The following is a 113,557-nucleotide window of genomic DNA, read 5'->3' on the forward strand; positions in this document are numbered from 1 at the left end:
TCCAGTCAACTCTTCCACAGCTTTTCCCATAAAGATCCCACTGGGGCTAGGCTCTATGCAACAGAGTAGGGAAGGGAAAAGAAACAAAAAGAGGAGTGGGGGGAGACTGGGTTCTGCCCAAGCTGACTGGGGACCAGCCTCATCCAAGTGGCAGTTAGGGAACAGCCAGGGCCTCAGACTCAGGCCGGTGAGATTTCAGGGGAGGGTGATGTGGGAGCACTCAAGGAAGGCTGCCTGGAGGAAGGGGTGAAGGGGAGGAGAAAAGGGTCCCGGGCAGGGAGATCAGTGTGAACACAGTGTCTGAGTTTCTCGAACTCAGGCTGAGTTCTCTAGGGCCTGTGTCCACCCTGTCTGCACCCTGCAGGAAAATCACGGTGCCCCACTAATCACATTCTTCAAATGCTTTCCCCTCAGATCCTGACAACTGGAGCTGCTGCTTAAGCTCTGAAACTCCCTGCACCAGGCCCACCTGTTGGAACAGGTCTGGAGGCTGCTTCAGGGGCTCCCTGAGAGCAGGCCTCCCCTCCTGAGCCCTGACCCGGCCCCAGGCCAGACCTGTCCCCACCCGGGACCAACACTGCTCAGCCCTGCCCGACATTAGGATCCCTGGGCAACTGCCTGAAAGCCTCCAACGCCTGGGCCAGCGCCAGCCCCCATAATCAGAGTCTGCACTTGCTGAAGGTGCTGTCCTCAGTGTTTCGGCGTTTCAAACATTTTTTAGCATTTCATTTCAAATTTACAGGAAAGTTGGAAGAATGGCCCATAGTATATCCATATACCCATAAACCCGTTGCCCTCATTTACTGATTATTTACATGTTGACCCATCTGCTTTATGGTTCTCTAGATGATAGATAGATAGATAGATAGATAGATAGATAGATAGATAGACAGACAGACAGACAGACAGCTAGAAATAGATATTTCCGTATTTCTGAACCATTTAAAACTGTTGGAAACACGGTGCCCCTGTGGTCCTAAACATAGTTCCTAAGAACAGCTCTTACCTACCCACCGTGCAAATTATCAAATCAGGAAGTTGAACACTGATACAATAATGCTATTATTTAATCTGCATCTACATTCAACTTCCAAAGGTCCAAACAGGCATCGGAGCCTGGAAAGAGCTCCTCTGACAATTAGAAGATAGGGGCGGTTCTGGGAAGCCTGATCAGGGTGAGACCCCCCAGCCCACTGGGCACTGAGGCCACAACCTCGGCTGAGGCCCCCTCCTCCCTATCCCATTTTCTCTCCCCTCCCCCCACCGCAGGTGGCCACAGCTGAGGCTAAGGTGGTGGCAGATAAAAGGCATTAACCCCTTCTCTGCAAGCTGGAGGCAGAGTTTGGTCCCTGGCTGCCAGGGAAGAAGCGGCTGCCCAGCACCCGCTATAAATAACCGGGAGGAGGCTGGCTGTGGGGCGGTGTCACGGCAGCCCTAGGGGGTGGGGGCCAAGGGAGAATACCCCCATGCCCAGGGCCTGGCCTTGGCCTCGGTGCTGAGCCGGAGCGGGAGGGGGAGGGGGCGCTACAAGCTGTGGCCCGGGGGAGGGGCAGGCAGGGCGGGACGTCGGCGCTGAGAGGTGCACTTCTGTCCCAAGCCGCGCGGGCATGGGGGCTCCCGCTGGGGCCCCGCGCGTCCTCCGCTCTCCACACCCGCTCCTCTGTCTGCTCTGCCTCCTCCCTCCACTCCTCAGAGTAAGTGTGGGCAGTGGGGTCGGGTCTCAGAGTCCGGGCGCCAGGAGCTTGGGCTCCGCGCTGTGGTGACTGGGGGATGGGAGGGGGTCTCGGTGTTCCTTTCCTGGACCCAGTTTCACTCAGCCCTGTTATAAGTTGGGTGGGGGAAGACTCTGGGCTTTTACTGGCCGGTTGGGGTTGGGGACCCCTGTGTGAGATCATGGGAGGGAGCTCTTCTGCCTGGATGAGGGGGCAGGTGAAGGAGAGATGAAACTCTAATAGCAGCTAGAATGGGACTGAGAGGCCCTGTGGAAGATGGGGGCTTCTGGCTGAACTAGCGTGGTGACATGACCCTCCTCACTTCCAGAAATTCATTATCCCCTGTCCATTCTGACCCCTCCCCCATGGATCCCTTCCATCTCCCCTTGCAGGAAACTCAAATCCCTTTCTCTCCCCACCCCAGTTCTGGCCCTTCCCGTAAAAGCCCCCATCTCCTGTGGCCCTGTCCCCACCCTCCTCTTAGTGCCTGAAACCAGACAGTCCCCAGAACCAAATGAGCAATGGGACAGTGGAAGCGCTGGGAGGACCAACCTCACCAAGGGTCTCTCAAAGCTGTGGGTGCCTTTTGGCCAGCGTCAAGGTCTGCAGGTGGGCCCTGGGGGTAAGAGGATGGAGAGAAACTATAAAGAAAGAGCTGAAGAAGTGGGGTAAGGCCAGGAGTGATTCCCAGAAACGATTCTCAGATGCAGGAGGAATCACCCTTTAACCCCGTCCCCATTTTTCAGATAAGGAAACTGAGGCTCAGAGAAGGCAGGCAACCTGTGCGAGGCCACACTTTTCATGAAAAGCCCTGACATTAAAAGGGTTCAGAGTGCAGAGAGGGCCTCAGAGGCCGCACTCCGTGGGGGTCAGAGTCAGGCTGGAAGTCAGGAGGCCTAGTCCTGTCCAAGACTGTGCCACAGACCAGCTGCAGGGACCACTTCCCGGGCCTCAACGTCCCTATGTACAGAGGACCGTGGCGGACATTCACTCAACACTCACTCAGCAGATAAGCAGTGAGCATCCAGTGGCTGTGACAAAGTGGCTTTGCTGACAGACCTGATTCGAATCCCTGCTTTGCTGCTTCGTGTGTGACCTTGAACAGGTGACTCAAATTTTCGAGCCCCAGTTTCCTCCTGGGTAAAATGAGGATGAGATCAGTGTGGAATAGTTGAGATGATACAAGTAGAGCTCTGAGCGCCATGCCTGGCACTCAGTAATGCAGCCATGGTTTTGTGCCAGCCTCTAGAGGTGGAGCATGAAGACACCAGGGGCCCTGCCCTCCCAGGGGGTCTGGTCAGGTGGAGAGGGGTGGGCACCATGCTGAGATATGCTCAGTGCCCCAATGGGCAGACAGCCTCTAGACCTGTGAGGTCCTTTAAATGACATCGCAGGCTGTATCTGGGGTGGGTGGAGGTGTGCGGTGGGTTCACTACCACCCCCACTCCCTACAACTCCGCACATCCTGGGCTTTGAGCTCTTTTTGCCCCCTCCCACTGGTTCTTGAGATAGGTGCCTTCTAAGACAGCCAGTGTTAGGGCCTCAGTTGCCTCACAGCCCGCCCCTCTGGGGGAGGGCATGATGCCAGCTGCCCAAGCTGGTTACATGGAGAGGGTTCTGGTTGCTGCTCCAGAGCCAGGCCAGGTGGAGGGATCTTTGCGAGGGTCCCCTGGATTCTGGGGGTGTCAGAACCAGAACCTCGCAGGCAACAGTCTGTGGTCTCCTTAGAATCACCCAGGCCCTACCCCAGGAACACCTCAGCCTGATACTAGAGACTAATTACTCACCCAAAGTCACTCAGGATGTAACCAGTGAGAGGGGAACCAACCCGTGGTCTCTCTGGTCCCAGAGCTCAGCTAGCTGGTCTGATTTGCAGTTTGGGAACATCCCAGCTAGTGCATGAGTGGGGAGGACAGCCTGGTCCAGCCTGGAGACTGGCCTTCCAGGGCGCCCTCTGAGGCCTTTGAGAGGCAATGCTGTAATGGTGCAGCCTACCTGCTACACACACACTGTGCTCTGCGCTTTACTAAAGTACCAGGAAGGTTAGACAGTTACCTACACAGCTAGAAAAGCAGATCGGGTGAGGCTAAGGAATACGGATGCTGGATTCCAAAGCCCTGGATTCTAACCTTTTGAGCTACTTACTTCCCTCCAGCTCTGTGAAGACCCCAGGAATCTACCAGCCCATCTTGGCTGGGTACAGCCCCTCAGACCTTTGGGGAGCAAGACGCTTCCCCTCCCCAGGGTCTCAGGACAGCACTTCTGTGGCCTCTTGCCACAGGTGTCCTGATTTTTGTGGGAGCCATCTGTCCTGAGAAGTCCCCCCAGGGGCCCAGGCATCAGGAACCTGGACCCTTACTAACCTGCACAGCCCTCCCCAAGGCCAAGGCCAGGGCCCTGTACACACACTCCCAGGGTCTGCAGCGCCGGGGTAGGGGGGTGGCGGGTCTCAAGGGCCATTTGGCAGGAGCTCATTGATCTAATGACTTTCCCAAAATTCAACTACTGTCTGAGTGTTTTGTAACCTGATCAGCTAATTTTTCCTCTCTGCTTTTGCCATTTTGTTGATGTTTAAGTATTTTTTTAAAAGCAATTTGTCTGAGGGCACTGTTTACTTAATTTTATATTCCTAGTAAATCTCAAATTTGCAGCACTTTACAAATTAGGGAACTATTCTGTAGTCCTCTTAACTGTCATTTTCTACTTTATCTAATTTCCAACATTCTTAGGAATCCTCAACCAGTGTGTCTGATGTTACTTTATTCAAAATCAGAATTTTTTAAGATGTCCCTTCGAATCTACCAGGGGGAACGATCGACTATTCAATAAGCTTATTTTGTTTATTCTATTTAGCAGCTACATAGGGCTTACCATGTGCTCAGCGCCGTTCTCAGCACTGACATACATTATCTATTTTTTAAAAACTTTTATTTAAGTGTGTTTTACCAGGACCCATCAGCTCCAAGTCAAGTAGTTGTTTCATTCAATCTAGTTGTGGAGGACGCAGCTCACAGTGGCCCATGTGGGGATCGAACCGGCAACCTTGTTCTTAAGAGTACCACACTCTAACCAACTGAGCTAACCGGCCACCCCTACGTTATCTATTTTAAGCTTCATAACAACCCTCGGAGATAAAACCATCATTATCCCCATTTTACAGATGAGGAAGCTGAGGCGAGGTCATGTACCCAAGGTTAGTCGGCTGGTAAGGGGCAGGGCCAAGATCCAAACCAGGTTGCCTGACTCCAGATTCCCTTTCTTTAACAAAAATGTATTTTAATGTGATTTAATTCTAATGTCATGTTACTTTTAGGACACTCAGATGCCAAAACAACTCAGAAAAGGGTGACTTCTAGGCAAACTGCACATTAGATGAATTGTTAAAATTATTAAGGAGATAATTTAAGGCCTAACTGTCCCATTATAGGGCTTCCTGCTGGCCAGCTCCCTCTCTTTTTATTGGGCCAAAGTATTCCCTCCCTCTCTCCCCTTGCTCTCTCCTCCCCTCCCCCCTCCCTCCCTCAGACACCTGTGTGCAGGGCCCAGGGCTTGGCACAGGTAATGGGAGAGGGACAGAGGAGAGAGAGGGAGCCACAGGATTTCAGAGATGACAGAGCACATAATGAGGTCTGGACGTTTCTCCAGGCGAGCTGGAGGCTGAATTAGGACTAGAAGGGAGAGTGAGTCATCTTAGGAAAAGGGACCCCGAGAACAGAGGCTCATGATGTATTACAGAATTGTACAACCGAAACCTATGTAACTGTACTAACACTTGTCACCCCAATAAACTTTAATAAAAAAGAGCAGAGGCTCAGGTATGGGAGAGCCTGCTAGAAGCTGCCGAGGGAACTTGGGGTCCTCGAAGTCTAGCACCTGATAAGTTACAACCGAGTAGCTAAGATTTCCCCTTCCAGGAAGCCTGCCCAGATGCTCCGGAAATATTACCTACTTCCTTCATATGAGTTTCAGTCCCTTGCCCTCTGCCGCAGGCAGCCTCAGCTTCCTGAGTACTGCCATGGCCTCCACTTGTCTGCTCTGGGCCCCCAGACTCACTGCTCCTCCCCACCCTCCTCCCCTTCTCTCCTCCTCCTCGTCTTCCCACCCTCCCCTCACTACCCCTTTCCATGCCCCTTCTCTCCTCCCCATGTCCCTCTCTCCATCTTCCCTGCTCCTTCTCTGCCCTCCTCCTCTCACCCCATCTCCTCCACGCTCAATGAAACCACTAAAATGAAAGGAAACCTGGGGAGGAGCCCTGTCCCTCCAGAGGAGCCCTCTCTGACCTTGGACAGAGAGGGAGGAGGCAGGGAGCAGCTTACTCCATTCCCCTCTGGTTACTGGCAGCCTGGCTTCTGGACCTATGGTCCCGTAAATCTCCCAGGCTTAGACCAGGGGCTAAATTTAGATGAAGCTTTGTCACCAGGCCAGGAGGGAGCATTAGGCTGGGCCAGACCCCCTGGCTCCAGGGAGGTGGCACCTTTGGGGCCTGCCTGGTCCTTGGAGCACGGGTTCTGCCTGGACAAGACCCAAGGTGGAGGAAGAACAGCTGGCGTCTTGGCTCTGACCTGCTGCCCTCCTCCCCCTGCCGGGGCCTCTCCCTCACCCTCGTCTAAGGTAAGGGCTTCCAGTTCCAGGCACACAGAGGCTGGAACCAGGATTAGGGCTAGCCTCGCAGTGAAAGTTCAGAGAGAAGGAAATCTGACAAGCAGGCAAAGCCCAGAACCCGAGCTCCCAGAATTGGGCGTGAGGGTGCAGCTCTACCTGGCTGAGAGAATCGTCATCTCATCTGTCCACCCATCCAGCCAGCCAGCCAACAAACATTTACTGAGCACCTGCTTTGTGCCAGGTTCTAGACTGGGAGCTGGGGACACAGATATGAACCAGACAGATGTGGGCCCCGAGTTCTGGTAGCCTATAGTCTCATGGGGCAGGGGCGAGGGGTGGGAGCAGCTCTCTGCCCCTGGGACAGCCCAAAGTTGATCAGTACAGAAGCCCAAGCTCCCCATAATGAGGCCTGAACCCCCCATCTCTGAGCTCCCTACGTGAACCTCCTAAAGTCCTTGACAAGGGCCACCATTTCACACGTGCCTTCTACATGCCAGGCTCTTGACATACAGCAATTGAATGCACAACAAAACCCTATGGGTTTGTATTGTCCCCATTTTACAGATGAGGAGAACAAGGCTCGGAAAAGTTAAGTAACTTGGCCAAGGCCACAGAGCTAAGAAGCAGCATCCCCAGAGCTCTAAACACTGGGGTGTTTGCAGTCTTCCCGCCCTGAGAGCTCATCGCCCAGGTCTTGGGTGGAATTATCCACAACTGTGCTTCTGCTCTCCCTGTCCCCTGGGGTGGTTTCTGAGGGCAGCAGCCTCCCCTTTTCCCTCCCCCTCCTCCTTGCCCTCCCACCACCTCCAGCGACTCCACCCAAAATAGGCACCTGCAGGATATGTTGTGGATTTAAACTGAGTCAACTCCACTCAACCAGCCCCTTGAAGAGAATGAAAATCTTTGTCTGTGCCAGCTTATTGGACCAGTGGGCAAGTTACCGGAGATGGAGCCAGATCTGGGAGTTATTCCCAAACCACTTCTGATCTACTCACGTGTTTTGCCCAGGCCCTAACCACACGCATCAAAGCTGTGCACAGCAACCTGTGCCCAGTGCTTTGTCAGCAAGGAGGCCCAGCCACAGCCTCAGACCACAGCGTCTCATGCAAGGACAATCCCTTGATGCCTGAGTCCTAGGGAGGGTGCCTGACCCCACCTTGAGGGTTCAGGCCCCCCCCACCACCACCACCTCCAGCCTCAAGGTTGACATGAAATACATGAGTGACAGAACCACACTGTGGCAGTTGAAGGCTTTGAGAGGAGGAACTTGCATCTAAAACACAAAGTCTGGTTGGCCTGAGGGTTGGCCATGGACACTGCATGCCTCTGGGTTGAGCGTTGCCTCTGCTGTGCTGTGACCTCAAGGGGCTGGTGCCTCGCTCGGTCCCCCCAGGGGGCATTACTAGCTGCCTCTCCAACAAGAGGAAGGAGGATTGGGAAGGTGCTGATGAGTCAGGCTTGGGGCCCACACTCTCCTCAGACTCAGCTTCTTGGAAGATTCTAGGGCCAGCCTCACCCCTGCCTGGTGGCTTGCTGAGCCAACAAAGCCTTTCTGATGCCCAAGCAGGTGCTCCCAGCAACCGCCCCCCCCATATATGAATATCGTGTTTCCCCGATAATAAGACCTAACCGGAAAATAAGCCCTCGCGTGATTTTTCAGGATGACGTCCCCTGAACATAAACCTTAATGCGTCTTTTGGAGCAAACCTTAGCATAAGACCTGGTCTTACATGTGGGGAAACACGGTGGCAAGACCATGGTCCCAGTATCTATCTTGCGGGCCAAGAGGCAGGGCTCCTGGCTGATGGCTCAGGCAGCCCCTTACAGCACCCAGACTCAGACATACACAATACACAGACACTACACACAGACACATACCCACACACACTATGCACCCTGCATACCATGAGTCACACACACAACCACACGTTACACAGACATAATATGTAACACACACACACACACACACACACACACACACACACACACACGGCCCTGCTCCCCAGCTCCTCCCGCCGCACCCTGCATTGTGGGTGAGATTCAGCAGCTCCTAACGGCAGTGAGTGCCTGTAAGTGCTGTCCATGCCACCCTAGGCTCTGGCGTGGGACAGGAGACTTTGCTCTCCTGTCTGACCAGGTGGGGTCCTAATTAGGAGCTCCAGGCCCGCGTGGCAAGGCTGAGCATGTGTCCTCCAGCCCCAGTGCAGGAGATGGACTGAGCCCATTATGGGGAACGTGATGTTTGGGGGCTGTCAGGCTCTGGCCCTGGAGACATTCTGGGACAAACATGGACCCAGCTGCCAGGGAGGGGACATTTGCCAGGCAGAGGAAAGGACAGGGTTGCCCACTGGTAAGGCAGTGGCTCTGGCATCCTAGAATCAAGAATGTCAAGGTTGGGCAGGACACAAAAATCCCGTATCTGCACGCACGCGCACACACACACACGTGCGCACACAATTTATGCACACACACTGGCCGCAGAGAAGGAAAATATGGTGGTCTTGGGAGGAACGTGGGCAAGGGTTAGAATTTGAGAGTGCATTGCTCTCGTTTAGTCTCACACCATACATTTCCCAGCCTCTTAGCCTTTGCACATGCTGTGCTCTACCTAGGCTGCCCTTCCTGGCACCACCTTTATCAGCTAGGCAAACTCCTACTCAGCCTTCAAAGCCCACATCAGCATGACCTCCTCCAGGACACTACCCATTCCTCCTCAGCAAATTGTACACAACTGTTAACAAGTAACCCACCCATCCTTCCCACCAGAAGATGGTCCCCTCAAGGACAGAGATAACCACATCACTTTATCCCTCCACGCCCAGCACCCACTCATGATTTTCTTCAAGCCATGGGATCCTGGGTAGTTTCTACCTTTTGGGTGGGGTTGCCATTGTTTCCTGGTGAGTGCTCACACGGGCTCTTCCTTTTCCCTACTCATCCATCTGGTTGTCCCCAAAGTACCACCTCTCCCCTCCCTTAGTTTTCCCAAGGCCAGGTTAGGGGTCTCTCCCAAGTGTGAACCTAACGCCCCTTGTAACTGCCTGTTTACCTGTGTGACAGGACAACAGGGTGAAATCACCCGCTCTCCCTTGTTCCCTTCTACACCTTCTAAGTCTAGGGGGTCCCTACCTGGCCTGGGACTGCCTGAGTATACCCACTGGGTTCCCCAGCCACAGTAGGCATTCTACAAATATTTATTGGGTGAAAGAACTGCTGGTGGACCCTCACCTGGCTTTGCTGATAGAAGGACACGGGACCCACCCATCGTAGGGGTGCATCCCCTAGGGGCCGAGGGATAGATCGAGCAGACTGCTGCCTCAGGGGTCAGGCTGCACCAGGCCACTCCTGAGGCCCTCACAGGGTTCCAGGCCTGGCCAGGCTGCCATTGCGCTGCATGGCCAGGGGCATTTCCCTCCTCAGTTTCCCCCTCTGTACAATAGAGGTAAGAGAAGTAAGGGATGAGTGACAGAATAGGGCAGGGAGACAGACATGTGCTGTCAATGGGTAGCCAGGACCTGACCTCTGACCCTCGTCCCTCCTATTTCCTAGGCAGCCGAACCAAGCCAGGTGCCCAGCGACCAGCCCCCATGGGCACGGCTGAAACAGTACTGCCATACAATCACTACCCTCGCCAACCTCTCAGGTATGCAAGCCCTCTGCCAGCCCCCTGTGGCAGAGCCCAGGAGATGAGGGCTGGCCCCCAGCCTGCGGGAGGAAGAGGTCAGCCAAGCTCGGGCGGTAGTGGCCGGTGACTGCCTTTCAGGCCTGGCTCCTGGCTTTGTCTTCAGCCAGGCCCCTTCCCCATTTGGAGCTCAGGCTCTTCCTGAGGATGATGGGTTTGACTGGGAGTTGTCCTCCAGCTCCCAGTGCCCTGTGTCTACCAAAGGAAGCTGTCTGGGTTGCATTCAGAAGCCGGAGAAGAGAACACCCCTTTGCTTTCAAACTCAGGCAAGACCAGCACAAGGTGTAAAATACATTCTCCAGTTGCCATGGCTACAAGTGTCAACTGCTAGTAAGGACCTTCGGAGCAGCAGCCAGGTCCCTGAGTTCTGACCCTTCAGGGTTTTCTGGGGGTGATTGAGAGTCAGGGTCAACCGCTGCGGAGCTCAGAACAGCCCTGGGGTCTCATGGGCTCCATAGAGCTGTCCCTAGGGCCCCACCCAGCGTCGGGGCCTTCTCAGACAGACCTGAGAAGCTGGGGTGGGGGGGCCCCCTCGGACCTGGAGCTGCCAGGGCTCAAGGAGACCAGGAGGCTAGTCGGCACTGAGACCCAGCACCAAATGCAGCCTGAGTTGGGCATTAAAAAGGAAAGCCTTGCTGCCAGCCCGCCTTACAAGGGGTCAAGAGCTCAGGTGTTGGGATCAGACAGACCCAAGCCTGGAGCCTAGCCCCTCCACCTGGTAGCTGTGTGACCCTGCACTAGTCACCTGAGCCCTCTGTGTTTGTTTGCTGGGGCTGCCCTAAAACACCACAGACGGGGTGGTTTAAACGACAGAAATGTTTACTCATGATTCTGGAGGTTCAAAGGCCGAGATCAAGGTGTCAGCAGAGCTGGTTCCTTCTGAGGCCTCCCTCCTCGGTGTATGGCCTTCACTCTGCGTCTTCACATGCCCTTCCCTCTGTGCCTGTCTGTGTCCTAATCTCCTCTTCCTGAAAGGATAGGCATCATTTTGGATTAGGGCCCAATGATGTTATTTCAACTGAATTACCTGTCTCCAAGTAAGGTCACACTCTGAGGTACTGGGGGTTAGGACCTCAACATATGTATTCTGAGAGACATGATTCAACTCATCACACCTCCTGAGCCTCAGTTTCCTCATTGTTAGAAACGAGTCTAAATCAACCTCAGAGTCTCACTGACAAGGCTGAATGAGAGACCCTGGAGACACCCAGCATGGGCCGTGTCAAGCAGCCATCAGGCAGGAAATGGAGCCCCCCCCCCTCCCCACACCACATCAAGAGGGCCCCAAACTTCCCCTCACGGAGCTGTCTGCTCTCCCAGGCAATGCTGGTTTATCAGCAGACCCACCACTGTCTGCCTGCCCCCCCCCACTTCCCACCTATCAGTGGCACAGACCCTGCTTTCCCATGACCCCTGGAGAACAGTAACCCATCCCCCTCCTCTAAGTCTAGTGGTGGGGTGGAATCCCAGCTCTCCCAAGCACAAGGCCTGTCCTTCTCAACTTGTAATATCATACATCTGTTTACAATGGATACATTTTATATATATATATATATATATATATATATATATACACACACACACACACACACACACACACGCGCACACACACACGCATACATCTTCCTGAGTCTTTGCATCTTAAAACCCAGAACCAGAGGCTCTCAGGGCTGGGAGGGACCTGAGAGAACATTTCACTGACGAGAAAGAGCCCCAGAAGAGACGGTAAGAACTGGGGTCACATGCAGGGAGAGTAGAAACAGGCAGGACCAGAACCCAGCCTGAGTTGGGGCATATGATGCCCCACGCCCTGTCTCCTGAACCCAGATGCCCCCACTCACCAGGCATGAGCAGCGGTCCAGACCCACACTGGGCCCTCAGAATGGAGCAGCTAGTCCTGACCCTGCCCGGGCAAATTCCGTATCTCACACATGTGCAGAAACCAGCTTCAGGTGGCCATGGCCAAGCCAGGAGGAAGAGAGACTTTATTCTCTCAGGAGCCCAGGCCAGTAAGACCCAGGTGTTTGAAGGCCTCCAGATAACTTAAAACAACTTCTCCCAGGGACTTCGTCACCCACCAACGCCTGTCTGCAGCACCTCCTCACTAGGCTGGCTCGCCTCCGAATCCCTTTCCCTCCCAGCCCTCACAGCCCGCTCCAGGTCTTCACCCATCCATGCCACTTATCTCACTAGACCTTCCCGTAGCCTCCATGTTTCCCCCGAAGCCCCTCCAATCCATGTCCTGCCCGGAGAACGCAAGGGGCTTTTCTCCAGCGCAGATCTGCACGTGGACTCTCTGCCCCCTCCCCGACCCCACCCCTGCTGCCCGCCTCCCGTGTCCTCCTCGCTCAGGTGCAAGAAACTCAGGCGATGAGCCGCCCAATTCTGGCTCCCTATTCCGGAGGTTACAGTGGATTCTTCCGGCGGGGGTGCGGCCGCGCTTTGCTGCCTCAGCGCCTGGGACCCTCGGAAGGGGCATTCCGCCATCCCAGGTCCACGCGTCTCATCCCCGCCGCCTTGCTCTGGACCATCCCCGGGCCTAAGAAGGCGGCCCCGCCCCCTGACGCCGCCATTGGCCGTGACCGAGCGGGTGGGCCCGCCACTCGGTGCGCTCTGCAGGCAGCTCTTCTCAGCTAAGGTCCGGACTTGGCTGCTCCTGGCTACCAGGCGCAGCGCAGGCAGGCTGTCCGGCCGGTCGGGGCTGCGCAGGCGGGCGCCAAGACCTCTCGCTCTTTCGGCGCTCACTCTCGCACCCTGTCCCGGGTAGCCACGCCGGGCGCGCACTCACTCTCCCTGTCAGCGCGCGGCTGCGGGGCGCGATGGACGTGGCACTGCTCCACAGCCTGCTGGAAGCCAACTGCAGCCTGGCGCTGGCCGAAGAGCTGCTCTGGGACGGCTGGGCGCTACCCCTGGACCCCGAGGGTAGGCGGGGGGCGAGCGGACCCGGCCGGCGCGGGCTCCTTCCCTGGCACGCTGGGTGCGCCCAGGGCCCCGCGCTCTGAGCGCCTTGTGCCCTGCGTCCCCGGCAACCCCTCTGAGCCCCGCTCCGTTTTCTCCGGTCGCCAGGTCCCTACTCCTACTGCAACACGACCTTGGACCAGATCGGGACGTGCTGGCCCCGGAGCGCGGCCGGAGCCTTAGTGGAGAGGCCGTGCCCCGAGTACTTCAACGGCGTCAAGTACAACACCACGCGTGAGTGCCCCGGACCTCTGCGCCCGCCTCCCAGGAGGGCGGTTTAGGGAGTGGGGAGGGCTCCGGACCCCGCGTCGTAGACGTGCTGAGGGCCGTGGCACCGACAGACCGCTGGCGTTAAGGACTCCTTATAATGTTGGGGGCGCTCCCTCTGCCCCTTCCCCACTGTAGCTTCAGACCTCAGTAAGACGGTGATTTGCCCACGACTCCGGTGATTGGTGCGGTGAGAACCCAGAAACGGAAGAAGGAAATACTTCCTCCCTTTTGGGGGAAACGTCTCTTCCATATTATATACTCTGGGTGTCCGAAGTTCCCCCATTAGGGCTTCTCTTTGTTTAGCCATTGCCCCCCCCCAGGGGAGCCCGGGACGCTTATGCTAAGTTCCCAACCCCCAGGGTGAATGCAATGATCAAACTCTTTACTACCAGAGAGAAGGAGGGCAGGAGGCAGGAAAGATGGGGTGAGAGCTTTTGCTGAAGAAGCATGCAGTGCATAGGGGGTCTGGGCCAGAGTGTGGGGTGTTTCCTCTTTCTACCCAGATGTCTCCGGACTGGCCCTCTGGGCTTACTCCAGCACCCCAGGCAATCCATGGTGTCTGAATCAGGACCACACACACACACACACACACACACACACACACCTCCCAGGGAGAATAGCCTGTGCCCTCCTTCCTCCTGGAAAACCACTGGCTAGCTTGACACTGGGGAAGATGGCAGCAGAGGGTGCAGGAGTCACCCCGCATTTAGGTGGGAATGTCTTGTGAGGCCGCAGGGCAGTAATCACGGACCCACCCTGACACATCACCCACATCGCCAGCCCCGCCCCACCAGCAGAGCCTCCTGAGAGGGAGTGGGCTATCTGAAGCCCCTCATCCTGGAAGCATCGTAGCAAACTCTCTGAATGTCTGTCTCAACACTGGTACAGCTCCCCTATGCCCTTGCTTGTACTCCTTCCTCCCTCCCCCCCACACACTCAGCTGTCCAAGCCCTCGGAACCTGAGGCCTCACCTAGAGAGATGGTAAGACAGCAGTGCCTGCATCCGATGCTGACCAGCATTCCCCTGTGCACCAGTGGAAGGCTCTGGTGGGCCCAGGGGGCAGGGGTGGGCCTAATGGGAGGTTGTGGTAGAGGTAGTGAGGCCACACAGGAAGATTTCGGCATCATCTGAGGACGTGCTTCCTGTCATGATCAAAACAGACCTCCCTGCTTGGAAGTGAGGTCCCAAGCTGGAAGGTATATGAGCGGAAGGAACAGCTTTCATGCTCCTTCCCAGTCCCAAGATTATAAAACTATTTTTAGGATCCTGTAAGCTGTATGGGGTGGGGCAGTGCAGCCCAGGGTCCCTGATTCAGACTGGGCCTAGAGACTAAGGGCTAAGTGAGGTGATGCCTGCTGACCTGAGGGAGCTCTGCCTGGCCTGTCCTCTCTTCTCCCCAACCAGCCTAAAGTTCCCTGAGGGCAGGGCCCGGGTCTCTTCTTCATGGCAGAGCTGAACACAGTATTTATTCAATGAATTTATTGAACGCCTACTAGGTGCCAGCCACTGCCTTGGCATTGAGGCCCTCGCTCACAATTGCAACACAGCAGGAATTCAGAGTGATGTGTGCCCTGACGGGGGAGCATGAGGGGGCTGTGGGAGGGGGGGAAGAGGGCGGGGAGGCGGGGAAGCCTTCCCAAGGAGGCACCTCGCATACCAAACCATGCATCTCATCAGAAGAGAAGCGGAAGGAAGGTCAGGGCACCACGGAGGCTAGCAAATGTAGTGCCAGTCAGCACCTGGTATCTGATGAACGGTTTTCTTCGTTTGGATCTAAGTGCTGCCCGTGCTATAACTGCTGGGGACCAGAAAGAGCACAGAGGACAGGGAACACTGCCATTAACCAGTGCCACCAGCTAACGGCGATGGATGCGCAGTGACTGAGTTCCCTCCTCCTCTGCCTCTGAGCTGCGGCTTCCTCTCGCTACGTTTGCCTTTTCAGTGGATCCTTCCTTTGCAAAGGACACAGGCAGGAAAACAGCTCCTATGAGAACCCTGGGGGAAGAGGAAGAAGGGTCCTGCCTCCTCTTCCTGCCCAACTTTGTGAAGCTGCAGCCAAACCCCTGGAAGCCTCATCCTCTAAAGAGTGGGCACTGCCCGGGTGGGTTAGCAGCTTAGGCATTTGTCCCCGCGAACTTTGGAGTGTAGAGAATCCACCACAAAGCGACCACACGCAGGTCATTCTCCATGTGTCCGCTACCACTGAGAGAGCTCTGCATACATCATCCCACTCATCCCCACTTCCCGAGGACCCCTGAGAGGTACTGCTTGTATGCCCATGTTGCAGGTGAGAAAGCTGAGGCTCAGAGACATGAAGTCATTTTTTTAAGGTTGTAATCAGCTTCTGTTTACCAGTACAGGCAGGAAAATCCACAGCCCTCACTCTTCACCGTGGGCAGTACTGCATGCACGAGAGACAATTTGTCAGGAGAGCTGAGAGGGACAGAAAAAGACTCCTCTCTCCACCGTGGAGGGCCAGGGAGGGCTTAGATCTCTGGGCTGGACATCTGGGGACAGGTAGGAGTGCGGCAGGTGGAAGGACGAGAGGTATCGTGGAGGAGCTGGACCGTGCTTTGTGCCTCGGGCCTGCTGAGTGTTGCTTGGAGCACAGTTGTGGGAGACAGCCGGGGGGTGGACCTGGTCAGACGTGGAGGGCGCGGCACAGGTGGGTGCGGGGAGGCAGGGAGCCTGGGGGAGCAGGTGAGCAGAGGAGCTTGGCTCTGGGCACAGTCTCTGGAGGCAAGAGGAGGGTTTAGGAGGCTATGCAGCTGGCCCAGGTGGGGAGGAAGCTGCAGGCGCAGGGGAGGGATGGACGGGAGGCCTTGGGCATTTGTAACTGATAAGACTGGGGTGGGGTGGGGTGGGGTGGGGAGGGGGTTACGCAGGACTGACACCAGCTGTACCGGAAAACACTGAGCACCGTTGGGGATGTGTTGATTCTGGGGGGCTGGGGGGACATGTGAGTGGAGATGTGTAGAACGCAGCTGGCTGCATGGGGGAAAGCCCAGGAGAACGCCGAGGGCCGGAGACAAGGCATCCGGGAGCTCTCGAGTGCGTGGTTAGCTAACAGCTACAGGTAGCAAGTTTGGGAGGCCAGGTGAGAGCCTGGATGATTCTCAACCCAGAGACTATTTCCAAATGCAGCAATGACCAAAGGAAAGGAGGGGACTTGTCCGTGGTCACATATGCTAGTCTGTGGCAGAACCGAGTTAAGGTCCATGTGTCCCAGGCCCCTCCAGGGTTCTCCTTGCCACCATGCTGCCATTTCAGTGGCCCAGGCTCCAAGTGTCTATACTATTTGTTTGACCTGTGTTAACTCATTAATCCTTACACTCGCCCAATGGCAGAGACATAGTACCAGGTTGGTGCAAAAGGAATTGCGGTTTTTGCGATTAGTTTTTAAAATTTTAAACTGCTATTACTTTTGCACCAACCTAATATTATATTCCTATTATACATGCAGAAACTGAGACACAGAGAAGTTAAGTGGCTTTCCCAAAGTCACACAGCTTGTAACAGAACTAGGATTCTAACCCAGGCTCTGCTGCCTCTCAGAAAGTAACTCTGCTGGGTTAAACAAAGAAGGGATTTGTTGAAAGGACATTGGGGAACTTGTGGATTCACTGGGTAGGCTAGAGAACCAGATTTGGGGCCTCCAGCTAAGAACTCAGGGCACAGATGGCCTAGTGAGGGAACCCCCACTTTTCCAGAGTGGGCCCTGACGACGCTACCAGACCTGGCCACCAGATGGTCATAGCCCTGCTGGCTCCACTGCCCTGGATGTCTTAAGCTTCCTGCAGTGGCCCCCGGGAAGCTTTCTCCCCATCTCCATTTTGTGGGCCCCCAGCGCACTAATTCCATCAGGCAGGTACATCTAATGGGGTGAGGGGAATGTGTATAGCTCTAGGTCACACACTCCAGCTCTGGCTACGAGGGAGCCTGGATGGTGAGGCCCTGGCATTTCAGCTTAATGGCAGATGGTGGCTTCTGCCTCCCGCATCTCCCCTCCCCCCCAGGTTTCCCAAAGCCCATATGGGAAGCAGGTACAAATCCTGGGCCACCCAGAACTATCCTAATGTCCATACACAGTCTAACAGGGGCAAATCCCATCCCCTTCCTGGGCCTCAGTTTCCCGGTCTGCAGGGAGCTGGGAAATGGATGAGCCCAGCAGTGGTGTGACCAGAGGGGGGCACTATACCCCTTCTGTTTTCTTCCCACCTCCCACCCTTCTACTCCGACTCTTCTGAGCCTATCTCTGTGTGTTTGTGTCTCGGTGTGTCTCCCTGCCTCTGTCTCTGTTTCTCTGTGTGTGTGTGTGTGGTTCTGGCTCTGTCTCTAGGCACTTTCTCTCGGTCTTTTTGTATGTGTATGTCTTTCTCTTTTCTCTGTCTGTGCTGCTCTTCCCCTCCCTGCCTCCCTCCATCTTCCCTCTCCAGCTCTCTTCCTCTCTGTCTCTCCCTCTTCCATCTGACCTACTCTGGCACCTCTTCTTGCCTGTCCCTGTGGTCCTGACAGCTGCAAAAGAAGCTGCGGCCTCCTCCTGGACCAGGTCCGTTTTCCTCCTGCAGAATCGCTAAGCCCAGTCTGGCTCATCCTGGGTCTCCTTGCTCTCAGGCTCCCACCATGTCCTGTGGGGAACAGCTGGTCCCATCTGTATTGAGGCATCGTCCAGGACAGGGGAAGAAGGGACATCCTACCTAACCCAACCCTGTGGAGAGGACGGGGTTCTCACTTCCCAGAACCCCATTCCAGAGATGGGTTGAGGCATGGGTGGTGTTACAATGGAAGTACATAAGCTCAGCAGAGGGGTCTTCCCACTGGGTCTGCCTCTTGTGCAAGAATATCCTCTTCAGCCCTGAGGGCACAGGGCTGACAGGAGAGGCTGAGCCCTGCTTCAGGGAGCCCTCGGCTGCTTATATTCACAGTCAGGAACTGGAAAGAGGGGCTTGGTGGGCACTGGAGCATTCCTGGAAGGCTTCCCAGAGAGGGTGGGCGTGGGCCTTGAAGCAGCGGGGACGTCACATTGGTCGAGGACAGGCCTAGTGCAGGGGTGGAGCCTCAGGGTGGGTCCCTCTGGATTGAGGAAGTAGAAGCTGTGAATCTGGAAACTCAGGTGTATGTTCTCAGTGACACCTGATCACACCCTGACCCCTGAGGCCCAAGGGCCAGAAGTTACACTGGGTGTGAGAACTGTTTCCCTGCTTGGAGAGAGGGAAAGTGGGACATGCATGGCTGTCACTGGGGCTTTGGCAAAGAGAAGGAGGAAGGGACAGAGAGCAGAAATGGATGCCCCTCTGGCCAGCCAGACACCTAGACTGTCCCAGCTGCAGGGCCTTCTGAGCTGAGTGCAGCCCTTCCCTGCTGCTTAGGGGTGGGGATACCCAGAGAGGGAAAGACACTTGTCCCGAGACAAACCCTTGCTCCCCACCCCCAGAAAGCCTCATGTCAAAGGGAGGACATAGGATTCTGCCAGCCAGAGATGTCTTTACTCCACGTTACTTCATAGAAACTATGGCTGAGAGCCAGTTCTAATTCCGGCAGGCCACTGACCGCCTGTCTCACACTTGGGCAGGTTTCTCTCCTCTTTGGGACTCAGTTTGTCTGTACGCGGTGGGGGGTGAGTTCTTGTGGCCACTGTCCCCTCACATTCCTCCACTCCACAGCAGCCTCTGCCTCAGAGGTCCCCATTAGCCTTCTCCTCCCACCTCCCTCTGCAGGCCGGCGTCATGGCGACGAGCCCATTGAGCGTTGCTATGGATTACTGGAGGAGGCATCCCTGTGCAATTGAGGCTGGAACGGGGTAGGAACCTGCTCCCACTTATGCCTCCCTAGGGAGGGCTGTGAGCTGCATTCCAGTTACACCCCTTTCCTTTTTGTGGGCCCAGTGTGGTCGCCATTAAACTGCTCTGTGTCTCCCTGACTCAGTTTCCCCACTGTCCGCTATAAATATGTCTGCCATGCCTGCTCAAAGATGGAAAGGCATCACGAGTGAAAAGTCCTTGGGAAATATGGTGCTGATGGTTTTTGGAAGTCCAGAATGGACACCCCAAGAGCAGTGTCCACACAACACCGAGGAATGGAATAGAAGTTTCCTATCCCTCATCCCAGATGTCACAAGCAGGTGGCCCTGGGGAGGCCCTTCCCAACCTGATGACCGGGTTGGTGATGACAGACTCCCAGGCTCTCGACCCAGCACCCCTTCTAAGGTCAGATGAGCTCAGAGCTTGGGTGAGCGTCACCAGCTGTGCTCTCCTGCACCCCCAGCAACGTGCTGTGATCAGATCAAGACAGGACATGTTCAAGCTGGGCCCCAGAGCTGGCTGCCTCAGTTAGCGGCAGCAGCAGCTAAGCAACGCAGGAGGCTGGATTCAGGGAGAGACACCTTGATTGTTTGGAAGCTCAAGGGAACTATGCTATTGATGACATAACTGCCACACTTCCCCAAATGGTCTCTTCACTGGAGGCGAAACACAATTAGCTGTGCCTACAGCATCATTGCCCAGTCCAGGTCAGGGAGGCTGTTCCTGCAGCAGGTAAGGATGGTGACCCAAGGTGAAGGTCAGAGAGTTCCCAGCATGGCCCCAAGCCAGACAGGAAGGAGACAGCTGGGTCTGGAACAGTCCTGCTCCAGGAAAAGGCAGAAGGGGACGAAGAGTGGAACATCTGGCCCCTCAGGCATTGTCTGGTCTGACATCCAGATACTAAGTGGCTAAGACACTGCAGAAGCAGCACCGCTGACAGCCTCTTCTGGGCACAGGGTAGCAGGGAGAGCATCTCTCAGAAAGCCTGACTCCAGGGTCTCCCGCGAGGAAATGTATCCCAGGGGAGAGATCTCGTTCTGCCTTCTTTGCTGGTGACCCCAGGCATGTCACTCTCCCTTGTTCAGACCAAATGAGGGCGAAGTTGCCTTCCCGTCTTAAATTTCCAAGGAGACGCCTGCTGACTCAGTTTCTAATGCACTTTTCTGGGGACAGTCGAGGCTTCCTTGCCCAGCATCTGGAGGATGCTGACCACAGGCTCACGATTTTAGACTGACACCCCTCCCCCAAGTGGAGTTGGACTTACATGTCAGCAGTTCTGGCTGGCGGTGGGGCTAAGCCTACCTGTGGCATGTGTGTGAGACCCTAGATGCCTCCTGCATGTGTGCCGTTTTGCATTTGCCGTGCACCTTAGTGGAGCCTGCACTTTCACTCCGAGCCTCTCATCCTCAGTCAGAGTCCCCCAGTCACCTACAACACTGCCACCCTGGTACACCCTGAGCCCCTGTGTGCTCAGCTCTGTGTAGCCCTTTAGAAAGGACCAGAGGAGAGGGCCACCTAGGCCCTGCCCCCTTAGGCTACCTGGGAAAGCATGACCCCTTTACAGGGGTCAGTGAGAGAACAATCCTGACCCTGCTTGAACTAGGAGAGGTGAGCCACTGAACCCTCAGGGGGCTGGAGCAGTCACAAAAACATCTGGAGGATGTAGGGCTGAAGCTGGCTCTGGGAAAGGGACATGATTGGTGTGACGTTCTAGGGTTGAGTGCAGGGTGGAGAGGACGGCCGGGTCTTCGGAGCTCTCCAAGGTGGAGGCACTTACGCAGATGGTGGGAGTGGTTTTGTTCTGCTATCCATGGTGCTGAAAGTGCCTCCACACTGTGACTTTGTTCCTTCAGTAAATAGGTATTTGCTTCTGGCCTTTCCCGCCTTCCTGTCAGCATCTGTCAGCAGCTTCCCACTCTCCCTTCTTGTCATTTTCTTTCTAGGTATTCAATGGCCATGCTGCTGCCCTTCCACCCATGCCCACTCACTGTCCCACTCACTACCCATGCCCAACCTGTCTCTTACACTCTGTCCCCCATAACTACCACCCACATGGTCCTTCCTGGTCCCTATCTCCTGTGGCCTATTTCCCATGCCTTGCCAGTTACAATATCAGAAGTGCCAACCTAGGGAACACTTGAAAGTGATGTTGGGATGTTTAGGGTTGTCGCAATGGTTCCAGGTTGCCACTAGCATTTAGCAGATTGAGAAGACCCACACTACAAAAACTTGACCCACCTAAGATGGCAATGCCATCAATGAGAACTTTTTCTGAGAGGTGAAACTGAGGCCACAAGGGAAGGGACTTAGCCAGCTAGAGACAAAACTATAGCTGGAATACCGGCCCCCATCCGCGCTCAACTACACTTCTGGACCACTCGGGCATGACTGCCTGAGCCAGGAACTCTCATCAAAGTATCAGCATCTGAAAGGGGAGGGTCCATTGCAATGGGGGCTTTCAACAGGCCAGGGCCACTCTAGGGGCACAATCCTGGCACATTGCTTGGGGTGGGGTCCTGGCTCCCAGGCCAGAGAGACCTGGAAGAGAACACCCTGCCTGCATCACCCAGACCCTAATGCCCCTGACAGGCCACACTGCACACCATCAGCATTGATCAGTAGGGTCACCTGTGTTTCTGTGTTAGCAGGCAACCACCCCACTGATCCGTCCTGGGAATTCTGGCCTGGCTACCTGCCCTCATACTTTCTGTGCCCATCTTCCTGTGGTTCCTGAGGGAAACTCTTCCTGTCTTTCTCTATCCTGTTCAAGGCTGTGCCTGAGGGCTCCATGTCCTCATTAGCCAGCTGCCCTGAGGAGCTGGCACATCCGTCTTCCCGTCCCCTGGCACCCAGCCTCTGTAGCCAGAAGCTCATTCCAGGCATGGCTCGGCTCTCTGCGGGAAGCCCCCTCCCACCACTAATCCCAGACCCTGCTTTCCAAGGTTTCGGCAGATCTGAGTGAATCCTATGCAGCCCACGTGTACTGGCTGGGTCACTCCTGAGGGAGATCCAATGACTCCAGTGTGGTGTCTGCCTACGTGTGTGTCCCCAGGGAGCTCAACTTCAGTAGCCAAGGACAGGATCAAGACATGAAATCCACAGTGACTTATGGCAATTGCCTTAAAAGAGATTTCTGTTTTCCAAACTACAGACTGTAGAGCAACAGTGGATTCTGAAGTCAGTTTAGTGAGTCATGACCAGCATTTGTGTAAAACAGAAAAAGAATTCATTAGAACAGAATAGAAAGAAAATATTATAACCGTGGTCAAGATACATTTCCCTTTGTGAAACTGGATTCAGTGATGGGTATGGGTGTGTGTGTGTGTGTGTGTGTGTGTGTCCTGGATTGTGATAGAAAGGGACGTGTTGCTGAAGTTCAAGGGCACTAGAGTGTGAAGGCTTATGTTTCAAGGATGGGAAGACATAGAGGAGGCGTTTAGAAAAAAGAAGAGATTACTTAATATCTCAGGTGTTGAGGCCTCCAGGAGGAGGTGGCATTTGAGATAGGGTTGAAAAGTTCAGTAGGAGTTTGTCCATGGGCAGTGGGTGAGAGTCAGGAGGGTGTTTCAAGGGGGGTGTTCAGCAAAGAGCTGGTTATGTGCCCTGCCTGCTAGGGCCAATGTCACCTGCCATGTAGACTGGTAGAGATGGGTCTGGAAAGTTAAGCTGGTGCCTGAGTGTCCAAGGCCTTGAACATCCCACTAAGAAAGTTGGACTTTGTTCCCCAGGGCAATAAAAATCTACTGATGGCTTTGAAGCAGAAACCAATGTGATCACCCTGACAGTCAGGGGAAAGGATAGAGTCAAGGGGGCAAGAGCAAAAGCAGGGAGGCAAGATAGGAGGCTGTTCCGCCAGTCCAAGCAAGCAGGCAGGGTGACCAGAGAGAGGGTGGAGGGATGGACAGGAGTGGGGTGGACTCCAGGAAAAGAAAGAGGAGTCAGAATCCACAGAACTTGGTACCTGGGTACCATAGGGGCAATGACATAAGGCACCAGAAATGTCTCAGATTTGACTGTCTCTATCCTGACCCCCTCCCATCTACAAGCCTGCCCTGTGGTCAGTACCACGACAAGATATCATACTTGAGAAATGAATATTCTGAGGCTCTGTCCTCAGGGAGCCCCACACTGATCAGAAACCAGACTCCCTCACTTGAACAACTCAGGCCAGGTCATGAGCAAGGGCTGGAATTGTGGGACTCAGGCTCTCAGAACTGGGAGCGGGGAGGAGAGAGAGTGAGGGAGAGATCTGTGAGATGGGAGCAATCAAGGAGGCCTTCCTGGAGGAAGGGGCTAAGCACTGAACTTCTGGAAAGCTGAATTACATCTGTGAACACATCCCCAGAAGATACATTTTTCTGCCCTTTGACCACAGCCAGGATCAGGGTCTGTCTCACCTCCCACGGGCCTGTTGAAAGGGACTGTAAACCCCCACCAGGTTGGGGATTGTTCATTTCACAAAAGGACCCGCCCTCCCAAGAGACTGTTAGGCGGGTGCTTTTGGCTTCACCCCTTTAGTTCAGCAACATCACTGACCCCATGTATCACATCCTCTTAACACACAACCTTCCCACGGCGAAACCACTCCGAGGAAGGAGAAAGCCCAAGTGGGGAACTGGGGGCCCTGGGCAGGGGTGAGGAGCCCGTGTCCTCATGCTAGGGTTGCAGTTGGCATCAGACCAGCATTGGCCTTCTTGGCTCACACAGGGGCCAGGGCGGCCTCGTGCTCACAGGCCCCAGAGGCAGGGAAAGGCCAGTAACAACCCGAAATTGGAAAAATCTATGCTCTCGGAGCACCAAATTAAAAAACAATTAAGTTAATCGAATCTCCCCCATTGTTTCTGCTCTTCAGCAAGTGCTCCTTAATAATTCCATTGCTTTTAACTCACTGTCAGCTCAACGGAAGTGGTGTTTGTTTGTTTTTAAGTAACTTAATTATTTCAGAGCTCACTATTTCGAAAAACAATCTAAGGTTCTCCCTCTAGCTCTGTGACACGGCTCTGTGCTATTTATTTGAATTAGCTTTATATTGTATATCTAACATAGACCAAAAGAAAAATCTACAAACAACTGTTCATTAGCCAAGGGCAGAACTCTGGTACAAATCACCCCCAAACAATGGATCCCTTAGCACTTATAATCGAGTCGGGGAGGTAAGATTCCTACTAATCATGCCACTCAGAGCAGAGACCGGCAAAGGGCTGTGGGAGTTCTCAGGTGGGAGGGGTTCCTCTTGGTTGGAGGTTGAGAGTGGGCTGCCTGGAGGTGGTGGTTTAGGAGCGAGACCTTGATGGTCAAGCTAGGATTTACAGAAAGGTAAATAAGAGCATCCTGTGGCCTTTGCACCTTCCCCTTCAGTAAAACCTGCACTTTCGTACGTCAGACACTGCGGCTCTGAAATGTCTCTTTACATATCACATTCCAATGTTAGTTCGGAGGCCAGATCTCAAACATTTAGAAACATCACATGGTGGTCGTCCAGGCAGCTGCAGCTCAAGGTCGGCAGTATAGGCCTGTTTCCCCAAAGGGCTCTCGTTCCTATGTGCTCAGTAGCCTAAGGGTTAAGAAGACAACACCTGAAGCCAGACCTTCTGGGTGTGAATCCTCTTCTCATCCGTGTATCCTTGGCAAGCAGTCTAATCTCTTGGTGCCTCAGTTTCCTCTCTGTAAAATGGGTTAATATTAGTTCCTATTTCGTAGGGTTGCTATGAGGATTGGTACGTGGTAAACACCTGGTATGTCCGTGGTAGCTATTATTAAAACGAAAGTGCTGATACTGGTAGGAAAAGTATGGATCTCATAAGCATACAATGATTGAGATAAGGAAGGAAATTGTTTGGCATGCTGAAAGTAGTGAACTTTAACCCACAACCCAGGGCTTACACTTGGGTTCCATTTTAAACAAAATTTAAGTGTATGAACACCTACTCAAAAATTATATCGAAAATGGGCTTTATCTTGCCTTTCAGCTACCCTTTGTGGTCTTTTGTGCAGTTGTCACACACATGACTTTCAGCGAGCTTTCAGATACATGTTGTGTTTCCTGGCCTAGGGAAGCTGGGAAGTAGGAGCCTTATCCTGGGGCAACCCGGGAGCCGCAGAGTGTTCTTGAGGAGGGGAGTGATCTGCCTTTCGGTGACTGGCGTCTCTTGTAGGGAATGCCTACCGAGAGTGCTTGGACAATGGGACGTGGGCCTCCCGGATCAACTACTCACAGTGCGTGCCCATTTTGGATGACAAGGTGAGCGGCCCTCCCCTGTGCTGACCCCGGTCCTCATAGAGGTATTAGGACTCAGGCTGAGCACAGAGGAGCCCAGGGTGGCAGAACCAGGCCTGTGTCTCCCAGTCACTCCATTTTGCGCCTCTTGCCCCTGCCCCATGTCCTGCCTGGTGCTGAAGGACACTGTAGTGGAGTAGAGAAGGGGGACATGGAAGCCCCCCTTCGGGAGACCTCGGGCTGGTGGAAGACAACCAAGGTGGACGTGACACAAGAAGGGCATGACTGTATAATCAGTGTCCCAATCAGGCTGTGTGACTTCCTTCCTCCTCTGGCCTCAGTTTCCCCATGTGGCATTCCAATTCTATGACTCCACGTGGAAATAAATGCAGCCCCCAGAAGGCCAGTCCCCACAGGAAGCTGGGTCCCGCTCAGACCTCACCAGCCCCACTTGCCCTGGAACTGGATTCCATGCCGCCTGAGTGCTGGCCGCCACCCCTTTAAAGCTACGCCACATTGCTGACCCAAAATGACACGTCCCGCCTGCGTCCCCCTCCTCATTCACCCAACATAGTTCTCTGTGGGGCTGGAAATTCTCCAAACACAGAGCCTTCCATAGGGGCCAAGTGTGCTGACGACCCCTGGAGCCACCTCGGCCCCCAAGGTCAGGACACACAGGGGGCCACTGCTAGCGCGCCAGCCCCGCCCTGCCTGTGCCCCATGCCGCCGTCTGCCCATGTGTCTGTCTGTCTGTCCAGCAGCAGAAGTACGACCTGCACTACCACGTCGCCCTTGTGGTCAACTACGTGGGCCACTGTGTGTCGGTGGCAGCCCTCGTGGCCGCCTTCCTGCTCTTCTTGGCCCTGCGGTGAGTCCTCCCTCCTCACCCCTCCCTTAGCCCAGACGTGCTCAGCTCCACTGCTCGGGCCTTGGAGCCAGTGGACAGAAGGGGTTTGGGGGAGGCGCCGGGGCCCTGACCGCTGGCAGGCGTGCGGGAGGCACCAGAGGTGCCAGCTCTGAGAGGCCTGAGCGTAGCCGCAAGCGTGGGCAGTAGGCACTTGGGGCAGCCCTGCCTCACCCCAGGCTCAGTCTCTACCTGGCCTCAGAAAGGCTCCGTCCTAGCTGACCCCTGACCCCAGCTGACCCCTGACCTGGGCCTCCCACAGGAGCATTCGCTGTCTGCGGAATGTGATTCACTGGAACCTCATCACCACCTTTATCCTGCGAAACGTCACATGGTTCCTGCTGCAGCTCGTCGATCACAAAGCACATGAAAACAACGAGGTCGCTGGGCAGAGGCTGGGAGCTGGGCCTGGGGGGCTCGAGGCTCTGGGGGCACCACCTCTCTTGCCCAATCCTCAGACCTGAGCTCACCACCACTCCAATTATTGTCCCTCCAGAGCTGCGGGGAGGAAGGGAGCACAGACCCGACACCAGGCTGCTTTATCTGGTCCCACTCACCATCTGTGATGTCGGGACCTTCCAAAGGCCCCGTAGAGCAAAGGAGGCTGCACTTAACCTGTGTTGAGCTTTATCTCACTAAATCCCAATGAGAGACCTATAGGGATTATTTGCCCATTATACAGACATGGAAACTGAGGCTCAGAGAGGTTAGGTGATACTGCAATGATGCCTCTACATCTGAGCCAGCAGGATCTTGAGCAGGCCACACCGTGTCTTAGCTGCCCACCCTGGGTTTGTGTCAACTGCCACTGTACTGTGTCCAAGTCACTGAAAAACCAGAAACTAGAGTGGGGCCAAGCAGAGTTCATTGGCATACCATTAGAGACTTCTCAATACCTATCATTTACATGGCTGGCCGTGAGCAGACACCCAGACTGGTTTGACCCTTAACTTGGTCCCACATTGAGCTCTGCCTCAGCACCAACCAAGTTCAATCCAATTTAGGGTACCCTGCAGCCCTGTATTGGCTGATAAGATGTCACTTGGAGAAAAAGCAGGGTTCAGAGGAGGGGCTCTTTAGCTTCCCACTTGAGCAAGACTTTCTCAGAACAGGAGACATACAGCCATGGGGCGGGGGGCAAAGGTCAGGGCTGGGGCCATGTGGGAAAGCTGTGGAGGCAGCGACCAGCTCAGCACATGAGGCTTATCTGATAGCCGGGACTGTCAGACCCAGATGTAGAGGGGTCAGGCTGTACACGGGGGCAGAGAGCCCCCCTCCAGACTGCTCCGGCCACCATTCCCCATGGCTCTACCTCAGCTCTGAGGGTGCCCTGCCGATGAACGCATGGGAAAGAAGGCCAGGTAGGGTCTGCTGAGAGGAGCTCAGGACGGGGCTGTGGCTCACTGTGGCTCCTCTGCCCACACCCACATCACCTCTCTGCGAGGTGCTTGGTGGTGGGTGGCCCTACTCAGAGGGACAGGGACAAATTCCCCTCTGCTGGGAGGTATATCACAGCAACATCCATTGTCCCAAACCCAGAGACTGGAGACTCACCTCCATGGCTGCAGCCCAGCTTCACAAAGTCTACACTGTTATTTAGGTAACGATTTTCTTTCAATTGAATTACTTTTTTCCTACGTGAAATTTCATGTCCCATCTCTAGATGGAAACCAGTCTAAGTGTTATGGATTAAAGGTGACCCTCAAAAACATATGACCATAAAAACACACCAATGGTATCCATTCTAGCCTCTGCGTGCAGAAAGCTTGGAGCCAGACTCCTTCTTTCTTGATTAAAAAAGGAAATTAGAAAGCGTCAGGGAGAAGGCACAGACACACCGGAACCAGTGGAGACTGGCGTCTTAACTCCGTCCAAAACAGGGAGACAGAAATGACAAAGGGCGAACCTCCCCAGGATGAGATGTGAGGGTATTTAACACCATGTCCGTGAGCCCCTCCCATGGCTGCCCTCCCTCATGCCCAGGCGGCACCGGAGGCCCCAGCCCCTGACCCTGCCCGCTGCCCGCATCATGCAGGTCTGGTGCCGCTGCGTCACCACCGTCTTCAACTACTTCGTGGTGACTAACTTCTTCTGGATGTTCGTAGAGGGCTGCTACCTGCACACAGCCATCGTCATGACCTACTCCACCGAGCGCCTGCGCAAGTGGCTCTTCCTCTTCATCGGATGGTGTGAGCATCCCGGGGGCCGTCAGAGCCAAACAGGGCAGGGGGGGTCCTGCTGACCAGGTCACCTCCCTCCATCCTGGGTGCAAGGACGGGACCACAGCCCTGCCCACCTTCCCCAGAACAGTCCAAAGATGCAGCCACTCCCCTCCATGCTGGCAAGGAAGCAGCAAATAGTGCCTTCAGAAGAACCTTCCACAAATAGCCTTCCTGTCCTTGCCTGGAATGGCACATCCAAAGACCTTTGTCTCTGGCTCTGAAAGAGAAGCTGGCCACTTCTCTATCAGGAAAATCACACCATCCTCATCGCTCGGACCTGCTTGGAGGGGACAGCTGAGAGTGGGGGGAGGGCAGGGGTCTAGGGACAGGGCCCCTGAGGACATGGATGGTCTGTAGCTGGATGATTGCAAACATGATCCAGGCCCCTCGTGGCCCCCCACCCCCACCCTGTGTTCTACAAGAGGGACCCTTGTCCATTGGTCTGTCCACTGCAGCCCGTGTCTGTCCTTTTTCAGGCATCCCCTGCCCGATCACCGTCGCCTGGGCCATTGGCAAACTCTACTATGAGAACGAACAGTAAGTGGGACAGGCCAGCCACAGGGGGCAGGGCTGTTAAGGCAGGGCAGCCATGGTTCCGGCCAAGCGCCGGGCAGGAATGGCAGCCGAGCCAGGACAGAGTCGCTTTGTGTTGTCCTTAAAAGGAAACCTATGTCACCAGCATGCAGAGGTACCCAGGTGGTAGGTGTGAAGTCAGCTTTCTTTGCTTTCAGGCCAGGGCACCTCCAAGGCTGTGTCAGTGAGCCTTTCACAGACCCACAGGCCAGGGCCATGGGTGAGGCTGACACAGTAGATGGGATCTGGGGGAGAGGGGAGGAACGGGGTGCACTCCAGGAGCTCAACACGCGGAAGCACTCATAACGATAAAAGCTGCCCAAGAATAAGGGGGGCAGCTTTTCTCATCATGCAGCTGCCTGTCAAAGGGGGTGTTCAAGCAGAAACCAGAAACCCTGGTGCTGGGAGGCAGCAGGGGAGCGTCCTGAGGCCGTGTGTACTGGCTGACCTCTGTGTTGTGGACATAGTCAGTTCCCTGAAGCCCATGAAGCCCTTCCTGAGGTCCAGTCGGAGTTGCTGGTAGAGCCAGACTGGCTCGACCCTGAAGCTTTTCCACCCACCGTTCTCCCTGTAGAATAACCAAGTCTCCGTGGGCTCCCTCCCTGAGTGAATGAGGCTCAGGACGGAGCAGGTTCCTACCTCTCTATCTCCTGTTTGTATGGCTGAGTGCTGGCGCATGGAGCAGCCAGTCCCAAGCTATGCAGGAACAGGTAGCACGGGGCTGGACCAGGGCCAGTGAGGCGGGAGCCTGGCTCTCCCTTCATTCATGAGCCTCCTGCACGCCCAGCCCTGGGCCCCCCAGTCAGGAATGGGCGGGGGTGTAAAGAGGAGGAAGAGGAGCCCCAGGCTGCCCTCACACTGGCTGGGGACACCAGACCCTCCATGCAGGGTGAAAGGCAGCCCAGGGGTGGTCAGGGGGGCTATGACTGTCCACCCAGGCTTCTGGGGAAGGTGCGGCCCTAGAGCTTGGGTCTCAAGCAGGGCGAAGCTGCAGGACCCGGGCCCACGTCTGCAGCAGTCCCCAGCTCTGGCTCAGCAGGCCACTTACAGACACCCCTCTTTGCAGGTGCTGGTTTGGGAAGGAACCTGGTGACCTTGTAGACTACATCTACCAGGGCCCCATCATCCTCGTGCTTCTGGTAGGTGGGATGGGCTGGGCTGGGCACCAGGGAACAGCTGAGCACCACCCAGCAGAGACGCTGGGGAAGGAAGTGGCCTGGACAGGCCCCCGCATGCTCTGTACACGCCACCCTGCTTCTGGGCACCTCCCTTCCCGGGTCTCTCATGCTTTCCTGATTTCTAGTGCCTTCCCATGTAAGATGTCCCCTTGCCAGGTACAGTGCTAAGAGAGCCAGGCGAGAGGGCAGCCGGTGGCAAGAGAAGGGTGTGCCGGCTTCGGAGCAGCACAGACCTACATTCTCTTCCCTCCCCAGCGACCCACGAGGGGCCCAGCCCACCTCCCCCAGCCTGGAGCAGTGGTACCAGAGTGAAGCTAATGAGCGATTGTTCCTAGTCCAGCTCCCCGCCCTTGGCCAAATGTATTTGTATCTGAGGTATAATTGCCGCCCATCTTTAATCCACGGTGAATTTTAATTAAGGTAGAGTTTACGTAGAGGCTGCATTCTGCAAAAATGAACCCATTATATATCGTACTTAAAAAAAAAAGAAGGAGAGCCGTAAAAAAAAAACCCCGTAAGAAATTGGCGTTTACGTAAGACTTATTTCGGGCTCGGTAATTTCAGGTTCCTCTCTGCACCGGCTTCCTTAAAGGGCCACCTGCTCCCGTGGGAACCGAAACAGAGCCATCCCCTTGCACACAGCAGGTGCCTAATGGAGGTCTCCTCGGTCTACCTTGCAGACAATTACTGCTGATTTCTTTTACTTCCTTGTTCTCCTTTCTGTGACTTTTTCTGGGGTTCGTTTGACCCCCATCTTTGGAGTGTCTTTGGTGTATGTGAACCGGAGATGACTAAGAAGCTTTTTACCCATGGCCTGAAATTCCGCCATCAGGGCTCTCGGTTTATTTCCGAGGCAGAAGTCAGTCCCTGGCAGCAGGCAGTGGGTGGAAGGGGTGCCCTTGGAGTCCCAGCTGCAATGAATCACTCACACCCACCCCCATGTGAATGGCAACACAATGAGACCCATCCCCTCCCGGCCAGCTGCTGAGAACCCATCCAGAGCCAAGGAAGGCTGGTCTGGATGGGGAACCCACAATAGTGGGGAGCAAGCCCCCATTGCAAGGATATGGGACAGTGGTGAGGAAATGAATGGAGAAGGGGAGACAGACAGGTGTGCAGGGCTCTGTGTCAAGACCCAACTCCCAGTCTCCTTTCCATGCCTCCTGCCCAGTTCCAACCTCACCTCAAGGGCATTTTGCTTGTCTTTCCCTTGGGGTCCAGCCCACACCCGGCTATTTGCACTGACAGGGCTTCCAGGTTCCAAGCTGAGCCTTTCTAGAAACTCTCTTCGTTACTTCCAATCCTCACATTCGCTGATACCTGGAAGAAGTAGGGAGTATGCTTCCCATTTCACAAATGAAGAAACTGAGAGGTGACACAGCTTGCCCAAGGTCACCACAAATAAATACCTAGCTGAGCTGAGACTCGGGGGCAGGTCACCCACCTCTCATCCTCTCCTCTCGCTTGGTGCCCCTGCCCCCACCTTTCCCTTCCCCGGAGGTTCACAGCTGCATTTCTGTTGCTGAGACACATGCTTATTTCTGGGTTCTGGGAAATGAGCCGGCTGGTTGAATTGGCACAAGGCTGTTGTCACTGTTATTGTCATGGGAAAGGCATGTGGCATTTATTGGGCCCCTCTCTGGGCCAGGCCCGGGGCTCAGTGCTCTCCACGAGGGTTTCAGCCTAGCTGACCTTCCCAGACAGGCTCAGTGGTTCCCCTGGCTGCACATGTGAGGAAGTGGAAGTTAGAGACTAACGAAGCCACTTGCCCAAGGCCACACAGATGTGAGTGGGAACAACCGGAATTTGGGCCATGCTGCGAGAACGTGGTGCGTTCATTTGGGAGGTGGTCCCGGGAAGCAGAGTGAGGGCTGGGAGCGGAAGACAAGGCAAGGAGGAAACCAACAAAGGGCGAGGGCAGGAGCAGGCCGCGTGGGGACCAGCAAGTCCAAGGGGCTCAGAACCCCACCCCTCACCCGCCAGGGTTGGGAACTGGGTTCCTTACCCATATACTCCGTGCCTTGTCAGTGGAGGTTGCCCCGGGGACATTAAATCCCCACATTTCCAGGCACCCCTGGTTTTTGAAGGAAGAAGAAGAAAGGGAGGGAGGGAGGGAGGGAAGGAGGGAGGGAGGGAAGGAAGGAAGGAAGGAAGGAAGGAAGGAAGGAAGGAAGGAAGGAAGGAAGGAAGGAAGGAAGGAAGGAAGGAAAAGAAAAATGACAGGAAACTAGGCTGGACAAGATTAGGGTAGAGCTGGAATTTGGCAGGGGGCAGAGTGGGGTCCAAAACAGGAGAGCTCCATGTGGGCTGGGGCGGTCAGAGGCTCCTTGGAGGAGGGAGGAAGGTGCCTGTGGTGGGCGAGGTGGTGCAAATATGGCAAAGGGGGAGGCTGGGAACGAAGCTCATAGGAAGAGCGTGACTTTCCGGCTGCACAGACCCAGGCTGAGGCGAGGCGGGCAGCATCACTCACTGCCTGCCTCGTGTGAGAAGAGGGGAGAGGCCTTGTCTTCCGGACCCTCCACACTAGACCCTGTCTTTGCTCTTGCCTTAGTCTGTGGAACTGGGCTCTGCAGGCAGGAGGTGCTCACAGCTGCGTATTGACTGGATGAATGGGTGGGTGGTCATACCTGTGTCACCCATTAAATAAATGGGTCAGTGGATGGATGGGTGGATGGATGGGTGGATGGGTGGGTGGGTAAGCAGATGAATAAGAGTGGGTGGATAACTGAGTGACTTGGCTAGTGGGTTGATGCATGATGGGTAAATAAGATTGAGTGCAGGGAAATGTGGAAGAAATGAGAATATATCTTGATTCTCCACGCTCACAGAAGTCAGAAAGAATCAGAAGAGGTCAAATATTTTCTCACTTGTATGAGAAAATCAGGACTGACCTATGCATTACGGTGACCTCATGATCGAAGAGAATGTACCCGAAACCCAGGAGCTAGAAATTAGATGAGACTTAGGAGGGAGCAGCTCTGGCTGAAGGCTCCCCCGCCCTCCCGACCCTGGGTTCAGGGGGCCGTGTCACTGCAGGTGTGAGAGCAGAGGCTGTGGCCAGGGAGTCTGAGCCCCGCCGGCCCCCAGCGATCCGCAAGCTTAGGGCCACAGGGCTACCTGTCCCATGATATCTGCCTGTGTCCCCCACTCCCAGCCTGAGACCCGGAACGTAGGAGAGTTTAAGGAGTGAGGAATTCTCAGGAGGGGTGTGTGTGTGTGCACATGTACTCACAACTTGTGCTCACACACGAGCCAGCAGACACCTCTGACTAATACGTAAGTCCCTCTGACCCATGGGCACTTTCTAGGAAGGGATTCCCAGCGTGCCAGGCCTACATCCCCTCACCTCCCTGTCTGCTCACACTTGGAGACAAATGCAGAGAAACACAGGCACACCCATGTCCCCAGATACACACTCACACATGACCACACTCTCTGAGGCAAACACACGGCCACCAGCACAGAGAATAGACCCGCAGACTCAGCAGGAGCATTGGGACAGCAGCGCGGCCACACAGACAAGCCGACACAGAATAGCAGGACACCTGCCACCCACAGACCCCACGGCACGCAGGTCCCAGGGAGAGGCTGGGTGTGCGGGCTGGGATGCTGAGAGAGGCTCGGAATGAAGATCAATGCGGCCCTTCCAGGAGCCTGGGAGCAACCCAGCGGCCCATTCATCTTCATTGCCTCGGGGGTGCCTGCGAAGGTTCTGGAGTTTTCCTGGCACAGGGCATTGATGGTGAGAGACTAATCACTCCTTCAGCAAACAGGTTATTAATCACTCCATCAGGCCGGGTCCGCTCCGCCAGGGCAGAGCTTTCCTCAGTCAGAAGGGCTTCGGCGAGACACTCGATGGAGAAGCGGGGACCCTGCAGCAGAGAGGGGAAGGAGCTCGGGCAGAGCCCTGGGCCCAGCTCCTGCCAGGCCCCGAGCAGAGTGGGGGCTGGGGCCCTCCTGAGGAGCCCTGCCTCAGAAGCAGTGGCCCCCGTGCTATTACCCTCCTTCGGGTCTGGGAGTAGAGAAGCAGGCTCTGGAGCCCTCCGGTGACAGGGAGCTGAGCCAATGGGGGTGCCTGCCTGTCCCAGTGAGAACGGAGCAGCCGCCTTGGGACCCCAGGCAGGTGCTGTGGCGACTGGGACAGGTATGTGCTGGGCTCTGGCTGCCTCTCAGCTCCTCCCACCTCATGGCCCTTCCTTTTCCCTTCTCTGCCTCCCTCTCTCCAGATCAATTTTGTATTTCTGTTCAACATCGTCAGGATCCTAATGACAAAATTACGAGCATCAACCACATCCGAGACGATCCAGTACAGGTAAGTGACGGGTGCCTTGACCCCCCGACAGGGAGAAGGGAGGAGGCCACGGTGGCCATGACCCTGCCCTGGACGTCCTCGCCCCGGGAGCTTGCTTGGGCTCCTGGAAGAAACAGCTCCTGAGGGAGGCCCCTCCTGCAGCGCCCCCCTCTCACCCCCCAGGAAGGCGGTGAAGGCCACGCTGGTTCTCCTGCCCCTTCTGGGCATCACCTACATGCTCTTCTTCGTCAATCCTGGGGAGGACGACCTGTCACAGATCGTGTTCATCTACTTCAACTCCTTCCTGCAGTCATTCCAGGTGGGGCGCGTGACCAGGTGGGACGCGCAGGTGCCCCTCCCTCACACAGGACTGGCGCACACGTGGCTCACTTGTGTACACACTCACATAGAAGTGCACATACACGGCCTGTCACCCCCACCCAAGCCCAGGGGCCCCACCCCCGCTGGGTCTGCGTCACCCTAGCTGGCACCTACTGCTGGCCCAGCAGCTGTTCTGAGGACACATGGTGCCTGTCACCACAGTGGACCCCAGTAAACCTGCACAGTGGGGGTGGGGCCTCCCCAGCTCTGAGTCTCTGGGGTCCCATTTGGAGCATTTATTCTGTTCAGCCATCCCGTCCCTATGTCACCCCTCCAGGCAAAGCGCCTCCCCACTCAGACCACTGACAGGTCCTTCCTTCCTTTCTAGGGTTTCTTTGTGTCTGTCTTCTACTGCTTCTTAAATGGAGAGGTATGAGACCGGGCCCCGGGGAGGCCTGGGCTCTGAGGTGCTCACACCCCACTCCGGGGCAGTTCCGGTGGGGCCACCCAGCCTTTCGGGAGTGCCCGGGGGTCCCTGGCTCAGCTCAGCTCCACCCTGGAGAATGGAAGGTCAGGAAACCACCCAGCCTTGGGGGGCAGGAACCCTGCCTGAGGAACTCCACCCAGTGTTTGCAGACCAGGGACAATGGGCCAGCACCCCACCAATACACCGGGAAAGCCGGGGGCGCAGGGAGCCCAGGTTGCAGGGTCTCACAGAAGACAGGAGCCAGGATAGAGATGGCAACAGGAGAAAGCTTCCTGGAGCGTGTCAGGTGTGAGCCTTGCATCCAGGCCTCTGTGGACCTAGGGAACAGAAAAGCCCCCAGCACGCTCCCTGCGCTGCAGGGAAGACCACACACCTCCGGGCGGGCTCCAGGGAGCCAGGCACTGGCTGAAGCCAGGTTAGCTCACGCGGCCCAGGACCCTAACGGCTGAGTCGAGAGAGATGTTCAGTCAGGCCTGAGGGGGCTTCTGGGGCAAATAGCAGACACAACGCCCAGGGCTGAGAGCCTCCAAACTCTCAAGAAGAATGCCAGTGTGGCCCTGAGGTCACTTCCCCTGCCTATGTACAAGGTGATGGTGGGGGGCTCTGCAGCCCTGGGGCCTGTCACTCAAAGCAGCAGTTCCCAGGTGGGAAAGTCCAACAGTGGAGACTGCAACCGCAGGCCAGAGGGCAGGGAGAGAAAGAGCCACTAAAGCAAACAAACGAGGAATGCTCCTGGAGCATTTATTCTGTTCAGCCATATGCTAGGCTAGCATGCAGGGGACACGGCCCATTCTGCAGGAAAGCTCTTCAGTTGCAACACAAATGAGAATAAAATGGCACCAGTGACGGTCAGGCTCTGACATGAATAGAAGTGTTAGCTTTCTATCTGGGCGGCATGTGCTAGGGGGCGTGAGGGCAGCCTGTCAGGAGGTGGCACGGAAGGCGTTTCAGGAGGGAGGAGGACCACTTACACGCGTGGTCTGAGTGAAGCACGCACTGCAGCAGGGACGCGGGGGAGCGGGAGGTGTGAATCCTCAGCGCAGGATCGTGGGGTCTCACCGCAGACGTCAGGGGGCAGAGCGGGTCAGGAGGGGAAGGCAGCGCCTCTAAAGGAAGGCTGCAGTGTTTTCCCCAGGACAGGGCTGGGGAATGAGGGCCCCAGACACGCTGCGAGGGGAGCCGTGAGCTCCAAGGGCCAACGGCGGCAGGGGAAGGACCCCACTTTTGGAAGCCGCCAGTCCCTGATGAAGGTGGCAGTCAGGAGGGCCACCCCAGCCACCCTTATGGCCCTGCAAGGGCAGGGAGCAGGGCAGAGGAATGTCTCGGACCCCGGGATTGGCCCCTGAGGGCTCAGCTGAGTCTCGACCTCCCCCCTCCCCAGGTGCGCTCGGCCATGAGGAAGAGGTGGCACCGCTGGCAAGACCATCACTCCCTCCGTGTCCCCGTGGCCCGGGCCATGTCCATCCCCACGTCGCCCACACGGATCAGCTTCCACAGCATCAAGCAGACAGCCGCTGTATGACCCGTCAGTCGCCCTGCCTCACCTGTCACTCTGTCGGGACAGCTTCCCCATCCTCCCCCACTGCCCACTCTGGGCTCTCCTTTATGCAGACTCTGGTGGGGACAGAAAAGAGGACAGCCTGGCAGGAGACAGGCTGTGCAGTAGCACAAGTGCCCAAGGAACCAAGGCCAGCTGGGCCTAAGTCTCAGTACGAGAGGGAGCAGAGCCGAGCGGAGAGGTCACAGGAACCCCGCCCCCTCCAGGAAGAGTGGGGCACATGTCTTCAGGCATTTGTCCACACCAGCTTCTCGCACCAGATCCTCACTGTAGCCCCATTCACAGATGGGAAAACTGAGGCCCAGGGCCAGGAAGGGCCTGCGCAAGTCCCACAACTAGTTGGTGGCAGACCCGGGGCTCCCCTGCCCACTCATGGTGCAGGCCTTCCCGCCAGCAGCAGGGTGACGGTCAGCCCTGCGCCCTGCCTGCGGCCTTCGTACTCGGTGGCGCCCTCTGCAGTTGAGGGGAGGCACAGCAGCTGGAGTAAAGGATTAATTCAGAGGGCTTCATCCCACTGCCTCTCTCCTAGAGAAGACGCCTCATCTACACCCCAGCCCTGACCCAGCCATCCTCCTGCTCCTGGGGCCCCGTGAAGGATGCTGACTCCTTTCTGGGAGACCTGCTCCTGGGGCCCCGTGAAGGATGCTGACTCCTTTCTGGGAGACCTGTTCTCAGCCTAGTCCATAGAGTTAGGGGCTTGGGGAAGGGCCACGGCCAGGGCGCCATACACTCTTAGGACAACTAGATACATAGTGTAGGACGAAACAGGGAGAAGCAGCAGAGGGGATGAGCTGGGAGGAGTGATAGAAATAGCAGAAACCAAAGTATGTCTTTAGTGATTGGAGCTAATCCCCCAACCCACACCTGAGACTGGACTTCAGCCTCCCGTTCAGAAACGACATCTCTGCTCTCTGAAATAAACCATGCCTCTGTGCAAACAGCCTCCCCACAGGTCCACCAGGCATCCAAAGGGGTGCCCTGGGCCAAGGATAGTGGGCTGGGTGCACCCTCGTATGCAGACTCTGGCCCTTGCCTGGGGCCGGTTCTTCCTCTCTGACCTGTATACATGCAGGCCTATCTCTTATCATTCCCCCAGGACAATAGCTGCCCCTTCTCCCCAACCAAGGGCAGTTGAATTCAGCACGGAGGAGACGTACACTCACCTAGCATGCCACGGCCCGTCCCAGAGGCCCAGGTTGTACAATCTGGGGTGAAGACAGACAAAGCCCACAGCCTCCATGAGCACCAACCACAGGGCCGTTTCCGCCTTGGCTTGTAGGAGAGGCTGGGATTCCAGGGACAGAAGGAGCCATCAGGCCAGGGTTTGAGAGAGCTTTGCTCTAGGTACATCCCCCCAACACACACACACACACACACACACATTTTTTTTAACTATCCCATCTTCCATACATTAAGTTGCCATATAATGTTTTTTATATAAGTTTTAAAACTAGCGAGAGATGTGATTTCTGACATTTGGTAAATATTTACGTTTTAAAATAAAGCTGCCACAACACTTTAAGAAACATCACACAGACTCCAAACACAGCAGTGACTTAATGCCTACTCTCATCTATTAAAAAAAATACAACCACTCTTGTTTAACAGTTGAAAATTTTACATTGTTCCTTTTTCTCCATTCCATTTCGCCTAGAGAATTTTATACCAATGCGGTATTTTTTATGGTATTGCTCACCTTATTGTACTTCTCTGATACAAAATCTATTTAGAAATTGAAATATTTAACTTCCTGTGACCAAAAGTTCTAAGGGTTCTTTTCGGATGGAGTTATTACAACTATTTTTTGATATAAAATACAGTATGTGATTGATTAAAACCACAGAGATAGTAAAGGTTTTTATAAGTAATTGTTAAACCTAAAAAGGAAAATTTATTGAAAACACACTTCATGAAATGGATAGGAACTTAATTGTTCATGAGTCTGTGAATGAATATTGATTGCTACAATGAATCACCTCAGCATCATTTTCCTTTTCTCATTTTTTATAACTTTACATGCTGAGAAGCCTTTTCACATCAGTAAGTGGATGTCACTCGATTCTCTGAACGCCTGAGAAGTGTGCTGAAAATTGCATAGCTCTCTAGCATCACCAATGATATGTCTGCTGGCCTCCTAGAGAAGTCCCCTTTAGATCTGGCTAAAAACATGAATCGAGAATTATCAGACTTGCCAAGGGCTTTGCAGCCCCGGCATGTGCTCGTTCAGTTTGTCACCGTGGGCACCTGGGTGCCAGCCGGCGCTTGGTCTGGGCAGGAGAGGGGTTCAACGCTGGGCAGGGCCCAGGGTGGTGCTGGGCCGCCTGTGTGCCCTCCCGAGGGAGGGCCGTGGTGCACATAGAGGTGGCCTGAGGGCCCCTTCCATTAGTCTCCCAGCGGCTCGGACAACAGGAGCTGCAAGTGGCCCTGCCCCCAGAGGCCACCTGAGAGCTCTCTGGCAGGAAGAGACTGCTCATCAGAGAAGCCACATCCCAGCCAGTCATCACCGCTCACGCCTCAGATTGTGCCCAGCTCACTTGTTCCCCGCGGCCCGCTCCCCTGCCCTGCTCCTTCTCCAGTTTGGAGGAGGCCCCTCCTTGGTTCCATGCTGACCCTGCATCTCAGAGGGGTCATGGCCCCCTCTGAGCTCCGGCCTTCAGGGGCCACAGGCCATTCGGCCCTCTCTCTGGGTACCCGTGTGAGCCTCATTAGGCACCTGCTCCTTGCAGCCCAGCCAGTCCTCAGTGGGGGCAGCCCCTCGCTGAGCTGGCCTTCCTGGAAAGCAGCCTTGTTAACAGACTCTCCTCTTTAGCAGGCACGTTCTAGCACCCAGATCATTGGGGCCCTTAGGCTCTCCCGTTTACCCCTTCACCCCCATCCCTGCAATTTATAAAGCTGGGGGAGATTCGTGCTCACGAGGGTATGCCTCACACCAGCTGCTGGCCCCTCCCACGGAGAGACCGCAGCACCCTCCCCCAGCACAGATCCAGGCCCCAGGGGCCATCATCAAAGTGGGGCCATACAGTGCCTGACGAGGTGATGGGGCATCTGTGGGCTGGGAGGTGCTACCCAGGCTAACGCTTCAAGCCCCCAAGTCTCCCGTGGAGGAGGCGAACCGGCGGCAGAACAGAAATGGATTTACGGTGGGATTCAGACCCTCACAGAAACTCACCTCCAACCTGCAGACTTGTGCAGAGATGGAGACACACACAGGCTCACAGACATGGAGGCAGACACTCGGGACCACAGAGGCCTCAGCACGTGTTCCCCCCACTTACCCAGCACCACTGTTCGCCACGTATGGAAATAACACTACGAAGTAAACAAGGTTCAAGAAACTCAAAATCTAGTTGAGAATAAACAGCTCCCAAACCAGCACAAGGTGAAAGCAGGAAAAAGGACTTGTGCTCTGGGGCTACCTGGGTGGATCTCTCAGCATCCATGTCTGACTGTCCTGGCGGGAAGAAGGGGGTGAGGCTTGAGGACTGAAAAGCACGTCAGCGTCTGCCACCTGCACCTGCTTTGTCCACATGTCAGCCCACGCCCAGGGCAGCCCCAAGCTAGATGAGGTTTCTGGGACAGGGAGCCAGAGAATGTCCTGAGAACACACCTGGGGCTCTCATCAGCACCAAGCAGGTTGCACGTGGAGAGCAGACTTTGGGAACCTTTGTTTCCAGACTGGGTGGGAATCGAGGAGTCTACACTTTTAACAAGCCCTCCAGGTGATTCTGTTGCTGTCTGGTGTGGGAGCCGCAGAACAAGAAAACACCTCTCTTCACACACGTACTGTAGAAAGTGAAAGGGAGAGAGTGACCTGCCTTTCTGGAAACCTCCAGGGGAAGGCAACTATAGTAGGAGGGAAAGAGGCAGTTTTAAAACATGCAAATTTATTCATCAAGGTGCTCAGTATGGTTTCCCACCAGGCTCTGCCCTCAGGTGCCACTGAGTCTCCAGGTGGGGCTGCCCCACTTGGAGACATTTATCAGCAGGAGGAAAGCGCAGGGGGTGGGCTGAGATCACTGCCCTGTGTTGACTGGTTCCCGCAGGTTTTCTTGTTAGGGATTTCTTTTGCTTAGAGCTTAGGGCCCTCCCACAGAGCTGCAGCATGCCACCCCTCACCCCACCCCCACATACACCCTTAGAACCTTCACAGTGGCCTCCCTTGGGCAAATCCTGTCTGTCCTACAGGCGGGAGATCAAAGGGCGTCTCTTGCAGGAAGCCTCCATGGGGGCATGTCCCTGCTGGGAGCACTGAGGCACGTGCTGGACGCATGGGCTACTACCTTAGCAAGAGCTCTGCACCCAGAGCTCTATTAAGTCACTGAATAAACTGACTTTCCTATTCATTTCACCCAGAGCTGGTTAACTCTCAGGCTCGAGTCCAGTGCTGCTAGCAAGACAGACCAAAGGCACACAGAATCCCAGAGGTCTATTAGCTTTGCACAGAGGAAATATTCTCGGCTCAATCCCCCCCCACCACCAGCACCCGGAGGCCAGGCCCACACCGAGGGCCTCCCCTCTTCTCCACCTCACGTGTGGACAGAAAATTGGAGGAGAGCCTCCTCATTTTCCCAAGATGCCACTGCCGGCGTCCAGAGATTCATCTCACCCCCAGGGGCTGCGCGCCTCGATGGAGGCTGACTTCCTACTGGACAGAGGATGAGCCTGTCCTCCACCAGGTCCTCAGGTGGGGTGACCAGCCCTGGCCTGCCCCAGCTCGGCCAGACTTGGGCCTGTCATCCTGGTGTGATTCCAATACCCCCTCTCACTCTAAGCGTCCTGGTTTGAACAATCAACTATGTGATCACTCTACTTGAACCCCACACTTGTCTGAGGACACAGTAAGGGCTACCAATGCTGCTTGAATGCATGAATGATGAAAGCTGGATCTGCAGAAACTTCCAAATGTTAGCTAGCCTGTTGAACAGAGAACCTCACGAGAAAGGCCCTTGTTAGGTAAGTCCAGCCTTGGTAACTGCTTGTTGGCCAAATGAGTGAGCAGGGACCGGGAGGGAGGAGCTGATTCCAGCTGAGGAAGCAAACTGTCCCTCAGTCGCTGCTGTGAATACAACCAAGTAATTAATTATGATTCTTCATTAGCTCTGCAGGACGCAGAGAAGGCCCCTGCTGGCTCTCGGAGGCGCAACCCTGATAAACACTCCAGCATCATGGATCCTCATGGAGGCCCCTGTCCACAAAGGTGGAGAAAGTCTGAAATGTCATTTCTTCCTGTCTCCTCAGTCCTGGTCTCTGTTCTCTGGGGAAGGGGAGCCCCTGCGCACCCCGGCTGCTGACTCCTTTCCTCCTTCCAGCTTGACCCAAATACCTTGTCCTTCCGTACCCCTAGTTCATGCAAATGACCCTGTCACCCCCAACTCCTAGCTCAAGCAAATGACTCTCCCTGCCCTGTGTCTCCAAAGCCTTCTCATGCCTTCACTTGAAACAGATTCTGGGCTCCGCCTCACCCTCTCCCACACCTTAAGTTGAATGTTAAAGTCTTTATGGCTGAAGGAAGGAGAAGGAAGAGGTCCTTGGAAATGATGGATTCTTTTCCTTAGAAAAATAGAAATGTCTATAATGTAAAATAACAGTGTATTAAAGAGTGCATGGAATTTCTGCAGAAATCCTCAGAAGAACCACAGACCCACGTTTAAGAGCCCCTGACCCAGGGATAAAATTGAAACGCTCTAATTTAGCTAATAAGGATTCCCTAATCGGTGGTGCTCAAGCCTGTCTGTGTGTTAGAAGCACCAGGGCATTTTAAGCCTCTCGGCTTTCTGAGCCCACTCCAGATCTCATGAAACACAAGCCGGGAGGTGTGAACTTGCACTTTTCACACTCCAGGAGTGATTCTCGCGGAGGAAGGAGGGCTCTGTGGGCTCTTCGCCTCTGCTTGCTGTGTCCCCACTGTGCCCACCACCCCCGTGACAGGCAACACCACCTTCCCGCCTGGGCCAAGAGCTCCTGGGTGTCCACACTCACCTGCTGTATATAAGGTTGGGTCTGTGAATGGCTGGGGGGCAGGGCCTTGTTTGGCCCAGCCACGAACTGCTAGTTACCCGGGAAGTATCAGGGTTCCAAGACAGATTTCATTTGAACAAAGGATTCCAAAAGCATGAATCTGAAAGCACTAAATGTATACAATCTTAGTCCCTTGGACTCTTTCCTCTTGGTGCCTGGGGATAGGGAACTGTTTTCTAAGTGAGATTGCTAGAGGGACCTTCTCCTGAAGCACAGAGGCAGGAAACAAGCCACAATACACAGTACACAGGCCAGGCCAGGTGTAGCCGCCATGGACTGTGGAGGCACGCCTCTGCATGGCAGACTGGACTGAAAGTCTCACCAGCACTTTCTCATTTAATCCTCTTGAAAATCCTGCAGGATGGGAACATTCAGTTTAAAAAGGAAAAAGAGCAAAATGAGCTGAACGATCCAAGACGGCAGAGTAGCTACACGCTGTGCTTGCCTCATCCCGTGAACACATCAAAATGACAACTAAGTTATAGAACCACCAACCTGGAGAACCATCTGAAGTCTAGCCGAACAGAAGTCCTATAACTAAAAATATAAAGAAGGAGCCGCGTGGATACCGGTAGGTGGGGGCGGAGACGCGAAACAGGCCGCAAACTTCCGTGTGGTGGATGACAACTGGGAAGGATATCTTAGCCACAGAGGTTCCCCAGGGAGGAGCAGGGGACCCCAGCCTCACACCAAGCTCCCCATCCAGGAGTACTGGTGCCGGGAAGAGGCGCCCCCATAACATCTGGCTGTGAAAAAGTGGAGATTCCAACCATCCAGGTGGGATGGAAGGCTACGGGAAACCCAGACGTCCTCTTAAACGGCCCGCGCAGACTCGCTCGCAGGCACTCACCTTGGGCTCCAGCGGAGGGATGGTGACTCGGGGGGCGTCTGAGGCACGCGTGGGGCAGACTGAGGTATGTGGCATCAGGGGTGGCCTGGAGGACTGTCAGCACTTTCCCTGTGAGGTCTTCCTCCCAAGCAGCAGGCAGGCGGGCGCCCTCTTTCTTGTGTTGAGCCCGCCCCCTCCGTTCCGGCCAAATCTGCATCTGAGTGGCCTGGTGAGCTCTGCAGCTCCGCCCTGCTGGCTCACTGAGACCCGCTACACCTAACTCAGTACAGCAGGAGGCTTTATCAGCAGCTGAACGTTACTGGAGCCAGCAACCAGCAGCAGGTGGCAGCAGGCCTCGGTGTATTGTGGCTTTTTGCAGTTACCCCAGGCCCGGCACTGTTGGCAGACATCCTCAGTTCACAGCATGGCCTCTCCCATATTCCTCCAGGTCCAGCACAAGCAGCAACCAACCATGGATTGCTTTGTAGCTCCTACCAGGAGTCCCCAGGCAGTGGGTGACCTGGGCCTGCACTAGAGACCCTCCCAAGAAGCTCCAGAACCAACATATGTGGAGGCTGGCTTCAGACCACAGCAGAACACGGCCCAATTAGCCCCATGAGTGGCACACCCAAAGGGGGGTCTCAACAGGCAGCAGAGCCCGCTGGGGTGAATCCCACTCTGTGTCCCCACAAAGCAGCCTGTAAGCTGTGGACATGGCCAAACTGCACAGCCAGCCTGAGGATCAATCCCACCCACTGATATGCAAATGCAATCAAGGCTCAACTATAACAGGAGGGCAGATACAACCCACACAAGGGACACTCCTGGAATCCCCGGAGCAGGTGACCATGGAGACTGTGACAGGGCCCCAAAGGTCACCTACGACATAAGGGCACCCAGCAAGAAACATAGCAGATCTGCCTAATACATAGAAACAAACAGAGAGGCAGCTAAAATGAAGAAACAAAGAAACATATCCCAAATTAAAGAACAGGAGAAAAATCCAGAATAAGAACTAAACAAAATGGAGGCAAGCACCCTACCAATGACAGAATTCAAAACAACGGTTATAAGGATGTTCAAGGAACTTCGTGAGAACTTCAACAAAGAGATAGCAAGCATAAAAAAAGGACATAGGAACCATAAAAAAGAACCAGTCAGAAGTGAAGAATACAATAACTGAAATGAAGAATGTCCTAGAAGGAATCACCAGCAGCATAGAAGCAGAGGATCAAATTAGTGATTTGGAAGACAAGGCAGCAGAAAACATCCAATCAGAACAGCAAAAGGAAAAAAAACATTTTTTTAAATGAGGATAGTAAGAGACTCTGGGACAACATCAAGCGTTAACAACACTTGCTGTTCTGATTGGGTGTTTTCTGCTACCTTGTCTTCCAAATCACTAATTTGATCCTCTGCTTCATCTAATCTGCTGGTGATTCACCTCATAGGGGTACCAGAAGAGAGAAAGCAAGGGATTGAGAACCTATTTGAAGAAATAATGACTGAAAACTCCTAACCTGGCAAAGGAAACAGACATACAAGCACAGGAAACACAGAGTCCCAAAGAGTGCTAAACAAGATGAACCCAAACATGCCCACACCTAGGCACATAATAATTAAAAGGGCAAAGGTTAAACACAAAGAAAGAATCCTAAATGCAGCAAGAGAAAGGCAACTAGTAACTTATAAGGGACCTCCCAAAAGATTGTCAGCTGATTTCTCAAGAGAAACTTTGCAGACCAGAAGGGATTTGCAGGAAATATTCAAAGTGATGAAAAGCAAGGACCTACAACCAAGAGTACTCCACCCAGCAAGGCTGTCCTTTAGATTAGAAGGACAGATGAAGAGCTTCCCAGACAAGAAAAAGTTAAAGGAGTTCATCATTACCAAGCCAGTATTACAAGGAATGTTAGAGGGACTTCTTTAAGATGAAAACACAAACAAAAAAACCCCCAAAAATATGAATAAAAAGGTAATAGTTAATATCTATCAATAATTACTTTCAATATAAGTGGATTAAATGCTTTGATCAAAAACATAAGGTGGCTGAATGCATAACAAAACCCTTACATATGCTGCCTACCAGAGACTCACTTCAGATTGAAAGACATACGCAGACTGAAAGGGATGGAAAAAGATATTTTACGAAAATGGAAATGGAAAGAAACAAAAAAGCTGGGGTAGCAATGCTTGTACCAGACAAAATAAACTTTAAAACAAAGGCTATAACAAAAGACCAAGAAGGACCCAGTAATCCCACTTCTAGGTATTTATCTGAAGAAACTGAAAACACTATTTTGAGGGGACATTTGCATCCATATGTTCATTGCAGCACTGTTTACAATGGCCAAAATGTGGATGCAGCCCGGGTGTCTGTCAATAGAAGAATGGATAATTGGAGGTGGTACATATATACAATGGAATATTTCTTGGCCATGGATGGGATTGGGTTCTTGCCTTCTTTGGTGGTATGAATGGACGTGGCGGGTATTGTGCTGAGTGGAGTATGTCAGACGGAAGAAGACAGATACAATGTGATTTCACTTATATGTGGAATCTAAAGAACAAAATAAACAAACAACAGCAACATAGTCATAGGTACAAAGAACATTTTGATGGTGGCCAGATGGGAGGGAGGTTGAAGGGGTGGGTGAAAAAATGGGAAGGGATTAAGAAGTACAAATTACAAAGTAGTCATGGGGATGTAGGGTATAGCATAAGGAATATAATCAATAATATTGTAATAACTATGGTGTCAGATGAATACTGAATTTATCGAGGTGACAGATGGGAGGGGGTGTGGGGCAGGGTGAAAAAGGGGAAGGGATTAAGAAGTACAAATTGGTAGTTACAAAATGGTTAAGGGGATATAAAGCGTAGAGAATATAGTCAACAATATGGTAATAACGATGTATAGTGCCAGGTGAGTATTAGTCAGGGGATCACTTAAATTATATAAATGTCTAACCACTATGTTGTGCACCTGAAATTAATACAAAACAATACCGAATGTTAACTGTAATTAAAAATTAAAAAGAGGGGGGAAGTGAAGGGGAACAAGAGGCTCAAATTTCCAGGTATAAAACTATCAGTCATGGGGATGTAATGTACAGCATGGGGAATATAGCCAATAATACTGTGACAGCACAGGACAGTGTCATATGGCTGCTGGACTCATGGTGAGCACGTCTTTAGGTCTATAAATGTTGAACAACTATGGTGGACACCTGAAACTGATGTAATATATTGTATGTTAGCTATATTTTTAAATAAAAATCTTAAAAATAAAAAGAAAAAAAAAAGAAAAACAAAACAAAACTGTAGCTATGATAAGCTACTAGTTCCTTTCAAGGAACCTCACCCAGCCCCAGTAATTCTTGTCCCTAAAAGGCCTTTAAGTCTTGGAGTTCTCTGCCTGGAACCTATTCTCAGAGTCTACAAGTTTTATAAGAATTTTTAAATTTACCCTTTTCATTTTAGTGATTAAAATCTAGTGATAACCTTAAAAATGTAGTAATCTTAAAAAATATTTTGCCTTAAAATACCTTTTTCACCTTGTCTACGGGAAGAGAGTTTAATTGCACAAAACATTAGCTGAAGTTTCTCACACTGGGGGTTCCCTGATGAATTCCATGGGGTTTTGAGATTTTGTTTCCTCTGCAAAGGCCACCACAATCCCAAGTGTGAGAACCTGCCTTGGGACGAACCACTCAGTGGCCCCTCGGCTTTTATTAAGTGGGGATGAGTTTGGGGCCAAGAGCTGAGCTATGTAGATATGTCAGGGAGTAGTCATTTCGAAATAAGCCAATGTTTACACCAAAATACTAAATGTGGGAGCTCCCCTGGAGGAGAAGATTCATTTGTAAGTCATCCACCTATTTATTGAGCATCTACTGAGTACAAGGCACTTCTCTGGGCATAACAGAGGCTATAGCCTTGAATGAGACAGACCCAAATCCTCGTCCTCGTGGAACTTACATTCTGATAGAGAGACTGGAAATTAAATAAGACAAAGACGTAAAATATGCTAGGAAGTGTTAAGCCCGGAAGAGGGCAAAGAGAACAGTCATGGGATACGAGGTGTGTGCGTGTGCGTGTGTGTGTAGAAGATGTGGCCCACAACTGGAGCTGCCAAGTGGCGGGGGGGGGGGGGGGCGGGCTCCCTGAGGGCCTACTGAAGGAAGCCAGGGAAACGTGAGGATCAGTGGTGGGAAGCATTGCACAGATGGAGCAGCCAGTGGCAAGGTCCTGTAACCGAGGGAAATGCTCGTCTCACTCCATCTTGTTCAATCTGAGGCGTTCCCGTGGCCTTCAGGCTAAGAGCTCCTGCTTCAGACATGCTACTCATTACAGGAATTCTGCTTAGGGATTGAGGTTTTATAAAAACAGTCCCCCTCCCCCGCCATTTTCCCTCCTCTAGACCTAAAAGAAGCCTGAACGCTGTACTTTCTTACGATGGATTTGAGGAACCACTAGGGCCCTCATCTCCTAGGCTGGCACCTTCCGAATCAAGAAACCTTTCCTCATTCCAAACTCGGACGTTTTGAGTTTTGGCTGTTTGAAGCGTCAGCCATGTGGACTATGGATGGGTAACAGCAGCAGTCCTGCTTCTGGGTGTGCTGGGGCAGCAGGGAAGAGAGAGACAGAGAGTAACAGGAAGGGCCGCGCTGGGGTCACTCAGGTGTTAGTTCTAGACAAGAGTCTTTCTCAATAAACCAGGTGGGAGACAGTGGTGGCTTGGACCAGGGTGGTAGCCCGATTCTGAATATCAAGTGAAGCTGGAGTTGATGGCCTGTGAGAGAAAAGAGAAGTCAAGACCAGCATGAGGAGCTGTCACCAACTGAGACGACAGCTTCATGGAGCGGACCAGCTTGCAAGCTTGCTTCCGAATTCTTTTCGGAAAAATGAAAGGTCTGGTCTCAATTGAAAAAAGAATGTTAATAAAGATGTTTTTAAAGCTTGTCAGAGTTTTTTTTTTCTTTTCCCCATGATCTCATTTTGCTTAATTTCACTACCAATTAGCTCACACTCAGATGCCGAACAGTGAGTTTTGATGAGCCAAAAAAGGTTTCAATTAGAGTAAGCTGTTTTAGTTAGCATCCCTGCTTCTGTGCTCATTGTTGGTGACTGAGTTTTAAGACCTAACCACCACTGCAGACACAGGAGGCCTCACATGTGCCCGAGTCCTGAGCCTGAAAATAGGAAGGCAGAGAGCTCTGGCTCCCAAAGAGAGGAGGGCTCTCTCTTCCCAGCCTGAAGCTCATGAAACCACCATGAGGTTCAGACACAGGCTGTGGCCTGGAACCAAGGCATGGAGGGTTAGAGCAGGGCTGTTCCCGCGAGATTCTACAAGCGTCAGGACTCAAAGCCACTTCATTCCCAGCGCAAAGCTCACCAAACCCCTCTGACTTCAGCCCCAGCCACGCCGTCCAGCATGACCATGACTCAGTAAGAGCATCCAGGGACTGAAATCCCACTGCTCGCCTCCCCACACCCACACCTGCCTGTTTTATTATCTCACTACATACAAGGTTTGCACAAATTCACATTCTCAAAGGGAAACCCCTTTGAGGGAGAGCAATGGGTCCCGCCTTCCACACAGCAATAAAGTTCACAATGAGCAAAAGTAGGAAAACACTACAAGGAACAACGACCCCCACAGAGGGATCCCTATGGCTCATGTTGACGACCTCATCCTGCTTCCAACACACACAGTACATAGAATCCGGGCTCCCACAGAATCAAGAGCCAGTGCACATTTGCAAATTCAAACAGACCCCTTTCTCTTTGAAATTGCACGTAACCCAGACTGATGCCTCCCCATCCAGTGTCCAGCCACGGCTGTGGCTCCACCGTGCCCTCTCCGGCCACTTTCAAGGCGACTTGGATTAAAAAAATAATAATAATCAAGGCAGAAATGACTCCTTAGTCAGCTTTGTTCGCTTAACACAAGGCCCAGCCAGCCCACTGGGCCCAACACAGGTCCATCTACCTGAAGCTCTGCTGATGGAGGGCTTTTTTTCTTCTTTCTGCTCTCTCTCTCTAAATGAAGACAGTTTCTTTAATGGTCAAGGATGGTCTGCTTTAGGTCATACAAATTGCAAGGTAACACTCCCCGTAGTGTCAGGGCCTGACTCACACATCTGCCTCCGTCTCTCGTCTGACTGTTATAAAACCGCACCAGCAGGAAATGACATTGGGCAGGAAAATGAAAATGGTTGCAGATTCTGAACCCAGCTATTAACAAGCACGGAGAAGTCAGGCGAAGTACAGCGCCCTGATGGCAACTCCAAGAGGTGCAGGGGAGAGACGTATTACTCAGCTGTTTCCTGGACAGACTTACTAAAATCATTCTATGCAACCAGCTTTCAGAAAAGGAAACAAACCCTCAAGGAGAGGAGCAAAGGACCAAGTGACTCAAGTGACAACTCAGCGCCCCCCTCTCCAAGCAAGGGCCCTACTTCCTAGTTCCTTTTAGAACAGTTCTCACAGCATTATCCATCACGTAACCTGCCGAGCTTTGTGCCCTAACTGCTTGGACCGGGGTCTCAGTTCCCTGACACATGTCTATCCTGGCCAAGAGAACCTTAAATGGCTTCACAAATAACGCATAAGTGCTTTTGGTAAATCAAGGTATCAAGGCAAACAGGAATGCTCTGAAAGGACCACCTGACACCAAGTAAAGCTGTATGTGCTTTGTGGTAACCACCCCAAATGGGCTAACACTGAAGAGTGGATAAGAGATAAAAGTGGGGAGATGAGCAAGGGCCAGATCAGACAGAGAGAGAGAGAGAGGGGAGGGGAGGGGAGGGGAGGGGAGGGGAGGGGAGGGGAGGGGAGGGGAGGGGAGGGGAGGGGAGGGGAGGGGAGGGGAGGGGAGGAAAGCCAGATAGGGCGTTACGCAAAACCAGTGGCCGAGGACAGAAACCGGGGAACGTGGAGACAGAAACTCACAGTGGGCCGATGAATAGTCTCGCCCCTTCTCTCAGTGTCTCTCTAGTGGTCGCAACACCCTCAAGAAGGTCTATAGACAAAGTTCCCTTGAAATAAATCCTGGCTGATAAACTGGACTTCCTAGCCTGGCTAGGAGTCTGCTTTTACCAACTTCAAAGTGTGGGACAAGAAGGGAAAATGTTGAGTCGTGGGGCAAGGTTACGCACAAATAAGCATTTTTCCACAGCGACAAACTGTTTCAACTTTGTAATGAGGAATAAGTGTGGCTGAGGCACAGTCAGGACGGTGTGAGGACAGGAAGGAAAGCAGCAGGCTTCTCTGGACCCCCTCCTCTTACAGACCTAGGAGCCGGTCCGGTTAGCCACAAAGCCGACGCCAAGATCCCGGGAGAGTGACGGAGCCGGCTCTCGGCTCAGGGTCAGCCTTTTTGACTGCAAGAGCTCACGCTTTCCCTGCACTTGACAAGGGAAGTGTGCGCCGCTGTCAGAGCACGAGGCTGTCCTGGTTCAGCGAGGCTGCTCTCCTGGAGTACTTCTCTTTAAAGGAGCGCTTTCCTGAGCCCCTTCCTCGAGTCCTCCTCATCCGTAGGCACAAAAGGTCGAAACTAACAACACAATGGCAGCCTACTGTGATATAATCAGGGACTCTGAACAGGGTTCAAAACTGGTTGTCCCCTGCTATCAAAGTGAACCTGAGAAGTGAACAGTTACGTAAAAGGACGATACTCACATTACTATAAGGATTAGAAGAGATCAACACATGGGAACCCCCTTAGCAGACAGCCTGGCACATGGTAGGCACCCCACAAATGAGCCTTTCTCCCTGGAAACAGTGCGACGACTTCACGGAAGTCTCTGGGGAAACAGGCGGCCACGCTCATGAGGCAGAGAGGGATTCACCCCCCAATCCTACACAAGGTGGGCAGGACATAAGCTGTCGAGATGCCTGGGGTTTCTGAGAGCACATTTATGGTCATCTCAGTGGAGTAACACAGTGTCCCCTAAACCCATCTTTTCTGGACACTTTGGTGCTGACAGCTTGACCCCTGTTGTCAGAAGATACCCCTCGTTCAGCAGACTCCTCCCCACTCTGGGGGTCAAGCTGAGGCATCCGTTATAGCAGGGGTTCTCCTAAGGAGCTTTCAGAGTAATACTGATCCCCAGGCCCCGCCCTGGAGAAACTCATATCGGTCCGAGAGGGACACAGACGTGAGTATCTTTTAAAGCTCAAGCGATTCTAATGTGCAGCCAGGGTTGAGGACACTGCCCCTATATCTTCTGTTGCTCCAACAGGTTTAAAAAGGTGTGTCCTCTGACATGCAGGGAAGAGGTACCATCCAGCTGGGCGAGCAGCATGTCACCAGCACAAGAGGAGCTCCTGGCAGGAGGGCGGAGCCACAGGCTGCTTCTCAGGCAATTCCTGCCCAAGCTCCCAAATTATATCCCAATTTCCGGAAGAGACATTAATTCCATCCACGTGGTCTTAACACAATTACTGCGCAGAGGCAGCCCAACGACCAAGAATTACTGAAGAGGTAATAAGAGGTGAATTTTGAGGCATAGCAAAATTATTCATCTGTTCACTTACTGCATCTTCAACTATATTTCTTTGCGGTATTGGCCAAATGCCAAAAACGAAAAACAGAAAAAGCCCTCCTTTAAACAGTCAGACTATCTGCAAAGATGCTGGTGCCAGGCTGTTTGACAGGAGCGATGCTAGCAAACCTCTCCATCCTAGCCTCGCCCAAGACAGACGGAGTAACACTTTTCCCTGGGGACAGGGGCTTAATTTATATGCAGCTCCATCCAGAGATAATTAGGATTATTTTCAGGGTATCTGCTTCTTTCAGGAATAGATTCCACTGGCTAAGACAGTCACTACCATTACCCAAAGTTTATCCTGGTTAAGGGAACAGTAAATAAAGGTCTAGAATGAACCTATTTTCAGTGATTTATTGAACAAAAAACTTATGCCAGTTGTCGTCACAAAGAACTTTGGACCTGACATCTCTAGTACCAGCTCATGCAATGAGTAAGATCATTTCTACACTTATGACTTAACAATGAATTCTTTTTCCGGAATATCCATCTATATTCAGTATTTTGCTATTTAAGCTGTTAAGCAATAGTATGTCTCCTACAGAGGGCAGGCACAGACCCCTCTCTAGACATAACTCCTTATGGTATTTGACTGAATACCCGAAATTCCAACCCAAAATAGATTTTTGAAGAAACTACTATGTTATGTAATTCTATGGAAACCAAATAGAATCTGACCTTTCCCCAAAACTGCTTTTGGGGCGAGTGATGAACAGGAGCAATTTCTCTGAGAGACAGTGCTATTCAGCTCTGATTGAGCTAGTCCAGTTTGACACAAACAAATACATAAATAATAATAAAGAGGCCTCACAGAGCACCAAGCCAAAAAGACCCTGGTTTTAAATCCACCTTGGGCTTTGCACAGAAGAGGGGTGTGTGTGTGTGTGTGTGTACAACTAGTGTGCAGAGACCTTCTCCGTTCAGAGAACAGCTCCGCACCTGCTTGTGCTAAGAACCCAGCAGACAAACAGAACCGGCCAGCTCGGCTACCGGGCCGCCTTTCCCACTCAGGTAATCAATCCCTTTAGAGACAGTGCGTGTTCTCTCAGGAGAAATCATGCATTGCACTTAGGGGAAGGAAGAGAGAAAGGGAGGGCTTATGCATTTAATACCCAGCATCTAACTCGAGACAAATGTACTTGCCAATGAAAAGTGAAGAGCGCTTTGGTTCCAATCCCTTGATCCCGCTACGTATTTAATACATCTTTTCTTGTTAGTGAGCTCCTAACAATGCCAGAGATGGTGGTGCTCGTTTGACTATGGAGGTACTGGCTGTAAAAGCAGCACACAAATGGGAAGAAGTAAAGACAAACCGCTGTGAGAAAGCGCGAGTATATGCTAAGGAGCAGAAGAAATTTGAGGGGAAAGGACTCCCTGGAAACTGAGAACTCAGTTTATTTAAAACTGAGTTCCTTCTGATCTAATCACGAATACTTTAAAAAGCACCCAGCAGAAGAGAAATAAGTTTCAGTGTAAGACTTTCTTCCCCAAAAGATTTGTTCGGAAATTCAAGACTTACCCAAAGTCTCTCAACTGAATACCTCGCTGAGCTGAGTATCGTCGGAGATGAGACATGACCGAGAGCAGCCCCGGGATTCACTCCACTGCTCCTCACACCCAGGACAGAGGGAAACATTCTGGAGGACACCCCTCCCCTCCCCTGACTGTATGAGGGGAAGTACAGGCACGAGGCAAGGGCTTAACTCTGCAGATAAAAAGCGCATCCTTCAATTTTTTCCTAACAAACACATGTGCTCCGAGTGGTCTGTACAAAAATATAATGGAAGTAAAGTCCCTCAAAAGCTGAGCCAAAACCTCCTAGGCTAGAATGAAGAACTGTTGATGGCTGAGAACTGCTAAGCCAGACAGGGCAGGTGGGTTCCTCCAGCATCGGGACCGAGCGCAGTGATTTCCAGGGCTACTTCTTCTGCCCACGCACCCCTCCTGGAGACTTTAAATAGCAAAGACTTCTGTCCGTCGAACACTAGGGTGGCAGCCCTACACCCCACACCAGAATGCCCCCTTCTCCCCGCCCATTGCTCCCACCACCCCACCCCACTCAGCTTTTCCACATGCCGTTCCACCCACTTAGAGATGGCTATCTCTTTAACACAGTGCATCACTTTCTCAGAAAGACAGAAAAATAGAAAAGGCAATCTATAGAGAGAGAGAGTAGAGAAGTGGCTGCCTGGGGCTGGGCTGGGAATGTGGAGTGACCCAAACGCGCGGATTTCTTTCTGCAGCAATGGAAATGTTCTAAAATTAAATTTAGTGGTGGCTGCACAGCTCTGTGAATATATTAAACATCACTGAACTACATATGTAAAACTGGTGAATTTTATGGCATGCAAATTATATTCCCCAAAAGCTATTCATTAAAAAAAACTGTTAGTGTTTAACATTAAGCTATGAGCATGTCCATCCAAAGGAGGGAGAAAGAACTTTGCTGCAAATGCAGAAACACGAGCCAGTGGAGTACAAGTTTGTTCAGAATTCCTCCAACTTTAATTATGGGTCAGGTCAGGCAGCCTGAGGGTCAAATGCAGTCCCTGGGAGCGTCGCAAACAATGCTGTGTTTTTTATAAAGTGGACACGATAAGTTATTTTATTACAGCAAGTGGTCACAGGTTGCCAAAATCGTCTTCATTCCTCGACTATCTCTTTTTTACCAGTCTCTTGCCCTTCAAAGAGAGGATACCTGGCCTCCACATTGGCCCACGTGATGCTGCCATTGGCCAGATCGCGGACGACACTGGGCAGTTCAGAGACCTGGGGTAAAATGAAAGAGAAGTCCAAGAATCAATCAACTTGATTAGACTGCCGGAAAGGATTCACCCTGAATTCAGGATAGAGAGCCAACTCGGTGTCTGTACAATGACAGGCTGCCTCTACACACCGGCCCCCACAGGATGCTTCTTCTCGCTTCTTACTTCATCACACTCACCTCCCTTCCAGACCTGGGTTTCTGCCTAGAACGCCTGCCAAGTCCCCCTGGATCACTCAATTCTCCCACAAGGCCTTTCCTGATTATTCCAAATCTCCATGTCACCTGCAGTTACGTCAGCGGTCAGTCAGGTCACAGGAGTGAGGGGAGCCTGGGCAGACCAGCAAACTGGAGAGCCCGCCGGAGGAGCCAGCCTGCTCCTCAGCCGCACAGCAGTGCTCGGACTTGGGTAGGCATGAGCCTCGCCTGGAGGTCTCGGCAGGACGCTGCTACCTGCCCTGTCTCCCTCCTCAACCCCCGTCCCCACCCCACACTCTGCCTGGGAGGGAGACGTCGACCAGGTGGTGGGTGCTGCTACTGCAGGGAGCACACACAGAACCACTGCCAGATGGGAGCCGGTCTAGAGGAGCCAGATCTGCTTTTGTCAAAAGACAAGCCAGAAATCCGTGACTTCTGAATTAGACTAGAAATGCCTTCTTTTACTTCTGTTTTCCCTATTACTAACTCTCTGTGTCAAGCTGAGCACTTAACAGGCACTCTAAATAAAAACCTGCTCAAAATTAATAAATGAATCAGGTGGTTGTCAATTAAAGTGGCCACTCTCTCCCCTCTGTACTTTTCCCATCTCCATTGTTATCTTCCCATTGTGTAAAATTGCAGAAACATTATTCACTGCTTTGAATGGACTAGCATGGAAAAGTTTATACATATGCATGTATACATTTCTAGAGAAATATAAAAGATAAAAATGTCTAAGCCCTCCAACGCCTGCCAAAAAAGCGATGGCAACAACCTCTTGGGATCCTATTTCTCTTGCCCAAATGTAAACAAACACCTATAAAAGCAAACTGCCAGAGAATGGGCCCAGAGTGATCCAAATGGCTATAAAATATTGGAGAAGCGTTAATGGATACTTTCATAATGAAACCAAGGGGATTTGGGAATCTGTACTCCGTCTGCTACAAGCTTACGATTCTAATTAAAAAAAAAGGGGGGGGGGAGGAGCATAAATACGTCAAATCCCGCCTCCGATCAGGAGCCGGCTTCTAAGGAGCCCATTTCTAAGACCGAGACGACCCAAGACAAGGCCAGCCACCTCTGCTCGTATCTGCCGCATGGAGTCTCGGTCCCGCAGAGTTGCCGTGTGCGGTGTCTTGTTCACGGTGTCAAAGTCGATGGTGATGCCAAAAGCCACGCCGATCTCGTCAGTCCTGGCGTAGCGCCTTCCGATAGACCCAGAGGAATCGTCTACTTTGTGAGAGACGCCGTTCCGCGTCAGGGCTTCCGCTATCCAGAAAGAAGTAAATTCAAAATAAAACAACCGAGAGTCCCAATGTCATCTAAATGTTGTCTTACGTGTTGAGGAAACATACAAATGGGACAAAGGCAAGACACGCATAAATTACCGTTTAAGAGATAATGAAGTCCCTGGCTGGAGCCCAACCCATGTCTCGTACCTACACCTCCCACGGCTCCAGGGGAACGAGTTTCAGCCCAAGAGCCAAGGCCGGGAGGCTGCTCCTGCCGCCACCACCTCCATGGGCGGGACCCTGAGCAGCCAATGAACTCTTCCCACTGCCCGATTCGGACATGTGTGGGCACCAGATGACCCCGAGGCTCCCTTTCAGGGCTGTGGGCCCAGTGGCTGGGGACCCACTAAGGTTGTTAAGCTCCACCAGGGTCCCCCATGGAGTGAGCACTAAAGTCAATAGGAGAAGCAAAGATGTTTGAAATCTGGCTCCGGGGTCCGACCCTGACTCATTCAAATGCTAGGAGAAAACCTCCTGAGCAAGCACACTCTCTCTTGGAGCTAAGAGCAGAGGCTAAAATCACTTTGATTTATTCCTTATTCAATACATATTTTTATTGGGGAAAAAAGAGCATTTCCTAAAATTCATTCTACTTGACAGTGTTCCCAAGACGTTTACTCAACTGGATTTGCTTACATAATTCCTTGACAAATGGCATGAATTCCTGGTTTTGGCTCAGTGGAAGGACGGAACATTTGAACGGAGCTACTACGGCAGGAAAACTGAAGAACTGGAAAGAAATCCAAACATGTTAGCTGATAAAAATCTGAATATGAATGTCCAAACTTCACTATCAAAATACCAGAAAACATAATACGAAACGCTGTGTGACAAATGAGAAAAAGCAGGAGAACCAGAACCAGAATCGGAAAGATCTGCTGTTCAGCTTTGAATTTGGACCAACTCAGTGAACTCTCCCTGCACATTAGTTTCTCCATTTAAAAAGTAGGTCTCTACCTCTGCTAAGCTTGCTTCACAGGTCTGCTGTAAAAAAGTTAAATGACGTGAAAGCATTCTGAAACCTACCACAGAAGATGCTCATTTTTTTGGTGCCACATAAAAAGCCTTACAGCCTTACTTCTTTCTGTGGAGCTCCCTAAAGTACCTCCATTCAAATCATCAAATAATAAGTGGCAGTGCCAAGAAACAAAATCCCATTCTGTTCAAGAGTTTCAGCATAACAGAAGGATCTATGAATGTTAGTGACTGAATAAAACCAAAGAGTTTAATTAGCTCACGAACGTATGTCTAAAAGAAATCATATAGAATGAGATGAAACAAAAAGGTGTTCTGTATACGTATACTGAAAAGTACAGCTCTCTCAAACTGCCACTGAAATACATTTCAGATGTATTCAGAAATAAAAGAAAGAAAAGATATTCTGCGGAAGATAAACTAGTCTACCATTCTGGATTGGAAATGAGAGCTGAAGACAATTTTTAAATAATATTTATACAAAACCTTCACTTGAAGGTAAGAATATGGAACTCGGAATGATTAGGTACCATAAAAATAACAAATGACACAGGTTCCAGTTTAGCCCCGAACCCCCAAAACCTAATTAACGCTAAATGCCAAGCAGTGGTGAATATCCCACTGTAAGTTCACCCCAGACACCACCAGTATGTCTGAGTGACAGAACACCAATTCTTAGAACAGAACAAGTATCTTGTGATAATTCTATGTGAGAGAGAAATGGGGACCTGCCTTTATAGAAATACTTTTAAAAAAAAATCTTACAAGCAATGTTTTTATACCAAATTTATAGGAAAATGGATTGAGGGCCCATGTGCTAGTAATTTAGAAACAGTTTTGGTTTCCTACAGCCTAACTAAGTTTTTCTTCATGACAGGAAACTCTGCAATTCATAAAACACTGTCACTAATTTATTCTTGCTCAGCCCTTACGAAATTTCTATCAAAGCTCTAGTTTTATCAATACTATTACAGTTAAAGGAACAGCTAAAAGATTTTTAAAACACTTTTGTATTAGCACCATAAACAGGAAGGGCTAGAAACAAACTTGACATGTAAAAAGAACACATCCAGTCATGTCACCAATTCCTCAAGAAGCACATGCCTACGTATGTCTGTATGTCTGGTCTAGCCCAGGTTCTTACTCTTTGGTGAATCAATGAAAAGCTGCTCCTTAAATATCAGGAGATAAAGATGTAATTTTAGGGCAGAGAATAAAACAGTAAGTTTATTAGCTACATATTACCAACAGTACGCCAGACTTTTTAAAACACTGACCCCAAGAGCTCAGCAGTCCATTGTTTAGGGTTAAATGTCCTAGGGAGAATCTCAAAGTTGACGTCCAACACTAGCACACCGCCAGCTTGAGAATGGTCTTAATCCGACACATACAACCTGTCTTGCCTAGCCATTCTTCTTCTGATTGATTTTCCTGGAAATCTGTCCCTGTACGTTAAAAGAGTTTAATTTCTGTAGGCAGAGGCGAGATGAGAAAGGTGAAGTCAGGCAGAATGAAGAGACAAAGTGGAAAACATGGAGCCATTCAGAAGCATCAGAGCCAACAGAAAACTTAGGGAGTTGATGAAGACTTTTTACAAATATTTACCATTAGCAATGCCCAAATGCTAGGAAAGGTTATACCCCAAATACTAGTGCCCAATCTGTGAGCTGTCTATTTCCCACACTGGAATCATCTGGGGTTCTTGTAAAAAAAAAAAAAAAAAGTACAGATCTCTGGGTCTCAGACCTCATGAGTCAGTTATTTCTGAAACAGAACCCAGGAATTTACATCCCCAGACAATTTTGTGCCGGTTGAGGTTCCCTTTGATGCTTTATCAGCACAGAGATACTGTTTTTTGGTTTGGCTGAATGCTGAGCTCTCTTCCTTTCTGATTTTCTAAAAACACGAGTATATGCAGAACGTGTCATTCCTTCCATTGATGCAACACAGACAGTTTCCTAAAGTCGTGTGTTCTGTCTCCGAACAGAAAGCACCAGGCAACTAAAACAACAGTATCTAGAATAACACGCACACCCTACACACAAATGAAGCAATGCAAGACAGGGCACTGTTTGTCAACGGTTATGCAAAGACGAGTGTTAACAGCATGAGCACATTACAGTGAATAACAAACAATTGATCACTCGGAGTCTTATTAACGTGCTTGAGCAAATTTTATTTCTGATACTATCAGAGAAGAGTATAGGAAAACTTACTGTTCTCTGTTCGTCTCCCTCACGTACGTGGAATGTATGTTCAAATACTGTATACATGATCCTGCCCAGGCCAAAGGAGGGTTCAATTACATTCGGAACAACTTCTTCCACTGCAAGAGAGAAATTCAATAACATTCTCTCAAACTCCACATACTGCATTTTGGGTCCTCTCTAAACAATCCTTATTAGCACTAAAAATATCTCTATTCTGGATGAAACAAAGAAATCAGAACAAAAAACTATTTGCTGGTAGGAAACACAATGCCTTTCAAGAGAAACCTGGAATGAAAAACTTTTTTTCACCAAATTAAATTCTTTGTTTACATAGGATCAAAATGAAACAAGGTACCAAGGTATTTCATCTATCATCTGCCTTGCCTATGCAGAAAGTATTAAAACTCTAGAGTTTTTATAGCCTTTGCTAGAATTAAAAATCTACCACAATAGCTGGCAAAATGAACAAGAACAATTCCTACACACAGGTATCAAATGGTCTGTTTGTTTTACTTCCTATCTTGCTATCTGGATGAGAACTCTTTTTTAAGAAAGCCAAGTTGCTGCCATTGTATTTCCAAGGTTCTGAGGTCAGGAGGCCCTTATAGAAGTTTGTTCAGGGATCAGCATTCAATCAAAGACATTTACCAAGGCCCCCACAGCTCTTGCCATCGGTGAGGCTGTATCTGTGGTATATTATAGGAAATGTATTCATTACCTATTCACAAAAGAAGCACTGGCCAGGTCTAAGGCAACTGATCCTAACCTTGGAGAGTTTGTTTCAAGGGAATGAGATAACGAGAACTAAAACGTTTTTGTCTGTGATAAAGAGTAACTCTTTAGAAATATCATCAAGGCGTTTTCTGCCCATCCTTCCACGGCATCTGAGCAACGGTGAAGTATGGCTCTGAAGCACCAGCTAGGACGGTGGCTAAAAAGCCCCAGATTATGAAGAATCCCCTGCTTGCTCGCACCACTGCAGGCTGCTTCTATAGCTCCCTGAAGCCTGGCTACCCAGCAGGCAAGAAAAAGATGGAAAACGAGGCCTGCTCTCTCAACTGGCATAGCTTCCAAATGCCCACTGGTCTCCATTTCCAGCTTTAATTCAGCCACAATTAACCATAAGCATTCTTCATATACGTTCCAAAATATTCAGTTCCCAATTCACAGAATTTGTTCTATGAAAAATCATTATCTCCTTGGCTTTTAAAAAAGCATGAAAGATCACTAATCTAAATGAATTTTAACAAGTTAATTCGCCGACAAAAGACAGAAGGGGTGAATTCCCTCTTTTGCTTAGGAAAAAAAAGCACTTTTCCTTAAAATGAAAAAAAGATCTTTTCAATCAGAGATAAATTCTTCATATGCACCGCAAGTCATAGAAATAATAAAGCTGACATCATAAATTATTCTGCAGTATGAGTATAATTATGTTTTTTTAAAAAAGAGGCCCAAGATAATGTCTTAAACATACTCATTAAATTTAGGGTTGTGACGTTAATTTTTTTTTCCTCTTCAAATTTTCTTTAAAATGGTTACATTATAAAACTTAAAAAAAAAAAAAAAAAAAAAAAAACTTTAAGGAGTAATATTTTTTTGTTTTTTAACTATTTTTACAAATTTACCATGTAGTGTTTTCTGGAATCTCTTCACATTAACCATGTCTCCTGTTAACTGAAATGTTTTCCCTTCAGTTTCAATAGTGAATTCCCTACAAAGAAACAAAGCACATTATATGTTAGCAAAAACATGCATCCCTATGCCTTAAAGATCGCCAAACTGTTTTCCATTTTAGGTATAATACAACTCAGTCAACTCTCCAGATATAAAAGTTGAAGTCAAATTTAAATTATTTCATAACGAATACCAAATTAAATATTATTTTAACAATGGCACCAAACAGTATTCTGGGAGGCACCCAAAAACGTGACTAGTTTTATAAAATTCCACAAGTGACTTAATGACTAATTCCTTTGGTTTTGAGATCAAGGTAAAACTAAAAACAGTTTTTTTTAAAAAAATTCCATTTTAGAATAATTACAATAAATTTGTCAGAAACAGGCCTGTTGGCAAAAGATCACTATTCTCTTTATTGTCTGAACAAATGTCAAAATGACCAGCTTGCCATCTTACATAAAGTAATTTTAAAACCCTCACACTATTTCCAAATAAACTTTGCTATTTATGCTGATGAAGATCAGCTTAAAAGAAGTTTAATAATTCAATATGTCAATATAAACTCTCCCCCCAAAATCACTGACCACAGTATATTCATATCCTGAGATACAACAGTTCTGGTTTCGGGTTGTAAGACTTCACTTTTATAAAGCGCTTCGTGTAATGCCTCTATTTCAGCTTATGGGGTACTTGCTCATGTTGTGAAGATCAATTTGGATCTGTCCTGTCTCACAAGCACCTCAGTGCTGGGAAAAGAGCGCCCCCATGTGGTGTCTTCGACGCTGTGGAGCGGGTACACGCCGCACTGCGGTTTACAGCGGTGATAATCTCATGCATTATAGGAATGGTTTTCATGCTCACATTCTGTCTGAAGTTTGTGTGCACGTGCATTAAAGATTCCGTTACATAAGCATCACACATATTCTCTCTGCAAGCATAGTCCAACTGCAGAATCGCTCACAGTTATTAAAAAGCTGAAATTAGCAAGGAGGTAGCCATCAATTGAGAACAATTAAAGGAAAGTGATTTGTGGATAATGGTACCTAACTAGTGATCTAATAACTATATCCATTTTAATGGGATTTGATGTTTTAGCATAAATAGATGTTAATTCTAGGCGACCAGAAATGTTTTAAAATTTTCCTACTGAAATTTTCCTATTTTCAACCTACAAGAGTTCATCTTGTGATAGTTCTTTTGACAAGCACATGCAACCACTATCGCCCTAGATGTCCCGTGTCCCTTCTCTTTCAATACCCTCCACCCCAGCTAACCAATGATGTGCTTTCTCTCACTATAAACTAGGTTTGTCTTTCCTAGAGTTTCACACAGAACCTTTTGTGTAAGACTTCTCTCAGCCTAATGTCTGTGACTAGTGTTGGCAAACACTCTGTATAGGGCCAGATATAAAATATTCCAGGGTGTGCAGGCCATCTGTAGTCTCTCGTATTCTGTTTTTTTAAACACCCCTTTGAAAATGCAAAACTCATCCTCAGCTGGAGGGCTGTATAAAAAACAGTATGCACTTAAAAAATTGTCCACACTGATTTTTAGAGTCTATAACTGGCAATGAAGTTGACTGATAGTACTTAGGTCTTCGAATTCCTATTGATGTTTTTGTCTACTTGCTCTACCAGTTACTAACAGAGGGGTGTAGCAGTCTCCAACTAGAATGGTGAATTTGTCTATTTTCTCCTTTCAGTTCTGTCAAGTTTGCTTTATATATTTAGAGGTTCTGTTTTTCGTTGCATACCCAGTTTAGAAGTGATGTGCCTTCCTGATGAATGGAACGCTTTAGCATTATGAAATCCAATTCTGTCCCTGGTAATTTTCCTTGTTCTGGTGTCCACTTTGTCTGACGTTAATACAGCCATTCCAACTTGATTAATGTTTGTATGGAAATATTTTCTGATTCTTTTACTTTTAGACCTATTTGTACATTACAATTACAGTAAGTTTCCTGTAAAACAGCACATAATCAGGTCTTGAGTTTTTTAAGCAGAATGACAATAAATGGCTATTAACTCAAGTATTTAGATCATTATATCTAATGTAATTATCAATATTGCTGAGTTTAAATCTACCATCTCACATTTTCTATTCCATTTGTTCTTTGTCATTTTTCCTCTTCTGTCTTCTTTTGGGCTATTTTTTATTATTCTATTTTATCTTCCTTATTGGTTTATTAGTTATATCCCTTTGGTTTTTATGTGTTTTTTCCAAATAGTTGCTCTGGAATTTACTGTTATGTACTTTTTAAACTTATCATTGTCTACCTTCAAATAATATTATGCCACTTCACCTTATAACAGTACATTCTCAATTCTTTGCTCCCATCCTTTGAGCTATGGATGGCATACATTTTACTTCTACGTGTATTCTAAACTTCACAATATATTGTTATTGTTTTTGCTTTAAATGGTCCATTATCTTTTTTAAAAATTAAGAGATGTCATTTTAAAGAAATTAAGGAGAATGTCATTTATATTCACCCACATATTTATCTAGAGTTCCTAATTTCTTTGGCTAGATCTAGATTTCCGCAATTCTACCTAAAGAACTTCCTTTAACATTTCTTGCACTGCAGGTCTGCTGACAATGTATTCTCTGAGCTTCTGTTTATCTGAAAGTATTTGCTCTTCACTTTTGAAAGATATTTTTGCTGAGTATAGGATTTTTGTCTGTAAGCACTTTAAAAGATTTCACTCCATTGTACTGTGGCTGGTACAGTTTTTGAGGACAACTTTAATCATTCTTATTTTTGCTCCTTTTTATGTAATGAGGCTTTTTCCCCTGGCTACTTTAAAGATTTTTCTCTTCATTACTGGTTTTTAGCAATTTAATTCTGATGTGCCTTTATATGGTTTCTTTGTGTTTATTCTGCTTGGGGTTGAACTTCTTGAATCTGTGGGTTAATAGTTTGCATCAAATTCGAAAATTTTTCAGCTACTGATGTATCTTTAGATATTTTCTCTGTATACCCTCTTTCTGTGACTCCCAATTACACACTAGGCTGCCTCATATTGACCCAAAGGACATTTTTTTCTCCCAGTCTCTTTTTCTATGCCTCATTTTGAATAGTTTGTATTGCTATGTTAAGTTCAATGGTCTTTTCTGCAATGTTCAATCCCATTCAGTTATTCTGAGATATTGCCTCTAGATGTTCCATTTGGTTCTTATATATATTTCCATTTCTCACCTCATCTGTTCATGTTTTCCCTTATGTCTTTGAGCATATGAAGCATATTTATAACTGTTTTAACATCCCTATGTATGTATTCCATCATGTTTGCCATTTCTGGGTGTTTCTTTTCATTGACTTTCCCTCATTATGGATCACATTTTCCTATGTCTAGCAATTTCTATTGTTTGCCAGACATAGTACATTTTACACTGCTTAGTGCTGGATTTTTGTTGTATTCATTTAAAGATTCTTCTCTGTTGTTTTTATATTTATGCTTAAAACAATTACAGCGACCACGCCAAAGCTCAAAATAAGAACACTGACTTGAAGATAGATGTAGTTTCTAATCCTTCCTGAGGAACTACTTTCAGCAAGTCTCCTCATCCAAGAAAGTTATTGGGGAAAAAAAAGATCTTTATAGTCCATTTCAAATCCATTTCCGGCTACAATACCCAAATCTCACCAAACCCAGTCCTTTAAATGTAGCCAAGAGATAGTACTTACCTGCAAAAAATTTCTAAAGAAACTAATCTCACCCTAACTTCAGAACTGGCAGAGTCCATGTAACAGTACACATCTTAAATCTTACCCTTTTTCATTCAATAGTTTCTCCATTTCTGTAATGTAACACTCGTCACACATGGCAAGGTACTCCATCACCAGCTTTGCATCCTTCTTATACGCCTTCCCAATTGCTCCCTTATTGGGTTCAAACTGAACAACATTGACTGTTTTGTATGCAGTAGTCAAGGAATCCAAAAGTACAGACCTGCCTCAGTATTTCAAGAAATGATTTTGAGAACCACAATATCATTCAAAATAAGTCAACACCATCAAGAGACTTTTTTAAAACTACAGTGAGATAAAAGGGATATTATCTAATGAGAAATATAACCGAACACACAACTTAATAACCTCTGATAGCAATTTATTCATTTCTAAAATATCCCAACACAACAGGATCTATTTCCTGCCAGTGGCCTAGCCCTAAGCTCAGCTCACAACCTCAATTCCTGGTAAAGGAAGGAAATTTCTACTGTGCTGATTAAGATACCAAGTGAGCTAAATTACTGTTTCATCCACCATCAAATTGCACTTGTCTTTTAATAGAGCCAGTATTCACCAAGTACCCTTTATCTAAAGAGCATGGAGGTAGGTGCAGGTGTGGAGAAATGCATTTTGGAAATGGCTGAGAAAAACAGGTCCACACTCTGAAAGACATTTGGAGCATTTTTCTGAAAACGCTTATTTTAAGGACCAAACACTGAGTGGGCACATTACAAGTAAAGAGAATAGGAAAGGAGCAGTGAGATGGTAAAGTAATAGGGTTAAGTGAGTGTTGCCGCCATAACCCAAACATCTCAGTTTATCCGTGGAACAAGGCACAGACCAGGACTCATCCATCTCCAAGATGCTGACACCTGAGTCTTGAGGTGTGACGTGACTACAAAGGATATGGGCTCTTTCAGAGGCTTCTCAGCTACAAGTGGGACTTTGGTGGCTCGTGCGTGACAGGAAAGGTCGTAACAGGACCGATCAGCACATCCGACAATCTCAATCCAGCCCTAAGAAGACAGAATGGATAGAAACATTGGTTACTTACACTGGGTTCATTCACAAATGTAAGCAGATTGTAATTAACTCACATCCTCAAAAATAACTCAATACAGAATCTCCCCTCAACTTTTATACATGTTTGAAATGGGAACAGTTTTATACATCAGGCAGCTAACAACCCTATAAAAATATAATCCACAAAGACACACAAAGTAGTCTTCTTATTTTCTGGACAGATGTATTTTGCTATATTGTGAATGTGGGGTAAACTAATACGTTCTCTGATTTAATTATGGAAATAAAATGTGAACCGAGACAAAACTGGCAGAAAAAAAAATTCGGTTTCAAATTTGTGACTAGGCTTCCCAATGAGTGTGGCAGAAACCACTATTCTCTTTGGATGAAGTGTCTTAACTGCTCTCACAACTTGGCAGCAGGTGGCTGAACGACACAGACCTCAGCACCTGGCCAAAAACATGGGCATTTGTGCTCGATTCACTTTCCTACCCAACAAAAGAAAGCTCAGTAAAAGAGCAGGTAATATTTAGGTCACAGAATAAAACATAATAACAGCGTGGGTGCCAGGTTCCATTTCTTGTTAATACTTAAGTTACTTTTCAAAAGCATAAATTGTTTTCAAAGACCCTTAAGAACCTGTTATTTGAATAGGAACAAAAGAGGTAAGAAAGAGGCTTATTTTAGTAGCTATCTAGTTAGTCTTTCTCATGACTGTTTATTTTTTGCCTTTGGTCCAAAGAGTTTGGGAAAATTCAACCATCACGAGCTTTCCAAGCACATTACCACATGCTGCACTTGGAAGAAAGAGAGCAAATATAAAACTCATGTGAACTCAGAAACGCCAACACACAATACCAACAACCAAACAGGAATTAAAGAACAAAGCCTAAAAACATGTAACTTGACCATCTAACATTCACTAAAGATGTCAACTAGCATATTTACATTCCTAAATGTACAGACTTGGTGATAACCAGTTACCAAAGATGTCCATTAACAAACTGATGTAGTAAAAGGTAAAATTAGAAAAACATGCCTGAGAATGGTAAACAACTTTGGGATAGTGGTTACCTCTGAGGAGGGAGGGACGGGTGGAGCATTAGCTGTGATCAGTCACTTTTTTTGAATTAAATAAATAAAATATGAAGCAAATACAAAAAGAAAGTATTACAGCCTTTAAAGGCGTTCTCCCCTCTCCTGAAGTTTCTGTTACTCTGGAGCTTCTGGTTTGTTTAGTCCTGGCTTCCCACGGCCTTAGCTTCAGCTCAATGCCAGGCTCATGTCATCTCTTTTCTCATTTTTCTTCAATTTTTTTAAATTTAGGAATAACTGACATATAACATACTAGTTTCAGGTGTACAGCGTAATGATTGGGTGTCTGTATATATTGGAAAATGGTGACCACAATAAGTCAACATCCATCACCACACATAGTTACAGAATTTTTATTTTCTTGTGATAAGAACTGTTAAGATCTATTCTTTCAGCAACTTTCAACTATGTAACACTGTGGTGTTATCTGTAGTCGCCATGCTGTACATGACATCCCCAGGACTTAGCAGGCCCACGATTTCTGATCCCCAGTCCTTGAGTGTTTGGCCACAGCTCACGGCTGCACTCAGCAGATAATGATCAGAAATGCCGGAGGGCTGAATTACTACTTCAGGGAGGCACGCTGGCTAAGGGTCTGGCTAAGGGCACAGACCCGAGATTGACAGCCCGGGTTCCTGTCCCAGCTCCACTCACTAGCTGTGGGACCCCAGCCAATTAATTCCTTTACTTCTCAGCACTTCAGTTCTTTCAGAAATAGGACCTATAAACAGGATTATTGTGAGAATTACATCAAGTAATACATTAGAAGCACTTAGACTATACAGTTCTTGACAATACAAATGTTGGAGGACTAAACAAATGAAACAAATGAATTATAATCCAGGCCAGATTCAGAATCTAAATTGAGAGCAAGAATCTGTGTCTGGTTTAATTTGAATTTAGAGTAGAGCAAACTAAGAAAGGGAACTGATATGGAACAAAGAGAAAAGAAATAAACTTTCCTTACACAGAAATAAACTTTCCTTACACAAAATAGAAAACATTTTATTGGTTTGATCTGAAAATAAAAAGAAATTCCAGAAAATCTAAAATGTGTAAAGAAACATCTAGAATCCAAAAATAATTACTAAGATTGTTTTGACCTACACATGTCAAAGAAAAACCTAACAGATACAGAAATGCTTTCCTCATTCCACAAAGGAAAAAGAATATATTAAAAACACTATCAATAATGGCCACTATAGATAGACACATATCATTACGCATGATGTTTGCTTGTAATGCATACATATAAAAGCATCTAGAATAGGGTTTGACAAACCAATGCCCATGCGGCTAAGAATGGTTTTTACATTTTTAAAGAGTTGTAAAAAAAACAACAAAAAAACAACCAGTCAACAACAAAGAAGATGGGCAAAAGAGATCTGTAAAGCCTAAGATATCTGCTATATTTACTACAGAAAATCTCTGATCTAGAAAAGAAATCTGAAATGCTTTTGGGGAGAGGCACACAATTAGACATTTTACTTTCTATACAGTATTCTTCAGAATTTTTTGGTTTTTTGTTTCAGAAAAGGGAGTAATTATTTTTTATGACTAATTTTTATTTTTTATTTTAAAAATGAATCTAGTAAAAGAAAGTCACTTGAAAAAGTAAAAAGTGAAACCAGGGGCATTGGGACAATGACCCTGGGCTAAAGTATCTGGGTTTAAGTAAGGGTTAAGCTTCTAGGACCAAATAAGGGGAATGCCAGGAGGCTCTCACCCCTTACTCCCATGGCCACCAATGCACAAAGCATCTTTTATATACAAACTCCTTTCAATCCTAAACTTCAGTACAGATGTTCACGTTTGGGGGGTAGGGATGAGAAGGTGCAGTGAAGAGGTCACCTGGAGGTCTTCTTTGAATTATCATTAAATACAGAGAATTTAAGAAAAGGTAGTTCCTAAGCAAGAAATCAGAATCTACTAGTCTATCTCCAAATCTACCAAATAGTTCTCTAAACAAAGAGCATCATGACTTTCTTTGCTCAGCCCACCCCATTTCCAACGTTTGCAGGGTCCTTGTCAGGAGGGAGGCCACCCACACCCACCCTAGCTGCACTCAGGGAGATGACCAATGACACTGCCCAGCCCGGGATGTACACCCCAGCACAGCCTCATCACGGGCACCTCCTTTCTCTCTCCCCACTCCCCAAAAGCCATCTAAGTATAAAAGGGCTCCCTCCTTATAAGAAGACAGGGCAACTGCTGTTTTCCATTTAGCTCAGGGCCTCTTTTCTTTTTGTTCTGTTCTGACATACAGCACACAAAAGGCCATTTAGATATCCGTGTGTCTAAGTTAACAGTGTGAAAATCACACTAAAACCATCCCACTCTGCTTACATAGGATGTCTTGGATTCAGCGTCCCAACAGTCACAGGCGTAATGGGCCATCTCGTTCTCCATGTGCTGCCGGAAGCGGAGTTTATCTGGAGACACTCCAACCTTCATGAGGTAGAGGTAGATGCGGCCAATGAAATAGCCTAACACTGAGTTGTTAATCACACCCTACAGTAAATGAAGAAACAAATCAGTTAACAAACACGCAAGTAAGCACTGAGGATGGAAACACACACACTAAGACTTTGAAGGCCCCGGTACCATAACCTGCTGAGAGGTATCTGAAACTCGAGGAACACTATTTTATCCAACTTTCAGAAGAATCTCAAATACCCAGAACATGACCGTGGCTATTTCCAAAGGGGTTAATGTCAAGTTAACAGGCTGGTAATAATGGAGTTGTTTAAAATCGTTCCACCAGAGGCACAGGTCAGTAAAAATTCAGGCCAATACTTCATACCTTCTACATCAATAGTACCAAAAATGACATTCATAATAATGACCCTAGATGGCAAATCTACTCCTTCTGAATTAACAAAAGTAGTAAGACATGTTGAGGGGATTTTAATGTATTCTTAGCCACTGAAATCTGTGAACCCCATACAGTATATGTAACCTTACGATTTTAGTACCGGAAGGATCTTAGCCATCATCTCGCCCCATCTCCTACCCCCCACTGCAGGACTCTTCTCTGCAAAATGGCCCACTTACCACCCAGCATCTACTTGAATATTTTCAGGGGCAGGAAGCTCACTGCTCCCCAGGGCAATTCACTGCATTATGGGGCAGCAGCTGCTGTTAGAAAGTTTTCACTCATTTCTTTAGGCAAATAATTAGAGAAATTCTATTATATGAAAGACTTTATGCCACTTGCTATGGGGAATAGAGTTTAAAATCCAGAGGGCTTACTCTCTGCAAGTCAAAGTGTCTCCCCAACAGTAGTATATATTGTTAAAGGTCGGATTGATGGGGCACAGTTCAAACCAAGACCTCTTTTCCAAGTGCTCTCTGAAACACTGTTTTCATGTTGGCCCCAATGGCCCCAAAACTGCCATGTTCGGGTAATTTCCTCCCATATAATAACAGTATATAATAAATACTGTATAAAAGTGAATAATAAAATGACTGCTAAAATAAAACACTGTGTCATCCAGTGCATAGAATTTGCTAAGTGCTTCAAACCCTGAATAGGTATAATCTAAATTAAGCTTCCTATGAAATCTTACCTGTTCAACAGCATCCCCGAGGCGCATTTTCCGAGCAGACTGTCCGCTGACCTGGGCTTTTGCTGAATACAAATAAAGGTGGAGGTCTGCCACATTCTGGAACTTCGGGTGGTCTTTCTCATTGGGATCTACAAAGTGCTCGATTTCTGCCATTGTGAATTCTCTGAAAGCAAAAAATAGAAGGGACAAAAGTTGCAGGCTCAACTATAAAAAACAATAAACAAGGCCCTTCATTCTGTAATGATATCGGCTCTCACACTACAGGAATCTCTTAACACTAAACAGAAAATTGTTTCCTAAGGGAATGGTTAAAAAAAAAAAAGGTTGGATTAGATTGTGGTTATTTTTAAACACATTAATGAAAATGATTACTCATTTGAATAGTATTTTAAATAAATACAATCAAACTTCTCTCAAATATTAATTTCTTCTGTCTAGTGACAAAGATTCTTTACTTGACCAAACTTTAGCCAGTCTTATGAAACTTCTCCTAGGCCTATCTGTGCAATTCCTTGTAAAATCCAGTTTGAGCAAGAACCCTAAATCAGTTTGACCAGAACCGCTCCCCCTTATTATCTGATCACCCTCAATATTTTATCAGGTTTGTCATCTTCCACCCCCACCCCCCGCCCAGGTGATGTCTGATCACCCTGCCCTGTCTTCAGCAAGCATCCTGTTAGGCAGTTTAGCCAGAATCCCCTTTGGCCCTGACATTCCCTCTTAGTAATTCCCCATCCGCTGACCTCCACCCTGCTCCTTGGCTAGAAATCCCCATGTTGTATAGTAAAACCCCCTTATCCACAGTTCTGCTTTCCACGGTCTCAGTTACCCTTGGTCAACTGCAGTCTGAAAATATTAAATGGAAAATTCCAGAAGTCAATAATTCACGTTTTAATCGCATGCCACTCTGAGCAGCCTGGTGAAATCTCACACTGTCCTGATCCATCCTGCCGAGGACGTGAATCGTCCCTTTGTCCAACATGCCGACGCTGTACCCACCACCTGCCCATTAGTCACTTAGTAACCTCTTGGTTTTCAGGTCGACTGCCATGGTATCGAAATGCTTATGTTCAAGTCACCCTTACAGCAGCTCATGTTACGTCACGATGCTTCCATCATTCACCTCACTTGATCTCTTCACACAGGCATTGTATCATCTCACATCATCACAAGAAAAAGGGTGAGTACAATACAGTAAGATATTCTGAGACCACATTCACATGACTTTTATTACAGTATATTGTTACAACTGTTCTATTTCACTATTATTGTAGTTAATCTCTTACTGTGCCTAATTTATAAATTAAACTTATCACAGGTGTGTACGTATAGGAAAAACATGGTATACGTATATAGGCTTTGGTACTGAACGTGATTTCAAGCATCTACTAGGGGTCTTAGAACATCTCTGCGGGTAATTTCGGGTGAACACTGTGTTCAGAATTGAGCCCTGGTCTATACTGAGGTCTCTCTGCCCTGCTGCAATAGTCCTGAATCAATTCTGTTTTTACAACTTTAACTACAGTTGATGTCTGTTTTTTCTTTGACACTAGCCACAACCACAAAAGATTATTCCTTTTAATGGAAAATAATTTTTAAAGAACACATTAATAGTTTTTAAAATTAAAAACTTAAGCAAATTTAAAACTTAAACAAATGTCAGATGCAAAAAAGAAATGAGATACTGAATAGTGGCTTCCAAATGAAATGGTTTTCCTTAAAGCAATAGTAAGTCTTATAAATCTACACTAAACGAAGCTCCCAATGTTTACTCTTCAAAGAATGGGAAATTAAAAGTGAATCAAAATTGTTCTTTGGCTTTTATAGTAGTTTGATTTCTTTTTTATTGCTCTGAACAAGTAAATGACTGATAATGACACTATACAGCTGGTTTCTTTAGAGTAACAGCTTCTTAAAAAACAGTATTATTCAAGACAGAGGACGGAAGGCGCGAGTTGAACAAGCTAACATCAAGCTAAGTCCATATTGATTAAATAAATATGCACATAGTAATGGTTTCCCAAAGAGATTCCTCTGAATGACAATTTCGTAGCTATTAGAGGGAAAAGTGTTTTAAGTTAATTTTATGATTTAAAATCAAATCTCTTTAAAACACACACATTTATTAGAGTGCTTCATGATTATCTCAAGTGTTTTAGAAGTAATGAAAAATTGCTTAAATGGGTCCTAAAAATACATGAAATGCATTGCAAAAGAGCTTTGATTTTTGAATTTTATTTTTTAATGGTATCTCTTATTTGGTCCTGCAGCACCTATGTTTTAATTGTCTTTCAACAACTATCAAACATTTTCTGTGTGCACAGAGATATGAGAAAGACAGAGAAGTACATTGTCTGTCCTCGCAGAGCTTATAAATGGGCTGGGCTGACAGCAACAGAATATCTAAAATGCAAGAAAGATCAAAATAAGGGCCTGGCCCAGATTCCCAAAAAAGTCTGCTGCCAAAGTCTTTGCATCTGTTCTGTCAAACCACTGCAGCTCAGACAGAAGACAGAAATCAACGCTAACACTGATTTTACCAGCTGTCTCTTGTCTCTGAATTCAGAGACTACATCTGGAACTACGGAGAACTAAAATACGTATAGGCTATTGAGATGAAGCAAAAAGCCCCAAATGGAGTCACTTGTGCTAAGCCCCATGACAGCAAACCAAGACTTAATACATAATCTAATTATAGTTTTCAACCTCTCCCAGAAATGTAACTAGTGAACCTGGAAATTACCTGGCCGAGTGAGGTGTATGGAGGCCCCTTCCCTTCCTCTTAAGAAAGCGAACATGCTGAACCAATGTATTCTTTGCTAATCATTCCTTTTACCACCCCCTTTCTGGCTTTAAAAATCTTCCATTCTGTACAACCTTTTGGAACTCCTTTCTATTTGCTAGATGGGATGTTGCCTGATTCATGAATAATTCAATAAAGCCAATTAGATCTTTAAAATGTACTTGGTTGAATTTTTGTTATTTAACAAGGCCTAGAAGACAGAACCAATCAAAATTAAATTAAATTAAATTAAAAAAATTCATATGAACAATCTAATACACCCAGCCTAAACAAAAGGAATCATAGCTATACAAAACTAATCACTTGATAACTCTGTTAACAAAAAGAAATCGTAACACTAAACAAACAAATTCTAGCCCTACCCTGGAACAAAAAAGAAGGGGACATTGACTCATGGAAGAAAGAGTGTACGTTGAGTCAGGATCTTGCAGAGGCACATGACAAAAATGAGCCAAAATCCAGACAGGGTGCTCTGAAGTGAAAAAGACCAAAGGATACAGTGTCAGGAAGCCCTAAGGGCCCTTCACCAGTTAACACCTGGGATGGCTCATCAGTTCTGAGCTGCTTTTCCTGTCTGCCACTTCTAATCCACAGGCCGCAGGTTTTGCCTTACTTCACGGTCCTTTATAATCTCCTAATAGCTACTCTACTTGTAAATGCTCTCGAAAACACTGGTGTTGGACAAGGTCAGTCTTACACAGCTGCCTCGGTATTTTGAAAGCAGGCTTGCAGATACTACTGGAACAGAGCGGAAGCCAAAAAACAAAAGGAAAAAAAGATAAAAAAAAAAAAAATCCAGACACTGAGAAATAAAACATACTCAAATTTGACAAGTTTTTCATTGTGATTATACCTGGTTCAAGTTTCTGACCGCCTCTCCTTTCTGCATGAAGGCCCAGGGGGTTCCTCCCCACCCCATTTCTCTAAGTTGAACAAACTCTTTCCTCACAAGTCTCTCCTTTCTAATAGACCATAAGGCTGAAGGGACTATAGGCCTAAATATACAGTTTGATCAGAACATAAGGACATTTCCTCAGAGGGTGTCATGGGGACTAACAAAATGAGGCAGACGGTTGGGGTGCTTTGATGTAGAGTCAGTGGCTGGGTTGTGCTTTGACTGAAGTCTGTAATTACAGCGAATAAAAAAAGAGGAGAGGAAATGGGTGGGGCTGCAGAAAATACTTTGGGAGCTTAAGAAAGTTAAGTTTACTAGCATATCTTATTTTTTATTTGGAATTTATTGCTCGAAGAGATATCAGTAAGAAAATGCACAGAAATCACAAAAAGCTTGTCATACACAGATAACTCATAATAAGTCTCTAAAGAAAAATGTAACTAAACAGTGCCACTGTGCCTTCCCACACATGTATCCAGATGTTCTGTCTGGATACCTCTGACCAGGGAAGGTTATCAGAACGAGGCAAGAGAGTGTCTAAACTAGAGCAGATAGGGGTAAGCTCGCTAGCTGGCCTTTCTGTCACAAAAGCCTTTCTTCCCTAAATATCTGGAAGAACACCAAGTGGTTACTGAAAGACCTTCACCCCAACTCCAGCAACGCTCTCCTGGACACCTAGATGTCATGACCGTCATCCCATCCCCACCCTGTACTTACATCCATCACCACTGCCAGAAAATGCCTTGGTTTAGACAATCAAGACCTTGCCGTCTTCAAAACATATGATGAACAAGAGGAAAAGATCATTTGGGAGCAGGTAAGAAACGCGGGCCACTCTTCACCTTCCTTTCCTTTCCCTTCAAGTTTACTTTAGTTCCTCAAAACTGCCCATCATCTCAGAGATTACATTTGGAGATACAAATGTAAAACATGCTTTTTACGTAGTACAAAAAATAAATACATAATCATGTAAGAATGACGCAGAATTGTCTCAAAATAGCGCGCTTTCATTCCCAATTCAATGCCAAGGCACCGCCTCATTTACCAGCAGAGTCACACGGGCAGTACCTGACTCGGATCAGTCCAGATCGAGGGGAGATCTCGTTTCTGAAAGAATTGCCAATCTGGGCAGCAGCAAACGGTAACTTTCCTTGGTTGAATTCCAGAAGTCGTTTGAAATTCAGGAAAATCCCCTGTGCAGTTTCTGGTCTCAAGTACCTATAAATTTAAATAAATCAGTCTGTTATAAAGAAAGAAATTATGTTTTCTACCAAATCTGAAATTCCTAAGTCCTAAATGGACTCTTTTCACACAAGGCTGTATAAGCCCTAAAACAAAGTATTAGAAATAGGTATTTTCCTCAGTAGCCAACATTCCCAAGCCAGGATTAGAGAAAGCATCAATAACTGGTATGGCTACACTTCTGTCAGAAATGTCACTTTATTTCATCACTTGGGTGAGTCAACACTACGTCTCGCATAACGGCCCTAAAACGTCTGATATTCTCCTGACTAACCATTTCCATGGAGACAGACGACAACTGTAATCCTTCTGAAAATCAGACCCATGCCTATGCATACCTCTGTCACCCCACATATTAAAGTGTAACTGTGGGCTAAAAAGAAGCCCGCGTGGGTTAACATGTCACTTCAGAGTTCACGCATTGCAATCACCACACTATGCCAGGCAATTTTTGAGGTTTTTCATGTCATGTTCATTTTTGTGGCAGTTTACATTTTTAGCCAGAGGCTTCTTCTAATATTTCTCCAGATTTTAAAAATAGAGCCAAGAAAATAGACCATTAGAGTCACTGTCCCTCTTTGAATTTCACAGAAAATATTCTGTGCAAAACAACTAAGAAAACATACCCAACAGCCTACTTCAAAATCAATATTTTACGAAAACAACTTTAAAACAAAGAAAAAATCAATAAAATTTTACTCTCTTCTCACTCTAACACACCCAGCTCTTCTGATATTTGTGGTACTTTCCAGATTTCACCCAAATGTAAGTATAGCTACAGTTTAGATGCATATTTATAAGTAGAATGTATAAAATTATGTACTTTCATTTATTTTATACTTTCCCATTTTCTAAATAACAGTAAAATTTTCTCATATTTAACAGCTACTGGTATAATCTATTTAACCATCTTCAAATTACTGGATAAATAGGTTATTTCCACTTTTAATTTACAGCCCCTTGACAACTATGGCTTCCTTTCCTTTTGAATCATTTTCTTAGATAAATTACGTGGAGTTGGATGACAGATCAGAAGATATGGCCCATTTTATGCCTCTCTGTATGTATTGCCAAGATGAAAGGCTTACCTTTGGCCTCTTTCCACAAAATATTCCAAGTCAACCCTGCGTCTTATTAAAATAATTCCAGTAATACATTCTGCCACATTAATTTTTATTATTCTTTAGTTTCTACTCCAGGAAACATGATCCATTTAGTTTCATCTTGTAAAAAACCCTCCTCTCTCTTACCCTAAAATGAGACCATAAGGAAAATATCTGAAGCTGTGAAACGGAATACTTTGGCTAAGATTGTTAAGAATGGACAAGGAACCTGGAAATACAGAGTCTAGTTCTGGATCGTACTGTAAACTCCAGGTTTCCTTTACTCCGTGAAAACCACATCTTTTAAATCAACATGCTAACCCTGTGTTGTGCAATGTGGTAGGCCACTAGTCACATATCTATTTAAATTTAATTAAAATGAAATCAACTTAAAAATTCCATTCCTCAGAAGTACCAGCCCCATTGCAAGTGCGCAACGAGCACACACGGCTACCACACTGGACAGCACAGAATACAGAACATTCCATCACTGCAGAACACTGTGCTGGACAGTGCTGATCCACACGAAACGGTTTCTAAAAGTCTCTCTCAGCAATAAGTTCAATGACTTTCAAAATCATTCTTCAACTGCCTTCCTTGCACGATGCAACTGTAACTACAAGATGTGATGATCACACACTTTTATGTTTATTTTACTGCAAGAAAATCAGCATATACACTAAAAAAATAATATTCAGAGAGAATTAGAATTTAAGAATATGTCTGTCATAACTTCTCCTTAATATATTTATCTGTACTTTCTCCATATCACTTTTCCAAATTTTTCCTTTGCGGATGAGATGCTATTTACCTTTTACTACAAGCAATTTTAATAATTTCGTTACATAAACAATAAGTGGTACATACCCAGGCATGTTTCCTCCAGGCCCAATGAAGGTCTTGAACATTAAGTTAAAAGCTACTGGAGGGGACAGATCATTTCCAGTAATGGGAGACTTTACATTATAGTTCACAAAAAGATCCCCAAGTTCTTGCTGTCCATAGTTATCGAGCTAAAGAACATGCCAAGAAAATAATTAGTGTAAAAGACTGGGAAAAAACAAGGCATAAGATAAAGTATTACATATTAAATTTCATCCATTGTTAAAATTCACCCAAAATGAGATCGGAATTCACCTAACCTTCAAGATACCCACAGTAAAACCACAACCAGCCTACATGCTTTTCATTTAGCGATAGGGAAATGAAGTATCTTTCTGGCATTCACCTAAAACTCACACATTCACCATTTCACAATGAAAGATAAGGCAAAATACCCCTCATTCAATTGTAAGTTACTGGTTGTCAAGAAATCTGAAATCATTGTAAAGAAGTTTTCAAAGTTGCATTTTACCACTCTTTATATTTAAGAATTAGGTATACATCCCTGTCTGCTAATTAAATGTGCACATAACTTTCCTTTCCCACTCTACATTAAGCTCCTTGCGGGTAGAAGCTGTGTCTTATTCATCTGTGCATTTTCCAGGATATTGAACATTCTATAGATTGACGATCAATGCCAAACCCTCTAAAATGACATTTGACCTCCCTCCAATTCAAGAATTTCAAATGACTATGACAAACCATCTAATAGTAAAGAATATTTAAAACTTAAAAAATATATATCCTAATGGAAACAAAGTAATTAGATAAATCAACTCATGGCCGTAAGAACTAAGGTTGTGGAGCCAGAAAATCCTGGGGAAATCATTCAACTCTACCACTTATGGGTTGTGTGCCTCAGGATTAAGTTCTTCCCTATCCACTCTGAGTCTCAGTTTGCTTATGTGGAAAATGGGGGAACAGAACCTACCTCACTATAAAGGCTACTATGAAGATTAAATAAAGTAACACATGGAACGTATGCAGCACGGGGCTGGCACATAGCACCGACTCAATAAAATGACAATTTATATTTTCTCCCCTCATAAGCCCAGTGGACACTTTCATTCCAGAGAAAGGTATCTTACTCACATTAACCACATGTCCCAAATTTGAATGAACAAGTAAAAAAAATTAAGCCCTCTAGTCTCTATTTCTATGGACATTCTTGGGATAATTCACTAAATGTCCTATCATACCATTGTCCTGGAGACTGGATCAATGAGGAAACTGTTCCAGAGTCTTCAAGATATGAATACCATAAAAATAAATGGTTCTCCCGACTTGAGGAGAAAGTCAGAGCATGGGGAACATCTGTTTCCCAGGCAATTCAAGAATATATAGTGCTTTTCAGTAGAAGACATAATGAAAAAAGAAGTCAGGAAGGAAACGTTCCAAGGACACAGACAGAAATCAAAATCCCATGAAAGGGAAGGATTTGGCAGTACCTAGCAAAATTATATTTGCATGTACCTTTTGATTGAGCAATCCCACTTCCAGGAATCTAGCCCAAAGATGCAACAGCAAAAACATGAAAAGACACAGGCACAAGGCTCACCGCGGAGGTGTTTGCAATGGCAAAGGTGGGCAGACTACATCCATCAGTAGGCGACTGGTTCTATAAACTCGCGCATCCACACAACGGAGAACGATGTGGCTACAAAATGGAGTACGGTGTATCTCTATATACTATTCTGAGGCATTCTGAGATATTTTGTTATATGAAAAAAGCAAGTTGGAGAAATGCATGGAATGCTACCATTTACCGTGTTTCCCCAAAACTAAGACCTAGCCGGACAATCAGCTCTAATGCATCTTTTAGAGCAAAAATTAATGTAAGACCCGGTATTATATTATATCATATCATATTATACTATACCCGGTCTTAAATAAGACCGGGTCTTATATTAATTTTTGCTCCAAAAGACGCATTAGACCTGGTTGTCCAGCTAGGTCTTATTTTCAGGGAAACACGGTACCTAGAAAGGGGGCATAAAATACCTATACGTCTTTGTTCATATTCCATAAAAAAAATTAAAAGGTTCCCCCCCCCCCAGGTTAAAACTGGTTACCTACGGGAATAGGAAGGGAATAGGGAAGAGGAACAGACACTAGATTTATTTGAATGTACACTGTTTTGAAAGTTTAACTTTGAATAGGAAATTTTTTTGCTGTAACTATAAAATAAACATAAATTAAAAAAAATAAAACTCTAAAAATTCAAATTAAAACAAAATAATAGACTAACTGCATATCCAGCTGGTGGCTGAGCTATTCAGAAAGAATGACTCCATGTGATTTTAAACAGTTATTAGACTCCAAGTACTAGTGTGTCCCTAAGGAAATAAAGAACAAAACAATTTTTTCAGCTGATTTCAATATTCATATTGTTGAGGGTAATGTTGCTGTCATTATTCTGAGGCTATTCATGTGTATAGTATGGGACAAAGCATATCAGTAATTATCCTGGAGCTACTGAGAACTCGAATTTTTGGTGTGGATGAAGGAGATACAGGTTTAGATTAATAAAACAAAGCCAAGTCCCATAGCTAATGTTAAGTAAAAGTATCAATATGAACTCATGATTTTTATCTTAAAACAAACAAAAGACCAATTCCCTAGCTCAAGCCACTTGAAAGGTCTAACAGCAATGACTAACAGCATTCCCACTAATAACCACCAGGGTTCCTTGGAGAAATGGCTGATTACACGTCTGTGACAAGAAATGTACAAGATGAGTCTGAAATATCTTGTCACTCAAACAAGTGATCAAAGATTACTGGGCTTGTGTCAAAAGGATTTAGCAAACAACTACTGTTGGCAAAGATTAGACAATCTGACCAGCAATAAGAATAACAACTACAACTGAGTGAAAAAGATCAAATGTTTTAATTTGTAAATTCATAATGAAAGAAGGGAGGGAGAGAGGAAGAGGCACACAGGAACTCATTGCACATTTCTGAAGGATGCTAGGGAACCAACTAATTGAAAACAGGTTAAAAAAAAAAAAGATGGGGGCAAAGGGAGCGGAAATCAAGCCCTAGTCTCACTTTTCATTAAAAATAGTGTCTCAGAAATCAAAGAGTTGATGAGGGAAAGTTTTTCTATATGGAAATACTCTAGCTAATAAAAAAAGGAAGAACAAAATGATAAAATCATCATTTGGAAACTCCTAATCAATTAATGAATCCAGACAACGATCATCTCACAGAAGACATAACCAGGCATTATGTGTCTCCTAATAGAAGTACATTTACACTTGCTAAGCGTCTTGCCAAAAATAGCTGATCAAGCCTCTAGATCCAACTGCCCAATTATAAGAAATATAGAAACAAAGGAACATATGACACATCACCAAACTAATGTAATCAGCCAAAATCCAGATAGTAGAAAACATTAAAGAAATGTCTCAACTTAAAAAAAAACTTTTTTTTCAATGAAAATATAAAGAAAAGAGATAAAGAACCTACAGACTGAAATAGATTTAAGAAACATACCAATCACAAAGTATGGACTTCATCTGAATCCCAATTTAAACAAAATACTGGTAACATTTAAGACCATCAGGGAAATGTGACAATATTACACATTACAATAGTACACATTATTTACTGAAACAACAGCAGTGAGGTTCATGTTTTTTGGATTTTTATCTTTTAGAGATATATAATGAAATATTTACAGATGTAATAAAATGGTATTTGAAATACGTTTCAAAAAAATTGAGGAGGGGCAAAGGCAGAAAAGAGTAGGGAATAGGCTCAACAAAATTTGGTAACACTGAAACAGGCTGATGAGTATAAAGTATTTATTATATGATTTTCTATTTTTATATGTTTTGAATTGTTCATAATACAAAGTAAAAAATGACTTTACAAACTGGTATATCCAGAGATGGGTCAGCAAAAATGGACAGAGAGGAGAAACAACAGAATTCTGAGCTGCTGAATCTAAGTAACAGGAATAAAGCTCTTCCTAGCACACAGGGTCAATGAGAGCCTTTTAAAGAAACAGGAGTGCTTCCTACAGCTGAAAAGTTGTCACAGGCACTAACAGGTGCAGAAAATGCTATTATGTGCTCAAGCAACAAATAGGCCTTTGGCCATGAATCCACAGGGATCATGTGCGAGCACTGGACCATTTCCCAAAGATCCCTAACTTTTCACTGAAAGTTATCCTGACAGCTGCATCTGCATGGGATGTGGCACATCAAAAAACAGAGCGCGCTACTAGAACAAGGCTATGATGAAACACGGTGCTCAAACTATAAAATATGACTCAACAAATCAATTAATTACTTCCTGCTCCTGACAATTTACTTGGACATGAATGAAACGTGTTATGATCAAAGGCATATGCACACAGAACCGTAGTAAGTCTAACATTCTGAATAAGAAACAGAGTAATTTAAGGGTAATTAGAAGCGTTCTTCATTTCTTCTTTCTCATAAAGGTCATGCCTTTGGAAAAGGAAGGAAATGAGAAATGAAAGTGTGGCTGTAACTGTGTCAAAATATAAGAACTGATTTTCTAAATCATAAGTAGCAATACTAAAGCAATGAGCTTCAAACAGGGGATAAAATGTACTTCACAAGGACCCAAAATAAATTGCCAGATGAAGAAGATTTTCAATTTAAATGAGGAAGGAGAAACGTTCTCAGCTAATGTTGGAAAGCTAGCTATCAGATGGAAAACATAGCATGTTAAAAAACAATTACGCCAACAGTGGAAAAATATCCAGCAAATTCTCATGAGAAAAAAAGCAAAGAGTGAGGGAGTCCTACGTTCAGCCCCATATTTACATACCAATGTAAAGAAAATATGTATGAACACAGCACTGGTTGTTGTTTTTTTCTTTTTACCCAAGGAAGTAAATAAAGTTTACGAGGTGAGCCAAAGCAGACCTCAGGATCAAATACGGTGTTGGAAGAATGGACTTTGCTTAAATCAATACATGAGGTGAGAAATCAGCAACATATATAGATGGACATGTGCGTCTTCCTAGGGCAAAGATGTGAAGTTTTCGTTAAAATCTTAAAGTGGTCTGTGACCCAAAAAAAGGGTAGGAACCACTTCTGATATAGAAGGTATTCCTGCACTTGGTAAACATCAGAGTAGATGGTCTCTATGATCTCTTCCGTCTTCCCTAAAACCTGTCAACTTAAATAGAAATGATAAAACTTGAGTGTCCCGGAAAAGCAGGGCCTGCGTATTGGGTCCTCAGAACAACAGCTTGCAGTCAGCGGCAGGGAACCAGAAGCACATCAAGTGGCTGAGAAAACAGGGCTCATAAAGACATCTGCCCCCAAATCTCCACCTCGACACTGAACACTATCCATCATTAGTCCCTCCTCCGGTTTTGCTATTCAACCCAGAACACGGGTTTCCAAGGAGAACAAATTTTATGCCTAGTTAGCTGAATTTGCTAGTTTTGACTAAAATACAGGGTTAACCACAAAAGGTAGGAAGGAAAAAAAAATGCCAAAAGAGGTGCCATGAGGAGCAGCGGTAAACTTGGCTTCTTCACAACTGTGTCACAGGGTCAGCACCACACGGAATTTAACAGTCATCGAGTGCTGAAAGAAAGACAGCACCTCCCTGAGCTACTGTGATAACATCTCTCAGGTACTCACCTGAGCCAAGACACTTTCCATCTCTGATTTCTTCTCAGCAGAACACTTCTTATCAGACATCAGTTTCTGTAAATGAGCTACAAGAACAGTTGGTACATGTCAATTTCAATCAAGAGGAAAAAGGACAATGCATTTTTGAGTTTCAATGCTAGACAGGTCAAAACAAAACAAAACAAAACAAAAACAAAAATGAATCCAAAGATAATGTTCTTAATTTATATGAATCCCTTGGTTGATTCTACAGGGAAAGTCATGATGTTTTTTTTTTGTTTGTTTGTTTTTTTTAACTTTTATTTATTTAAGTGTGTTTCTCCAGGACCCATCAGCTCCAAGTCAAGCCGTCGTTCCAATCCAGCTGTGCAGGGCTCAACTCACAGTGGCCCATGTGGGGATCGAACCGGCAACCCTGTTGTCAAGAGCACCGCGCTCCAACCAACTAAACTAACCAGCCGCCCCCATGGTATTGTCTTGATTCTTTTGCTGACTTAGAATTTCTAATTATCGGCATATATTGTTTTTTTTTAGTAAGGCACTTGATCTGTGTACTTAAGATCTGTGAACTTTAGTCTTTGTATATTATGCCCCCCAAAAATATTTAATAGAAAAACTTTGAGAAAGGTTTAATTTAAACCCTTTGTTTTGATCAATCGTACTTAAAAGAATATTTATCTGAGATGAAGAACAGTACCTTTTAATAGATGGTCAGCACGAAAACACTCTCCATTTTTTACATCTTTCACCATGAAGTCAGCAAATTTGTCTACGTGGCCAGAGGTCCTAAGTTAACAAATGCCAAGTCAATTTGTCATGTTGACACAAATTGACACATAGATTTTACCTTATGACAATCCCCCTTCCATATGTTTATCCACAGTCTATATCTGTGAGCCTGGAAGATGGAAGCTCCCATTTGTAGAATGACGTATATCCATGGTAGATAATAACGTACACCAGAGAAAATTCTTCCTCGAATTTACTCCTATCTTCTACCCAAGTTCTTCCTTCCCGTAGGAAAAAAGACATCAACTAGATTGTATTTTATCACAACTTGCCATAAAGTCTGTGCTACTTTGCAGAATCAATGAAGCCATGCCTTTCCCATTATTGCTAAGCAAAGACCAACACCATGGTGAGTGTGACTAGCCAAGAATCACAACTCAGTACAGACACTGAATCTGAATGAAAGAGTTCTGAGTTCTGTCACTGAAACCTGTATGGACACTGGTGTTCTCTCTCCACAGTTCCTATTCGTGGAGCAAGTAGCTAAAGAACAGGTTGTCCTGATCTTTTAGATCCATCATCAGAAATTCATTGGCTGAAATTATTCAGAGCCCAAAGGATGCAAACAGTGAAATTAGCTCTTTACCAGGCAACATTAGATGGAGTGCTGAGATAAAAAAACGGTTAAGAATTCCTCTTTTACAGTTTTATATTCAAGAAACCCTGCTCAGCTTTCAATAGTGTTGGTAGGAACAATCTAAATTTCTGCACTGAAACCTCAATACACATAGTAGTATTTGATTAAAATGTATACACACCTTTGCCCAGAACTTCTAAGAATTTACACCAAGGAAATAATCAGGGATATCCACAAAAATTCACCTCCCAGGATGTTCAGTGCAGTCAAAAATCAGAAACAATTTAAATGCCTACAATATGGCAGCAGCTAAATAAATTACAGCATATCCATAAAACAGAATACTACACTGTTATTAAAAACGTTTTCGAAAACTAATGACATAAACGAACATTCACCTACGCTACGTGAAAAGAACCAGAGTGCTGCTAACGTTGATACAGAGATAGGGACTTAGAGAGAAAACAGGCAGGAAGGAGCAATACAATGTTCACATGGCTGTCTGTGAGTAGTAGGTGAATGTTTTATTTGTTTTTCTTTATTTTCTAGATTTTCACAAGGCACACTGGTAGTTTTTGTAATCCAAAAAGGGACTGAAAGAAGCGTAGTAGAGAACGTCAGCTCTTACTTTAACACTGGCTCGGGCGTGAGCATGGTACAGTCGATCTCCAGGATCTGCTCCTCCTGGATAAAGTGCTGCCTCCAGGTCTGAATGATGTTGTTCTTCAAAGCACAGCCCACTGGCCCGAAGTCATACAGACCACTAACACCTGTAAAACACCAACGAAGAAAATGTGCACTTCCCCTTGTCACTCTGAACAAAGGACGACAAGGAAACAGGAGAAACTGATACCGGTCAGACTTCACATACTCCCTAAACATGTATGAAAGTCAACAACTGAAATCCCTCAGTACTGGAGAGCCTTACCTCCGCTAGCTGACAGAAGTAAAATTCAAATGCTCTTACTGTTTACTACTTCCATAGTAAGAATTTCAAGTTGGATTAGCCAAAAAGAAATAAAAAAAGAAACAAAAAGGAAGGATGTTTTTCTATATACAAGAAACAGAATGAAAAACGATTCCAGTTTTCTGCCATAGAAATTAGAAATTAATTTGTTGCATCAGCTGACAACAATAATCTAAAATTTTAGCACCTACTGTAATTCGCTAATTTATTCTTGGGTATTTGAGCCACTATTTAAACCTCAAGAAGTTAAACATTTAGAAATCTGCTGAGCCAAACTCAAATCAAGTTTCAGTGGCAAAGTATTAAAAGTCTGTATTGTTTAAATGATTTGTTGACTATGAAAACTATCGTTCTACATTTAATCAGTGAATTATATTCACCTACATACGTTCACATAGCATTCAGAAAGATGTAGAGATTTATCTACATACCATGTTTCCCCGAAAATAAAACCTAGCCAGACACTCAGCTCTAATGTGTCTTTTGGAGCAAAAATTAATATAAGACCCGGTATTATATTACATTACATTACACTATACTATATATTATATTTTATATTATATTATGTATTACATTATATTAGACCCGGTCTTATATTATAGTAAAATAAGACCCGGTCTTATATTAATTTTTGCTCCAAAAGACGCATTGGAGCTGATTGTCCGGCTAGGTCTTATTTTCAGGGAAACACGGTACCTATGAAGAATGTTTTCTCCTGGTAGTTGCCATAAAGGATAATCTAGGGACTCTGGTTTATCTGGTTTACCACTGCCCTTCTGTGGAGGTGCATGGTATAGGTGCCCTGTGTGACAATGGTCCTCTAATGCTCCAGTCTCCATTGCATTTTAAGAAGTCTAACATGTACATTTGACGCTTGAACAACATGGGGGATTATGGGTGCCGACCCCCATGCAATCAAAAATCTACTTGTAACTTTTGACTCCCCAAAAATGTTAACTACTAATAGCCTACTATTGACCGGAAGACTTACTGGTAACATAAGTCAATTGACGCATATCTTGTTTGTTATATGTATTATTACGTTGGTGCAAAACCAATTGCGGTTTTTGCAATTGTCTTCAACCTTTTAAACCTCAATTAGTTGTGCACCAAACTAATATATACTGTATTCCCACAATAAACTAAGCTAGAAAAAAGAAAATGTTATTAAGAAACTCATAAGGAAGAGAAAATACATTTACAGTATTTATTTTAAAAATTCCACATATAAGTGGACCCATGCAGTTCAAGGGCCAACTGCATATTAAATGCTTAATACCTGGGCCTCCAACAATTTTATTACATTGTAATGAAAAAGAAGCAATCTTTCAAGAATAAGTAGGGTGGAGGGAAATAAAAACTGATTTTACACCAAATGGCCGATTCTAAACAAATGCAAGAAAAATATCTACCCTTTGCTTCATGTGACCTCATACAATTAGATATTAGTTAGCAAGCCATGTTTTTAAGAACAATATTAAAGCCACTAATAACACAATTGTTCTTTCTGTCACTAATCTCCTACCTCCATAAATAGCAAAAGCTTGATCGTAGAAAAACCTCCTCTTCAGGGTATCTTCCATTTTTGCTCTGTCTACAATGTCATCTTTGGGTTGTAATGCCAGCTCCTGGATGGGATTTTTAAATAGAAAACATGTGATTGGAGGGATGAGTGGGAATTTGAATTTATATATATGAATTCAGTTTATTCCTCAGCAAAATTCAGTCTAAAATTTATCAAAATTTTAATAACCTTAAAAAAAATAGCAACCTCAGGGTTTTCTTCCCCCTTCGAGTTACAGAGAAGATACCTTTCCTTAGTTATTTAGGAAAGTATATGATCATTTCCAAGACTACAAGCCTATGCTTACTTAGACGCAGACACTGATAAGCAATATCTGAATTTTCAGTGGATCACTGAGGCAAAATACTGGCTTAAAACTCCAAACTGTTTCAGCTTGGTGATGGGAGATTTATCGTCTGAAAAATTTGAGAGTGTGTATCAGATGGACAGACCTTCTCCTTAGCAGAAAAAAAAAAATTGTAAACACAAAACCATTATTTCTGAGCACAGGAGAATTCACAAAGAACAAACACAATGCGTTCCAGGGAAACTCATGAGGCACACTGAGCCTAGGATACGGGGGGAGGGACAGATCAGGGACCAGGAAGGCTTCAGAGAAAAGGTGACATTTTTGAGCTGCACATGAAAGGATGAGGAGTCTGCCGCCAGGCAGAGGAGATGGGCCAGGCACTCTGAATAAACGGAGAGAAAGCAAATGGTGCTTGTTCAGGAACTTTTCTAGGTCTTTCTCACCCACAGAGATTAAACAAAGATGAATAATCCTATACCTACTTATGTTTCCTATTTTAGGATCCCAACACTCACCTTTGCTTCCAGAACCTTCTTCCGGGCTTTGAGCTCAGCCACTGCTTTGTCTACATCTACTTGGGGTGCTTTGTCTTCTTTCAGTTTTCGCACAAGATCTCCCTAGCCAACAAAGAGAAAATACAGTCAGGACTGGTTTCAGAAGTCAAGAAAAGTTAGGAATGAGTTTTTAAGCATGCCTTTTAAAAAGCATCTGTATAAGATTCAAATGTTTATTATGTGAAAGGTCACTGTGAATAACTAAAGATCTCTCTTCAGCATTTATAATCCAGAAGAACATACAAGCAAGTACACAAATAACTATGCTCTAAGGGCTTAAGGTGATTATTAATAGTGTTTTTGTTTTTTTTTCCTTTGGGGGAAGGGGACAGCTGGAGAAGGAGGAGAAAAAAAGCACTGATAAAAAGCATAAGAGAACAAGATTAGTACTATGAACAGAAGAACCAATAAACTGACCACCCTCCTCGAATCTCTCTCCTCTCTCCTTACAAAAAATGACTGTCTTAGTTTTCCACCTACTTCGCTGGCAATTTCTTCTCAGTTACTACTGGATCATCTTCTTCTGCCCTTTACTTAATTGTTGGATGTTTTTCCTTGTTAGTTTCTCTAGATTACTTTGTTCACGTCCAACAACCTACCTCCTGTACACTGATTCCCACACTTAAAATAATGCGGTGGAATAGGTAATCTGGGACAGCAAACAAACAAAACACTACCTACACGGTCCAGGAAACTCCAAGCTGAGAAATAAAGTTGTCAAACTGACAGAGCCCTTGGGTGCTGAACAGAAGCCACTGCCCTTTGGAGAAGTAAACCTTCCACTCTTTTAGGACTTTCCAGATAAATGTCACCAAAATAAGAAGCACTCAGCTCAAAATTAAAAAACCCATGAGGAAACAAGCCACCATGAGTGACAAATAACAAATAACAGAATAAGATGCCCCCAAAGTATTAGAATGATGAAATATACTTTTTAAATGCTTAAGACATTTTAAAAAATAAAGGGAGAAATCACAAACATGAACAAAGTACAAGAGACTATCAAAAACAATTAGGGAATTTGAGAAAGAACTACACACATCATCTGGAAATTAATCACTGACATTAAAAACTCACTGGACAAGTTTAAAGGCAGATTAGATACAGTTGAAGAGAGAATCTGTGACCTAGAAGACAGACCAAAAGAAAGTATCCATGGACAATTCACGGAATGAAGCAGAAAGACAATGAGTTAAAAATATAGATCAGGTAATAAGACATAGAGAAAAGAATGAAAGTCTGACAATCCAGAAGAACAGAGAAAATTTGTAAGAGATTATATCTGAAAAGATAATGGCTATGAATTTTTCTATAATTGCTCCAAGACTGAATTCTCAGAATTACGAAGCACAATGAAATCCAAACAATATATAAAAGTTCACACCTAGACAAGCTGTATAATATACAGTACCTAAGAGGGATTAAAGACCTGGGTTTTAATACTTGATCAGCTGACTGTGAAATCCAAGCAAATTAAAACCTCTGTAATATCAGAGTAACAATACTAACCTCATTGGATTGTTATAAAGAATACATGAAACAACTTAAGTAGACTATTTTCAGTAGTACCTAACACAAAGTAGGCACACAAGTGTTTTATAGCTGTAATTATGCTATAAAAACCCTCAACTTGGTTGTGGCCTAATTGTTTTTTACATGTATCAAACCCATCTTGTTTAGAACTGAATTATTTTTCTCTGCTCCAAACTTGTCCCTTCTTCTGTGTGTTGCTCTCCATTTGTTAATGGCAACAAAATCTACCGTTTCCCACACAAGAAACATCAAGTTACCCTACTTTTCCTCCCAACATCTGGTCAATTTCACTTCAGAATTTCAAAGCTAATCTCTCCCTTTCACCTTTCAGAGGAGACTGCTGTAACAGATTACTAGTTTGTCTCTCACCTAAAGGTGTCTCCACGATTACACCAGGCACCAAATTCCCTAATTCATGTCATCTCTTCCCCATCTTAGTATGCCTTCTTTTCACAAACACATAGCATCCCTCATTTGGTGACTGATTCTACCTCAATGTCTTCAACTGTATTTGTCCTCTTATTCAAAAGTGCTTCCCTTTACTTAATGAAATGCTACCACATCCTCTGTGAAGTATTTCCCAAATATTCCAACCTTACAATAGCCCCTTGGAGACACTTCTCCCTTGAAGCTGTCTCAATGAGGGTAGGTTTTTTTTCCAATATCCCTCTGATCCTCAGGGGCGGGAAATGGAATAGATGTCCTCCTTATTCCCCTCTGTACTTTCAAACCGATGCCTCTTTCCTCTTTGTAAAACCCCTGCTCCTTTAAAGGGCTTGTCATCATCCCTTCCCCTTACTGACATTTGCCAAGCTCCCGCCTACTACTCCACATTCAATGACAGCCTCCCTCTCCTGCAATTCACGCTACTTTACAATGCCCTTCTCAGGAGGTGAAAAAACTGTTTCTAGTTACCTGAACCTTGAGCCTGACTCTGCTTACATATAATCAGAAGTATTTTCCCAGTTTTAACATACACTCAATGTTCCAGGGATGCACCCAGGAAAATGCAATTTAAAGGAAGACTATACCTTGTTTTATTCAGTTTTACAAAGAGTTGTTAGTATTCGAAACAAACAAAACCACGTGACCCACAGCAATGGTACTGTGGTGTTTGAGCAACCAACACACTTCACCTCTAACAATGTGCACGTATAGCAAATGCAGTCACAGTAAACGTGTGTATGAGCATCTGCTTACTTCAGCAGAACTGCCAGTGGAGTCATATCCCCAAATTTGCATATTAAAATACATATTATTTTAATAGCAATTCCTTTTTATCTCTTTGTATTATATTTAGAGCAGTACATGTATATGTATTTTTTCTATAATTAGATTTAGTATGGATTTCGTAAGAATTTCATTACAGGAGAGTAGTGGGGAATTCCAAAATACCTGGTATAAAAGGGGAAGCTGGGTTTGAAAGCTCAGAGCTACTGAATTCGTTTTTCCTCTTGTGTACAAATAACTCTGGTCTGTCATTATACTATCCTAGCAGTTTTTATCCTACTATCCTGAGCTCTCTAGCTAATGCAATGGCCCTAGTCAGCTTCTAACTTTATTTCAGCTTCTTCACTACACTGACAAGACCGGAAATCATCCCATCAATGCACTGGCTCACCTATGTACATGCATTTTATCTGTCTCTGTATTAGGACAGAATTTGGGCATGTCAATTCTGACACTCAAATATTTGTGGACTGATATCATAACCTAAACCCAGCACAGTGCCAAGCACTCAATACTCAGTAATATCTACTGGTTTACTCTTGACTCATGCAGTGTTCTTTTCGCTTCCTCTATTTATCAGAACATCTGTCTCATAAATGTTTGCTAACGGTGCTTCCTGATGGGGATAAGAGCTCTGTGAGAGCCTTTATCCTGAAGAGGCTGGCAAGTAGTAACTCTGTTTGAATGTCTGAAAGAAGCAGGCCAGCGATTCTTTTGACTGTCTACCCGTGTGTCAAGTACTGCCAATCTCTCATATTTCATCTCCTTTTTCTGTTGGAGCTTCCCGAAGGGCACTGGCAAGCCCGCCACAAGTAAAGGTACAGGGAGGAAGAGTTTAAAATTAATCTCTTTCTATCACTTTTAAAATCATGATTTGTAATGACTGAATCCTGAAAACAAAAGAACTGGAGGTGATCTTAACATGGATGAAAGTACTTAAGGATTCCTAATTTCTAATTATTTTTCTTCTCTCTTCTTCACCACCCAACTGTATTTTGTGTGTTTGTGTGTGTGTGTGTTTTCAATGAAACTGATGTTAAACGTCATCAATGTCTCTAAATTAGCCTTAAGAAACATCAATAAGAAGCTTAGTTCCTGGATAAATTCTTGCCATAAAAACATATATTTGAACAAAGAGCCTGTGATTATAAAGCAAACTAGTTATTAGGTGAGATATCATTCTGCCGGATCTTCATGGATCCTTCATATATATCAGGACACATATTCAGCCGGCCAAGAAAAAACAAGAAAACATTTCTTCTACTTTGCAAGGTGTTTGCCTTTACACACATGGGGCTAGAGGGTTCTGGTTTAGATTAATGGGTTCGTCTCAGATTTCCGAGTGTTTTATAGCTATGGACAAAAACTTCATAAACGTTTTATTTGCCCTTTGTGGATTAAGCAAGAGCTTTAATAGGCACTCTCAGTTCAGAAGATCAATGCAGAGAAAAATCCAGGGCTCTTCACCCTAAGTCTCTAACTACTACTAAGATCTGGGTTTTATCTGTAGCCTCCCAATTAACAGTACAAGAAAATATGAAACATCAAAACACAATGTTAATTCACATATCTATTCCTATCGTTAGTGATTTAGACAGTAAATCATCATTTAAAGACCACCCAAGAACTCATTAAAAAGGCTTTTCTACTACCCTGTCTTACCAAATTCAGAAGACATCAACGATTTGGTAAAACCAACACTCCACTAAGCCACACTCATCTCAGAATGATACCTAACATTTTACCAAGAACTTACCATGTATTATGGGCAGCATTGTCAGTACTTACATGAACTACGTATCATATTTTAATGTTTATAACTCCAGTCCTGTATTACAGATGAAGAAGTTTGACTACAGAAAGGTTAACAAATTTGCTGAATGCCACCAGCTAGTAAACCGTGGAGTCAGATCCAAACTCTGGAAATACAACTTCAGGGATATAACGAAAGCCCATCCAGCAATTCTTCAAAAACCTCTCTTATCTTGACAATTAAGTTTCAGCTCCTGGAGGGCTATTCCAGCCAACAGACCACACTGGTGTTCATATAAATCAGATACGTCCATTCCCTTAAAGCAGCAGTTCTAGAAATTTGGTCCCAGAACCTCTTTATACTGTTAAAAATTACCGAGGACGCCAAAATGCTTTTGTTGTTGTGGGTCATTTCTATCAATTTTTACTGTATTAGAAATTAAAATGCAAATTTTAAATATTTATTAATTCATTATACATAACAGTAATGAATTTTCCAAAATTCTAAAATTTCCTAAAAACTTAATTTTATTATTGACTACAAATATTATCAGTTGTTTTCTTGAAATGACAGTCTCACTTCACTCATTTTCCCAAAAAATGAATGCCCAGTACCCAAGACTGAATAACAATACTTTCGCAGACATTTTACAAATAGTGTTCAATTAAAAGAGGCAGATGGTTCAGCCTGTAACTCAGTCACACAAATGTTTTCCCTGACACAGTCATCGTATTTCAATATGCTTTATGCATACCTCCCATTTTGTCACACGGAAAATTAAACTGATGGATGAAAACAGGTCTGGATTTAATAAAATTAATCATTTTTACTGCTCCGTCAGGGACAATCTACAGCAAAACTCACTTCTTGTTTTCTTTTTTAACTGTTAGAGTGTGACGAGTAATATGGTGACTTAGCTTGGTGTCCCTCACTTGATCAGTGCTAAAGGCAGGCAGTTTTACCCACCACAGCTTTTGCACCATCAGTGCAAATGTGAACACAGTGAAAAAGGAAAACAGCATCTTATTATAAAAATGGCTTTGACCTTGGGGACTTCCAAGGATTTGCTGACCACAATTTGAGACCAGTGCCCTAGAGCAATAGATCCAAAACAAGACACTGCAGAACAGAATTTTCATTACTATATGGTAAAAAAAAAAAAAAAAAAAAGTTTTAGATCTTTTTTCAAAGCTAAACCTACTCAATATAAATAACTTCTTTATTCTGGCTTACGGTCTGCCTTTTTTTCTTATATATTAAAATATTCTTTTTTTAATGAAATGAAACACGAATTCAGGTGGCAGTTTGATGACTGTACTCATTTTTTAAATGTCCTTATTTGGCAAAATAAAAGCTGGCCACTCTATGCTAATTCCTAATATTTTAAAAACTAAATTGTCCTAGAGTGCCCTCATCAAACAACTAATGCAGTAGTTTTCCTGATGTTCTGAAGCCCTCCTACAAGTTTCTAACTAATCCTCCAGGAAATACCTAGGAATATGCCATGGGAAAATATATGTCAGTCAATCAACAAACTAAACCTTTAAAAGTGACAGCATCTACACAGCCTAGTCGATTAGCAAATTAATATGAAACACATATTTGTTGGAAACACATCCCACTAACAAGACCTGGTGATAAGCACCTTGAAATTCCCACTCCAAGGATGTCTTCAATTGCATACACTTCACAATGGAAATATGCAAAATGGATAGATGGGATAGTGTGTCTCATTTCCTCAGAAGCAAAAAACAAAATGGGTTTACCTAGATGTCTTTAAATTCCCTTCCAGCTGACACTGGAATCAGTGTGATCTAAAGTTCATATATGTGTGGTCCTGGAAAATTAGAAAAAGAACGTGAACTAACTTACATAAACTAACTTACATACTCAGAAAATATCTTCAAGTACAGAAAAAATTAACAAACAAGCCAACATAAACAATACAGAAGATAGTAACGGCACGGGGAGGTTGTTCCTCCATCAAAGTTTACTTCAGTTAACTACTTCCCCAGTTCTGACTACAGATGAGTAATTTGCACTGCACTTCCAGACTAACGTGGCAGAGGGAGGGGTTTGAGCATGTGTTTTGGTTTTCTTTTCTTTTCTTTTTTTTTCTTTCAATTAGATGTAGGACATGAAAGTGAAGGACATGAAAAAAAAATTGAGAGTCACAGAAAAGACAAAGGGACCACACCTAATTTTATTTGGGGATCGTGGGTGTAGGGAGACGGAGAATAAGCATACACAGAGTTCCGATAACAATAATGAAAAACATTAAGCCCATAGTGAACTTGCAAAATAAAACACGACTGAATCAGTCAGGTTCACACTAGCAAGAAGTAGACACTGCAAAGTGGCAGGATTTGCTGGATTTGTGGCAGCTCTGCCCAATGAATTATTTCTGAGAGAGGGTTCCACCCTCCGTAGCTAAGGCAAGTTATTGCATCAGGCGCCCGTGCAGGAGAAACCCGTTTCATGTTTACTACGAAGTCATCGATCCCCGGGGTCCTATTCCAAGCTTTTGGCTCTACCTGACTGGACGTGAAAATTCATCTGAAATAATCCTGTCCTCGTCCTCTCTACATTCAGATATCCACGCAGCGCCCTAGGAAACGCGGGCCTGTACAAATAAATCACCAAGTCCTCCAGCCATAAAACGACCCTCCCTTCCGCAAAAGCAAATTTCGAAACGCTCCAAACGAAGGATGGCTGACTTCACCGAGCAACTCAGCAACATTCACGGCTCCCCAGGTTTACCATCTGAAACTCACTCATTCCAAGTGGCCCTTTCGGGAGCCAGAAAAAAATGACATGAGCGAAGGATGAAGAACTGACATCATTATTAGAAGGGGAAAAAAGAAAAGTTCAACACATCCCCACATCCACGTTTCAACTACTTGTATTTTCTCAGCCGGTCATTCGGCAAACTAAGCGCTGCCTGAAGGAAGGTGTCAAGGAGGAAACACCCCGCAAAGCATCCCGAAGAGTCCGGCTGAGAGGAGAGAAGCCGCAGCTTCGGCTCGTGACCGACCAGGGAAGAACTGGGACCCTCGCCACCCACGGTGCACAAGGAACACAGCGGAGGCTGGACAAGCGAAGTGGAGGTTACTGAGCTCGGACAGGAGGAGAAGCAAAGGGTCACCGATCCCAACGCCATCGGGGAGCGAGGAGGCGCGGGCAGCAACAAAGATGGGAAAGGAGGGCAGATCGCGAGCGCGCGAGCGATGCAGGTTGTCCACGGGGATCCGAGGGAGCCCCCAAGATAAGGGAAGGACGGCGGTCCATGGGAGGGACGGTGGCCGACGCACCCGGGGACCTGGGTCCGAAGTGGCGGAGGCGAGGAAGATGCCAGGAAACCGAGGGCTTCCAGAGAAGGAAGGCGAGGGGTCACGGCCAGGTGGGCGGGCGCCCGGGGAGAAAGAGGCGAGGATAACCAGGACGGGAGGGTGGCGGGTCGCGCCCGGCCAGAGGGAAGGCGGAGTGCCGGTACCTGCTGGCGCACGGCTAGCCTGAGAGGTGCCAGCACCTCCTCAGCCCCGGCGCCGTCCATGCTGCTCCGGGAGGCGGCGGAGAGTAAGGTCGGGGCGGGGGCGCGCGTGCTGACGGGCCGGCGAGGCAGGAGCGGTGGCCGGGCCGGGAGCCGGGGTGGCAGCGACAGCAGCAGAGCGGTGCTGGCGGCTCTAAGCAGCGCCCGGCGCGGAAAGGGCATGAGCCGGCGGCCCCGGGCGGTGCGGAGAATACGGCGGCGGAAGCGGCGCGCGCGGCCCGGCCCCGAGCATGATGAAATCGCCGCGTAAACGCCGCGGCGCGCGCGCAGCCGCACATTCCACACGCCGCAACGCGGCACCGGCTCGCCGCCAGCAGATTCGACACAAAACCCCGGAAGAACCCGGGGGCCTTCGGAGCTCCGAGAGGGCCAGCCCCACCTGGGACGCCCGGGAGGGCTGCGGGGTCGCAGGTAACCCCCTGCCAGCAGCGTTGCAGAATGATGCCTCCGGCCACCCCGAGGGTGGACGTTCAAGGACACAGCTCCATTCGAGACATGCAAACTGAAACTCACGCGGACCTTCAATGCAAAGGCTTGCACACGGGCGGGCGCTGACACGGGCTGACACACTGGGAAACACACTACTGTTTCTGTTCTTCTGCCCCTTAGGCCTGAAAGGGTCTTAAAACATCAAATCTGATAGGGGTTTACATTCAATGTTGCTCAAGCTCAGATGTTTCTCAGATGAGGAAACAGGGCAAGAGGGTTTAATGACTTGCCCATCTTCACACACCCACGCCTTGCCAACGTCAAGACAAAAGCTGGGGAAAGAGAGGAGGGGTGACGGACTTTTGGGAGAAGATCAGTGCTGGGTGAGCAGGATTTGAACCAGCAGAAATGAGGAAAGGAAAGAGGCAAAGGGACGAGAAAAAGCAGGGAAACATGATAAAGCAGGGGAGTGGAGATGAGCTATCCAGGAGCCCGGATTCCCTGTGGTCTTACCTCAGCGGACCTGCCTATTGGGGATGGCTCCCTTCCTCCCTCCTGTCCCAAGTGTGGGTTAGTGGAAAGCTGGATTCCCTTTGCACAGAGGGAATAGAAAAATAAAAAATGTGTTGGTTATTAAAATAGCATCGCCAGGAGAAGGCCTAAAATGAAGATGATGGGAAATGCCCAGTGATGCACTAGGATGCTCCTGCACTGAGAAGAGTGTCAACTGGAGAAGCGACAATTGGAGACCGGTTGGACAGTATCTCCTGAAACCAGCCACACACACCTTCCCTGTGACCAACAGTGCCACCCAGGAGTGTGCACGAGTAGACAGGCTCACCAGAATGAAGACCTTTCCCAGTAGTAGGAAAGTCCATGTTACTTTTCTGCCTGTTCCAATTTGTAGAATCGCACATTGTGAAAAGTACTCACAATGTAGCATCGGCAGGGAGGGCGGCTGAAGAACCTTTTGCAATATGAAACAATTTGTATTTTTAAAACTTTTATTTCGAGATTTGATATTTTATCCATCCTAATTTTTCTTTGGCTTTGCTTTAATAGGTAATTTTTCATTTATCTTAATATTTTTAAATATGAAAAACGATCTTAATTTTTATATGCTCTTATTTACATTGTTACTAAAACATATTCAAAATCTGTATCCTTTGAATCCAGTTACATAGTTTTTAATTCTTTAGATCAATACTGTCTCCCATGTTCGTGTGACGACAGTCCTATCACTGGTCTCCCAATCCATTCTTCCCCCGTCCAGTCCGCCCTCCCCACTGCTGCCTCAGTGATTATTTCTAAAAGGCAGAGCGGTGGCATGTTACACCTCTGCTCAGGATGCTTCACTAGGTCCATGTGGCTCTTAGCAGAATTTCCTACGTCGTTTTCCTTAGAAAACTACCTCTGCAGACAATAATAATAGCTTATAAATGTTGAGGGCTTACTGTGCACCAGTTAGTATTATAAGTTATGTAATTTATTTACCAATCTAATGAAATAGGTTCCATAATAATACCCATTTTACAGAGTCGGGATTCAAGGCACCAAGCTATCTAGGTGACCTTGTACACAGTCACGCAACTACTACATGAGCAGCGGGGACAGAGGCAGTTGTAACATGTAGCTAATGAAACTACTGAAGCTGTAAGTGAGTTTCAGGGACCCTCATTTGGATGGGCTCTTTCAAGGACCCACGACAGGCCCTAGCATTGTATATACACGGTCATAGTTGTTTTTTTTTCTTATGAAAGTTCTTTTCTTTATCTGAGGAACAAACTTTGTGCCTACATTGAAATGTACAAATCTTAAGTGTGCATGTCAAAGGATTTTGACAAAGGAATACCCTCTTATAACCCACGCCTCAATCAAGAAAAAGAGCATTTCCCTCAATTCACAGAGTTCCTCCTGTCTCTTCCTACAGAGATACACAGGAGGACTGCCATGTGAAGACAGTGACACAGCTGTGACCCCAGGAACAGCAAGGGTTGGCGGCCACCACCGAAGTGAGGAAGGGACTCTATCCAGAGTCCCAGAGGGCGCTTGGTCCTCCTGACACCTTGACTGTGGGCTTCTAGCGTCCTTAACTGTGAGAGGATACATTTCTATTGTTTTAAGCTACTGGTTTGTGGTACTTTTTTACAACAGGCCTAGGAAACTAATATAAAGATCATGGTTATTTTTTCATCCTCTCAATCTTTAGTCTTTCTGATTATTAAAAAAAAACTTGCTCCTTGGAAATTTCAAATATTACAGCAATATATAACTTAGAAATTGAGAGATAGAGGGGGAAAGAATAAGGAGGGAAGGGGGCCTTATATTTTTTAAATATATATAATGTATCTGTGTTACTTGCATTGTTTTACAGAGTGAATAACCTCTGCATTTTGAAAATATTTTTAAGTGGTACAATATGGGAAGTCCTTCAAAATCGAATATCTCAGTGATAAACACTATTTTAGCTGGGTCCACAATTTGTACTATTTCTAAGCAAAGACAAGTCCATTTCACATACATACATAATTTCCTACATAAGTTAGGGAGGACTCCCTCTCTCTCATATGCTCTTTCTGTAGGCGAGGGGAGAGGCGAGGCTGTTTCTCTGGGGCTCTATTTCCCTCTGTTGTTCTCTTTCTTCTTTCCAGAAGCTTCCAACAGTTTAACCCACTCCTTAACTCCTTTGAGTTCTAGCCAAGGGAACGTGATTGCACTTGCCGCCACCACTTCCCAGCCTGGCCTATATGAACTCCCGTGTGTCACCCTCCATGCTGTTCCCTTTTCTGCTGGCTGGAAATCGATGTCCCTGTGTTAAAGATGGCAGAGCCTGGTTCCTGAGTGATGATGTGGAACAGAGCCCATTGCCCCACCCCTTTCCGATAAGCTGTTTGAACTGGTGACATGCGTAAACAGTACATTTCCATTGTGTTTAAGCTATTACACATGCTGATCTGTTTGTCAGAGCAGTGAGCTTGCCCTAACTACTCCACAAACACTGGGCCGTGTATGAGAAAGGTGGGGAGGATATCTGGGACACGGGAAGAGGGAGAGGGTGAGACGAGCAGCTGATTGACCAAAGTCCAGTTTATACACACCTTTTCAGGAGTGTGGAGGTAGGCAAAGCGGGGCTCACTCCCACAGGCTGATGGGGAATTATCCAGAGTGAGTGGACTGACTGGTGGGCCCTGGTCCACTGCCCTGGGTGAGCATCTCTCCAGCTTTCTGATGCCTCTACTTGAAGTGAGGTACCCACCCCTTCTCCTTCTCCTGCTGCTTGTCCTTCAAGCTAAGGTGTGTGCAGAGTTCCCAGGAGCTGGTTTTCTTCCAGCCCCACACCTCCAGGGTTCTAAGGATGCTTCCCAGACTTGGTGTGGGTGGGAAGACGTCACACGCCTAGTCCCAGCTCCTCTTCTAACTCTCTGGCCTCAGTCTCCCCTTCTGAACATGGAGGGGGACTACACCTGACCTCTAGCCCCTTCCAACTCTTACTGTGGGTTTGTGAATTTGTGACTTAGGGAAGCAAATCTCTAAATGGAAGGAGAGCAGGTCTCCATCTGTCCAGCAGAGGGGAGCAGCTCCTCACAAACCAGCTCCCAGGCAGAGTGGGCTGTGCAGGGGTGCTTGCAGGCCTGGCCTTCAGAGGGTTGCTGAGCAGAAAGCAGCTTTTGACCCAGAACCCTCTCTGCTCCCCCTGCCTTTAGATATTTGCACACAGGAGCCGTATCCCCTTAAAAACTGTCCAATCCCAGGTCCCTCAGACCTTCCTCTGTAGCACGGTTTCCTGATGGTCACCTTACCTGGACAAGTTCCGGTTGTTAAACTCCCCCACATCAGGGCCCAAGACCGGACATGATATACCGGGTGGATGTTCTAACCAGAATCAAGGGAGCAAGACCATTTCACTGCCTTTGATGACGTGACCTGAGACCATGTGAAGGACGGTGACTATTGTCACTCCAGGGTGGGGATGAGAGATGACGGGTTCTTCGGCCACCAGGAACCCTTCCATGGGCACAGGGGTGTGGTGAGGATGATAAACCTAGAAGAAGGGAGAGTATCCATCTAGGGGCTCAAGCCAGAATTTTTTATTCTGAACTTGACATCTTTCTCTCCTTTACCCACCAAATACAGTTCTTGCCTATTTTATTTATCTCCAAGCCTCTCTAAACTCTGTTTCACCTCTCCCCCCACCTCCATCATTTCTTACCTGGATCCCTGCAATCCTAGCCCCTTGCTATACTTACAGTGAGCATCCCAATTTGGAAATGTGATCATGTGACACACACACATGCACACACACACTCACACACACACACACACACACACACACACACACACACACACACAGAGCCTACCCATGACTTCCCATATCCCTCGAGATAAAGTCTACTCTCCCCATAGCCTACCTCTCCGTCTCCCTCTGGCCAGTCTCCCCACACTCTGTGATCCAGCCTTACGGACCTCCAGGGGGTGTGGCCTTTTGCCTTTGGCCTCTGCACAGACTCATGCCTCTATCTGGAACCTACTTTCATCTCTATCATCCCTCTCCCACATCACGCCCCAAATCTCCTCAGTCCCTTCCACCTGGCTTATGCCTTATATAAGGCAGAGTTCTTGGATACAAACAAGAGCCCATTCAGGCTAGTTCAAGTGACAGGACATCTGTTGGAGGGACAGCTGGGAGACTCCAGAGTGAATGGAAGCTTGGGGGCCAGGCTGAAGAATGCTCAGACCTGAGACAAGAAGCAGAGAGTGGTGTATTAATTAGGAATTGCATTTGGCTACACATAACAGCGACATGAAAAACAGAGGCATAACAACACAGGGCTCTGTTTTTCTCTCATCCAAAAAGAGGTGCAAAGGCGAGAAATCCAGGGCAGGTGCAAGGCATAAGGATACAGGGGCAGAGTTCTCTGAGCGTCTCTTGGCTTTTCCCTCAGGGCTAGTTCAAGATGGCTGATGAAGTAAGTGCCGACCACTAGGCTCACTTCTCAGGCAGGAAGGATAAAGAAAAGGAAACTGCCTCCCTCGTCAGAAGCCCTCCCAGAAGCCCACTCAACAATGTCTGTTGACGTCTCATTGACTAGAACTGGGTCATGCTGTGATGATCAATTTCATGTGTCACCTTGACTAGGCCACAGCGCTCAGGTATTTTTGCAAACACAACTGGATGTTGCTGTGAAGGAACTTCTTAGATGAGGGTAACATTGAAATCAGTAGACTTTGCGCAAAGGAAACCTCTATAATGTGGGTGAGCCTCGTTTAATCAGTGCAAGGCCTTTAGGAAAAGGCTGAGATCCTCTGAGGATTTGGCCCTCGGGCTATAGTTTGGAAACCCCTGTCCTAGGATGGCTGACAAGGAGATAGAAAGGACAGTGTAGGAGGGGAGAAAAAACTGGCATGAGAGCTAAGGGAATACTGGCAAAAGAGGAGCCCGTTAAATCTTCCGGGGACAGAAAAGAGGACATTTCTTTGATGTTACCCAACAGTTTACCTGCCGGGGAGCGAAGCGCAGAAAGGTGTGTGTAGCTAGAAAGGCTGTCTTGCCATCTCAGGGTTGGCCAGACATGCATCCTCGTTAATTCCGCAGGTCACACCGGCCAGATGCCAAAGGGCGGTCAGCTCCGGGTGCTCTGCTCCTCCTGAGAACAGCAGGTAGATAAAGCTCTGTCAGCACCATGGCAACCAGATCGCATTCTCCTACATCAGGAAGGTCGATGAGCGCACCCCTGCCGGCTCTGATCCATTAGTGTGCACTGAGCTCCTTTCAAGGCCAGACCTGTGCTGAGTGCTTGGAACACAAAGACGTATAAACCCAAGGACTCCAGGCTTTAAAGGAGTCCATGGGCTGAAGGAGGAGACAGAACGAGCAAAGCCAACAGCGCAACAAGTGATCCAAGGAAGGACCACATCAAGGCCTGCGGGAGCGGCTCCTCCCCCTTGGGATCAAGGACCTGACCTGCTGGGCCGCTCTGAAGAGCTGAACTTGGCAGTCAGTGAGACTTGGTCGAAAGGCTAAGCTGGGAAGCTTGAAAGCCATGGATGGCACCTTTGGGGAACGGCAAGTGTGGCCCAAGCCCAGGGCTCTCGAGGGTGCTGGAGGTGGACAGGGAGAGGCCCAGAGGTGATGAATCCAGAGCACGCTGCTGACACAGTTTACACTGGGGTCCATCACAACCGGGCGCCCCATCCAGGGGCCATTTATCGTCCACTGTTCACCCCAGCCCTTCTCTTAAAGGATCCTGTCTTGATATCATGATAGCATGATGCCACCATCTCCTGATGTTTCTTCTGCAGTTCTGGCTGCTGTTCTCACTCTTCTTATTTACTTCCTCGGTTCCTTAAATTCTAACCTTCTTCTCAGCCTATACTATCTCTAGGTGTCTTGGAGGCAGACCATATGACTCTCCATTTCTCTTTGCATCTGGGTCTCAATTTCTCTGACCACGAGATAAGCCCCCTATACACGTCTAGGAATGTGGCTGCAAGAACCCCAGCATAGTAATCCCCATTGGGGATCCCCATATCCACCTGTAGGTCAGTGTCTCCCCTATCCATCTACCAACCCTGGGGGAGGATCTGACTGATACTGGTTGGGTCCTATGCCTGCCCTGGGACCCCTCACGGTTACTGAAGTGATGGAGCTTATGATTTATGATGAGAGAAATGAGGTGCCATGATGGACCCCCAAAGTCACACTGAATTAGAGAAGAGCAGTTCCAAAGGCAGGCATGTCAGTCGGGGTCCTAGTTGGGAGACAAAAACTACACAATGGTAACAGGGAAAGTTTAATATAAATGATTACTAACTGACAACAGAGGCTTAACCACTAAGGAGTAAAGAGAACTCTCAAGAATACAGGAACAAATGAATGGATAAACAAAATGTGCTATGTACATAGCACAATGGAATATTATTTCACCAAAGAAAGGAAGAGAATTCTGACACGTGACAACATGGATGGACCTTGAAACCATTTCCTAAGTGAAATAAACCAGACACAAAAGGACAGATATCGTGTGATTGCACTTACACGCTGTGTCTGGATAAGGCAAATTCCTGGAGACAGAAAGTAGAATAGAAGTTACCAGGGACTGGCGGAGGGGGCTGGGGAGTTATTGTTTAACGGGTACAAAGTTTCAGGTGGAGATGATAGGAAAGTTCTGGAAATAGATCACGGTGACGGTTACCTAACATCGTGAATGTACGTGATCACACTGAATTGTGCACTTCAAATGGTTAAGATGGTAAACTGTATTTCCGTACATCTTACAATAGATAAAAAGAATACAGGAATGGTCAAGGTAGAATCCCAAATTTTCCTAATAGGCTTATATAGCTCACCACCCTTTTTGTTCTGGTCATTACCGAGGAGGCCACCACGGGGAGGTGATCCCTTTCTAGGCAGGGCCACATTCATGACTGCATTAGTCTGCTCGAGCTGCCATAACGAAATAGCACAGGCTGGGGGGCCTAAACGACAGACATTTACTTTCCAACAGTTCTGGAGGCTGGAAGTCCATGATCAAGGTGCCCCAAATTCAATTGCAGGTTAAGACGCTCTTTTGGACTTGTAGCCGGCTGCCGTCTTGTGCACTCCTCGTGTCTCTTCCTCCTCTTGTAAGGACACCAGTCCTGTTGGATCAGGGCCCCACCTTTATGACCTCATGTAACCTTAATTACCTCCCTACAGGTCCTATCTCCAAATACAGTAATTTTGGGGGTTAGGGCTTCCATCTATGCATTTGGCAGGTGCGGGGGACACAATTCAGTCCATAACAGTGAACAAGCTAAAGAGGAGGTGACAAGGTAAAGTTCGAAATCTTTGTAAATGACTTTTTTAGGAGGCTGTTCCAATGCTGAGTAATATCAGATGCCTAATGATGGCGGGAGCACAAGGGCCCCTTGTCTGAGGGCGCTTTGTTGGGTGGCCATCGCAGTTTTGACTGTAGATGGTCTGGAAAGCTGAAAACAAGACCCAGTTTTGTTTCAAGGGCCATAAGGGCCTGGCTAGTGTTGGTTATACAGCTACTGTATTCCAGTGCCTGGTATATCATAGGCGCTTAATAATTTCATGAACATCAGGTGTCTTTGCCTATCTAATTCTTTTCAACTCTTCTATTTCCGTTTCATTTTGCATCCTTCCAATATTTGCAGCAGTGTTTTTTCTCCCTTGGGCTAACTTCCATTTTCCTTGATTCTATTTTATTTTCCCACTGTTTTTCCTGTACTCTTTCTTCTTAGAGGCAATCATTTCATGATGTTTTTAAATGCCTGGCAATTGTCTGGTTGCGACTTTTCCTGGTGAGGGTCCTGCATCTGCCACTTGCTTTGCCTGTCCCTTGCCTATGCTGGGAGCGACCCTTGGGGCATCCTCTGTGATGATTCAATGAGTGGAGGCTTTCCTGGCCCAGCTCTTTGCTGGCACGTCATGTGGGAGAGGTTAGAGCAATGTGCCCATTAGTTGGAAGTTTCCTCATGACCCAGGGTTTCGGAGGTGAGCTTGATCAGCTTCACTTCCCAGCTTAGGCTCCATCTGGCAACCCAGAGAGAGTGGCCTCTGCGAAGGAGATTGGCATGATTTAATTTTCACTTGTTTTTCATTTGTTGCTTAGATGATGAGAGCAGAATTTTATGTCCCGTGTTTGGGGACAGAGACAGAAGGTAGAATGACAGAGTGCCTGCACCTCAGCCTCACAGGGACCGGGTTTTTGCAGCGAGAGATGCTGCAGGCGGCAGAAGACGGCTCTTCTGCTTCAGGCCCAGGTGACCAGGATAGATCCCACAGCAGCGCAGAGACACCAAACCTTCTCCCCACTCCTGCTAGAATCCTTAGCTCAGATGGAACACTGCCCTGTTTTGGCATCATGTCAACTGACATCTCTGGTAACAATGGACAGAAACCCGCCTGGCCAATGCATGCAAGCCCAGCTTTTCTTTCTCCTTCGACTTGTTCCTGATGCCACCATCAATGACACGGCCGTCATCACCACAACTCACCACCCTCACCACCTGCACCTGGGCCCTGGATCCCAGATTGGCCTGAAAACTTTTAAGACCCAGTTAGGAGTCTAAATGCTTGGACAACTTAATCAAAGGAGAATCTAGTGTGGATCGCAGAGTCAAAAGAGTAATTGAGTATCAGACTCTGTATAGAGTGGGCTGCTCTGGACTTTCCATGTCTCTCAAGGGCCCTACCTCCTTCAGATTCCCTGGAAAGAGAGAGTCTCATGTTTCTCAATCATGTCAGGGAAGAACTAAATGTATCAGCTGCCAAAGGCTAATGTCCACTATTTTGCTTTTGCTTTTATGAAAGAAATCGCAGGCAGTACCTGCTTGAGCTTATCCGCCCTAGAGAATGCCAGACCATTTCATTCACTCAAAGTGAAGATCAAAGGAACCAAATGGTAACAACAGCCAATGTTGTTACTAATAACCCCACAGTCCTTACCTTGGGAAAAACCAACCACCCTCTTCACCATGGGTTTCACACGACAATATGACACATGTCTGGAAATGTCTATTTGCTTTTATAATCTCTTTATATGCTCTAGGTTATCCTGGCCCTTGGGTCTTTGTTTAGCTACTAAAAAAATTTTGATCTCAATTCAATGACCCATCCACCTCCCTGCCTGGCATGAGGTGTGTGGCGCTCAGGTGAAAAGCTTTCTGGAAACCTGCCTACAACCAACTCAGTCTAAGAGGAATTCTGACGGGGAGAATTTGGAGAGGATTCAATTAAATGGTAAAAGGCTTAGAAATGGGACCTACATAAGAGAGAAGAATCCATGGAGAAGAAAAAGATGTTTTCTTACACTGAGAAATGAAAACCTGAAGCTATTACCGTTGCGACTTTGTTCAGGCAACGAATATGATACCTACCGGAAGTCAAACGATGGACTTAATGTGAAAGACACCCCAACAGGTAAGACACAGGCCCAGCCCCACAGCGCACTGAGCAGTGAAGAGCGGATCTGAATATTGCAGCGGAATCACCAGGCACTGAGGTCAACACTCCATTATATTTCAATTGCCCTGTTTTCCTTATGATGAAAACAATGCCTGCTTACTGAAGAGAATTTGGAAAACGAAGAAGAAATTTAAAACCATCTTTGGTCCTGCCACCAGCGGTAATCACTGTAAATAATTGTATCTTTTTTTGGAAGTATATATGGTTATACCACTAAGCACCAACGTTGATGAAATGCATTCCATATGCCAGGAACTGTGCTAGACTCTCACTGAATCTGCATGGGAGCCCTGTGAAATGGGTACCGTCACTGTCACCATTTTACACATGAAGAGGCTTTGAGGTTAATTGCCCAGTCTTGTAGCTGTAAATGGCAGACGTAGGACTCATCCAAGATCTGTCTTATTCCCAAGCTCTTATCCAGCCCAGGGAACAGAAGGGCCCAGCCAAGACTCATTTAGAGGAGCAAGGCAATTCTGAATACAGCCCTCTTGGCTTTCGGGGACTAACGTCTGATCCCTATGAAGACACAGGGGCTGAACACGCTCTTTTATCCTCTAAAAGCAAACACAAACCCTTGGGCTCTTTGGGAACTCTTTCACAAAAGTTTAATGCAAAGAGGAGAAAAGCCTTCTTTGTCACATTCCTGGCAGAGGGCTGCGCCTGCTACAGTAGTGCTGCCACCTGGTGGAAGGGATGGTGTACGACAGGGCTGGTCCAGCAAGACCAGCCGTGAGAGCCAGACAAGACACTGCCTGGGATGGAGGAGAAATATTTGGAGAGAAATTTGCAAGTTTCGCATTTGCAGGTTGGGACAAGACTTATAACTGCTACTGTGACCCTTTAGCTCTCCCGCATCTTGATGAGGCTTGGAGAAACTCAGTTATGTATATTTTCCTATACTTACAAAATGTTTTCTTGTATACTTTATTACAACGAAATTAACTCTGATGCTCACGCACTTAAATACTTAGTACACGTACTAGGTAATTGTCAGGAGTGGGTCGAATGGCATCTAACATCACGAAAGGGGCGCAGAGTAAGTAATCCAAAAGGGCTATCTCCTGGGTTTGTCTATTCCACTTTGCCTAGGATGATTGGATCTCACGCTTCCTCACGTCACCAGCAAAGCACACGCTTAGTACTGTGCTGGTACTAACAGCAAAAGTGCCCCCTTGCCCATGCACTCATGTATGTTGGCTCCTTGACTTAATTCTCTTTGCTACTCCCTGTTCTAACAGTTCTAACATAACTTAGGAAATTGTGATCATTGTTTGACATACAGATGAAAAGTCCTGTCCAGATGCTGGACAACACAAGTACTCAAGAGGCAGGTTTGAAAATTTTATTTACCAACAGTAATATGTCTTCTCTGTTTTTAGCTGATAGAAAATAAGGATAGCTACGTAACATTCTAGCGTTTGTAAGACCTGGATTTGTTCATTCAGGAAAGCCTTAGTAATCTCAACTTCCTAAACTTTCCATTAGTCTTGCTCTTCAGATCAGCTTACATTACCAATTGTTTAATAATATTAAAATGTTAAGAAATGCCTATGGCCAACTGAGTTATAATATTTTTAAAGGATTTGCTCTTGTGAACTTCGGACCATATTAAAAACTATTTAGAATTAGTTATTCCACTTCTACTGTCTATATAAATTTCACAGTATCATCTCTTTGATATCACAGTGATTATATCATTCTATAGTGTCAACTTAAAACTGTAAGGCCAAGATTCTAGATTGGCTTTGAGACCTTGGATTAATAACTGAGTTAATTAATGAATAACCTTTGGATGCCCAGATGATGTCTTAGCAGATCAAAATTCCAAAAGGTAGAGCATAGAAAAATAAGAAAGCATAGTTTTAATAGATCGGCCCTTGCTTCTTATTTTTGTTCTTTAGGGAGTGACCAGCGGTTAGTAGATGAACACGTGATGTACAAATGCCTTCGAGTCAATACTAGCACACATGCTACTGTTTGCCGAGTCGGAGACACGCAGAACGGATGCATGTAAGGTGTGCTTATGGTCCACCAGCAGGGGTCAATGCAGGGCTTGGTCTGCTGAAGGTGCTCGAGTATGTCCGACGGTGCTCGGCTACTTCCGTCCCAGTTTTCTTGTGCCTGAGTGGGAACAGGAGTTAGTTTCTTTAGTTAAAAGTTGGAATAAGGTGGGCACTGCCATAGTGGTTGCAAAGAGGTACAAACATGTAAGGTGATGGGAGTCACCGTGACCTTTTGTTGGGTTTTCCAGGAAATTGCTGTAGTTGTATTAGGACATGGCATATGTAGTTTTATTCAATGTGGTATATGCTCTATCTTACATGATATGCTGAAAAGAAGTATTGTCAAAGCTTGGTTAAAAGCTATATAGTTACCATTTAACTCTATGTGTTATATACAACTCTATGTATATATACAACTAAAGGCATACAAATTAGTAAACAAAGTTTGGGAATGAGAAATATGGTTCAGAAAAAGATTGGTCTTTGACTATCCTAGTTTTTGCTTTTGCCATGCTTTTGAATCATTTTTAAACAAAAATTCTTCATTTCTGAAAAAGTTAGGATTGCTAATAATTAGCGTTGCTTGTCACTGTTTTCACTTTAAATTGTCCATCTGACAGAGACTGTAATAATTTTCTTATATTTAGGCACATACTATTTATGCTCTTTATGTATGTTCATATCTCATCTGATAACTCTTTTATTTTGCATTTTCCATATTCAAGCCCTAAATTCGAAATATTAAAACTGTTCCAATATATTTTGCAATCTGGACACCTCTCAGATGGCTACTGGGCAGCACCTACAGCGGTCTCACCTTTTCATGGAAGGCATATTTGCTTTGTCCATCTTTCTCTTAGCTCGATCACTACAGGGCTCTCTATAACACACATGCCAGAAGCCCTCCCTTCACAGCCAAGTGCTAAGTAGGCCTCTTCCTTTCCTAAGCAGATGTGAGAGCACCTCCTGACTTTGGGCGCCCTGACCATACTAAATCCCTCACAGTTGTGTTTTAGAAGTGCTTTTGCAAAAGCTGAAAACTCATCACCAGCCCATGGCCTACCTTAGCCAGGTTTCTCTGCTTTGTTTATCGCAAAGAACCAGTACCTCTGTAGACACTATTTCAGCTCCACTTCTCACTCACTGCCCTCATAGGATTTGATGTTCAAACCTAATGGCTTTGAAACAGCGCGTAGTAGTTATGTGCGTTTCACCCATGACATTTCTTCACTGACTACTTCCCATGTAATTGTCAAGCATCACTCCAGCCTGAGTGATCCAACCCGAGAAAACCAATCTCACTCCCCCTACTAATGAAAGTAAAACCCGTGACTCCTGAACGGCTCTTCAAACTCTCAACAGTCCATGTCCTGACTGACACTCCCTGGGGCAATGCTGACATGCTGTTTTTCCATGGTTCGTATCTTAAAAATAATCAAAGTACATTCCGTGCTGTATAAGCTGTACCCATCTGCCTCTTATCAGAGCATACCACCTTGTTGAAGATTTAAGAATTCAAGACCACTCACTGATAGCGTGCGTATATGCCTTTGGGTCATTCAAGATTTGGCACACAATGAAAGCAAGTGGATTTCCTAACTTCTTTGAGCACCTCAATCCAAAATGGAAAATGAATCAATAATGTATTAGAGACAAAACAACATCTGAAAGAAATATGATTTTTAAAATACTATGAAAAATACTACTTAAATCCTACTATAAATGCATACTAGTAATACTTTTGAAGCTAAAGGAAATGCCCTAGCCATCTACTAAGCAAAACAAACAACCCTTACTGATTTTCCCACAATTGTTATTATTATATAATGAGAGTTAATATAATTTCATCAATCCAGAAGGATTAATATATAGTGATCTGCCCCTACAGAAGGGAAAAGACTGTGATATATCAAAACTGTCATGCATTGTACATCTGAAACTAATATAACAATATAATAGTGTATATCAACTGTACTTAAATGAAAAAAAAAAACACAACAAAAAACTCTCATGCAGAACTCTGGGTTTTGGACTTCCCAGGATGGCCATCTGGTGTCTTCCAAGTACACATACGTACAGACCTTTATCACATTTGTTTTATGGGATCATCTATGATGCAAGGATGAATCCATCCAAAATACAAAAAAAAATACGCTTGGAGGAATATTACTTGATGCTCATTAGGTGACTAAAGTTTCCCTTATCTGTAAATATCAAAATCCAAGAAACACGGTGAAGCTAGGGCAAGGCTCAGAATCTCACCTCAAGATTCACTTGAACATTTACAAATGGATTTGTAAATATGTTTCAGTAATAGCCTGCATTTTGCTTGTTGGGGGGAAAAAGCTTTCTTCTGCTAAAAGGATAACACTTTAACTGATTTAAAAAAACAACAACACAAAAAAAACCTTGGGATTTTGTTTTTTCCACCCAGACAGAGGAACTCACAGCTTCCCTACTGAAGGAACTATGTAGAATCTTCAAATAAAACAGAAGCTTCCTTGTCCATATAAGCCCTAAAATTCTAGAAAGGTAACAAAATGAGTGATATTTTAAAATCAACACTATCCAAATATTTAGAAAAGCTTAACCTTTCTTGGCCTAAAGTTTGGCCCTCTGCCCTCACAATGAGGTGTACACCACAAACCCCAAACTCTCACTGTATGAAATTCAAATCAGACGACCTATGATTCTCAGATTAACTCGTCCTCCAACAGACTTTACCTGGTTATATTTCAATCTTATCAGCTATTGACAAAACTAATATATACACAATCAGAGGCCGCACGTCGTATTTTGAAAGAGACATCAGACACGTTCCGACATGATGAAAATCCAGGAAACTAGGCAGACCGAGAAGGGCACAAGACATCAGCCTTGGGAAGGTCATATCAAGCTTTTGTTCTGTTTTGTTTTGTTTTAATTGGGGAATATTGGGGAACAGTGTGTTTTTCCAAGACCCATCAGCTCCATGGCAAGGTGTTGTTTTCAATCTAGTTGTGGAGGGCCCAGCTCACTGGCCCATGTGGGAATCAAACCGGCGACCTTGGTGTTATGAGCACTGCACTCCAACCACTGAGCCAACTGGCCGACCACATCAAGTATTTTTAACCACAAATATTGCTCTTAAACTCTAGGGTATATGCTCACGGAGTCATGATTCCCAGTGTAAATGCGCCAAGGATTCTACAACTGGGACGTCCAGTCCCACGGGAGATACGTAACCCTGAGGTTCAGTAAAAGGCTTTCAGAAGCACACAGCTCTGAAATAGCTACTCTCAGATCTTTGGATCAAGAAGATGACATAAAGTATAGACAGTTTTTATGCAAGATTTTCAGATTAAGATTGTGAATCAGACTTAATATTTTATTGTTTGTCTCCTTTTATAACTTCTAGCCTTTCCTTTGTGTGGGTCAAGGTATTGGATTGTAAAATGACTGCCATAGTCCTTTTTTGCCTTTCTCTCAGCTGTCTTCTTTCCTATTTACTCTTTGATTCTCTAATTTACCTATCCCAAACAATTGCCATGGCTGCCAATTTTTCCAACTGATGAATTTGCTCGCTGTCTTTAGACCCCTCTAATGAGACCTATTAACATATCTATATGTCTTAACTGAACCTTAGGTCCCTAACCATTAGCTGCTGTTCACAAAATCTAAAAAAAAAAAAAAAAAAAATCAAAGGAATTCAAGGAATATCACAGATAAGAGACATGAAACTTACTCTCCTGGTTCCCTGAGCCAACTAAGAAACAGGATACCAACTGGTTCCAGGTGTTGTTGTTTTTTAAATTATATTTGTGATTGTTCTTATACTTATTGAGCGCCTCCACTGTCTGATACCCAGCTGCTTAAATAGTACTGTGAGCTATAATCGTAAGCATCCAGTGGATGACACTGCATCAAGAAGACATAAAAGTCACTAAGGTCAACCATGGAGTTGGATCTTTGACCACAGAGGAGAGTGAGGAATTATACTGAGAGAAAGAGGGAGGTCCTGGCATAACTATGGCATAGATACCAAAGGAAGCATATCAGCAACCAAAGATGAACATACCACCTACCCACTCCACAGCTGAAATCACAAGATTTCTTGGGAGAATCACAGACAACTGAAATTGCCTACGCTGACTATAAAGCAGTCTGCTTGGGTGCAAATTGCCCCTTTGATAGTTTTCAGCCAATTCGCAAGCCCAAGGACAAAACAAAACAAAAAGTTCTGCTGACTGACGGTTTTCCCTCCATAGACCCTGTTTTGCCTATATGGTGACAATTTATATACGACTGACCTCCGTTACATATGAATAAATGTGAGCCGTGCTTTCAGCCAAACTCGATGTCTCTTAGATATTCTTGACAATGGTGATGTCAACATCTAAGACAGGGAATAAAAACGCAGGGAAGTAGTTTTGGAAAGGGGTTAAGGTTTGGAATACACACAGTTTGTGGTGCTTGTAGCACAGACACATAGCAGATAAGCAACTAATTAAAAGGAAAGCTGGAAGCTGGAGCGGAAATTAGGAGTTAGTAACGTGTAAAAAGAAAGCCTTTGTAATGGATTACCCAGTTGTGCATGAAGGGAAAAAGGTGGTCACCACCGAACTATCTACGCCACCACCTGCGGTTGTCTGAGGAAGAGGAGCTGATGAAGAAGAGTCAGTAGAGCTACGAGAGAGGAAGGAGGAAAACCTGTTCACAAGTCTGTGGCACGAGAGTGGAGACTCCAGGAGATGGGACTGAGCCACGGTATGAAATGTCCAGAGGAGCAAAGGAATGTATAGCATCAAATACAAAGTGCTGTTGATCGGAAGACATCCTGATGTCAGAAAAATGGAAAATTGTATGTGTCTTAGAGTTGATGAAACAGAACAGAATGTGGGCTGAAAAGAACACATTGGATTGGAAATTAGGACATTGCTGGTTGTCTTAGAGAAATCCTTTTCACTAAATTGGTAAGGGCAGAACTGGATGGCTGTGAGTTGCAGCCCATGGGAGGGGTGGAAGTAGGAATGGTATGCTGATGACTATCTTAAGAAATATGGGGTGATGGGAAGATGTG

At 46.7% G+C, this 113,557-nt stretch overlaps 2 protein-coding genes and 1 long non-coding RNA gene across 9 annotated transcripts; 2 read left to right on the forward strand and 1 right to left on the reverse strand.

The window, feature by feature from the left end:
* Positions 1-1,473: 1,473 nt before the first annotated feature.
* CRHR2 (corticotropin releasing hormone receptor 2) lies at positions 1,474-37,352 on the forward strand. 6 transcript variants are annotated; one of them, XR_012498926.2, is made up of 13 exons: positions 1,477-1,694; positions 9,864-9,957; positions 13,063-13,188; positions 25,182-25,267; positions 26,002-26,111; positions 26,410-26,527; positions 28,183-28,336; positions 28,846-28,906; positions 30,009-30,081; positions 34,347-34,432; positions 34,595-34,730; positions 35,121-35,302; positions 36,601-36,737. XR_012498926.2 is itself a non-coding variant. In XM_019726196.3 (13 exons), exons 1-13 carry the CDS (start codon positions 1,608-1,610, stop codon positions 36,739-36,741), a joined length of 1,311 nt encoding a protein of 436 aa, XP_019581755.3. In that variant the 5' UTR covers positions 1,477-1,607; the 3' UTR covers positions 36,742-36,879. The 6 variants fall into 6 exon arrangements, 4 of the variants coding, with proteins under 4 accessions (XP_019581755.3, XP_019581753.3, XP_019581757.1 ...); XM_019726196.3 differs by having other exon boundaries at positions 26,005-26,111; positions 35,121-35,162; positions 36,601-36,879; XM_019726194.3 differs by having other exon boundaries at positions 1,478-1,694; positions 35,121-35,162; positions 36,601-37,352.
* Positions 37,353-54,661: 17,309 nt separating this feature from the next.
* Positions 54,662-96,339, reverse strand: GARS1 (glycyl-tRNA synthetase 1). 2 transcript variants are annotated; one of them, XM_088797670.1, is made up of 17 exons: positions 96,034-96,339; positions 87,986-88,087; positions 87,122-87,224; positions 85,258-85,399; positions 83,961-84,049; positions 83,273-83,349; positions 77,626-77,771; positions 75,482-75,631; positions 70,716-70,878; positions 69,493-69,657; positions 65,936-66,044; positions 65,069-65,213; positions 61,244-61,329; positions 59,625-59,734; positions 57,070-57,163; positions 56,220-56,410; positions 54,662-54,948 (listed from the first exon to the last, which is right to left on the reverse strand). In XM_088797670.1, the coding sequence occupies exons 1-17, from the start codon at positions 96,250-96,252 to the stop codon at positions 54,823-54,825; spliced, it is 2,217 nt and encodes a 738-aa protein (XP_088653796.1). In that variant the 5' UTR covers positions 96,253-96,339; the 3' UTR covers positions 54,662-54,822. The 2 variants fall into 2 exon arrangements, with proteins under 2 accessions (XP_088653796.1, XP_074197046.2); XM_074340945.2 differs by having other exon boundaries at positions 65,069-65,209; positions 65,932-66,044.
* A 147-nt stretch (positions 96,340-96,486) lies between these two features.
* On the forward strand, positions 96,487-98,712 carry LOC141573218 (uncharacterized). Its single transcript, XR_012498925.2, has 2 exons — positions 96,487-97,581; positions 98,450-98,712. It is a non-coding gene; the product is annotated as an uncharacterized LOC141573218 (long non-coding RNA).
* Positions 98,713-113,557: the final 14,845 nt, after the last annotated feature.

Source organism: Rhinolophus sinicus, chromosome 4 (assembly GCF_057876585.1).
Source record: "Rhinolophus sinicus isolate RSI-liver-muscle chromosome 4, RSI-T2T, whole genome shotgun sequence".
Classification (NCBI taxonomy): Eukaryota; Metazoa; Chordata; class Mammalia; order Chiroptera; family Rhinolophidae; genus Rhinolophus; species Rhinolophus sinicus.

Excerpts from the sequence above, each read along its gene's own strand:
- CRHR2 (XM_019726194.3), top strand. The coding sequence starts at position 1,608 with ATGGGGGCTCCCGCTGGGGCCCCGCGCGTCCTCCGCTCTCCACACCCG. Across the intron at positions 13,189-25,181 it reads CGTCAAGTACAACACCACGC|GGAATGCCTACCGAGAGTGC; the intron begins GTGAGTGCCCCG and ends CGTCTCTTGTAG. Across the intron at positions 26,528-28,182 it reads AAGCACATGAAAACAACGAG|GTCTGGTGCCGCTGCGTCAC; the intron begins GTCGCTGGGCAG and ends CGCATCATGCAG.
- GARS1 (XM_088797670.1), bottom strand. The coding sequence starts at position 96,252 with ATGCCCTTTCCGCGCCGGGCGCTGCTTAGAGCCGCCAGCACCGCTCTG. Across the intron at positions 75,632-77,625 it reads CCTGGAGGAAACATGCCTGG|GTACTTGAGACCAGAAACTG; the intron begins GTATGTACCACT and ends TTAAATTTATAG. Across the intron at positions 70,879-75,481 it reads TCTGGACTGATCCGAGTCAG|AGAATTCACAATGGCAGAAA; the intron begins GTACTGCCCGTG and ends TTTTGCTTTCAG.